General features: G+C 48.0%; 5 protein-coding genes across 8 annotated transcripts; 3 read left to right on the forward strand and 2 right to left on the reverse strand.

The window, feature by feature from the left end:
• The first annotated feature begins 233 nt into the window (after positions 1-233).
• Positions 234-12,489, forward strand: POGLUT1 (protein O-glucosyltransferase 1). Of its 2 annotated transcripts, none has more exons than XM_065741867.1 (11): positions 234-352; positions 735-825; positions 2,641-2,784; positions 3,233-3,368; positions 4,821-4,942; positions 6,463-6,522; positions 7,567-7,666; positions 8,417-8,475; positions 10,916-11,083; positions 11,590-11,646; positions 12,288-12,489. In XM_065741867.1, exons 1-11 carry the CDS (start codon positions 268-270, stop codon positions 12,442-12,444), a joined length of 1,179 nt encoding a protein of 392 aa, XP_065597939.1. In that variant the 5' UTR covers positions 234-267; the 3' UTR covers positions 12,445-12,489. The 2 variants fall into 2 exon arrangements, with proteins under 2 accessions (XP_065597939.1, XP_065597940.1); XM_065741868.1 differs by lacking the exon at positions 12,288-12,489 and adding an exon at positions 12,052-12,180.
• Positions 12,490-14,385: 1,896 nt separating this feature from the next.
• Positions 14,386-18,790, forward strand: TIMMDC1 (translocase of inner mitochondrial membrane domain containing 1). The gene is made up of 7 exons (XM_065741869.1): positions 14,386-14,514; positions 14,623-14,788; positions 15,036-15,124; positions 16,487-16,554; positions 17,670-17,748; positions 18,219-18,329; positions 18,623-18,790. The coding sequence occupies exons 1-7, from the start codon at positions 14,420-14,422 to the stop codon at positions 18,711-18,713; spliced, it is 699 nt and encodes a 232-aa protein (XP_065597941.1). The 5' UTR covers positions 14,386-14,419; the 3' UTR covers positions 18,714-18,790.
• Positions 18,791-22,539: 3,749 nt separating this feature from the next.
• On the reverse strand, positions 22,540-42,116 carry CD80 (CD80 molecule). The gene is made up of 6 exons (XM_065741926.1): positions 41,770-42,116; positions 32,547-32,894; positions 31,306-31,587; positions 28,490-28,615; positions 25,531-25,654; positions 22,540-23,255 (listed from the first exon to the last, which is right to left on the reverse strand). The coding sequence occupies exons 1-5, from the start codon at positions 41,858-41,860 to the stop codon at positions 25,548-25,550; spliced, it is 954 nt and encodes a 317-aa protein (XP_065597998.1). The 5' UTR covers positions 41,861-42,116; the 3' UTR covers positions 22,540-23,255; positions 25,531-25,547.
• Positions 42,117-55,053: 12,937 nt separating this feature from the next.
• Positions 55,054-65,109, forward strand: ADPRH (ADP-ribosylarginine hydrolase). 3 transcript variants are annotated; one of them, XM_065741921.1, is made up of 4 exons: positions 55,054-55,198; positions 56,484-56,830; positions 63,011-63,371; positions 64,169-65,109. In XM_065741921.1, the coding sequence occupies exons 1-4, from the start codon at positions 55,143-55,145 to the stop codon at positions 64,560-64,562; spliced, it is 1,158 nt and encodes a 385-aa protein (XP_065597993.1). In that variant the 5' UTR covers positions 55,054-55,142; the 3' UTR covers positions 64,563-65,109. The 3 variants fall into 3 exon arrangements, with proteins under 3 accessions (XP_065597993.1, XP_065597994.1, XP_065597995.1); XM_065741922.1 differs by having other exon boundaries at positions 55,054-55,165; XM_065741923.1 differs by lacking the exon at positions 56,484-56,830.
• Positions 65,110-67,768: 2,659 nt separating this feature from the next.
• IGSF3 (immunoglobulin superfamily member 3) lies at positions 67,769-118,628 on the reverse strand. The gene is made up of 10 exons (XM_065743259.1): positions 118,494-118,628; positions 117,744-118,176; positions 93,272-93,682; positions 91,594-91,983; positions 89,525-89,926; positions 86,602-87,006; positions 74,157-74,567; positions 72,066-72,473; positions 69,095-69,529; positions 67,769-68,836 (listed from the first exon to the last, which is right to left on the reverse strand). Exons 1-10 carry the CDS (start codon positions 118,626-118,628, stop codon positions 68,586-68,588), a joined length of 3,681 nt encoding a protein of 1,226 aa, XP_065599331.1. The 3' UTR covers positions 67,769-68,585.
• Positions 118,629-141,373: the final 22,745 nt, after the last annotated feature.

Below are 141,373 nucleotides of genomic sequence, written 5' to 3' on the forward strand. Positions count from 1 at the left end.
GCCGTCCAGTCCAACAATGACCAGGGACACCTGATCTCCGTCAGGAGATCAGAGCAGTCAGGCTTTTTTCCACTCTCTACCTTGAGAAGCAGCAGGACGGCGTCTGCTTACACCCAGCCCCGAGAGGCGAGGCGGCGGGAACTACATCTCCCATCAAGCCGCGGCGCGGCACGGCGCCCTCAGCTCCCGCGGCCATGTTTGCGGGGCCGCCGCCATCTTTGCCTCCCGACTCACCGCCCCCCGGCGGCGGGGCGCGCGGGCGGCGGCATGGGGCAGGCGGTGCTGGCGCTGTGGGTGCTGGCGGCCGCCGCCGCCGTGTGTGCTCCGGGAGCGGCGGCGGGCGGGCCGGCAGGTGAGCGGGGAAAACGGGTTGCCGTCTGCGCGTGCCCAGCTCAGCGAGAGACACTGCGGGAAGCGCCATGCGCCCTGAGGGCGGGGAAGGGGCCGCTGCTCCCTGCTTGATTTTTATAGGGCGCAGCTGGCGGGCGTGCTAAAGGAAGCACTGTCACCGCTCGGCACGCTGTGTCGGTGGAGCAGGCTGAAGGGTCAGGATTCCCGTCTGCAGGTGCACGGACCCTGTCAGGCACTGGTTCAGCTGCGTGGGCTGAAGTGTGCCCCGGGACGCACACTTGTCCGGGGCAGCAGTTGAAGCACAAGTGCTGTTCAGCTTCTGCTGGTTACTCTGGTTGTTTAATGAATTAATTCCTTTGACTTTTCCTTTCTGTGTGTTGTAGATGCCAAATGGAAAGCAATAACTGATCACATTAACAGAGCTCTAGAGGTCTATAAGCCATGCGTAAAGGAGAATTGCAGCTGCCATCAAAGGTAGGAGATTGGTTTCCTTTTTACTGGGCAGGACTGTGGCCTTATTGCAGCACTGACGGATAGGAGTTAGCTGTAGAATATTCAGACCCTAAAACAGAACATCTGCAGCCATCACAGGTCACAGAGCTTGCAAGAAGGAATTTATTAATGGCATCATGTGAAACAGATTGCCTTCCACAGTTCTGATACTAGTTGCATCCACCTGTAGATTGACCACCGTCCTTGTCCTCTATGACTGAACCACATAAACTGAGTCAGCGTCTCACACACGATCACACAATAATCCCATACGCAGCTAGTGATATTTCTGTGTTACGAATCCACTTCTCCATTCTCTTTCTGTACAGTGTTTGTTGACGACAAGTTTTTCTGATGGACTTTTAAAATTGGAGGGAATAAGTACATGCGAAATATTTTAAAGTAGATTAAGAAGGATCATTCCAGAACACGTATTCATTTGACATGATGCTGTGCAGTACTTGCTAGGGAACGCTTGTATTCTACAGTGACAGGCATTACTAAAGAATCTGGAAAGATACTACAGTACCTACACTGTATGACACTAAGAAACTCAGTTCATTTTGGCAGCTGATCTGGAGATATGCAAATGTGGAGCAGAACAGTGAAAGCTAATCCTTTTCCTTAGATAACTGATTCTACTTGTGTCAGATTTTCTGTTTGGGTGGCCATGTTCTAGAAGTCTAGCTTGTTAGTGACAATAGAATGGTAGCGAACAACAATGTGGATGTGCTATAAAACTCTTCCACTTTCTTCCTGTTCTCCAGTTTGTTGTATTTGCATCCCTGCTTATATACTTTGTCAGCCTTTATGTAATGTAACAGTTCTTTATGTAGTTTACATTTTTCTGTCTCACACAGAGTAACAGAGTCGTTGAGGTAGGAGGGGACCTTTTGAGATCAGGAAGTCCAACCTCCCTGTTTAAGCAGGGCCATCTAGAGCAAACAGACAACACAAGCCTCTCTGCACAGCTTTTGCTGGTGTTTGATCACTCTTAACATTTGTTTCAACCCCTTCAGATGGATCTGTGCAGTGTTGTATTGAACCAAGCCATTGATGCAGTGTCTACTAAAAAGTAGAGGGGAACATTCCTTGGCTGTTACAGTCTGAGAGCAATTGTTAACTGCTCCAAGCAGTTGGATCTAGGGGCCTTCAGACTGTATTTATATAAACTGCATTCTCTGTCCATATTTTGACACGTGGGTTAGGTTTATGTTTTCATAGTGCATTCTTGGAGCTCACATGCAGATATCACAGAATATGCTCTACATAGGCTTGTCCTCCTGGACTAGCTTTCACTGTATGCAGCATTACCTGGTAATCCTTGTGACTAGACTGTTACTTTCTTTTTTTTTAATGTTAAAATAGCATGACATTCAGTGAGGAATTTCATCTTGGTGTGGCCCATCTCTGTTGGAAATCCAGAACACAAGTTACAGAACTCCAAATTTTAAGAGATCTAAAAGCCTTTATCCATAATCTGCCAGGGTGTATAAGGCCTGTTTGTTTTTCAGAAGAATGACTACAGTGAACCAGGCTGATTTATCTTGAGAGTCTGGTGCTGGGGTTTCTGTTCAGGCAAACAGTGCATAGATCATCACAGAACAAAGCTGGGATCTTGGAGTCTCAGAGTAGTGGCTGTTTCAAGTGACTTAAGTTGAATCCTCTGTTACGCCACATGTAGCAGAGCTGGAAGCCACATAAAGCGTGTTGTAGCTAGAAACCTCTCCTATATGCTGCAGTAGTTTAATGTGCAGCATCCCCCCTGTGTACGTAATGATGACTGTTTTGTTTCAGTGTCTGGAAGCAGGACCTGGCTCCTTTTCGAGGTGGCATTTCTAAGGAGACAATAGCAGATGTGGTGAGCCGGAAGCTCGGGACACATTACCAAATCATTAACAACAAGTTGTACCGTGAACATGATTGCATGTTCCCTGCAAGGTAAGAGCCACACAGAAGATCCTGTCTCCATACCTGGGACTTGGGAATACTTCCAGCTCTTCCAGCCCTGCCAATGCGGGAGGTCACTGAGCACAACAGTATGCCATTTCAAGGCCCGGATTCCTTATCAGGACAGGAGCCTAGAAAATTATACATGAGGATTAAATGTAGGCAAGGAGTAAGCGTCACTGTTGCACTTCTGTATAAAAGGGTTAGTTGACTGTGGGATCCCAGAGAAAGGTGCACATCAAGTCAGGTTTAATGAGATGTGTTGATTCACTGGTGTCTGTACTGCACTAGGGCTTATAGGCTGCTATAGGCAGTTGCAGCCTGCACTGTGGTATGGCTCAGACGCTCTTCTGCTCCTGTGCATAGAGAGATCTGCAAGACACTCTAGGATTCTTCCTTCTCCTTATGGCTCTTTGTGAGATGTGTCATTTCTCCACAGATGCAGTGGAGTTGAGCATTTCATTCATGGGATCATCAACCGCCTCCCTGACATGGAAATGGTGATTAACGTGAGAGACTACCCCCAGGTCCCCAAGTGGATGAAACCCATTATCCCAGTCTTCTCCTTCAGTAAGGTGTGCACACCTTTACAAGCTGAGCATTTCTGAAACATGCGTGTCCTTCTTTCTTTTGGTAACATATTTTTGAGGATGGTTCCCCACAGATTTCCTACATGTCAGAATTGTTCTTTTTTGCTCTTTGTGCTTCTAGTTTTCTAGCAGACAGACTTGCAGATTTATTTAATAGAACAGCTTTTCCCCTCATTAGCTCCTCTTCCAGGTCAAAAAAAGTACCTCTACCACAGTGGAATGATGCACAGCTGGATGGGATATGTGCCAGCATCTCTGTGATTTGCTACAATGCCATACAATTGTAGCCATAGCTTGTCAGCATTGTTAAGGATTTTTCATCAGCAGCCAGCTCACTCAATTTGAATATTTCAGTGCTCTTTTTAGTACCACAGATAAGTTTTTTTTTTTTTCCTGAATTAACGCTGTCTCCTGTGAACAGTTTTCCTGTGGATTCCTCCTTCCATTTCCAGACATGCACACACACACAGACATTTGCTTTATGGTTCCCTGTTCTTATACTGGAAAGCCCTCCTGTACATTTTCTTGCTTTTCCATTGTTAAATCTGATTGTAGGATAGTGTGTCATCATTGCTAACAAAATATCCTTATACCTCTAGCTTCAAGAAATCTTGCTGTGCTTTAGTGTATGCCCAGTGTGCCCAAATTCTACAGTCCAGATAATGATGCTGTACTTGGCTGAAACCCAGCAGACCATAAGATGCAAAAAGAAGCAATAAATCATTTGTTCTTGCTTCCTCAGGCCTTGTTCTGTTCCTGCTAAATTACCCTAAACCCAGGTCTTCAGTTTACACAGTCTGATCTCTGATATGATCCACAGCTTTCACCTAAGCCCCAGGCATCCTAAAACTCTCTCTAGAAGTTCAGTGCAGCATTGCAAGCACCAACACTCAAGAACTTGGTTTGTTGTGTCCAGTTCTGAGCATTTTCAAGAGGAAGACGTCAGCGGTCCCTCTGGGCACTTTCTCTAGTGACCTCACATCACCGGGGAGATAATACCTTTTAGGTTATGATCAGTAGAACTTACCTGTAGCCATGCATAGGCAGAAGACTTCAGAAAGATGAACAGAGCTCAGGTCTTATGTTATTTACTAATTGGCTATATTGTGGATCCTTACTGTTCTCTAACGTGAAAGTTCCATGTTGGCATGCAGAAAAACATAACCTTTTCAAAGGAATTTTGTTGGAGACAGTCTTCGGCTTGTCCAGTGGCCCACTCAGAGCAAGTACTCATGTTGAAATACAGTGGCTATTTTCTGTTGAGCTGTGTTCATATGAACCCTAGCTATGCTATGGTGACCATGAAGTTCTCATAGGTGCTTATAGAACACGAAAAGCATACAGAATTCCCAGAAGGGACATTATTACTGGTGTGCTCAGTCAATAAAGTGAAGTAAATATTATTCTTACTCTTACCTTGCCTTTCTTTTTCTTCAGACAGCTGAATACAATGATATAATGTATCCTGCCTGGACATTCTGGGAAGGAGGACCAGCTGTTTGGCCAATTTACCCAACTGGCTTAGGGCGCTGGGACCTCATGAGAGAGGACCTCAGAAGGTACGTTTTGGAAATGAGTGTACTGGGGAGAGGCTTAATGGAAAACAAAAAACACAGTAAAAGCCACGTGGCTCTGAGCAGGATTAGGGCTACACCGATGTCTAGAACCAAAGGTGTGTTGGCTCATGATCTGGCCCACTGCTTGTCGTGAACTGGATGCATACAGCCTAACTGCTGTATAAGAATTCTCCACGGAAACCCTGGATGAAATTACTAGAAGTTAATTATAACTTCTGTTTCCAGCACTTTCTCTTCATGCTATCGAGGCCTGTTTGCTATCATTTCCAGTGGATCAAAGTTTGTCAAAGCAGGAGTTACCTTGCCTGCAGAAATCTTACCTGACACATGGAAATTTTATTTTTTTCCACCTACTGTTTTTTGTTTGTTTTTTTTACTGCAGGGATGATCTAGATTGTATAAACTCCTGGGAGGGTAAAGTCTTCTTTAGGTCTGCTTTCACGTAGCTTTATGCAGTAGAGAAACCTGGAATCATTCCCAAAAAACAAGAGTAACTATTTGGACAAGAGTAAGACAGTAGGACAGAAGATATTTCTGACTGGGAGTCTTTTTTTTCTGGCAAGATCTTTGACTATTAGCAGAATAAGGGGCTACTTCCTCTGGAGGGTGACAAATGAAGTATGTAACAGTGGATGAGCATAGAAACATAACTAGAAAAAAAAACACAACTTAATGTCAGTCAGTTAGCATGGGAATGTGAGGCTGAATGTTTCCCTCCTCAAAATCTGAAAATTTTGAGAGGAAGGGACTAGTCATAGCTGAAGCCTAATACAATTTCATACAATCCAATGAAGTATTTACTTACTCTTGCTTTCTCAGTGAACCCCACTAACGTCACTGGATTGCAAGCAGATACAAAGCTTGACTCGTACAGGTCACAGCAGGGATCAAGATGCCTACCTGTCAACCTGGGTGCTACAAAAGCATTCATTAAAGGGCTCCCTAGAGAGAGGGGAGCTATCACATTGGCAAAAACAAAGCATGTGAACAGTTATGTCAGAGAACACACTATTTCCCAAAATGAGTTTCATTTTAAATGTCTAAGCCCCTGTGTTTTAAATCCAAAATATTAGCCTTTTCCTTTTTTAATGGAAAATGACAACAGCCAGAAAATATTCATTTTGCATTGTCTGTAGTCAATGAAATACAGAAAAATAAAGCAAGAATATAAAAAGCAGATTAAATTTTTAAGATAATTTTAATATCCTTAAAAGCATAGGTTTGATAAGAGTGTTTGTGTGCAATTTATTTTTTTCACTGGGAAGTGCTCTGACAGGTAGCCTATCTTGTGTCATCTTGACCACCATATTCACTGGAAAACGTTTCATTGGACCTGGCAGAGGTATTTCTGCTGTAATGAAAGAAGTGATTTCTTCTGAAGAAAGAAGAGTTTTTCTTCTTCCTGAAGAATAATAAAATAAGATCATGCTGTGAAATCTGATGAGAGCACTGTTTTGTGGATTTACCAAATCATTTATTGCCATGTATAAACATTATTTCAGATCTGCAGAAAAATGGCCATGGATGAAAAAAATCTCTAAAGGATATTTCCGAGGATCTAGGTGAGCTTATCATGCCTCCAGCGTGGTCGCATCAACAGCCTCACTGGGCAACTTGTTCCACTGTCTCACCATACACACAGTAAAGAATTTCTTCCAAGTATCTAGTCTAAAACCACCCTTTTCCAGTTTAAAACCATTTCCCCTTGTCCTGTTGCTACCTGCCCTTATAAAAAGTCCTTCGCCAGCTCTCAAGTTGTCATGGCTTTGCTGCTTTCTTAACGAGCAAAAAGAGGAAAAAGATAATAGTTGCAGCTATTTATATAAATGTATATAACAAGTGATGCATAAGCAATTGCTCGTCACCCACCAGCCGATGCCTAGCTAGGCCCCAGCAAGTGAAAGAGAGCAAGGTGAACTCCCACCTCCAAAAGTCTCCTTCTGCATGATGTCACATGGTGTGGAAAGTTTTGGCCAGTTTAGGTCAGCTGTCCTTGTTCTGTCATCCCAGCTCCCTGTCTATCTCGCCTTTCCCCAGCCCTTTGTGAGAAACCAGAATGGCCATGGCTGCATGTAACACTGCTTAGCAATGACTATAAACATCAGTGTGTTATCAGCATTATTTTTCTCCTAGAACTAAAACATGCATCGTACTGGACACTCTGAACAATTCCATCCCAACTGAAACGAAGATGTTTTGACCTTGTTTATCAGCAAGGTTTTAAACCAGTACAAGAGGGAGCAGGGTTGAACATATTCAGCTTCTCCTAGCTCTCTGATTTCAAAGGTAGTTAAAGTATTTGGCAGTCAACAGTATAAAGCCCAAAAGAAACAACATCTCTACAGATTTGTCCTGAGAACTGCTTAAATAATACTACTAAATATTAACTGTTTATCATAATTGGAAAAAAAATATAGGCCTCAGATCATCTTTTCTCTTACTAATAGACCCTTGGACAGATGTGTACTGTATGGTTGGCACTTAATGATGCTTTCTGGGGACATACCAAGGTCAACCTGCAAAAGAGGCTGGGTCTCAAGTCCTGCAGCTAGGTAGCTGTGTTGGGTGAGATGTTTTGGCAATAACTGGTGGCATTTCACGTGCAGAACAAGCTCTGAAAGAGATCCCCTCATTCTGCTGTCCCGAGAAAACCCAGAACTTGTTGATGCAGAGTACACCAAAAACCAGGCTTGGAAATCTGAGAAGGTGCGTGGGTATTGTCTGTCTTCTGTGGGTGAGGACCAAAAAGGGTAGGCAAAAATGGCATTGATGATTGAGATGCATCTTGCTGGGGGATTTCTGAATGATCCTCTAGCAGGGGGGAAGCTTGTAACTCTGCTGATAGCTACAGCTCTCTAGTGGATGAAAGGAAGAAGTCTCTAGATCCCACCAGGCCAACCATTCCCCCCCTTCTGGGCTTTCTGTGCAGGAAAGTTAGCACAGATAAGAAAATGACTCCATGCCAATCCTCTCATCTTCCATCTCTGAAAAATTAGCCAACTTCTCCTCCAAGCTGCCTGCATATTGCTGTCAGTCTTACTGTCATCTCCATCTCTTTGTCTTGCTGCTGATAACATTCTGATAACTGTTGCTGGTAACTTTTTAGTTCCATACTTCATGTACGGTCCAGCTCTCTTCAGACTGCCTTGGCTAATCCAGTTACACTTGGCTTCACATAGCCTATTGTCGCAAGCTGTTTTCCACTCTGTAGCTGCCAACTAAACATTTATCATCTAACATGCTCATGTTGGCATTTGTTTATAGGCAATTTACTGTATTTTTTTTCCTCATTTAAAAAGGTCTCAGTTCTTTGTAATGCTTCCAGAAGCCCCACAGGGAAAGTTTGCTCAGAAGTGGGGATGGAGGGTTTTGTGACTTCAGCTTTATTTATAACTGAGAAGGAAAATGAACTTGAAATTGCCATTAAAAGCTTACAGATTTTACATTCTCTTTAAGGACACCTTGGGGAAGCCTCCTGCAAAGGAAATTCCACTGGTTGATCACTGCAAATACAAGTAAGAGTTTTGAAGAGTAAAGCTGTTCAATGGCTATGGGTTATTTGTTTCCTCATTTGGATGGTGTATCATCTCTTTATTTTAAGTCCTAATTCCAGCAGCCAACCCCATGCAGGTAAGGAAGCTTGTGAACAGACATTTAACAGCTGAAAACTAGGGAGCATAGCACGGCCTTTGTCAGTGTCAGCTCTCCTGTCACAGCAGGAGAAATAAAGTGGTTTTTGGAAAGATCTTAGACTGTTAATAAGCACATAGAAATAAATGCATTTTCTAACTATGTTTTGGGGAGTGTTTTTTCTAGTGAGGGAGGGGCATAGGTTCATAAGGTTGGAAAGGACCTACAAGATCATTTAGTCCAACCATCCTCCTATCACTATCCCTACCCAACTACTAAATGGGGGCATGGGGGTATTATTTTTAGGGCTTTTTTTTTGTCAGAAGGGTTTACTGTATGCTTTATATTTCTTTACCAGCCTGTACATTTCATTATTTTGCAGTTGCCTTACAGTAACAGCATTACTATCTTCAAAGACAAGGAACTAAGGAATTTGTCTTTATATCTTTGAATGCATATCAGGGCAAACGTTGCCATTGAACGTATGCAGTAAAAGGGAGAACCTGAAATGTGATTGAGCAGATATAGCATTGATTCAGACTTCTTATGTTGTCTGGGAGAAAATTCATTGTAAATCAAAACCATATTAAGTTTTAACTACTTTAGAGAGGGGGTTTTTGGTGCAGTATTTACATGGCTTGCTGTGTAAAGATACAGACTAAGTTTGCATGAACTCATATGCCTGATGTTTTGATGTCTGTTCTGGTTTAAAAAAAAAGATTTAGTTGCAGCTCCACCAGTTAAAATCTGCTCTCTTAAGAACTAATTCATTTGGCTGAATGTGTGTTTTTGTGCAAATGTGACTGACCTGCCTCACTTGATATTTCACTAAACTGTTGCCCAGATTTCTCCTTTCTGTTACACATAGGCTTCCTCAAGCTCCAATGCCTTTTAAGTCCTTCATTCAGTATGGGCTACAACACTCTCTCAGTCTTATGAATATTCCATATGGGAATAATCCTCAATAGGGAATAATCCTCAATATTCCATATGGGAATAATCCTCAATAGGGAATAATCCTCAATATTCCATATGGGAATAATCCTCAATAGTCATTGTCAGCAACAGCTGACACTAGTAGGTGAACTTGCACCTATGTGGAAGGAAGCAGGTGAGATATAGAGCAGTCCTCAGTGAGTTAGCTGAGCTTGCTGTGATGGAAAGTACAGCATTAACAGCAGGGTGGCACAATCCTAGGCTGCAGCAAACGCAAACAAGCCCAAACACAACAGCTCCGTAGAAGCAGAAACAAAGGAGAGAAAAACCACTTACCTTTGGAAGACCCCCAGCAGGCAAGACTCCCCACCAAAGCATCCTTACCTCCACTGCCAACCTTTAAATGATGTCTGGGAAGGGATGGGTCCTCGCTCCTCCCCTTCCAGTCACTCAGGTACACTGCATGCACCTGAGCTCCCATGGGTTAGCCCTGCCTTTGCACCAGGTGCTCTATCACTGCTTCAAGCCATAACTTAGCATTTCTACTACAGTCACAGATGGTGGGAGCTATGGCTGAAACTGGATGGAGTTATTTTCTTACCTCTGGAACACTGTTCTTATAGGTTCATAGGTTCATAAGGTTGGAAAGGACCTACAAGATCATCTAGTCCAACCATCCTCCTATCACTATCCCTACCCAACTACTAAATCAAATCCCTTAGCACCTCATCTAAACGCTTCTTGAACAGTTGTTCAGTTCCTAGTAAAGTATGTTCCTCTCCCTACCTTGAGCTCCTAGATAATACGAAGAATGCACATTAATTTTAGGTTTACTTCTTTTCACTTATTGCTGAACCAAGTTTAGATATATCCCCATCTCACCCAAAACAGCTACATTAAAGGAAAAACTCGTTTCCCCAGCCCAAAGTGTTTGACTTCAAAGATCAGTTCCATGTACGGAGGGGTATTACCCACGTGGAAAACAGCTTCCCATATAGTTGGAGAAATGCGGGTCTGATAAAGCAAGGAAGCAAGCAAACAAACATGCCTCTGAGGTGCATTTTACTAAGAACTCACTCCCAGTCAAGCCCGTTTTACTAACTTGGCAGAAAATATTGAAAACAAGATGGTTGATTCTTTGTTATCTGCAAAGTCCATCTGTTTTGCTCTAGTCTGTTTAACCTCCTAGGGTTGCTTTCCCAACTTAATGTGAAACAATTAGCTTCAGATTAAAGCAGGATCTCAGAAGACTGAAAAAAAAAAAGGCTGACTAGGTATGGAAAAGCAGAACAGTGAACAGATAGACTCAAGTTCATTATCAGTACTCAGATTCTTTGGATATTTCCTCATGAAATGCCAGTTGTAACCTTTTTCCTTCTCCCTTCAAAGGTATCTGTTTAATTTCCGGGGAGTGGCTGCCAGTTTCCGGTTGAAACACCTCTTTCTGTGTGGTTCACTTGTCTTTCATGTTGGAGAAGAGTGGTTGGAGTTCTTCTATCAGCAGCTGAAGCCCTGGGTCCACTACATCCCAGTCAAATCAGACCTCTCTGATGTCAGGTGTGTGACCCTAGCTATGTTCAGTGGGATGCTGCATGGCGCAAGGAAACACTGCTCTGTTTGGGAAGGTGGCTTACACTAAGAAGAGCCTCTGCTCCAGTGCATCAGACAAAGGCTCTTGGAGGTCACATTCTTTTTTCTTTATTATCATTTCCAGCGAGCAGTTTGCTGTTATTTCTTAAAGAATGTGCTTTCACTGGGGTATATAGATCTCTCACCCTCACTGAAATCAGCAGCAATTAGGTACTTAAATATCTTTTGCAAGTGAGCACAGAAACACAGATAAGAGGAATATATTACTGGGCTGAAGACGTGTTAGCTCCTGAGTTTCAGCATGCTGTCCAGGACTGATGAGAACAAATATGAATGGCAGGATTCCTCTGTGCTCTGAAATCCTTGCTCAGTTCTAAATCTTCAGTCTCATCCTGCAGTATTTTAGCTGAATTGTAGTTCTCCACTGAGAACTACTGCTGTTGTTTCACAGCGTTTTTTTGTCTGCATTTTAGGGAGCTGTTGCAGTTTGCAAAGGAAAATGACAACATAGCACAAGAAATTGCAGAAAGGTAAGTTGTGTGTTCTTTGTCTGTCAGATGCCCTTCTTCCAAAACATTTTCTTACACAGCTTTTGGAGGGGTTACCTATCAAAGCCAGCTTACTATTAGTAGAGTGAAGCATATTTTCCTTCTGCAATAACAGCAGGAGTTTCAGAGACCTCATAACAAGCAGGGGGACCTGGAGATTATGTGTTTAGGTCTTTGGTTCAGATGTGACCTGTGTCAGGAACCCCACTGAAAGCTATCAGATGTGAGAAGCTTTCGTCTCAGTACGAAGCGAGTTGGCCCCTGGGAGCTGCGTCTGCATTAAAACCATTCTGTACCCAGGCTGGCAGTGGCTGCCTTCTGAAGCAGCATGTAGCACTGTTGCTCAGGCTGCATCTGATATGTATAATCTGATATTTGATATCCCAGATAACAAATACCATCTTGAGGATAACAAAAGCACTGCAAGTGTCAGAGCTGTAAGAGTGAATGCAGATTGTGAAATGGAAATAGACGGTACGGAGCAATGCATGTTGTTTCTCATTTGAAAAAAACAAACCAACCAACCAAAAAACAGAAGAGTGAAAGCTGATATGCATATAAAACAAAAGCAAAGACTTGTAGGAACTGGAAATGGGTTCTGACTGTGCCTTGTGTGTCTCTAGGGGACGCCAATTCATCACTGAACATTTGCAGATGGAGGACGTCTCTTGCTACTGGGAGCATCTGTTGTCAGAATATTCCCAAACCTTGACTTACAAAGTGAAAAGGAGGAAGAACTACAGTGAGATCACTTCTGAACGGTTGAAAACGGAACTGTAGACACCTCTGCTTTTCTTTTCAGCTCAAACCGATCCCTGTGGAAATCTGAAGCTCGGTGTATCTTCTTGTTCTCTCAGATTTATTATTCTTTACACTAGAACTGCAGAGAATGCCAACAGGGTAACTTGGAAATTATTGCCATGCAGCGGGACCTGGTTCTGCTGTTGCCACAAGAACATTAAGTTGAAGGTCGGAGTATGACCACACTCATGGCAAGGTATGGTTTGCTACGCTCAGCTGGGAGATAAATATCCACTTTTGGCAGTGGTCAGCGTTCTCTCATCTGTGTGATACCACTTGGGATATTAGGTATTCTCTGACAGAGCAGGTACTGGGATTTGGGGTAACCTTTTTAGACAGCTTAGAGCTTGGGTTTGTGGTGTTTAGGTCAGGTTTTTAAGGAGGTCGATGGCCAGACTTTGATGCGCCATTCAAAGGACAAATTAACCTTGCGGATGTAAACTGCCTACCTCACAAGTTTGATGATAGTGCTTGGCCTGAGTAGCAGACAGTCAAGCAGCTGAGATAAAGACTGCCTCCACTGTGGAGTGGTGAGCTAGGTCTATGCACGGCCATGCAAAACTGAGGCTGTTGTGAAGGTCTCAGTGGTCTGCAGGCCAGACCATCCTAGGACCCTTAAGAACCTAGGGAAAGTATACATAGAGTTAGATTGAGCTGTTCTTTTCTTCCTAGATGTTCACGGATTCTCTGCTCTGGTCCCCTTCTGTAGTCTTTCTAGGGCTTCTTATTTTTAGGCTGGTGACACAGTTCAGAATTCTCTTTTCGTTCACCTGGCTATTAACCTCACATTAAAACAGGTTTTTGAGTGGCACAGAGCTAGGCTGTGCTGCTTCCTAACCTGTCAGGTCCCCTGCAGCTGTGAGCCACTTGCTTTGGGATCACTGCTCCTTCTGTGCTGCAGATTGTCTGTACGAGCAGGGCCAGAGCAGCTGCTGCCCGAGACACAGCCTTTGGGTGTGAGCAGCCGTGTGTCAGCAGAGCACAGGTCTTGGCTCTCCCTGCATGTGGGTGCCTAACCCTGCTGGAGTGCAGCACTGTGGGATTCCAGCGTGGCTCCTGCATGTCCGCTGAGCTCCCTTGCTTACCAAGTGTCCTCACATGCATCTTAGGGAACAGTGCATTAATGGGAGGGAACGAAAACAACGGCTTGTAGTTTTTTCTGTAGTCATTTTGGATCAGGGAAAGAAAACGTCAAGAAGCTCTGAGTGCACGCACAGCACATATGCACTGAGACCTCAGCAGCACTGCCCATTCCAGGAGCAGGGAACAAACAGTCCGCACAAATGGTGAAGCTGCTGGAGCCACCGTGGGCACAGGAAACAAATTAGGGTGTTAAAATAGTTCAGTTTCAGGGGAAAAGGGTTGTGTACGAGTGGAAAGGGTTTTCTGGTTTTGTATTTTTAGCCAATGAAGCTCAGCAAGCTGAGAAACGGAAACAACTCTGTGCAGTATTTTTAAACTATTTTTAACGACGTGCTTTTGGATTAAAACAAACAAAAACAAAGTGTTGCTGGGTGCATTATTTCTCAGAACTGTAAGAAAAGCTCTGGATAGTCCCCAGCTGCTTCAGTGAGAAGGGGAAGTGCGCCTTTCTGGGTTTTCTTCCTCTCTGATATATTTTTAGGGCGTCTAAATGGGATCTGTGAAATATGCCCCTCCAAGCTGCCACCACGCTCCCAGCCGTGAGCAGGGCTGCCCCGCACCAGCTCAGCCTGCCAGGGCCTATCCAACCCGGCCTTGAGCTCCTCGGAGGACGGGGGCGGCCACAGACGCCGCTCTTTCTCCGTGTGTGCCAACTCGTGAACACAAGGGGCCCTTCCCCTCTCTCCGCGCACAGACGAGCTCGGCCACCGCGCGCTGCGCTCCGAGCGGCGGTCCCGGCGGGCACGCCGAGCCCCGGCACTGCCGCTCCGGGGCGCTGGGGGCGCTGCTCATTGCCGCCGCCGGGAGGGCCATGGCGGAGGGGCTGGGAGGCGGGTACGGCTTCGGCCGCCCCGCGCCGCCGCCGCAGACGGGCTGGGAGCGGCTCAGCGAGCTCTGGAGGCGCGAGTGAGGGCCGGGGCTGAGGGCGGTCCGGGTGGGGGGCGCGGCGCTGCCGGCCCGCGGAGCCCGGGAGCCGAGGCCCGGGCCGCGCTGAGCCACGGCGTTTCCTTGCAGCGAGCTGCAGCAGTACCCGGAGGAGACGGTGAACATCATCAAGTCGGCGTTCACCGGCGGCCTGGTGGGCTGGCTGTACGGCGGCCTGCCCGCATTCCGCCAGGCGCGGACGGCATTCATCGAGGGCAGCCAGGGAGAGCTGTTCCAGAACCGCGCCGATGCGGTGGTACGGGGCCGCGGGCGGAGCGGGGCTGCGAGCGTCCCCGGGCCTCTCGGTGCCCGGTGGGGGTGGTCCCGGTTGGGTCGCCTCACCAAGGCAGAGCTGCCAAACGGAGTTAATTCTTGGGGTGCCAGCGTGGGCTCCTTTGCCCTTACGGGGTGTCGTTCCCAGCGCCTCGAGCGGTGTCGGTGCCGCGGTGCTGAAGGGGAACGGGTCTCAGCTCTGTAACCTTTGTGTGTCCTCCCGCCCCCAGCAATCCGCGCACCGCGCTGGTCTCAGGAGCTTCATCCGCTACGGCTGGCGCTGGAGCTGGAGGGTGGCCACCTTCGTGACCCTGTTCAAGTAAGTGCCCTTCGTGGCAGCACTGAGTTGTGCTTGCACTCGGGCAGCCAGGAGCTGGCAGTGCACACGGGTTGCTGGTGGTTGCCTGGGGTTCAGAAAGCCTACGGGCTGTCTGACCGATAAGGTGGCAGCGTGAAGAGGATCTCACCTTCTTAAATTAGATCAGCATTAAACCTCCTCACGAGCTGATGTGAAAGTGAAAACCGGAAAAGCTCCACTCATGACACCTGATCCATCCTGTTACGGGCCTAAATTGTATACTTTCCATTGCTTATCAGCTTCTGCTCTCTTAATCTCATTTTCATGCATAGTGCATTTTTCTCATTGGGAGTGTTACAGTGCATTGGCTGTTCTGCAACAGCTTTCTGTCCCGCATTAATTTTTTTGTTACATATTATCACTCCCAGTTTGTGTACATTGCCATTACTCACAATTCTCTCTCCTCGTCTTTTGCGGCAACATCTTCTCTTGAGTTTAATTAGCATGCTGTTTGCTTTCTCTTTCAGAGCTTTTCATGCTTTGCCTTTTTCAGGACTAGTCATGCAACCTCGTTGCCATCCACCAGATGTCTCCCATGCAAGCAAATGCATCATCCTTTTTCATTGCCCCTTTGTGAAAAGCCTTGAATGGGGCACTTGCTGCTCAGTGTGGAATCATAAGATGTCCCATGCTGTCAGGGCACCACAAGGATCATGGAGGCCAACTCTGGGCTCCGCATGTGACCACCCCAAATCCAAACCCAACATCTGGGAGCGGTGTCCAAGCACTCCCTGAACTCTGGCACATGGCACCATGCTCACTGCCCCGGGCAGCCTGCTCCATGCCCACCGCCCTAAAATCTAAGTTGAAGGCTTTGTCTTGTAGTTGCATACATGTCAGGTTTTCTGGTTTAAAAACAGGTTGTTAGTTTTATATTTTGCAATGTTTGGCATTACATCGATAGAGAGATGGAGGAGGTGGTGCTCCTAGGCCAGCAGGGGGACCTCCTGCTTTAGGAGCAGGTGGCCCTGGTGACATACTGAGTATGATTCAGCTCCAGTGGTAGCTGTACGACTGACAAGGCCATTGCATTGCTCGGTCTCTTTTATTCTTGAAAGTGTGATGGTCTTAAAATTAAGTCTCTGATTTACAAAGAGGGAAAAAGACTGTCCAGAAGTACTGCCTGACCTCTGGCTGTCCAGCTGCAGAAAGTTGCAGAAATAAAGCACTTGTGGTTGGCATGTGAGTGCTCTGACCAGGCTGGTAGCAGGGCACAGAGGCACCCTGCAGGTGCGCGTAATGAAATCCTGCTCCTTTTCAAGCAGTGTCTTGCTACTTGTCTTTTTCATGTGTAACTGTTGTCTTTGTGCCTCGCCCTTGCAGTGGGGTGAGCACCGGACTGTCTGTGTACCGCGATAAAACCACCATCAGTAATTTTGCTTCAGCAGGAGGTAAGACTGGGTACTTTGTGTACATTTTAAGTTGTCAGTGTGCTTTTCCATTATAAGCAGAGGTCATACATAGAGCATCATAAACAGGAATCCATATCTTTTGAATATGAGCACGTCCATAGCGTCATTGTGCTCAGATTTTGTTGCCTGTTAATACTGGCTGCCTTTGGAACTTTGTTCCGTTGCATAGTTGATGTCAGCCTTTATTTGTAGCACATAATCAATGCATTATCTGAAGCCAATGGGGAATTTTGTGGTTATTAGTCTGTTCTCAAAATACTTGTTGGAGTTTTTGCATGAAAATTGCTTGTGTGGGATAAATGCAATGCTCAGTGCATGACCAGCCCTCATATCCACCTCTTCAGCAGGAGAACATGTCTTTATTTCTGCTCACAACAACAGTTCAATGTACTGTTTATAAACTACAGTTTTTGTGCCAAGTTTTGCATGTCCACTTTTGGCAATGGAGCTCCTGGTAAATATGGACATTTGGTTTTAGAGGCTTTGTTGCCCTTACAGCTGGGTACGTGCTTTACTGTTCCTCTCTGCCTTACATGGCAACAGCTATAATTAGCTGCTGTTGAATAGAAGGGAAAAAAAAAGAGGGGGAGAACGGGTGACAGAGCCCTGGAGCAGGCTGCCCAGAGACACTGTGGAGTCTCTGGAGAGACTGTCTGGACACTTTCCTGTGTGACCTGGTGCAGGGTACTACTTTAGCAGGGGGTTGGACTGGATGATCTCCACAGGTCCCTTCCAGCCCCTGCAGTTCTATGATCATGCTCCAGTCTGGAGAGAACTCGCTTTCATAGTTACTTCTGCATTTTAGCATTTCTTGGGGAGTCATTCTCAAAAAGAACACAGCTTTGTGCTGTGTTTTAGTGCAGAGAGCATGTGGACAAAAGCAGGGGAAAGTATTGCCACAGCAAGGGTCCTCCCTCAGGCCACCGTGGCTGAATGGTGGGACTGCTGCTGCTGGCCACAGCACTTGGTTTCTGCTCTGTTAAAAACAAATGTCAGCTGACAGAGGGAAGAAATGTGGCAGAGCAGCTCCCTCAGCAGGCCCACGATGGCTGGCGAGGGGCTGATTGTGGTTTCATCCGGTTTGTGTTTTTCAGCCTTCACTGGAGCTCTCTTCAGAATGCACTTGGGCCTGCCTGGGCTGGCAGGAGGCTTCCTGTTTGGAGCAGCCTTTGGGTAAGTAGTGGCTGGTGGCTGCAGGAGACTGAGTCACAGTTACTCTTTGATGGTCTGTGTTCGGTGGTGGCCCCCCACACCAAGCCCTGAATCACAGATGGGGCTGTGGATGTTTTCCTTTCTCTCTTGCCCTGAGGGATTTTCTTTATTTTTCTTGGGACCTCGTGATGATAATTATTCTTTCAGGCCTTTTAACTTTTTTCTTTTTTCTTTTCTTTATGTGTGCCTTCTAATGAATGACTTCCAGATAACATTGTCAAGGGGCTACAGTGAGTCACAGCTGAGAGCAGGCTGCGTTTGGTGACTGACATTAGCACAGGAGTACCTTCTGTCTGTGGTGTCGTTTGAGTACTGGGCAGTGTTGTGCTCCAGTGATCTGGTGGCTGGCCTCCACGTGTTCCTTTCACTGCTGCCAGTAAGTTTTTACTACTGAGTGTGCTCTGGGTGACTTGTGACTTCTCTTCTTTTAGGATCCCTGCAGGGGGCCTCTTAATGACTGTGCAGAAACTTGCTGGTGAGACCTTGCAGGAGAAGAGAAGTCGTGAGCGCAGGGAGCAGTACGAACAGAAGTTAGCAGAGTGGTAAGAGACTGTGCTGCCTGTTCAGATCTTTGGCTAGAAGTGTGTCCAGGTCTGTGCGGCTCAAACTCTTACAGAAACAATGCCACAGCACGTTCGTAGTGTGTTTCATGTATCAATTACAAACTGCTGATACAATCTGACGATAGAGGGCTGTGAGGCTGGCTGCATGGCATACTAAAACTCACAAGGAGTGCCTGTTCCGGAAGAAACTTTTAAGAGTTAGAATTCTGCAGCCATGCCTTTATAAGAAATATGCTGACATAGTTTCTTTGCACTCTCTTTTCCCTCTTTAGGCAGTCCAGGCTTAGTGTGACTGAAGACTTGGGTGAAATGGAAAGCAGTGCCCGGGGACAATCACAGACAGAAAATAGCAGGAGAATCTAAGAGCTGTTTCTTCCTCAAATCTCTGTCAAGCAGCTACGATGTATTTTGATTCTACTTATAAAAATCTTCATCCAAAAGGATAATGGCAGTCTTCTGTGAATGCAGTTGTATCCTTTGCACTTCTGAAAAAGCAGTTTGCTGAAAATGTTTTATGAAAATGTATTATGTGGATGCATATCACTGCTCGAGGGCATGGAAGGGCTGAAGCTGTTCCAGTTCAGAAGGTGGACGGGTAGGACCTCCAGGCTAGCAAGTGTCGTCTAGCTTTGGCTGAGGATGAGGGCAGCCCAAGATCCCTAGAACCCAATTGCTGCTGAAAATGTCCAAGCCATTGGTGACGTAGAAATACCAAAAGTGGAGGAGCCTGCTAATGCTAAAGGTACTCTGATTCTGACAGTTCATTTTGTTCTGGTGAAAGCTGCCCTTCTGACAGCACCCAAAGCCCCTGCTGTCAAAACACAATATAGGCAGCACTAGTGCAAGTGTTCCTCCTCTTGCCACCCTTCTCTCACACCTTGACTTTGCCTGGCTGGGGCCAGTTTGGTTTTGCTGATGGTGGATTATTTGTGCTTTTTTTGCAGAAAAACACATTTGTCTCTTATAGTGCTTAGGGTATTTCACAGTCAGTTTTGGGGAAGGGTGGAGGAGATGGGAGTGCCATGGAAATACCCTGACAAAGACATGGTTTGGGTTCCTCAGTAGAAGTGTGGCTGAGGGGTCCACGGAAAGGTTGACTTTTTCTGATGGTAATGGTGGAAGCAATGGCTCAGAGGACACACTTAACAGCAATAAAAAATACTCTAACTTCACATGAAATTTGGAAATTAGGGGATTACCTCAGGGGGAAGTGCAGTTCATGACACTCAATAAAGCCATCTGACAGTGCTGATTGTGTCCGTAGTCTCTATATGCTTAACTAGTATGGTGCTTGCACTGGAGAAGCATACTTGAGTAGTGTCCCACGAGAAGAGTTCAATCCAAGATCCCCTTGAGAAGCAGCAAAGCCTGGTGGCAGTGTCAGACTTCTCCCAGACAGCAACAGGAACCTCTGTGTATTATTTTGTGCCAGAGGTCAACCGTTAAGTTGTAGCTGCTACCTACGAGAAGGGCTGGGGATCATTTAATGATGGCCTGTAGCTAAGGGCAGGTGGTGGCCTGTTGGCATTTCTCTCAGAGCAGGTCAGACTTCTGGTCCCTTTCCCTTACTGTGGGTTTTGTCTTATTAAAAAGAATTGCATCCGGGCATGGGGGTTAAGGTCTCCTTCCCGTAGGAAAAGAGCAGGCAGTCTATTCTGCGTGAGTGCTTTCCTCTGCTATGGCTAATTAGTGTTGAATGAAATACGAGCAGCTCATCGCACAGAGCACATTCCACCCACCCAAAGGAAATTTTTGGCCCAGCTTGCTTCCAAGAAGGTACTGTGTTTTATAACTTCTGAAACAAACGTTTTACTTTTCAGACACCTCAGTGTAGTTCATCTGTCCTTGGAAGGAACACCTGTTTTTCAGGGTTTTCATCACCCAGCTTTGATTTCCCCCTATATGAAGTGAAGAGCTATGGGTAGGTCGCTCCCCCTTCCATCTTTAAACTCAGTGTACATTGGTGGTGTTGGAGTGATTATCCTCTGCCCCTTCAAAAGACAGAAGGCCTTACCACATCACAGTTTTGCCATCACAGCTATACAGGAATGTTTTATTTATTTTGTGTGTGTGACACTTAGCTGTGTCATTGCTCAGCTCTTATCTCTGCCTCTTTCAGTGGGTACCTGAGATAATGTCAAAAGAATACTAATCTTTGTGACCACTGATGCAGGGACATTGCTCCTTGGGAGAGTAGGCAGAGCTAAGATACAGCAGGTCTGCATTCTTTTTCTTCTCCATGTAAGGAAGGAAGGAGTGCTCGATGCCCTTATGTGGCACCTTAGCAAGGGGAAGCACGGACTTCCATCTACATTCAACTCCAGATTAGCAACCATCTTTTTCACCGTGTTTCCTGCTGAAGGCAGTTCCTCATTCCTGTACTTCCCAGCACGTACAAGACACGTTTTATTTCAGAGTAAACTAAACAGAGTGTACAATTTAACTTTTAATATAATTAAAGGAGAAACCCCAGTACACGTTATATACAAAACACCCGCAATAAACAGCAGCTCACCTGGTAGAAAGACCCAGATATTAAGCTGAAAAGGTCTCATGGAAACCATTTGTGTGCAATTCACCGAATACAGCATAAAGCAATAGGGAACATGATTCATTATAGAAGTGCTTGAGGAAGAAAATAAACCAAACAACCTGCCTATTGAATGTTAAAACAAACTGATGCTAGGTGTATTTGTCAGCAGAGGGTTTGGTTTCCTTCTCAAGGAGTTACTTAAAGTGTTGTGGGAGTCTGGCGTGACACAGAAAGGTTTGGCACTGTGCAGAAGACAAACCCTTCTGCAGAGCGCTGTGCAATCAGTCGTTGGTTGGGAGCATAAGTAGAGCACGGGGTATTTGGAGGGAAGCCTCAGTTCAGTTCCAGCTGCCAGAGCTGCAATGTGGTTGGCAAGGAAACATCGAAAATGGTCAAAGTGGAGAAGGAGGTGTTCAGCCTGCAAGAAGCTTGTAGTTCTGGAATGAGCTCTTGTAGACTGAAGGAAAAGGAAACATGAAATCTACGAGACCGCATTTCACTGGCAGCCATTCCTGTGACAAGGTCAGGTTGCCTTTTAGTAGCACTGCTTCCTATGCCACCTCTGTTGCACTTGCAACTAGCATGCACCTGTGCAAATAACTGGCTCCTTGTCACCCGCTGTGGGCTTTGTGGCAAGCTTGTCTCCTTTCCTCTGTTTTTGACTCCTCAGTAGGAACATTCTGAAGTACCCCACTTTGTCTCATAAAAGGGAATGTAGTAAAAATGCTGATGGGGCAGCAGGATTCTGCAGGAGTAGAAAGAGAGCACTATCTTATTTTTCACTAGTGACTTGCCCTAATCTCTCATTGCTCAATGTTCTGTAAACTGCTTTTAGCGCTCCTGTTCCCTCCAGCATTTTCTCTCCCAATAGGTACTTACTAGAAAAACGTGAAATGAACATTTCTGTGTTGTGTCCTAGCAAGATAAACAGCTCAAGCAACAAAATATCCCACAAAGATGGTGGCATGATGCTTTCAGACTCTGGCCTACCCTGCTGTGTATGTGGATGAAGAAATAAGGTAACGGGCTCAGCTGGTGGTTCTGTGGACAGAACAAAAGGGAAAAACAAAACAAGCCCATTATATTTAGGACAGGGTTAAGTCAGCATGTGTAATTGCTTAGGAAGCTTGGTGGGGCTTGGGATTTTTTCCACTCTTTTCCCCTCAGAACGAGAAACTGTGTTGTCCTACACAGTAGGCAAGAATATCACCTGGGTCAGATGAGTCCTATCCGGTGTTAGCATCCTGGCTGAGAAGAGTGAATGCTGACAGAAGGCAGCAGCATTCAAAGCAAAGTGAATCCCTGTGTCACCATGAGAGACTCCCCCCAAAAACGGAGAACTTACTCTAACAAGTATTCCTAGGTGAATGTACAAACAAAAGCAGATTTGGGAAGCGAGGCCCTGACTTCAATTTCATTGCTGTTGGTACACATAATTTAACCACTCATTGTTACAGGCATTTAAAAGGGGCTGTATGACAAGTGTGAGTAGAAAGGAGTGCATATGAAGCTTGTGTGCGTGCATATGCATGCATACCATATGCTCACGTGTATCACCACTATCAGTGGAGTGTTCCTTGTGTGGTACGCCCCTATATCTGGAGCAGTGCGATGGAGGAGCTGTGTCACTGGGTTAGTGAGGCCTTCCTTTCAAGAGAGAAAGGTTACGAGAACTTCTCCCACTGCTGTACGTAAGCAGCATTAGCTGTTGGGTATGCCGTCAGTACGTATCATTCCCTACAAAGTCTCAGTGAAAACAAGCAGGAGGTGTGCATTATTTCCACCTTGAGGTGCTTTCTCCTGAAGAGTGTGCATTACCACCTCGTTAGGGGAGAAGAGAGATCACATCACCTGTCTGTAACCATCAAGTCTAAGTCCAAACTTGGCCCACACTGAACAGCACTAGCAGATACTGGTGCGAGTCTGAGCATAAAAGAAGTTCTGGCTGCTCCCAGTTACACCATGGAGGCACGGCCTGGCATGACATTGTGTGCTGGGGTCCAGGGCCAGCTGTGCGATGCTAGAGGGGTGGGTGGATGTGGGCTACCTGCCAGGGCTCTGCAGGGCCCCCATTTCCATAGAGGCAGCAGCTGATTATCCTGAGTTCTCGAGCTGGCATGCCGGGGGAGCACAACGCTGAAGACCTTCTAACCTGTTGCAGGAACACAGAGGTTCTTCCCGTAGCTCCTGTGCCATAGGTGGGTATTTGTATTCATTCACACAAGATTACGTTGTCAGTCTTCTTGAGAAGGTTTTTTTTTTTACTGCTCAGTCCGAAGTCATCCCCTTTCAGAGAGCCTAAGGGTCAACACAGTAAGCATTGCTGTAGAGAACGGTGGGGACTGCAGCGCAGAACACACAGGACAAGAAACCTGAGGGAGACAGAAAAAGAGATCTTACTGATTTTTTCCCCCTCCTCCTTTATTCTGAATCTAAATCAGAATGTGGCAGATCTGAGACAAACGTGGATAGTCTGCTACAGTCCACAAGAGGGCTCCTGTTACGGTAAAAATGGCAGTACAGAAGCAGCTCAAGGCCAGCGCTGCAGCAAGCTGCTGGCTCCGCACCTGCTTGGTGTGAAAACCTTCGGACCATACACAGGTGCCATCCCCCTGTGAAGAGAGGATGACTAATGAATTTACAGCCTTATTTAAGCAGCAAAAGGACGTGGTTCAGCGTGTCATAAAGTTACAAGATTACACAGGCTACCACTAAACAAGTAGTACATTGTCCTAACATACAGCTTCCAGCCCTATCCATAAAAAAGCAGCTGTTCCAGGCACTGGAGTTGGAAAATACCAGCTGCTTACCAAACAACAACAACAAATGCTTGGAAAACGTTAATAAAAAAGAGGAATGTGGCAGAATGGATTTATCCAGTAGGTGAACTCCCATCAGCGAATGGTACTCACAAAAGCCCCCAGAATTCATGCTAACCAAGGTTTTAGTATCTGTTCCAGATAGGGCCTTCCCCAGAGGAAAATATGAGTGGGTGGTCAAGTTTGGAAATGAGAAAAGTGGCTTGAATTATAGTTTCCCCTTCTTTCCACCTCAAAAATTCTAAGCCTTCAGATTACTGCAACACAGCTTGAAAAATTTCATGACTTTTGGGACTATCTAGCTGTTATTCTGTGCTATCACATGCTGGCAGTTCAGCACATCCTGGTGAGACCAGGAAAACACAGACACCTGGATAACGAGACAAGAAGTAACTGTTAGCTGTTTAACTTTCCTTAAGTTTCCTGACTTAGCAAACATCTTTGGAGGACACAGCTCTGAACGTTTTAGCTTGAAAGCTAAAATGTATATGATGCTTTGAAGTCATAAACCCTTGGCAAGTCAGACTCTTCTCTGGCCGTTCCTGTACCACCCTTCACAACACCTCACATCAAGAGTAACTCCTTTTAAAAGGCAAGTGTTTCCTGTGCAGGACTTAGAGAAGATGTTTTTCCTTCTCTTAATTCGTCCAGGTGCTGAAGGGAATGCAGACAGCTCAGAAGCAGGCTGGTATTAGTAATTTTGCTGGGAAAGCCAGAGTTGTTACCGTTTTGTTCCCTTCTCCCTCACCACTATTAGGGCAATCCTTCACTTATCTGATTGCTGATGCTCCCATGTTTATCCATTAGATGAGGCATGTGGCTTGCAGGCCATCAGTCAGAAGTAGCCTCTAGGGGATGAGGCCACATGTGAGACTAGCAGGTGGATGAGCTCTTGCAAATGAGTCCAGTAAGAAAGAAATTAAAAGAGTGCCCAGTCCTTAGCTGGAAGGCCTGTAAAACACAGGGCTCTCCCAGTGTCAAGGGATGTCACTGCAAATCCCAGTAGATGGATGACCTTACTGCAACCCACCCTTCAGATACTAGCCTGTGTCTTTATTCAGTTTCAGAGGAGACACTAACAGACAAATCTGTCAGATGTTCATTTCCTTTCTTCTCACTCAATTCACTCACACCTATACCCTAGAAATGACTTAAGTACAGAAGTAAATGCCATAAAAACTTGCGTACCATCCATGCGGAGTCCATTCAAGAGAGAAAAGGCCACAGAAGCCTGGGAAATTAGATCCTCTAACATTTTTCACTGGATTAATTTCTAGAAACGTGAAATAATCTTAAAAAAGCAATGCCTCACAAGCAATACAAGTCTCATCTCATACCAGGGAAATATCACAGGGCTGAGTTGGTGTAACGCTATAACATGATGGAAAGCATAGCAGTGATAGCAGAATAGCAAGGTCCTAGGCTACAGCAAGTGAGGCTATGCGTAGTGCAGTAGCCGTAGACACATAAACAGAGAAATAGGCTCTGGTTACCCTTGGAAGGCCACAGGTAGTTAGGGATCTCCAGCAAGATACACTCACCTCCCCTGCAAACTCTTAAATGAGGTCTGGGAAGGGGTGAATCCTGGCTCCACCCCTTCTAGTCACTCAGGTGCACTGCTTGCAGCTGAGCTCCCCAGGGTAGGCCCTGCCTTCAAACTGTTTCAAACTGTGACTCGGCATTTCCACTACAGTTGGCTACTGCTCCTCCACTAAGGGAGGGTGCGTGCTCCTGTTAAAAGCCATACATGGTTTTACAAGCTAGCATTGCACTAGAATCTGAGCCAGAGAGCCTATTGCGTCAAGATAGAAGCAGTGAAATAAAGTACCTGCAGAAGTGGTCTGGTCATAGAGATGACATTTCACATGTCACTTTAGAGCTCTTGGGTGGGTTCATAATTTCTTTCACATCTTCGTCTGCTGACTCTTGATTCTTAGAACAGCGGGAACAGGCTGAAAGACAAGATCCTGCATTAGTGCTTGGAGCTCCAGAATATCTGAAAGTGCTTGTTCTAAATGTCTTCTTCAACAAAGTAAAGCATAACTGAGAGCGGGAAGAGTAGAAAGAAGAAATTCTCAGACAGTAAAGAAAAAATCTTTTAGATCTAGTTCTATTTTTCCTTGGCGGGACTCATCCCTGCAGCATATCTGAACATGACTAGTCCGTAGCCATAGTCTGACCTGATAGAATGGTCTGTCTTTCATACATGTTATCTGTATAATCACACATGGATAAAACTGTACTCATTAGCAGGGAGTTAAAACTCCAGCCTGACACAAAGACAAGCTACCAACCACATGCTAAGATAAGGTCAGCTGGGAAATAAGGATAAAAGTTACATGTCACTAATTGCAGCTAAGTGAGAGAACAGTGGCATTAGCAGAAGGACCCAACAAACCAACCCTGTGAGGTCTTTGAGAAATGTTTGCATCTCAGCATCTAAGACTGGCTTTTGTTTTTATGATTCAAGCTGGATCCCTGTCCTACTACAGTAAATTGTAATTGCACAGACTTTAAGACACTGTTATTGGTTAAATTAATTGGAAAGATGAAAAAAAATGTAGAGAGCTTTCATTCTTAAATTACTACAAAGATGAGCTGGATAGGCTGTAAGCTCCTCAAATCAGGGGGTGTGAACCTCAACAGAGCACCTACATGTTTTGATCACCACAACAATCACACATCTGAGAACTCTTATTTCCGTTTTGCTCTATCTATTCCCTCCCACACTTCAGCTTCTTGAAGCATGGGTTTTCGAGCTCTGAAGTGACTGAGCTTCAAGGCAGCTCTTGGTCCAGCTTTCTCTATGTCAGAGCAACAGAAATACTCTCAGACATATTCTGAGCTCCTCCAGTATCTCTTGACTGGTGATCTGTAGCTATGCCAGCAGGAAGCACATGAAAGATAGACATTTCCTTTCACTGACAGGTGGGAACGCACAGCAGCACCAAAGCGTACAAACTGGGAAGCTGGCTTGAAATGCCAGCTTTGGTTCCTTACAGCTTACACTCAGTCTGCAAAGTGACTATACCAAGCAACACCACCCGACTCAGCAGATTCACTCCATGTGCACATTAGGACTAAATTAGGACTGATGGGACTAAAAGGGAAATTCCACTTCACTCAGCTAAGACCATTGCTAGTACAGGTGATCCCATTCCACACTGGTATGCTTCTTTACATCCTAAAAGCCATCCAAAAAACTCCAGAATCTTATTCCTGTAACGCTAGGGAACCTTTCAATTTCCAAACCTGTATTTATTTAGAGCCAGATCTTTGAATTTCACTTGTTATTTTCACATAAGAAGCTCATTACCCACACAGCTAACAGCACAGGCTGCTTGGTCATAACTTGGTCACAAGATTCACGTTTTCAAATAAGTTACTGCTCTCCCAGTGACACAGCTCTGGGGCACAACAGGTAAGAGCCAGAACTAGTGTCATAGAGGGATGTGAGTGGAAAATGAGGAGGTGCAAAGGTGTTGCTAAGAGAGAGTCTCTGCCTTCCCCAGGTGCTTCCTTTCGTGGTGATAAAGCACCAAAGGTGATCAGCCTAGCCTGGTGTAATAGTCACAGTTTTCTTTTGAAAGACTGTGGTTGGTTAGGAAGGGAAAGCAAACAAACAAACACAGTAACACTGCCTCCATACTCTGACTTGCAAGTGACCTTGCTCAGAATTGAAACAGATTTAACAGGAGATATGAGCATGATGAACTCACAAGTGTTCTTTAATGAGCCAAGTCCTTGCTGCCTAAGGAATGAACATGTTTCCAGTGTGACCATGATGAGTTCAGACTGGTGGCTTTTGGTTTAAGCGTGCTGAACACAGTTTGCCTTCAGCCTTCACTTCTCCAGTGACCTGACAGACCTTGACTGGGTGATACTTACATCATGTTGCAAGGCCTGCTGTCTTTCTGTAAGGCTCCTTTTCAAAGTTACCAACAGGGTGCAGAGAGAACATATATCACTGTTGACTTTCAATACTGGCTGGATGCCTACCAGCCTTCGTAAATCCATTATATTTAGCTGCCTGCATCTTCAGGGGCTTTCTGGTTGGCCAGCTTAGACATGACTAGGATCAGCAGCTATCTGATAAGATCTAGTGAGTTGCCACCTATCCCTGAGGTGCCTAAAGGTCCTCTTTGCAATCACAAAACTTGTGGACAAGTTACTGAAGACTTCATAGTGTGAGACAGGGTACCTCACCTCTGCTCTTTAGGGACCAAGAAAGAGGACAAATCCATGAATCCTGACTGAGGTTTTTCTAAAAGTGAGATGTTGCAGTGCTCAAGTCTTTACAGTGGCACTATACATTCTTGCAATTTTGTCTTTGTGACTTTTCTGAGAGATTGTCCAAGTAGGGTGTATAGATAGATCTTATTTTGGAACTGTTAGTACTCAGCTGCACTGATGAAGCTCACAAAGATTCTCGACATCTTCAAACATCTTAATGCATAAAAAATGGACCTTTCAACTTTTCTGAATGCAACTCTATATATCTCTATTCTTTGGAAATATTCTGGCCTTCTGTCAAAACTCCCAAGGCAATTGGAGTCTCAGCCTGGAACCCTAGTGCAGTGTGCACACAAAACACAGGAATGTCCTGAGCCACACTTAGATTTTGCAACAGTAGATGCAGCATGAAAAACAACAACAACAAAGAAACCAGCAAAAAAAAAGAAAATGAGAAAAAGACACAAGTACCTAGTGTGTCAGTATAGTTTCTATAAACATGTATTTTACATAGTTAATCCACTTAGCAGTAAGGAAAAAGGAGCAATACTTACCATGCCTTGGGAGGTATTTTGCTGCAAGAATGATAGCCAAAAGGAAGGTGATAATGATGATACTTGAAGCAGTAATGACGTTATAAGATGGAAGTGCAGTAGAGATGATGCAGTCATTCGCTTTTGCTGAGGCAGAAAAAATAAAGCATAAGCGTAGGGCCCAACAGCATTTTGTCATTAAGTAAGAGCAGGAAACGTGGTTCAGGCCAAATTCTAACTGGGGTACTCAGTCTGAAAATACACCTATTCAGTAAGCAAACAGACAACACCAGCACCTAAACTATAGAAGCCCTTCATTTTTCCTACATTTACCATATACTGTTTATCATGTCCACAGACTCCACAGTTCTGGATCTGTGTCCATAACAGGACCAACACAGGATTATAAATACTTCTTAAAGCAACTGGTTAGGCTTGGTGGAAAAGGCTGAGCTCTTATCCAGAAAGTTTCCTTTGTCAAACATATACCACAGTTTTCTTACAACTTTCACCAGATTTATGCTTATTTTTTTCCTCTCTGGATTCACAGGCAATGGAAAACGAGATGTCTTTTCATTCTTTTTGGTCAGCACTAGAACAGGTTTCCCAGAGAGGTAGTAGAGTCACCTGGATGTGTTCAAGAACTATTTAGATGTTCTACTAAAGGATGTGGTTCAGTGAGGAAATATTAGTAATAGGTTGATGGCTGAACTGGATGACCTGAAACCTTGACAATTTCATGATTCCATGTATTTAATAAACTTCAGAGACAGTTCAGTGTCAGTGGGTCTGTACCTTTGGCTTTAAACCACTGGAAGCAACTATTCTGATGTTTCAAAATTAGAGTAGATAACAGGCCTTTTTATATACAGTACAGGACAACCCTACTTCAACAGGAAGGACACAGTGGATACCTGTTCTTAAGTCTTCAGATTGTCATCATCTATATTTAGCACAATTATGCATCATCCAACTTCTAAAACTCTACCCTTACATGCTGTACAATCTGGCCCCATTTGTCCCCCCACTGCAGGGTTTGCCTCCTATGCTTACCAGAAGCTGCGTTCTGTCCAGAACTACACATGCATGAAAGACTTGTTTTGAGGACTATTTTCATTGTGCCAAAGTAGGAGTGGTTGCACTTTTTAAAAGTCTAAAGGCAAGGGCTTTGTGACTGTGTTCTCTTCACTGACTGCACCCTTCACTGAGTGTGTGACAGCGTATTACTATTATTACTTTTTTTGTCACTCTCCTTTTCTCTGTAGTATGATATTCATAACCTTCTCCTATGATGATCTCTAGGGAGATACACACTACATCCAGCAATAACCAATATTAATGAAGCCCTGGTTTCTGGCATTTGTCCTGAAGCTGACTGGCACCTCTCCTCATGAGCCCCTTTGATTTTAGAAAGGCTGATGAATAAGGTATAATTCCATGGAGAAAAACAAAACAAAAAACAAACAAAAAACACCACAACAGCATTTCTCTAGCTTCCCTTGAAGATGTCTGCATCTCTACAACAAAAACTTCAGACATATTTTAAAATACTTTTTCACTTGGCAATAACAAAGCCAAAAGGATTTTTTTTTATAAAATTGCTGCAAATCCCTTTCTGCTGCAAAACACGTAGACTGCAGAGCGCTGCCTTGCCTCATGCTGTTTCCACTTGCCCTTCAAGCTTTTCAAGGCACAGACTTCTCTATTACATTATGGCTTTTAAGCCAAGCACAGTGATAGAATTCTATCTGTTTGAGTTAACTTTATGTTAAAGATGTGTATGAAAGCGGTATTTTGTCTAGACCCCCAGCTGACTGTTTCTGTCACTGAAGCAGGAACAAACATGCTGAAATTACAGATTTCCTCATTTCACAAGCCTTTGAGATACAAGCATTTCTCAAGTCCATCCATTCGAAATACCAGGTCTGTTTCAGACTACTGGCAACAAGAGTTTGCTGGTACAGAGGGGCACTGAGTGGTGGCAGCCTCAGCCTGTGATAGCCACTGGGGCTGACACCACCCAACCACAGCAGGATCCAGCCACCCTGTGGGCCCAGCTGTGGCTCACAATAGAGCAGCGGGAAGCCTGAGCTCTCTGCTCATCAGTCAGTCAGTGTTGCAACTCTCCTCTCCCACCCCTGCTTTCTTAGAGCCATTGAACTACCTTGGCGTGCTGCTCACAGGATCATTGGGTCATCCTTGCACAAGCACACACAGAGGTCTACCAGCCTCTCAAAGAAAGATCTCAGCAGGTTCAACAAAGTACTTCTGTAATACAAACTTCAATGGCTGCTCCAAAAATAGTACCTCCTATGTTATGATGTTTGCCCACAACATCACAGCAGTAGAGGCTGAACCTTCCCACCAATATACTGTTACGTGTTGTTGCCATGCAACATGTGGCAGCAGAGGGGCACTGCTACAATAGCATCTGACGTGGAGATGCATTTGAAGCAAAGGTGTGTCACAGAATTCCTCCATGTGGAAAGAGTCACACCCATTGACATTATTGATGCTTGCTGAACAATTTTGGAGACCAAACTTGATATGAACACAGAGAAGCAGTGAGTGGTGCATTTCAGAAATTATTCTGATCACAGCAGCTGTGAAACAGGGTTACCTCCACTAGTGCAGACTTGTGATGAGCATGACATACAGGCTCTTGTTCATCACTGTCAAGAACGCACAGCTAACAGTGGCGACTACACTCAAAAGTAGTGTTCTATAGCTAAAACTTTGCTCTGCCAATTAGTGGTATTGTGCTCTTTGTTCTAGTTTCCACAGAAATAAATAGGTGGTATTATTTTTGGAGCAACCTACATAGTATGAAAACCTACCTAGAAGCAAACTGGTGGACATGACAAAGTCATCATATTCAACGAAGCAAGTGAAGTTGATATCTTTGGTCACGTTGAGCCACAGTGTACCAGTGACGTTGTATGGGCTGAGGCTGGACTCCGACTCCCAGGTGGTATTCAACACCACAGACACATTGTTCAGGACTCCATAGATTCTGGGCTTGGGGAAACCTCCATGAGAAGAACACCTTACCACCATTTCTGTTGATTCACATGAACTAGCAGTTATTTTTCTTTCTATGTTCGGCTCACTGAAGTCAGCTGAAGAGAGAAGGATTTAGAAACTATTTAGAAACCCGTGGTCAATGAGAAGAGTCTCCTACAAGACATTCTTCTACTATCATAATCTGGCCTTTCTTATGTCTTAGCTCTGGCAGCTTTTTCTGTAGACTATAATCAATCATCTATAGCCTATTACAGATAAAAGAGAAAGGGGGTTTCTGGAAGGCAAGAAATTGGAGTATTTATGGTGAGGAAAAGAGATTTGTTGTTGCACGTTTGTCACGTGGTTAACTTCTCAGCCGTCAGTCACAATCCCCTCCATGGGGAGAGAAGGTTCTGGCAATTCAGTTCCCTATTTTCTTCTTGGCACCCAAAAAGACCACTGAATTTGACTTCTTACACAAATATCCATCATTCATTCACACAGGTCAGCAAGCAGTGATCAGATCACAGGAGCCTGGAATTATTTTTTCACTGAGGAATTTCAATAAAGGGGTGGGGGCGGGAAATGCTCCTTTACCAACTTGCTCAGAGAATCTCTCTGCTGCTAAAGGTATTCAAATGTATATATAAATACATAAGTATGTTAGCAGCATCTCTGCTTTTGGTTGAAACCAACCACCACATAAAGCAGTGCAAATGGAAAATCATGTCAATGGAACTTTTTGTAGCCTCCAAGAAAAGATTCAGATTCATTCTGAGCAACTTGGATGAGGAACTTGAGTGGTTTCTTTGAGGTAAAAAGGCTCAAATCTCCACCTAAGCTCAGCCTTGGGTTGTGGAGCTGCTGCACAGTCCATGTGCAGGTCAGCCCCCAGGAACTACTGCTGTGGCACAGAGGAGCCTTACGGGGGGGCTTAATACACATTCTTGCTCTTTCTCTCAGACATTCTCCTGGAAGCCTATCTGCTACATTATGCTGAAAACATCAAGAAGTGTCCCTTCTCCCTAGCAGTTGACACTAGAAAGCCTCCCATGTGGGGAGGCAACGCACCTACCAGTAACAAAGAGGGTCACAGGCTCTCCGCACAGAAGGTGGGATCCAGGTTTGTCCGGTGAAGACTGGAGGCTCTGAACAATACATTGGTAAGGGCCTCTGTCCAGGATTTCCACACCATAGATCCACAGGGTGAGGTTCTTCAGGTCCAGCTTTGTCCGGTTGACATAGCGTGAGTGTTCATGGATCTTTTCCCCCCCTGAGTAGGCCAGCACCACATCTGTGACGTTCACCTGCCAGTACACCCTGTAGTTTTGCAGGCTCTCAGAGTTGGGAATTTTGTAACAACAAGGCAGGCCAACCTTTTCCCCTACTTTGCTTTTGGCCACTTTCTTCTCCTGTGCGCAGCCTGTTGAGGGGCAAACAAAAGGCAGTGAGACAGTGGTACAGCCTTAAGCCAAGGCCTGTTGCACAGAGCTCACCTATTTCAGCCCACTCTGCACCCATTAATGTACCTCAGCCTTCCATCTGCTGAGTAGTTTACTTCTTCAGCTCTGTGCTGAGGGGAGGACTGCCTTAGCAATGATTTTTTATGTGATGCTCCAATCCTTCTTAGGACTTAGGGCACATAATTACTTCAGTGTGTGTTACTGAAGGCAAAGGCAGGAGACTTGCCTGGACAGAACTTGTGGTAGTACCTTGAAAACCACACCCCAAAGTAAAAAACTGCCACAATAGCCATGGGAAGGGATAAAGACAGACATGGCCCATATGCTGCTTCCTCTGCTCAGTGTTTAGCAAGTCTGTGTCCTAGCCCTTGTGTTCCCTGCTTCCACACTGGGCCACAGTAGATAACATGCAAACAATCACAGACACCCCCAAACTGCCCACACCTGTGTCAGTGTGGTATCTCAGCACACAGGCACGTGCCCAGGACAACAACCTGGGACCCTTGCAAGAGGGAAGTTACAACAACTTTGGCCATCTTAGCAGTAATCCTCCATTTTGCATTATTGCTTTCCCTCTTTCCTTCCTCTTTTCAGTGGGTGAGTGCTCACCAGTACCAGGACCAGAAGTACAAGGTAGTGGCCCAGTCAGGAGCTTCTGTCATAGCTAGAAGAGCAACATAGAACAGATGTGCAGTCCTGTGCTGCAGCAAGTCCAGAGCAGATGTGTCTGCTTCTGCCTGGGTCTACGCAGCCTCTGGGATGATACTCATCCTCTTCACACCCTTATCCAGAAGACTGGATTGTTTTGTGACTGGGTTGTTTTGTGTTTGCTCTGCTTTCCTTGGCCTCATGCTGTCATCACTTACATCCAGGAATCAGAAATGACTCCCAGACCCCACAGTCAGTAGCAACATGGCACACCAACCTGAGCCTAGTGGAGCTCAGGATGTACTTTGAAAGCTTCCAGGTGCTGGATGGAAACAGGCAGCACTCAAGCACATCCTAATTCTGTATAGCATAACACTATAACATGATGGAAAGCACTGCAATAATAGCAGGGTGGCAAAGTCCTAGGCTACTGCAAATGAGGATGTGCTTAGTGCAGCAGCCATGGACACATAAAGCAAATGAAGAAAACCTGCTTACCCTTAGAAAGCCTCAGATAGGCAAAGATCTCCAGATGAGATAACCTCACCTCCACTGCCAACCTTTAAATGAGGTCTGGGAAGGGGTGGATCCTAGATCCACCCCGTTTGGTCACTCAGGTACACAGCATGCACCTGAGCTCCCCTAGGTTAGCCCTGCCTTCCCACCAGGTGCTTCAGGCCATGACTCAGCACTTCCACTATAGGTAGCACTGAGGGTTGCATGCTGATGTTTAGCAGTCCCAAGACCAGAACCTGAAATGAGCTTTCACCCTGTTCTGTCTGCATGCTTTACAACAGACCTGTAGGAAATGAAATGGTTTGTTGTAATACCCGTTACAAAAATTTGAACATGGAGCTAAATAAACAAATTCTCACTGAGCTGCTTTCCCCCTCCCCATTCAGCCACCTCATTGATCTTCCAAAGGGAAAGGTCTGACAGACGCAGACACAATTTTCCCCTCTACCTGTACTTCCTCTTATGATGAGTGCAGACCAGAGCCACCGGGCAGGGGCAGATCAGGAACCCACTCATCCCACTGACCTGTTTCAGCCCACTGATCCGCGTCAGCTCACTGGCCTGTGTCGGCCCGCACAGCCCACTGACCTGTAGCAGCCAGGCACCAGCAGAAAATGGTAGAAAAAGCCATTCTTGCTCAGGCCAAGGCCCGACACACCGAGCTAATCTTTAGCAGTCATAAACTGACAGACTTCTTTACATCAGTGGCTTAGTCACTACTGATGTAGTGACCAATCCCTGTCCCTCTGGGAACGCACACATATCTTTGGCTCCTGTAGCAACCCATGGCAGTGAGGTCACGGTTTGATTCCATACTATGTGAAAAAGCACTTCTTTCCATTTGCCTTCCAAGTGACCCACTCTGGGCTGTGATTCTTGAAATTCCTCCCACTGTGTATCTGCATGCATTGTGTGTGGGTCTGCTTGTGTTTTTCCTCAACAACACCTTTGCTTTTTGACACGGTTCAGCTGTTGTGCTGGCAAGTTCTCCAAGAGCAGACAGTGAAACTTTGGGATTGTGGATCCTGAACATGACAATGCAGTTGAGTATGTATTTATTTTCTATTTCCTTTTGCAGCAGCAGGGGAAGAGTAGGCGTACAGAAAATGTCAGTGTGACGGCACATCATGGGTTGCATGAGGTTCTCCGTGCCTTGCCCCTAAGAGACTCCTTTTGCCACCAAAAGGAGAACAAAAACCTCCACGGCTGTACATATACAAGAGCTGGAAACTCCTGCTGATGTCACATCTACCCTTACAAGGCACTGCAGCCTTGAAACTGCAACCTGAGTGCCGAGAGCCTGAAGGAATCAAAGTCCATCAAGAGTCATTCAGCCCCACAAAAGTCCCCCTTCACTTTAAAGGTGAACTACAAAGCAAAAATGAAAACTCAGTTCTGTCCCATTTCTGTGCTGTACGCTCACTGTAGCCAGGCTATGGGGGAGGCATCCACCATGGAAATTATTTTTAATGACTTTTCTAGAAAAAGAAATAAGCCAGCCTCCTGCCCTTGGTGAAGCCCAGCCGTTCCCTCACTGTGTATTTATGTTGCTCCTCACTGTCAGCCTGACCCTTACTCCTCAGGCAGAGAAGCATGCTCCATTCAAAATGCTGCTGAGCTGCATTAGATCCCCAAAAGCAGGTCTAATTGGAACAGAAAGGTGAGCTTAGAGGAAAAGCATTGTTTTTGTGAGAGTCGGAAAGCAAGAAGGCCGTTGGGTCTTCATTTTTCGTCTTTCACAAAATCTTCAACAAACCCACATAGAGGGAAAGACCCTGCCTGGTGGCTCCGGAGACCTTTTTCCCTCTGGAGGCAGCACATAAGGCAGCACATCTGCACACCTCTTCAGCTGGCACTTCTGCAAAAAGCTCTCAGGCAAACTGTCAGGCATTTATATTAGCTTGAACATTAAGAAATTTCAAAAGACTGAATCTTTAAAGGGCTAAACTCTCCCTGTTCATCTTTACCCCAGCTAGTTTTACTGGTGAGGGCTTTCAGAGATTTTCATGGCAGACGTCCTTTGCAACACTTGACTACTGAAAGAAATACCTGAAGCTAAACCAGTGAGCATACTGAAAAGAGCCCGTCAGATGCTCAGATAACTTCTATGTGGAGACACTGGGATGAAGTCACTGCCTTGCTGTGTGTTTCACTACAGAGACCCCACAAAATGAGAAATACCGCACAGCCTGCAGCATAATCTTCAGTCATGACTTGCTGCTTCTGTCCAGCCCTCTGCCACTCTGCACTGTTCCAGCAAAGCAAAGCAGCTGCCGTCTGAGTTTGGTTAGCTTCTGTCACAGTGACCTCCTGGCAGGTCATGTTCAGTTACTCATCCCAGATGTGGTGGGAGAGCAGAGAGCTCCTTTGAGTTCTGAAGAAAACCTGCCTCCCACTTCATTTGGCTGCAGCTCCATTCAGTCTCATTTCCTCCTACATGCTCATGCTTGTCAGTGTGCCACATCAATGAGGATAGGATTATTCCTAGTTTACAGTGATGTCATGGCAGGCCCCAGACGGGAAGAGGGTTGGAAGAGGTTTTCTAAACGTTCAGCTCTTCTTGCTTCTGCGGTGTAACAGCAGCGTGAGCTGTGCTCCCCACCTCTGTGTGCCTCCATCTCCACAGCCACACTCCTAACAGAGCTGTAACTGCCCTTAGAGAAAAAATCCAATGGTTCAGGCTGTGAAAACCAGAGACCTTCCTGAATCTACTGGCATTTCACGCCCTCCTTCCGTGCCGTGAAAGCAGCTGGAATGGCACAGGAGGTCACACTGAAACTGAGTCTCTGCTCTGACAAAAACCCGGCTTTAACGTGAAAGAAACTCTGCTGATCACAAAAACTTCCATGATCTGTGATTAGCAACTAAGAAGAAGAAGGGGAGTCTAAAATGCTTTGGTGAAGGGGCTCAGAGCAGCACCAGGGCTGCAACAGCCAGCCGGTCCTCCCTTTGCTCCTGCCCTCCCCAGCCCTGCCTGGGAACTTCTTGAGATAAAAATCTGCCATTCTCTGAGTCACGCTGGCCCTGTGCTGGGACAAGCCCACCGCCTGGGTATGTCCAGTCTGCTTTGCTTATAAAATGAGTAAGACTGCAACTCCTGTCATTGCAAGTTAGTTGGCAAATGTCTAACCTTGGCACTAGATGGGCCGTCTCTGAGTGAGGGGCTGGAGATAGGATACCAAAGAAAGTACTTGGGAGATGATGGCATTGACCAAATAGTTTCTTAATATTTCCCCCTTTGCTGCAGAGTCCCTCTATGTGGGTGAGCTATAGGAAGGAAGGGGTGGAGGGCATGCTCACGCGTTGCTGCACGCTGGGGATAGAAGGACATTTCTGACTTGGGGAAGGAACAGAGGGAAGTCTGTCTGAGCCTTCCCCTTCTCCATTCCCAGCACCGGGAGTGGGTGACCCAGCCAGAGGAAAAGGCAGGGGAAACACTGAATCTAAATGCCTGCAGAGGATTTGCATATTTTAGTTCCTTTTGAGATGAAATTCCTGCAACTGGCTGAAAGCTCTTACCATTCCCAAGTTCGAGCAGAAACTGGATGTGGCAGTTGTGTAAGACAAGCCTTTGGGGGGGGATTTGTAGCACACAAAGACAAAAATAAACTTGTTAATTTTCTTCCCTGGAGACCGTGTCCCTCATTGACTATATCACTTTGTATTTCTCTGTATTTATCCCCCAGCTGGAGACATCTTCAGATGATTCTATGGACTCTTCCCATGCCCTGCACTGTAAATACTGCTATTTTCACAGCAAAGCTTTGGAAGTCAAGGTCCCCCCACTGCTGAAGGCCCTGGTCCCTTCAGTGCTTGCTAAACCTCACACGCTCCCCACGTAGCCAGCTCCTCTTGAGACTAACAGGAATTGAAAGCGCCCAGCAACCAGGAAAAGCAAGCAGCATGCCTTTCACGTAAGCCTGCTCAGAATTTGAAATAAAACTTTTTTCTCTTTTTTTTTCCTCCTGAAATACTTGTCTACAGCACCATTTACCTGTGCAGGTGTGCCCTGTCTGTTGGGCACATACAGCTACATGGCAGGGTCCCTGCTGTAGAGAGAGCAGCAGTGTGCAGGTGCCCCTTATAACATATGGTAGCATCTGGGGCTTGCCAAGGCATGGGCACCTTTAGTGCACAGCTTAGCTGGAGGTGCCACCATTACCGAGCACTCAGCACTTTTATTTTCAGCCAGGCAATCCCTCAGGACTAATGATGTTTTAAAAGCATAACAGTGAAAAAGCAGAAGCAAAGCTCGTGGCATTTCCGTGTTGGGAAAGATTTACATACTCTCAGACAACCTACTGAGACTCCTGAGAACGGTGCCCCTCCAAGGGGACAGAATGGCTGCAATCAAAGTTCATGTCCACAAAAAGAAGACCGACTTCTTTTCACCAAGCAAACACACTTCAGTGAGTCTAAGGCATTTGCCTTGCCACATCAGCACGAAGAAAAACATATTTAAGGCATACAGGTAAGGAACACCTTAGAAAGGAAGGAGGGGTTCCCCAGGTGTGGGAGTTCTCCTCCAGCCTGGCCTCCAGCTGCAATTGGATGACAAACTTGGCTCAGTGTCACAGCCTTCTCACATAGAAAAAGGAGACCTGGCTCCCCCTTCTCTTCCAACCCCATGTGCTTGCTCTGCTTTCTCTTCAGGGCTCCCTAGAGGCTTGGTCAGTGTCCCTCACTGGCACAAAACAAGGAAAAGAAAAAGAGACTTTCTGGCAGGCTTGTAGCTGGATGAACCCATGGTCAGAGAAGGGCCAGAGCCAGCATGAATGAGGGGACAGGAGCAGGATTTGTGTCAGGTCACCTACACCATCCGACCACGCTTCAGCTCAGGCTTGAGGCAGCCGTGAGCTGGAGTGGTGTGAGGGCATGCAGGGTGGCCTCGGGGTGTAAAAATTTCAGCCCCAAACTTTGCATGTTTAAATTCTCCAGACAGGCTTTACAGCAGGTTTCGCTCTGGATAGACAGACACAGTTCTGCTGCTTTTGCTTTTCAAAGATATTTCTGCATATCTGGAATCGGAGTAGACATAAACTCATCCAGAAAAAGAAAGACAAAAAAAAGGCCAAAGACAGCAAGAGCAATAAGACAGAGACTCCACTTACATCCACTGGTGGAGTGAGCAAATCTCATACACAAAGAAAAAATTCTTCCATGGCTGCCATATAATTTGCCTTCAGAATAGCCCATGCTGGAGCTGGCACTACAATTAGGCACAAAGCACCTGGTGCTCATTACCAGCCCACCAATATTCAGGAGAGGCCATGAAACAGGTAATCTTCCTTACCCTCTGTACTCCTCTCTGAAACCCAGGTCCTCTCTGAGCTCCTTACTGGTGGTAAGATGTGAGGGGAATTTCCAGAGTTACTTGTGAGCAAACATTCCTTTGCCATGCTGAGGAAAGTGAATATTCCCCCCTCCCTTCCCCAGCTCTACGATAATTCTGAAAAGCTGTAGGGATTTCCCTCAAAACTTCCCAAAAAATTTCATAACTGGGAAGAACCAAAACCTGGACAGTCTCTGGTAGTTGAAAAGATCCCAAGAAAGCTGAAAAGGAATACTCTGTGGACCAGATCACGGGTGGTTGGTCCCCGCCATCAGTGCTGCTGCCATCGTGGTAGGGACTGGCCATTTTGGACCACTTTGAGTGATGTTTTCCCAGTATAACAACCACACACTGAGATGGAGGACATAACCATCCCTCAAGCAGTAGGTAGGTGTGAAGGTGCAATGGAAGCAGAAAAATAAGCCCATGGGGATACCAGCAATAGACCATAAATAAATAACTTTGCGCTATAATCAAGGCTGTAATTGAGGCTGTTCTGCTGCTTTTCCACTGCCCTGAGACAGCAGGGCATTCGTGCACATCAGCATCTCCAGCAGCAGATGACATTTCAGGAGCAGCTCTAAATTACAGTGATATTTCAGCACGTCACCTCAGGTGAAGCTCAGAGCAGGAAAATTCAATTTATTTATAGACAGGTAGGTAGGTATATGTATTTACTTAGGTAGCTTGGGCATGCATAGTTTCCATGCAATACAGTCTTCAAATCACCATTTTTAATTATTCTCTCCACTAATGCCCTCTACTGCTACAAATGTCACAATCTATCCTGATATTCCCTATATTACTGTTTTACTTACAGTATACAGAGGGTACCTGCACTCATCCTAGCACACTCTTTGTCCTTCAGAGCGCAAAGGTATGGAAGCACCAGGACACCTGGTCTAAGCCCAAGGATGACAGATGTACCCACAGGTGCTGGGTGCCCATGATATAGGAGATCAACAGTCTCAGGTGGGGTTGGTTCTGAAGTCATGGCAGGGTCATGGCAGCTCCTAGGGCTGTAGTGCTCTGCCACAAGAAGATCAGAAGCCAGTCTTTGTGTCTCTGTGGGAGGCCTAGGGAAGGCATCACCTGCAAGTCCTAGTAAAGCTCGCATGTGATACCTTACCATGGAGTTTTAAGGATCACCAGTGAAGGAATACCCCTTTGGGGGAAGAAATGTGGCAGGGTTCATATGTGTGCATACAGAGGGAGAAAGAAAGCATGTGGGCTGTGCTGTCCTTGTCAGCCTGCCTGAGGCACCAGGGCTTCCACAAACTCACTGTGGGACAACGCTTCCAGAACAGCTTTTTGTACCCTGACAAATCAAACCCTGCAATTCTGCAATCAATCAGGTTTAGAAAAGTAACTCAGCAACAGGACAACCAAAATCAATGCCTTGTGTCTCCCAGCCTGCTCCCCAAGCCTCACAGCTGATGGATTGTTTGCTGATTGCAGCATGGGCAAAATATGCCCATGTCTGATGCGCAATTTGCAAGCACAGAGGCCAGGGAAGGAGCGCGGGGAAGATGTGAGAACGAAGAGCTCACAGGGGGGGTCCTGAGGCTGCTTTTTCATCATCCAGCCCTGCAATTTCATCCCTGCTGAATTCTCTGAGTTTTGCTTTAACATTCTGAGACTGAAAGTCAAAATGAAACCCAGCGGAGAGTATCAAATATCTCGCAGTTCCACAACACCACCATGAAAAGCTTCCTTATTTTGCAGCACTTGATTTTTAAACAAAGCCCTAGTTCGGCCCCGGTTTGCTTCAGAGTTTTGTTATCTGCAATGAAACTCCAGGACTGCTGGCAAGCCCAGCCTGTGAGCACAAATCCCAGCTCTGGAGTGAGCATTGTGTGCTTACAAGGTTAGCATTTCACACATCTCACAAGAATCAACTCAAGCCCCTTGAGGTCTGAGTGATCTGCGGGCTTTGGCAAGTGTTGTGGCCCATACTGGGGTCAGCCATCACTGTCCTCTGACACAGAGCTGCCCAAGGGACCCCTTGTTGCCCTGTCTCCCCACCACAAACTCACTTTCAGCAATCCAAAAATCTCCAGAACCTGCTGCACTGCAGGAGCCCAGGAGGCAGCAGCTTGTTTGTCCCCTCAGACCCAGCACAGTTTCTTCCCCACCAGGCAGGATTCTGCCATAAACACCCTTCATCATCCCACTCCGACAGCACCATCCCAGCAGCCATGAGCTCCTGTGTCAGCCAGGGAGTGGCTGTAAGAATGCCTCAGCCATCTCAGCCATGACAGAGGAACTTGAGGAGCCCGAGCTGGCCCCAGCCAAGCCACCCTCATGGGGGAACACCACGATGCAGATGCTTTGCTTACCCAAAGTAATGCAGTGGAACACAACGAGTCCAAGCCCAAGCCACCTCTTCAGGGGCCAGCTGGCTGGCACTGGCAGGCACCCCATCTTCATGCAGTGCTGGGCTGGCAGCCGGAGCACCCGCAACCTCCTGTCACCTGCTTCCTCTTCAAGAACACACTGGCACAGGCCTCACTGAGTCTGTTTCACTCTCCGTCCCCTTGATCTTCAACCAAGCAAGCAATGCCACCACCTGTGTGGTGGGAAGGAGGCAGGGGCTCAGCACTTGGCCACAGGTCACCGCTGAACAATCCTGGCTTCCTCTGCTGGGCTGTGGGACGCTCGCTCCTCTACAGGCGCTGGGAGAAGGCTGGGCAGAGCGTGGGTGCCGGTGCTGATAAGCTGACTCACGCCCACCCGCAACTTCCTTCTGGGGCATGCACAAGGGCGGGCGCCCGCAGACATGGCCCCAAAGGGCTGCCCGGGGAGTGGGAGCCACCCAACCCCAAAACAGAGGGGCCAGAGCGTGTAGGTCTTGGGAGCGAAGGAAGGGCTCCTGCGGGTGCTGGGTGTAGCGGTGAGGCGGCATGAGGTTAGGCTGGAGATAGACATCTTACGCCACACAGGGAATAATCCTATAAAAATTGAAACTGGAATAAATAAGAATAACAAATGATTTGGAGTTGAGCTGGGTATAATCAGGTAAGGAGTCATCGAGCTTGCTTTCACTGAGAGCGTTATAGGAAAGCACCTCTGTTGCACGGCTGAGTGCCAGCAGGGAGCAGACGCAAGGCCGCAGCCTTGGCACTCTCCTGCTCACTTCATGCCCGCTGCAGGCTGACACATGGCTCCAGCTCCTCACCTGCAGCAATGGGCGTGGGGCAATGCCTGTGCTCCCCTTTGTGCCCATGGCAGGGAGGCCAGCACTGTGCTGTCCACATGGCTTCACAGTGCAGGGTCATCCCAAGCAGAGCAGAGCGGTCAGACAGCTCCTGGCAGCGCTGCTTCCCTCAGATGCACTGCACATTTTTGTTAAAGTTTTCCTCCTCCTGCCCAAATTATCTGTAGGGGGTGGGGGGGGGTGCAGAGGTGATTCGATGGCTATAATGAAGTTCTTGATGTATGTCATGGCTCAACTCCAGTTTCTGAACACTCCTAATCATAAAACCAAATCGCTTAGTAAATAAAAGGCCAGGTGAGTAGCTGTATGCTGAGTGATGCAGTACAGATGTGGCACACACTCCTATGGCAAAAAAAAATGAACTCAGATACAGTATAAGGGGTTATGTTTAGTGGCAGTAATTGTAGCAAAAAGGGTTACTCAGATGGAAACTTGAATTTCTTCAGGGAAAAAAAAGCAAATGCAAAATGAGATGAGAATCAGTTATTTAAATTAAGATTTCTGGCTTGCTAATTCCAATGACTTTGATTTAAAGCAAATGCATCCTTTTTATCAGAAATGATTCGCCATGGTGTTGCTCCAGATTTTCTCCATTACAGCTGCCTTGAATTGGGTGGATTAGGTGGAAGGATGTAGCAGTGAGTTGTATCATACATGAATCAGGGCTCTATTTTGATATAACTAAGCAAGTGTCCCATCTACAGAGAAATACAAGAGCAAGAACAGGTTACACCTTTTTTTTTGCAGAGAAATAAATATTCTATATGAAAGAGCATGCTGGTGAGTCAGAGTGGATCTCTGAGGCTATCCACTGCTGGTTACTTGTGTTTTGTGATCTGGGCTCCTAATTCAATCCTGTACATTTGTGCTCCACCCACACATCAGCACAATTTGAAAATGAAGATGACACCAGGACCATACAGATACTTACAGACAAGTGTTTTCACGATACTCAAGGAACAAAAAACAAACAACCATGAACATGCCATGTGCATATGCTGCTTCTTTAGTGACAACCCTAGCTCCCTTCCCCACATCTCCCATGCAGGGGGTTTTAGGCAAATAGAGACCAAACCTCTATCCTGCTTCATTTTACAGTTACTGGCAAGCCTGTTAGAGCTATGCAGTTTACCATCTCATTTTCAGTTTAAATTTAGGCTTTCAAAAAAAAATCATCATTATTATTATAATTATTGCTATTAGTATATCACAGCTAACTTGTTACATCCACATCTGCATTTCTCGCTCAAGGTTTAACCCTGTTCTTAGGCATGCAGGGAAAGCAGTGGAGCTCCCCAGCCCTGAGAAGCCCTGCTCCTGGCCTCCCTGCCTTTGTGTTGGCTTCCCATCACCACTCCTTGTCCGCAGAGTAACCCAGAGCAGCTCATTGCCTCATTATGGCTCTCCAGATTTGGTACAGAGAGTTGAACTCATGAATGTCATTCTCGGCCAGAGCTCCTTCTCTTAAGTACCATGGCTACCGGTATCTTGTAGTACATACAAAGAGCTCCCCGATTGCAAGAAGATTACAGTAACAGAAAGAGCACAGCAGTCAAGTGCTTTGTTCTGCTTTGATCAGAGGCAGAAGTCATAATCTGCCCATCACTTAAAGCTTCCCTGAGCACACGTCCTTGATTCTTGGAAACCAGCTCTTCAAGGGAAGAAGTATTATGAGTCCTTAGTCAGGAGTGCTAACGAAGTTGAAGGACTTGCATTGAAGTCCCTGCTCAAAAGAGGCTCCTTGATAAGAGCATGATAGCGGGTACTATAAACTTGATAATTCACAGGGAAATCCCCATAGGAATAAGCTTCCGTATGTACTTTAATAAGCCTTCAGCATTTTAACTATATGTGCTCTGGGATCAATTTTGTCCAGGTGGAAGAAGCATTGTAGCTTGAAGAGGGAAGCTCCTGTTTAATAAGAAAGGAGCTTAAAATTCTGCTAAAAATAATTACTATGGAAAAGAGGAAGATGTGTGAGAGCATCACATGTACCACGTTTTTCCTTTGCTTTCACACAAACAGGGAAAAAAAAAAGCAGAAAAGGCAAGTGAAATTTTGCAGTGTATGTGCTATGTAGAGGAAATTAATTTTGCTCATCAGCACTTGTGGTAGAAAGCCTCGGCAGCAGAAAGCTGCCCAGATGCATCACAGCTAGATTTCTCCTGCTGACCCACTGCCGTCACCCGCTTTTCCCAATGGGTAGAGCCACTGCTGCATGAATGTGCCCACAGCATGACCAAACTTTCGGTATTTTCAACACGTAGTAAAAACATTCAAGCCACCACCCACTCCTACTTCTGGATCGCTCACTGCAGAAATATGTTAGAAAGCCCAGAAGTGAGTAAATACTGGAAAACAACACACAGCACCCACTCTCCAATGGGAATTCATAACAACGTGCCCTCTTACAGCACTGGGATCTGTTTGGTTGGTGTTAATGCCAGCAGACATCCCCACCTGTATTCATCCAAATTAAAGGCACATCTGTGTGCTTTTCATACAGACATGTCCATGCTGAATGGAAAGGGAAGTATATCTCCAAAATATTATTGTGCAAGTGACCTCAAAACATCTTCTTCCGAGAAATAACTCCCTTTGCAAAGCAGATTAACGTTTTCAGGAAGGTTTCCCCCTTCCCTCCCCCAGTATTTGATGGCTCCAATATTTGCATATAGAAGAAGAGGTATATGGAGTGATGAACCAAATTCAGCTGGTAACATTTCTCTGTTCATTAGTGGAAGTAAATGACACCTCTTTATCCCACAAAGGAAAGGCAGGAGGTAGCCTTATTAAAGAAGTCCAAATGGCTCCAGAAATTAAGCTGTTCAGATAAATGTAGGCTGTCTCCTACACAATGGCAATAACAAAAGAAAACACTTTGTGAGGAAAGAGGAAAATCCAGCAGTTTCAGGTTACAGAAAATCACTTTCGTCTTACAAAGGAAAATAAAAGTAACAAAAACCCTACACACAGCTCAAGAGATTTCTTGTTCTGTTCTTCCCCCTAGCCGTCCCCAACCTTCAGACTACAAAGCTGGCAAGAGTTGAAAAAGTTAGATGCTTCAACTCAGCAAAGATTAGAGCCTAAGTAAGGTCTTGTTTACAGAAAATACAGTTGTATTTAAATTTAAATCAGAATATTATGACTCAGAAACAGGGAAATTAATGAAAATTAGGCAAATGCAAAATGCTACCCCACCATTCAGCAAAGTGTAACTTGAGTGTAAATGGGTGGATATATGATGCTTACTACTCAGAAAGCCCCAGGGCTTCTTGCCAAAAACAAAGGTGTTTTAATAAATCTGGGATTAACCTCCTTCAGTTACCCTTGCAGCAAACTCAGTCTCTGCGATCTCCTGTTATGATGCTCCACTATCCATGCAGTCACTGCACGAGAGAGCCCAGTATACACACTCATGCAAGACAATAGGTCTCAGCCCCACAGAATGCAATCTAACACCTACAGCGACCCTCACCACCCACTGTCTAGCTCCTGCCAGCTCCTCCCTTGTAAAGATATCAGTCTCCTGCGGTTTCCATGCTAGTGCACAAAGGCAGAGCAGCAAACACTCTGGTTCTCCACCGAGAAGGTTGCACTGCCTGCAGTGGCTGTGCCAGCACTCCCTGCCAGCAGCCGCTGCCCCGGCAGCAGCAGGCTGTGAGAATGACACGAGCTGCCTTTTTGTTTAATGTTTACAGGCACGAAGTAGGGACCTGCCCTACCTCAGGGGGCTGCTGAAGCCCTGCATTCCCTGCTATGGGCAAAAGCCATGCCAGAGTGCAGCTGAGGACAGACAGGTCCCTGTAGATCCTGTCTAATCAGGCATTCTGCTATTTGGCACAAGCGACTGTGTCATGGGGAAGGTCATTTTCCATCTGGTTCTTATCCCAGCAGGACACTAATGCTACCTGGGGAACTGAGACAGTCCTTACACTCACTCAGCAAAGAATTGTAAGGCTCTGAATCAGCCAGGACTGAGGACTTCATTTTGCAGAGTTCCACAGAAGTTCAAGCTGTCCTAATCATAAAACCACAGTGACAACAAGAAACTAGAACAGTGCAAACATAAGCAAGTTAGTCTTTAAGCACATGTGCCATCATGGTGATGCTCAAGTATGAAAATGCACGTGTAAAATGAATGAATTAAGGTACAAGACAGCATGTTTGAGAAGCGGCTCTTGGGGTCTGCCTTCCATCCGAGATCTGCTTCATTTTTGTCCTGACAACTTGGGGAATTGCTTGAGATTACTGAGGGCTGACAGCCTGCAAGTGGGTTTTGTTCTTCAGAATCTTGCTTTGATTTTAGTAATCCACAGTTAATTCACATTGTGTTTGGTTTCTATACTGCAGGCTTGCCAAAATCCTGAGGATTACTTCCATGTGGTCAATCAGAGAGGGGAACGAACTTCTTTCTGGTTTGAACTCCGGCACATTCACCCTTCAGTACTCCCTTTGCATGACTTACTAACACAGGGAAGAATGAAATAAACTAGACTTATTTTTCTTCGCCATCTTTGTGAAATGCATCAACTTACTGGAATATCAGATGAGCCCTAGAACCAGCATTGACAGCAGGATTTGGTGACTTGAGGCTAGAGACAAAGGATGGCTCACAGCTGGCAAAAGCAGGGCATTAAATCAGCTCTAACTGCCCTGTACTACAGTGCAAATACTGTTCTGACACGGATTTGTATATATCATGCAACACTGACTTCAATGGGAGTCAGGCCCAGAGAGCAGAATTGTGTGTGCTCCATAGAGGGATTAGTACTAAAAGTCTCCAAAACGTCCATCTGCAGCAAGGTCATGCTGGCCTCCTGCAGAATGGCCACTAGTCACGTTAGAGTAGTTTTCTTGCCAAATACAGCATTTTTGGCAGATTTATTTGATTGGAGGCAGCTATGTATCTATCCTTACTGATGCACCCACAAACATAGCGTAGGGCAAATAACCCAAAAGAAGAGTATTCACAGAAAATAATGAGGTGGATGGTATATTTTGCTTGGCTTACCTGGACGGTAAACAGAGAACTGGTAAATAAAGGCTTACCTTTTGCAGATAGTCAAGGCTCACCAATAACTCCACAGAGAAGGAATCTCCAACAAGAGATCCTTCCTCAGTGGTGGTCAGCCCTTAAACAGGGCCTGGGAGAAGTAGCATCAGACTCCACCCTTCCGGTCACACAGGTGCATTGCCTTCGCCTGTGCTCCTGCAGCTGACTCAGTGCTCACCTCAGGTGATCAATCAGTGGTTCAGGCCGTGATTCAACAGTTCCCATACACATAGATTGTGCTAATGTGCACACAAATCAGACATCAACATGGAAAGCGCAAACTCGAGGTTTTCAGGAAGCAAAGTTCAAAAGGACTCAATTCCAGAAACCTGCCAGGTTGACATTTGAAGGTGGGAGGGGGAGTTCAGGAGAAAACAAGTGAATCCAAAAGCCCCCACAACCTAAAACAAGAACCAAACCTGAAAACATGTGAACCTCAAACCTAAACGTGGTGTCCACTTTGGTTTGTTTCTTTTCCCTTCAAACCTAAAAAAGAGCAATTTTCTGTAAGTGCAAGCAACGAGACTTCCCCCTTTTACGGCTCCTCCACCAATATATCTTGTCTTCTATGTATGATACTGAGAGAGAGCTGAGGCTGAGGGGAGAACTGAGACCATGAAAATCCATGAGAGGAGAGAAGGCAATCTCATGGCACAGATGCTCGACCCATTCAGTAGGCACACTAATGGAGCTAGCTGGGAAGATCTCATCTCTGGTTGCACCATGGTTTAGTTTCCTCATTTTATGATCAATTACAGATCCCGTTCCCTTGCAATTTACAAATGGCAGGGAGAAGCTGGGAGCAAGTCATCCTTCAGCTGGTCTCTGCATGCACTAGCTGTGGCCTTTTGCTGCCAGCTTTCGTGCTATTGCCCTTATTCCAGCCCTTTGTGCCACCAGTTCTCCTTGTGCTGCAGCCTGAATGATCTTTGCAGTGATCAGCCCTACAGATCAGCACAAATCTGATTAAAGCCTGTTTTCCTTCTGGGTAAACAAGATCAACTCTCTGAGGAGCCTCATTAATAACCTCTTTCCACCCTGAGACACAGCCTCCTGACATCTTTTCCTTAGGTAAAGACAATGCTCATATTAACCCTCTGTATCTCCAGCTTAGTGGGTTTGCCTCTAGCTCTGTAAGGACTGCTTTTCTGAAGTCCTCTATCTACATAGTCAACAACTACTGCTAGAATAGCCTCACACTTGCTGTGGTAAACTCATTTTGCACTTCATCTCATTTTCCATTTACTCAGGTCAGGCTAGTTGGCTGTTTGGAGGTCCCAGCTCACATACTTCCCCAGTCTTGGTTGGTTAATGATAGGAATGACCTTTGCTATGCTCCTCCCAGTATTAGAAATTCTTACTACAGGACTAAGTATGTTTTCACATGCCAGCTCCTGAAGTCAGGGGTTATGTTGCCCCTCCTTTCTCCCTGCCATCACCTACACATACAACCACTCTCTTTCAAGCTGGTGTGCTATCATCTCTTTTGTTGGCTGCCTCCTGGCTAAGGCACCTACGGGTTCCTCATACCAGCCTCATTTATGGCTGAATGCATTTGTGTCAGCCCAAGAGCAGCCTCAAAGGTTTCGCTACTGCAGCCAAGATAACTTAAGGCATGCATGGCTAGGTAACATCAAAGCAGCTGGCATGTCAAGGATATTCGGTGGAAAAACTGAGAAGGCTCTGGAGACTGAGGATGGGATAAGCAACATTTCATTTCCAGCACACGGGCCCCAGTGCAGACAGATGACTGAACAGTGTACAAAAAGATCTCACACTCCTCTGTCTCTCACAGCCCCCCAGCTCCTCCAGCACCGTGGCTGCTTTGACAGAGCAGAGACAGTGTGTTTCCTACATTCAGCAAACGCCTGCTCTGACACAAAGCCTGATCCCTGAGCTCATGCTCTTGTCACATCCATGTCAAATGAGCTGTTGGCTGCTCTCACTGCTGAGGCCTTCAGTTGGCTTATGAGGAAAGGGACTTCCGTACAGAATATTTTCTTCTTTCCGTTCCGTGCTGAAGTAATTGTTCAGCAGAGCTACTGTAGTTTTGATGTATGAACCCCAGGAATACTGGGCCTACAAAAGGAGCACCATCCTTATTCCCACACCTACATGTATTAGTTGGAGTCGCAGTATTCTTCACTTCCAACTGACTTCTGACAATGTTTGGTCTGACATGCATCATCAATCAAATGTTTGTTTTTCTCCCCAAGCCAGATCCTCTTGCATTACCTTGCAGCTTTGCACACCCATCTACTTGGCATATTAGTGACAGGTCATCTCCTTCGTGATCCCACATTATCTCAGTTTTAACTTAGCAGCTTCCTCTGCCTAGTGATTGCTGTCAGGAGCTCACCCACCCTTTCTGCCAGACTGGGACCATGGTGGGGACAGCACAGCCATACTTTTGTGGCTTCCTCCAAAGGCTGTGTTCTCCTGTGAGTGCAGGTGCATGCACAAGGTGGGCATGAAGCCAAAGAATGAAGGCCAGCAGTCAGCACTGTCAGAGAGCTTACATCACCTCCCTGCTCTATCCAGCAGAAATTCTTCATGCACCAAGGTGGCATCACCACTGAATTGCATCACACAAAGTGCGTAAGTACAGAAAGGAAGCGGATATTTTTAAGTCTTGTCACACCAATGGGTAAAACAGAGCATTCAGTGGTCTTGTTCACATGTTCCTCTTATGTCACACATCAGCACTTCCCAATTCTCTGAAATCTAATTCATGAAGAATCAAATGCAGAAGTAAACTTTAAAATGTTGTGCTTTGTTGGCCATTTTACTATGCATTTTCCCATTAATTCTATGTACCTTGGTTCCTCTGGTATATGGTTAAAATAGGAGTAATTCCCAGGAACAGCAGTGTTTTGGAGGGAACTGGTGAAGAAACAGCCAGAAGAAAAAGACAAAAGAGGCTCAGGTCACAACTCGGCATAAGAGAAATCCCTGTGGTGGAAAACAACCATCCAATCAAAGCCACCACAGGGCTTTTCCTAACCTATTATATCCAGGATTTTTCTTAGTCTCTGTTTAAGTCATTAAAGCTGAGGAAAGTCATCCTTTAGAGCAGAGCAGGACAACCTCTCCCCCCGCTCAGTAGCAGTGCTGGGCCTTGTGCACACCAGGGTACGGTTGGCCCTCTGGGCTGCCAAGGCATGCTGCTGACTCAGATACAACTTGCTGTCAGCCAGAACCCCAGATCCCTCTGCAGGGCTGCTCTGCAACCCCTCATCACCTGGTCTGTACCAGCTCCATGTGGCTGGTGATTGCCCAGCCCTCTAGTTTGTCATCATCTCTCTGTAAGGCCTCTCTACCCTGGAGGGTATTAATGATTCCTCCCATTTTAGTGCAGGCGGGTGACCCTCACCTAGAACCTTTGAATTAACCAGTCAGTGACTGGGAGTTGAGTTGGTCATAAGGCAGGCTGATGCTTGCAGGCATGACACCTCTCCAAGTGTGCTATCTGGCCACCACAGAAAGGACACAGATACAGCTGCCAGCAGACTGGAAAGAAAGCAGACTGCAAATGCTGTCACACTGCAGGTAGGGAGCACAGTGCCAGCACTGGCACACAACTGAAAATGAAAATGTCACTTTATTTACATCAGGGAGCAACAAGCCTGCCAGCTAGTTGCTCCTCATATCCACTGCCTGAGCCAAAACCCGCATCCACAGCAGCTGACCACAATTGCTTCACTGACTTCTCCAGGCAGGACATACAGTCTGCTGGGGTGGTATCTGTCCCCATACACTTCAATTTACCAGTATGTCACCTACAAACTAGTGGAGGGGTAGTAAAAATGAATTTGCAGTTTCTTTTGCCAGATGTGGATGTGGCTGAGGTGACTGCTGCCCTCAGCTAATACAGAGAACATTACTGATTGTCCCAGGTGGGCACTGCAACACCTTACTCTGGTGAAGCCACTGAACTTCTTCCTGCTTATCTTCTACTCTGCAGAATTATGGTTGCTTGAAATAGACTTCTTTGTTTCATTATTATTTTAATTTCCTAAAAGCATGTTAAGGAGAGATTTTTGAAGCATGTTGAGGGGAATGGCGGGTGCCACAATGCAGAGATCACACTAGTCACTCGGTTCCCTTTTTGCCCTGGCCAAATGCTCATTTAGACAGTTTGTAGTAGTATATTGGAAAGAAGGACCTTGGAAAGAAGGAGACAGATACTTCTGGTTTGGCCTCCTGAGTAAGAGGCTGAAACCAAGGCTGGAGGCTGAAACCAAGGCTGAAACCTGAAACTAAGTTGATCATCCTTTGCTTTCCAGCTCAACCTACTGTAAGGAACCTGCTTCTAGCAGGAGAGTTGGACTTGATGATCTCCAGATGTCCCTTTCAAACTCTCTGATTTTATGATCCAAAGACACAACCTCTGCTGGTGTCTTCAAAAGCTGCTTCAGCCCAGTCCTTCAGAATCTTTCTTGCCACTTTACAAAAATGCCCATGCGTGCTCCCACTTCTGTGCAAAAGCACCTTTGTGCTGGCTTCCCCTCACACAAAGGCTGTTTGAAATTGAGGCACTCACCTTCCCTCTTAGCCATGCTCCCTCGAAAACAGCACAGAGGGAGGTGAGAGCCACTCACTGGCGTGAACACAGGCAGCAGCAAGCAAGGGTCATTGCCCCACCAGATGGAGAAATCAAGGCAGGAAGTGCATTGCCACGTCTTGGGTGAAGGAAGTTCAGGGTCAGAAACACCCGCTGACACTATCTGCCCAGTGAGCACACAGTGCACTTGGGGTGATTCACCGCTGCCTCGTCATTGATCCTGGTGGCTGCAGCAAGCTCTCCTGCTCCCCAGCAGTCCTCATGTGTAACCACCAGCTGCTGTTTTGACTGTCAGTCAATGTTTTTTACAATATGTTGTTATTTAATGGTCAGTGACAAAGACGCACACCTGGGGTCTGTGAATTAGGGTAAGCCCAGGAGTATTCCCCACTTAGGAAAACCACAGAGAAAAAAGGGCTGTTAGAAGAACGACGGACTGTTGCAGATTGGCCCCACTTCAAAACAAACATGTATGAGAGCCCAGAAGACACCTTGGACAGTTACCTATGCATTCTAAGGGGGAAAGAAAAGATCCTGAAAATTCCAGCAAATTGGAGCTGCCACCGTGTGCTTTTAATTTGCACCTTCTTCCAGCTCTTGGCCTGAAGGTCTTGTGCAGAAATGTCCCACAGGGCCTCAACTGGCATGCAGCCTGCAGCCTGCCCCTCATAGCCCTTGGCACTGGGCTCTAGATGAACCCTGGGTTCATCTGGAAAGGCACATCTTTTCTTAGTCAGAGAGAATTACCCTTTTTTCTTCCAGATGAACATGAAGGAAAATTCTGAGTCTAAACGAGTATTAACCACAGTGTCCAACACGTGGCACGGTGAACTGCTCCAAGGTGGTACTTTCCAGAAGGCATATCCTGGCCATTGGTTCACCACAGCCTAAATTTTTATTTAAAAACAAAAACAAAACAAAAATACCCAGCAACAGCAGCATAAAAAAAGAACAACAAAACACAAAAAACCCAACAACCCAATAAAATGCAGTATGGTGACTCTTAATTCCTTGCACAGCTCCAAACCAGATGGTTGGCCTTGCTAAATGGGTGCACTGGTGCCCATTTCCCCATACTGTTGGGTGAATTAGGGCAATGCTGCCCCATGCTGTCCCAGAGCTGTGTGTGCCTGATGGAAAGCTCTCCTCATGGTTTCTCATGGGACCTCTCTGGGATCAGTGCAAACATTCAAGCTTTGAATTGCTTGCACTGATTTTTCAGTGAATTGCTCCTCTCCCCACCCCATGCTCTCAGGCTCCTGATGATGTCTCTGGTTGGCGGCTGCTTGGCAAGTAGTCCTCACTGTGTTTTGGTGACTATCTCAAACGTCCTTAACTCTAAGGCATGTTTTGGTTTCAGTTTTTAGGAGGCTGAAGGAAATGAGGTACCAGGAAACAGTGGCAAAATCCAAATATTTTGACGTTACAGGCGTTCTGTGCTAATGCAGAGGAGTTCTCCCATTTCCCTGTCCTCTCAGGGAGCCTTGTAGCTTTCTTCTCCTCTGCTGTAACTGCTGCAGCAAAAGCCCTTCCTCACAGAGAGCCAGTCAAAAGCAGGAGGAGTTAGGCCTCATAGGCCCAAACCTTAGGAGACAAACCTCTGCTTTGAAGTGTCACAGCAACACAAATTCTGAGCTGCTCTGTACACAACAGGCTGAAGCAGATAAGGTCAGCAGGCACTGCTGGCTCTGCTGAGGCACTGGAAACTCCTTTTCCCACTTCCTTTTCTGCTACTATTTTCTGTACCAGAGGCGTCTAGATTTCCATGTTTGCAGTGGGATGCAGAAGAACAGCAGAGGTCTGAATGGACACCAAGTACAAAGCGGCTGAGGTTGCCAGACTGGATGCTCAGCATAGCTCAGCACTCTCAGCCACCTGAAATCCCCCAGGTTCAGCTCCAGCCAGCGCTTTTACTTGCCCCTAAATTCCCCAGGGACTCTGCTCTCACCCAACACTGCACTCTTAATTGCACTGAAATCCCCCAAGGCTGCAGCTCAAAAACTACCAATGCTTTCTCTCATAGGTATTGGGGATTTTTTTTTTCCACAAGAGCTGGTGCCTCCTTGCATGAATCAAGGCTCTGAAGTTGCGGTATGCAGCACATGCGTGGAATCAACTGCTGGTGAGAAGGTTCAGGCTCTGCACGTGGTGGCCTAAGCCGTGCTCATTCCCACTTCATGCTCCTGCTTCTCGATTCTTTTCCTTTCTTGCACTTTCAGTAGTGTGTGCACGTTTGGCCACATAGCTGGCACCAGCACAAAAAAATGAAGTGTACAACTTGCAGTAGGCAGTGGTATCATCAAATGCTTCCAGTTGCAAGGCAGCAGGACCGCTGCCACAAACCAAGACGAGGGATGAGCCCAGAGGACACCTGACTCAGCGAGGGGCCATGCTGCCTGCTGCAGCCTCAGGCAGGTGCTGCAGGCTCACAGGGCTCAAAGGTCCAAGTGTGCTCGCAGCCAGGAAGAGGCTGTGGGTTGGGATAAAAGGGGCGTGCACCACTTCGGTAGCCCTAGGTGTGAAGTGTGGTGGGGTCAGCGAGGGCCATTGCTCCCCTCGGCTGCCACCTTGCTGCTGGGGCAGCCTCTGCCTTCCTCCCTGCTCTGAGGTGATGGCCACTGTGATTTCTCCCGCACAAGGCAGCTGTGGGTTCGCGGCCCTACCGCATCTCCTACGGCTGGGAGCATTAACACCGTGCCGACAGCACAGACCTCCCGCCCTCCTCCCCCTTTTTGGGCTGGGCTGTCGCAGCACAGTGACGCACGAACTCGCTGCCGCCGCCGCCGCCGCTTCCCTCCTCGAGGCCTTGTCATCCGCTGGCAGACCTGCAGCGGCCTGAAGAAGGGGCCGGTGATATCAGCCAGAGGCCTGCCAGATGGTTGGGCGAGGCCGTGCAAGGTACCAGCATCCCGTGGTCGCCATCCTGGCCTTGTAAGTAGCAGTGATGGGCAGCAGCAAAGCCGGTCGGCAGGAAGCAGCCGGCTCTTCCCCGTCAAGTCACACGCGTAACTTCACAGTGGCAATTAATAATTCAGATGTTTGCTGCTCCTGTGGTTTTTCTTTCTGAATTTTTCCTGAGTCACGTGGCAAAGGGAGGCTAATGGGCGCTTTAGCTGTATTGAGGACATCAGTAAAAAGCAGCAGGCATAAAGTGTTTTGGCTGGAGGGGAAATGTTTACAATACTCATTCAGGTGCCTGACTGGCAGTATCAACACACTTTTCATAGCCAGCCTCTGGGTACGGGCCAAGTGTTGGTCAGAGCCACTCTCTTTCCATTTTACCAGGCCCTGCCCCATGTCACTGGAGGGCAGACAGACTCACTCTGCATGCATAAATGTGGGGCTCATTCTCAAGTTATCCTCACAGAATGAAAGTCACTGGGAGCCTGTCCTGATCTCCTGCGAACTACCTTTGGCAAAAAGGTTGAAAGGAGTGCATTTATTATTTGCATGCTCGTAGAATCATAGAATGCCTTTGGTTGGAGGGGACATTAAAACCCACCCAGCCCCAATCCCTGCCATGGGCAGGGCTGTCCCCCACTAGCTCAGGCTGCCCATGGCCCCATCCAACCCGGCCTTGAATACCTCCAGGGATGGGACATTCACAGCTCCTCTGGGCAGCTGTGCCAGGGCCTCTGAGTAAAGAATTTCTTCCTAACATCTAACCTAAATCTTTCTTTTAGTTTAAAGGCAGTTCTCCTTGTCCTGTCACTATCATACCATGTAAAAAGTCTGTCTCCTTCCTGCTTTTTAGTTCCTTTCAAGTACTGGAAGGCTGCAATAAAGTCTCTGTGGAGCCTTTTCTCCATGCTAAACGAGCCCAGCTCCCCCAGCCTTTCTTCATAGGAGAGGTGCTCAAGCCCTCTGAGCATCCTTGTTGCTTCCTCTGGACCCACTCCAACAGATTCACGTAATTCCTGTACTGGGAGCTCCCGGTGTGGACTCAGTACTCCAGATGGGGCACTGCAAGGGCCGAGCAGAGCAGGAAAACCCCCTCCCTGCTGGCCCCACATGGACTTGCCAACAAATGCCTGCAAATGCACGTGCCTGCCAAAATTCACAGTGAAGGGTGTGCTTTGTAGGCATATACTCCCTTAGGTGCTGGGTCAGGTGTCCAGGCAGCTGAATGTTAGCTGTTCAGTAATTGTACTAAATTTAGAAAGGGTTTTTTTTTAATATCTTCCTTTCTTTTTTTTTGTTTTCCTTTTCTTTATAGTGCCTTCTACTCTGAAGCAGTCCTGGGGCAAAAACTGTGTCCTAAGGCAATGGAAAACTATGTGGCGTCAATGGTGCTGAGCGCACTTGGGGACACTCTGGGCTATTATAATGCGAAATGGGAGTTCCTGAACAGTGGCCCAGCCATCCACAGTGAGCTGGCAGCCATGGGAGGTCTTGGCAACTTCAGCATCAAAGGCTGGAGAGTCAGTGACGACACAGTGATGCACCTGGCCACGGCTGAAGCCTTGGTAGCTGCTGGGAAGAATCCAGATTTAACGCATCTCTATTCCCTGATTGCAAAGAACTACAAGGAATGCATGAATGACATGGACGGCAGAGCTCCAGGTTACCTCTGCACTGTGTTACCTTGGCAGGACTGCCCTCTGCTCCCTCTCTCCTGGTGGCTAACATCTCTCATTTTCCTGCAGCTTGGAGCCAAGGCTTCTCACCTTAAGGCTCTGCTTTTGCCCATTGATTGTATTGGTTGTTTTTCACGCACACTCAAAAGTTTTCTACACTCAGTACCACATTCAAGATGAATTGAGGGAATAGAAAAAGGCAGGCTAAACTAGTTTAGGCTTCTCAGAACTACATGAGAAAAGATAACATTTTGCCCACGTTTACAAGACGTTCTTACAAGTATTTTAGACCCGGTCTTGAGCTCTGGGGAGGAATGCTGGGTTGTACATTGGAAATGTATGTTTTTCTACATTCTTGAAGGAAAAGCACAATTTCAGCCATGGAGAAAGAGCCATCTTAAGGCGACACATGTAAACAGAGAATGAATATAGAATTTCTGGTAACAAATGCTATAAATTGCACATAAAATATATTTAAAAGCACAGAAATCCTTGCTTGGATTAAGCCTAAAGTCCACTTTTGGCTAGCTTCACATGTCCACTTTCTACAGCTGGACAGTCAGGTCACAATTACCCTTTCTGAGTCCTGTAGCTCCAGGTTCTCTTTCTGTGCCTAAATACAATGTTCAAAGTTTGACCCACAAGCAGCAGGGATGTGCAGGGTGCGGCAGCGTGGGGAAGGATAAGTTGACAGGCTGCAGTGGCCAAGCTGAATGCAGTGTGTTCCTGTCATTCCTGGCTCACCCTGGCCTGCTGACCAATCCTTCCTTGTGGCCCTGTCTTTTTCGGTGCAGATGGCCCAGCCTAATCTGGATGCTTGAATTGAAAACAAGCAATCGAGACTGAGTTAGTTTTGGCTACTTCAGGCAGCACAACCCATCTAGGAAATGCTCAAATGCTTCAGTGTAATTCAGAATTTATTCAGTGAAAAGAAATAGGTTGCAGAAGTGCCTATTTGAAAAGGCCAAAATGTATCATGAATGTTCTGGCTTGACATTAAGGATGTTTTCCTGGGAAAATACCTTGCATTATTCTTCTAGGGTCACTGAGCATAATGTGACAGAGCTGTGCATTTCCATGGTAAGCCAGATAAGAAATTTAAGCACGAATTTACTCCGCATACCTTTCCACGGCCACCCCCCAACCCTCCCGTAAAGGATGCAAATGCCAGCATTCTGTAAGATGGATAATCTCTGTTGTCAGAGTAGCTTAACAAATAAAATATTTAAGAGGGGGTAATGATGCTTGCCAGGATAGCAGCCATCAGCAGGTTAAAATTTCAACAGAATCACTGCTGTTTTGGCAAAGGAACATCTTGTAGGTCCCCTAGCTGGTGGGGTCTGCCAAGATGGAGCAACCGCAGCTGGCAGCGAGACAACTGGAAGCTACTTCTGCCTCTGCTGCCTCTGCTTGGTGACTAGAATCTGAGCTGAAAAGAAGAAGAGTCTAAAACTGAAATGTTAGTAGTTAATAGCTAAGGTTGATAGAAGTCCTTAGGTGGGTAACTGCACTACAGCACGCTCACGACCTGATATGGAAATGAATTTCAAAATAAATTATCTGTGTTGACTAATTGGAGTGACAAGGAAAGGCCAGGTTAGCTGGCTAAACAAAGATGTGCAACTTAGTGGGAACTGTGTTTATAGACGCTGACATAAAAAATTTGGGAGTGGAAGGAAACGAATGTGGAAAAAATTGAGGTCTATTGAAAATGCTCTTGCAACAGCATTCAGGAGTGCTCCTGCTGCAACTGCAGGGAAGGAGTTGGGCAGGTCTTGGCCTCTGAAAGCTGAAATCTAACACCAACCTGTTAATGCTCACTAACATACTACTAAAGGGAATGCCTCGTTTTTATCCTGAAAAGCTGCCTGCAGGCCAAGGTCTCCATGATGGAACAGTAAGTCCTAATGATAGAACTTGCCTGTCTGTCAGTAACTTCTTATGGCAGTTCAGAATAAATTATAACTGAGAGCATAACCTGAGATGATGCTCTTCTGGACCAATACTCACTGGGGAATTGCAGCTTTTAAGGTTGAAAATGGAAACTTGCTGCTGCAATTTTCACCCAATAGAGAGGAGATTCCCCCAGAATGGTGTGGGAAAGTCACATTGCTCACCTACACAAGGGAATCCAGATCTGAAAACCAAAACCTACGATAATAAAGGGATTCCCACAGCTTTATTAGTCATCAGTCACAGCAGAGTCCCTCAAACAACCAGAACATTGGGTCTGGGAGACAAAGGTCATCTATCTCTAGTGTGGACATTATCTCTACTGTCTTAATTCAATGGCAAGTTAATCTCTACATCCTTTATGGCTTTTTGTGATGTGCCACAGCCCCAATCATATATATATTTTTTTCATGATATAATTACACGGCCTGCATAGCTCTCCAGTAAACTTTCTGCTTCAGAGCTGTTGCCTTTCATTCTGCCTCTAAGTCCTCTACCTATGTCTACGTGGTTGTTTTAAACCACCTTTGTTCTATGTACTAACAAATCCTTAACAACTGTTGCTCTCTGTGCTCATGTAAGAGTCTAAATAGATGGAGAAAGCCTGTGCCAGAAATACCATCTAGTTGTACATGGAAACATTCTCAGTCCAGCTTTCTTCACACACTGCTTTTTGCTTGCATTTCTTCTTTCCTTGGAACAGCCCCCTCCTTGGGTCACTTTTTGGTTCTCATTGTTAGTGAAAGGAATTCCTAACCAGAATTTGGTAGGTTTCCAAAGTTTCTAGTTTCAGAGACACCTCCAGCAGTTCCTCCAAAATCTGGTTTTTAAAAGGCCCAAGTGCATGATTTCAGCTTAGTTTCCCATCATCAGTTTTCCAATGTCCTAACATTTTAACTGTTTAAAAGCACAATACTTCATAGTGCTTCCTAAATCTCAGGAGCCCTAGCTGTTGTATACTGCTTTGTTCTACATGTTTCTTTTCATTTGCAGGCTATTAGCAGTAATGTCCTAAAGTAATATGTAGGTTGTGCAAGCAGATGTCTGTCTGTTATTGCAAAACAACTGGTCTTTAGAGCCAGAGCCTTGTCATCTTCCTCATTTTCCTTTCATTGCAGCCAATGAAGGAACAATCTCACTTCTTCTCAAGCACCGATCTGTTGCCTGCTCTCAGCCTGCCCAAACATGTCCGACAAAATGTTTCCCTTGCAGTTCCAACACAATTCTGTGATTCTTTGATTGCAGAGTGTGTTTTCCTTTTGTTGGGCAGATTTTGATTTTAAGCTGCCCTGGTTCCTTTGCCCTCTCTCCCTGCCAAGAGGTCTCTCTACCCAAGCGCACACAGGATGATTGGCACAGCTTTTTAAAAGCACATGGTTTTGTCTGGTAGGATCTTCTGGGGCCATAGGTGTATAAACTCAGTATAGTTAGATTTGAAAAATGCTTCAATTTTTAGTTAATCGAAACGAAGTTGGGAATTATACTGCTATCACTCTCAGCAATTTTGATGCATAGCAGCCAGCACTGAACTAATCCATTTCATAGAAAGCATATTTAGAGGCTTGAACGCATGCCTACTTCGAGACATCACAGGAGCAACCTTGGTGACTGTTCAGGAAGATCAGTCCTGCCAGAGCCCAGTCATTATCAAACACCATGCCCACTGCTTCCTGCTGGTTAAGAAGTGTGGCCCAGTGGTTTTCATTCTGTAAATCACCTGCAAGAAGAGTCACAGAGTCACAGAATGGTTTGGGTTGGAAGAGACCTTAAAGTTCATGCCTCTCCAACCCTCTGCCATGGGCAGGGTTATCATCCATTGGATCAGGTGCCCAGGGCCCCATCCAACCCATCCTTGAAGGATACATCAAGAACACCTGGGCAGAGCCTGGGCTTGGGTGGCCTAGCAAAAGCAGCAGCGCTCATCTACTGGGCAGAGTGTGTTGCATGCACCATGCAGGCCGGTGTGCAGTCACGCACTGGCTGAGGCTGGTGAAATTGCAGCACCAGTTTGTGCCTGGGTCACGCTGTGGGGAATTCATGACAATGAAAGTAACCTGACAGCGTAGGCTGTGCTGATCAGCAACCTGTTTTTTTTCTTATGCATAGGCTGTTCCCATTCTCAAAGTTAATTTCAGCTGACAGACTGGCTGGGTGAACAGTTTGAAAGCAGCAGGGTGGAGCTGCATTTTCAGTTTGAGACAACCATTCAGAGCAAACGAGCACAGAGAGCTGCATCCCACACTGATCTAATACACCTATAATGTAGCAACTCTGTCGGAAAAGAAGGATGCTACACTCAGATCAGGGCTGTAAAATAATCCATGTGACCTTATTCCCGACAGCAGCCAGCCATTATTGCTAGCACATGGCTGGTAGGCATTCCTAAAACTGTGCCTGGATTTGGACGTATTTTGGTTACAAGGGAGCTGTAAAAAAGACTTCCATATAAGCTTATGTGTGCAAGCAAAGAAGCAAACAGTTCTGCAGAGTATGTAGTGCAGTATCTTGCTGTGATTAGTGAGGCCCCAGGCCACGGAGGACAAACTGCACCAGAGACAGCAGAATTGCCTCGGCAACGTGGAGTTTCTTGAGCAAGCTTCTTCCTTGGTACTCTCTCCCACTTAGCTTGGCTTTCTGAGTTAGCACCAGGAACAAAATGGTGGGAGAACCCCCACCTTCCAAATCCAGCTTTGCTGTTGTGTCTAACATACTACAAGAGTTAAATGAAGCTACTTGAAATCTGCCCTTGACTTTCTTCTCTGCTGGAGGAGAAGTATTTCAGAATCATCCAGAGAGAAAACTAGGTTAAAAAAAGGCAAAGCAACAGAGAATCAAAAATAATGTGATGTTTGAAACCCATTTGCCCTTCTTGGGACATGAGCTGAATGCTTAGCACTCCCAACTTGTTTCATGGCCAAAGCCAAGGAAAGTGGCTGAAATTTGGATGTGTTTGCACGGGTGGCTTTACATATATATGTGTCAGGCTAACTAGCGCTACCAAAGCTGCAGCATGGGAAGGAGTTATTGCGAATAGCAGAAGTAGGAAAGGGATGTGGGGGTCAGAGAGGAGTCGGTGTGTGACTTCCCACCTGAGGGGAGGCAAAGCTGGGCTGGGGTTGGGCCAGGGCGTCTGCCTGGAGCAGGAGAGAGCTGAGGAGCAGGGACGAAGGCTTGAATAGCCTGGAAAATGGAGAGTCACCACTTCTGTAACTTAAAAATCAGAAGGGAATTCAAGAAAACTGTTAACTGGCAGCTGGGCCTTGATGATCTCCAGAGGTCTCTTCCAACCCCTACGATTCTGTGAAATACTTTGCATAACAAAACTGTGGCTCTGGATGTTAGAGAAGTCTGAAGGCATGCGGAGACTCAAGCAGTTCAGGGCGGTATGGTACATGTGGCCCTTTGCATCTGAGCTCTGACCCACGCAGACTCCTCTGCCTGCTGGGCAGTGCAGCTGGGGAAGCGCTGCACTCGCTGCATCTTTCGCAGCCTCCCCACAGTTAGCTGCCAGTGGCTCTGCTGAGAGAGCAGACTTTGGGTCTGACGTTGATCATCAGCTGATTTAGGAGAAATATGGCAGAGCCAGATACGCACAATCTCGTTGCGACGAGGCAAGTACTAAATTTATCTCCTTCTGACAAAACAAAACGGCGGTGAGGGAGCTCTGCGTTTGTTGCAGAGAATGTCTCCTAGCGGTGAGGCGGTGGGAAGGATTCCTGGGGAGCCTGGTGGCTCTCCACCATTAGCGGGTCCTGTGGAAGAGTTGAACATCTTGGAAAAAGGAGAGGTACTCATTCTTACAGTGGGTTGGGATTGCTGTGATCTGATGGTCCTCCAAATCTCCTTTCAGTTTACGCCTGTCTAGATGTCTAGATCCACGTGTGCCTAAGATACCTCGCACATACAGTGTGTGTGCTTTATAGGTGCTATCAAGAAACATTAAATGCAAATATGAACAGTATCAGTTACACACATAAATCAGCAGGGGATAGTTTCCCCTGAAACTATTATTTTCACAGACCAGAACGATTGACTCTCCCTGGGAATGAATTCCCAGGGTGCGTTGGAAATTTCAGGCAGCTGTTTCCTCAGGGAAGCTCGAATCCATTACACCAATAGTCCCTGGGAGACCCCCCCTGCACGCAGCACCGGGAACACCGTCCTCCAGCATGAAGGGACACGTTACCAGCAGCAGCTCTTTCTCCTTGCCTAGGTGAAACGTGTATGGACAACGCGCTGAAGCTGGACCCGGGGAGACCAGAGACCTGGAAGGCCCCCTTCAGCCCCAGGGGAGGTGGCTGCGGGGCCGCCATGCGCTCCATGTGCATCGGGCTGCGTTTCCACCGCGCTGCCGAGCTGGACACGCTGGTGAAAGTCAGCATTGAGAGCGGCCGGATGACCCACCACCACCCCACCGGCTACCTGGGCTCTCTGGCCTCTGCGCTCTTCACGGCGCTTGCGGTGAATGGCGTGCCGCCCCTGGGCTGGGGGAAGCGGCTGCTGGAGGTGCTGCCGAGCGCCAAGGCCTACGTGCACAGCGCTGGCTCCTTTGTGGAGGAGAACATGAAGCACTGGTGAGCTGTGGGCGAGTGCCTAAGCTTGAGGAGTCACGTTATGGTGGACTCTTAGAGCAGCACATACCTGCCGTGAGATCCAGTGGGCTTAGAGTGTCTCAAGGGAGAAATACATGCAACTACAAATGGCAGGTTTAGGGTCACACAGTGTTTTTTGGAGCTGGTATGAGGCAGCCAGGCTTTTCATCTCAGCTGTGAGCTGTTGAAAGATGAGAAGTAGGGCTGGGGCAAGGCATGGGGCTGAGCTCAGTCTGAAAGTGGTAACCAAATGGGGACGTGCACCCAGCGTGGCTCTGCACAGAGGGACTCTGACTCTTACGGGTGACTCAGCTCTCAGTCTGAGCCTTTGAATCCTTTGAGGTGACAGCGCAGGTGCTGGGCTGCCTTCTCCCATGTGGCAGGAGAGAGGGGAAATCTCAGTGCCTCTTACTGTAAATCCTGTCCCTTCCAACAATAGGGGATGCCTGTCACGATGCTGAGCTGCCGCTTCGGGCTCTGTTAGTGGCATGTTTTCAGGCAGCCAGGCTGGACTAATAGCCAGGCTGGACTAATAGGCAGGACTCCTATTACCCTAGGTTCAGGTTGGAAATTAGGAAACGTTTCTTCACAGAAGGAGCGATGAGGCAGTGGCACAGGCTGCCCAGGGAGGTGGTGGAGTCACCATCCCTGGAGGTGTTGAAGAACCGTGTGGATGAGGCACTGAGGGACATGGCTAGTGGGCACAGTAGGGAAGGGCTGGTGGTTGAACTGGGTGATCTTAGTGGTCTTTTCCAACGGTAATGATTCTGTGATTCTAGGTCTTACTTTGAAGAGCAATGGAAAGCATACCTGAAAGAGAGAGGCATCTTGGACGGCGTCTCACCACCCACCTTCCCCTCCAAGTATGGCGTTGAAGAGAGGGACTCTTTTTACACCTCTCTCAGCTACAGTGGCTGGGGCGGCAGCAGTGGGCACGATGCCCCCATGATTGCCTACGATGCGCTGCTGGGTGCGGGGGACTCCTGGACGGAGCTGGCTCACCGTGCTTTCTTCCATGAGGGAGACAGTGACTCCACTGCTGCCATCGCAGCTTGCTGGTGGGGAGCCATGCACGGCTTCCGCAGCATCGCCACCTCCCTCTACGCTGACCTGGAGTACAGGGAGCGTCTGGAGCAGGTGGCCAAGGAGCTGTACCACATTTCCCAGGCTTAATGTACTCGAGGGTAGGCCAGGGAGAGGCCTGCGTTTTCAGTCAGTGTGTTTGCTTCAGCAGGAAGGACATTTGCGGGCTCGGTGGTGCTTTGATGGAAGCATGCAGCAGCGTACCCAACCTGCAAGCAGCTGAGCTGAGACTTCCCTCCTCCTCTGCACAGTGGCTGAGACTCAGGTGGAGGAGAAGCACCCACTGTAGCACTGCCAGCAACGCTCCAGGAGCAGCGGGACAGGCAGCAAAACCCACACAAGCTGCCCCAAAACAGGATCCTGCCACCCTAAGCATGCCAGAGGGGGTCAGGGATTCTCATGCCTGACTACCGTGCTGGCAGAGATGCCTTGCAGTAAATCAGCAGTGGCTAATACAAGCTCAATTCTTGTACTGTACTGTCAATGAAAACTGTCACCAGCTCTAAAAGCTCTCCTCCTCTGTGCAGCAATTACAGCAGATATAGCCCTAGACAGCCTGCTAGGGGAGGGAGTAAACAGCCAGTTGCCTCAGGAACAAGAAAGCTTTCTTCTGTGATTACTATAGCAGATTGCATTCTTTTGTATTTTTTTGTTCCGTACGACAGTAGAAACAAAAAACGTGGCTGCTGCATCTCAAGCATTGTGCAGCTTCATGGCACTTTTGCTCTATGTGTCGGAACGTTATCACACTCCATGCTTCAGTTAACAAGGGATGTAAGCCCCTACTGACCACACCTGTATGGAAGATAAGGGTGGGTGTACAGAGATCATCAGGAGGTTGCACTTTACATCACCTTCAGTAGCTTCTATTCAGTACTCAATCACGCTTGTCTGCTTACAGCAATGAATATTTGTGTTAGTGGTTATCTCATTACCATTTACTGTGGATTACTCTATTAAAAATGTTTCTTCAAATCCAGACTGTTACACAGCAAAATAGTTATTATTTCAAGAGCAATTTCAAAAACAGCATGTCCCATTCAATACATCGCCCTGGAATGCCTCTGTTAAATGTTATTTTCCATCATGGGATGAACGAAGGGATGGGAAGGGGGACTATGCTGGGAGAGCCAGAGGGGGCACGGTGCCCACAGGCTCCACCTGGATGAGTGGAGGACTGCTGGGGAGGAAGGAGCTGGCACTCTGGGGAACAGGGTTGGAGGGACAGACTGCCAAGAGGGGGTGCTGGCTCTGGAATTCAGCACCTATTATGCAGAGACTGTGCATAAAAGCGCAATGAAAACCCAGATCAGACAAACACCAACAGCAGTATGAATCACAATTTCAACACGGTTTACTACAGTTCTCAGGTGTGTTGTATAAAACATGTTTTAGTGCAACATAGTACAAAGTTTGTTTTGTTCTTTAAAAAAAAAAATCCCAAACATTTTTCCAACATCATGCATGGATAGGCTATCTCTCTTTCATCTCGGGTTCATAACAGAAAGTTACAGCGGAGAGAGTGGTCTGAAAAGCTTCACGGTGAAACTCGTTAGAGTTTGCCTTATAAAAACAGAGACATTTGAGACTGGGCAACGCACTGCCAGAACAATGAAGAAACATCACTGGCAAGGTACCTTCTGGGACCACCGCAGACATCGCTTCCTGGCAAAGCCTGGGCTCTGTGCAAGAACTGCTGGGCTGGGGAGGGACCAGTTTTAGCCATGGGAAAGCCCTCCACCAGGGCCCTGGTCCAGGCAGTGCTGCTGGGACAGCAGGCTGGGAGGAGCTTGGTTCAGATGCAGCACATGCTCTCCGTGGAAGAAGAGCTCCTGCTGACTTTCTCCTTTAAAGCTGAAATGAATTGCAGTTCCTGCCCTGAAGCAGTATGTACAAGAGATACTACATTTATGAAACAGTACGCACTGGCTGCAGCTGCTGTTGTTCATGTCATGGTTCTTCAGTTCCATTCACTTTTCATCCCACTCCTCTCTTTGCAGACTTCTTATTCAGAAAGGGAAGACAAGTGCGTGGGTACGTGTATATATATATATATATATATATGGGTATATGTATATATATATATATATATATATACACACGCACATTTATATATAGGACTGTGATATTACGCATATTTATGCATATGGGGCTAGTAAGCAATTATGTCTCAAGGAGAGAGACTTTGCAGAGGGATGAGTGAAATTTGGGCTTCTCAGCAGAAGAACCAAATGCCATTCTGGTGGAGGAGTAGAGGTGGCTGACATCAAAGGTCTGGTGGGCTCTCCCATTGCTGGAATGGGATCGTCCACATACACATGGGAAGACACAAGTTCCTCTTCTATCTCGTCTTCTAGAGAATGTGCTGTGCAGATCTCCCACCCGAAGCTTCACCACCTCCAAAGTATCAAGGCATCAGAGATAAACCCATGAGTGCTACAGAGCATCTGCCGAGGTTCCCTTCTCTTCTCACAGAACTGTCCAACCCTCCTGAAGAGGATGGCAGTTGTAGGCATGGCACCTCTTCCAGACAAGGCAGGGGGTCTTGTGGCTGCACCCATCTGCCCCAGTTGGCTTCAGCTATGCTGCAAAAAAGAAATGGCTGGATTTGCCAGGAAGACATCAAGGAAGACAACAAAAGGCCATTTTTGGCAAACATTTTCTTCCGCCAGACAAAATGCTTAGGGGTGTATCGGGGAGGAGGCGGTTTCCTCCACAGGACACAGCAGGGGTACTCAGCACTACGGGGTACTTGAGCGTAGGTGCCCCATGTGGAGGGAGCCCTGGTTTGCTTTGTGAGAGCCATATCTTTCACAGAAAGAACAGCATTTCCTGTCAGAGCGGTTGTGCACAACAAAAGCAGATGACTTTGCCAGGAGAGAGGGCTCATGGTGAAACGGTTTCTCCTCCTAAAGCCCTGGAGATGGAATATGCAGACACACATATGGGAGATTTCTCTCAACCCTGAGGGATGTGGGAGCCCCCAGGGTGTAGATGTGCTGCAGGTTCCTTATCCAGTCCAAGCTTGCACTCGGAAATAGTGCAAGGTGCTGGAAACCCTGGTGAGATGAGCTAGCTGCATGTCCTTGATGTGTGGCTGCAACTGGGCTCCTTGACTGCGCTGCCCAGGGACTGGGAATCCAACCTCTAGTGCTTTCTCTTTCCTCCTTTCTTTAGTCATTACTTTGGTCAAGTTGAAGCCTTCAGAGACTGGATCCAGCCACCCATATCCAGGCAAGTGGGGCGCAGAGAGGGGCTGCCTTGTCAGAGGTGGCAGTGTGGAGACACGGAGCCTATCTCTGGTATGCTGGACTGTAAGAGGACCCTCCTGACAACCAACTAAGTCAGAGCTTTCAGGTATCTTCCTTCCATCCCTTCATTCAGTTCCTGGAGAAAAATGAAATTGCTTTTGTCCTGATTGCGAGTGCACTGAGCATTCAGGTTCTCCAAGACCAGGAAATGCTCTCAAAAAGTGAACTGCCTCCTCCAGAGAGAACAGTAATGTGGAGGCACGAAGATGCTGAGGCTACGGCCAGTTTTGAGATGGACTTCCCAATACTCCAACTTCCCCATAAGGATGTGGTCCTGGCTTTGTCTGCTGTTGAAGAGGGAGTAGCTGGCTCAGCACACCTTGGGAAAATACCTTCTTCACCATGGCACGGAGTATCAGGAAGAAAAACAAAGTAGACTGTTTTGGTAAACAGACATACGTATCTCCGAAGACATTCTCCCAGGACCAAAAGTGCCCTGGGAACTCCTTGCTCTGCAGAGAGAGGGGGAAGCCTACAGTTCTTTGGGAGACTGAACAGAAACGACGACAAAAAAGTAACGTCCCAAAGGACAACAACTGATGGGATCAAAAATTAACAAGAGGAATATCTGCTATGTACAGCAAATGCACAGACCTTCGTCTTGGTGGCTGGGTGCTGGAAGAAGCCTTGGACCTTCCCATCCACACCGGCTGTGCGCTCCATGGAGCTCAGCCGCCACATCGGAGCACAGACGCTGAAACTACTGAGACAGGAACAACAAGAACCATTCTGTTCCTCAGGGCTCCTGGCGTGCCTCTGTTTCTCTCTCTCTCTGCATGTCCCCTTGGGAGTCTCTGCCCCTTTAGTCTATGGTTCCTGGGTGGATGCTGAGCACCGGTGGCTCTAGGCAAGTGGGTGAGTAGTTGAGGTGTGGCTCTTTGATCCACAGCAGGGGAACCCCGTTCTTGCCCTCTGAATTCTTGCTGGAGTTCCGGCTCTTGAACCGCACCAGGAGGATGGTGATGATCAAGATGCCAAAGATTGGGAAGGGGTAGAAGAAGACGAAGTAGAAGAGGGCGTCATTGGAGCAGATCACGGACTGCAGGGTGGAACCTGAAAAGATGAAGGACATCACATTTTTACACCTTCGTTGCAACACAAGGGCCTACAAACTTTCAGAAACATAAAACCCAACACTGTATCAACTCGGGAGATTGTGCTATGAGAAAAACATCCACACTGGAAAACGGAGCAGCAGAAACAATGCATTACAGGCCGTGTTTCAGGTTTATCTCCTGCTGAGAGTTTCCTGAGCGCTACAGAACTCCCTAGAGAACGTGTGGGATGCTCAGAGACGTGGGCTCTTCTCACCTGTATCCTGCACGTGAACAGCAACTGTGCCTGACTCCTCCTCAGCCAGCCGGTACCACGCTCCATTGGGGTCTGCCAGCCACTCCTCCACACGGCACGAGTAGTTGCCCGTGTCAGCACCGCTGGCCTGCAGCACCGTCAGGCGGAAGAGCACTGACGAGAGCCGCTGGAAGCACAGGCGGTCCTGCCAGCGACCCGTCCCAGGGCTAAAGATGGCATCAAGGCCCACGCTCAGCACCACCTCCCTCTCCTCGTCTTCCTCCTTCTCTTCCTCCTCGGCTTGGCTGCCCGCCTCTTTGGCTCGCAGGTTGTACCACATCACTGCGAAGTGAGACTCGGGGCTGGAGCGGGACAGGATGCTGCAGTCCAGCTGGAAGGACTCCTTCTCCTGCACCGTGAGGTTGGCAGTGGCCGTGTCCACCTGCAAGGTGGGCTCTGAGATCATGAAAGAGGAGAGGTGAGTGCGGAGCAAAATGCTGCCTCCAAAGCAAACCTTTCCCGACGCAAACACATCGTCACAGTCAGAATCACAGAATCATTCAGGTCGGAAAAGACCACTAAGTTCACCCAGCCAAACCACCAGCTCATTCCTACCACACCCACTACCCATGTCCCTCAGCGCCATATTTACCCTTCTCTTGAAAACCTCCAGTCGCAGCACTGGGTGCAGCTCAAGCAAAACCCAAAGGCTTGACACAAGCTGCAAAGTCCCACAAGTGTCTGTGCAGCCAACCCCACAGAATCAGCGCCCTCACCTCGCTGTGCTCTGCCTGGCCCAGAGCCGAACTGGAGCTGGCTGACTGACGGCCCTGTATTGCTGCAGCTCACCCAGATGGACTAAAGGATGTGCTGGGAGGTACCAGCATCCACCGAGGAGTGATCACTACTGCTCAGCTGACAGAGAAAATCACATCACTGCATTCTTATCGTGCCCAAAACTGCTCAAAGGAGTTGAAAATCAGTATGCCTAATATATGTGGGGAAGGACAGATTTTTTTTTCCAGTGAGTTGGGAAGTTAATTAGTTAACAGGCTTGCCACAGAGATGACTGCACAACAGAAACAGCAAGGGCGCTTCCTAATGTTTCTCTGCTATTTTCTTGCTTCAAGGCTAAAGAGATGTTTTTAGCTAACTGAGATACAGTGGCCAGAACGTAAGATGAGTTGATAAGGCTGACTTCAGGAGCAATTAACATCTGATTTAGTCATCCTGCCAGGGAATGCATACACTGGGGATCACAATCAGCCCAGATCTAAGCTTTCATTTAAAGATTAAAAAGCCCTTTCTAATGCACGAGTTCAGCACGAAGGGCAAGGCAGCAGCTCGCTGAGGAGAGGCCCCCTTTCTCCTCCTGCAAGCCCTTCCTCTTGCAGGTGGTTGGGTGTCCCTGTGGGAGGGGCACCAGATCCTGCTGTGTGCCCCAGACCTTACCACGGGCTGTGGATGCCCTCCCCAAGCAGAAGGATAATGGGCTTTGCACTATGGCACCCGTCCTAAACGTTTTCCCTGTGGAAAATTTTTGTTAAGGCCAGAGCTGTTAGGGCTGTAGGCAACACGAGTGTTTTCAGCTCCCATCTACCTTAGGATATTCCTACAGGAGCGAGGTAAGTCTTGAGATTTCAGAGACTTCTTAGGTAAGAAGGAGGAAGGGAAGGAAATGGCCTGTCAAAACAAACACAGCCTCCCCCATCTCAGCAAAATAAAGAGAAAGAGGACTGCACTCTGAAGATGCTGAGAGGCTTTTTTTTTTCTCTTTGCTCACAACTATGGTACTGGAAAATGAGTATGGAGATCCCCACTAATGAGACGTGAGTCACAAGCTATCTATTTTTAAATTCAGTCATTTTTTAGGTACTGCCTGCCATGAAAGAAAAACAAACAACAACAGAACACTTTATACATAACTATCTATCTTGAATCAGCGCATCCCCAACTCATTCTCTTCTTCCCACTCTACATCTTTCCACAGTTCAGAAAGAGCCTAAAGGATTTCCCCTCATATTCAGTCCCTCATCCATCAAGTCTGGCAATGTTCAGTCCGAATGAGGAGCTGCACTCACACTGTGCAGGCACACAAGGTACAGGGACTGCCCGGGGGCTCCGGGGACCTCTGCTGAAGCCATCTCACACAGGGAAGCTTTGAGAGTAAGGACTTTGAGAACAAAAGCTGGACTGTCCCCTGCGACAACTCCTATTCTGCAGCATAACTCTTCTCTGCAATGAATTATAGCTAAAACCTTCCCAGAACTGCACCATTTTGCCAGCTCCGATGCAGAGCTACACGGCTGACACCTTGCTGAAACGTGCAGGCATAAAGCACCAGATGATACTTTGCAGGGAGCGGGGTATGTAGCAGGGCCCACCTGAACCACTACCATGGCTGACAGAGGCCACCAAGTATCCACTCTTCCATACTGGCTGGCTCTTCCCAGCAAGCTCCTGCCCCATGGAGAAGCCCAAACTCTGGTCCCAACCCACAAAGCCTCACAGTCACATGACCTACATGTGTTGGAACAGGGAGTAGCTAAACTGCCTGCACATTAGGGAATGCCTTGACTCCACAGCTGCCTGCTTCCTAAGCAAAGATCCCATCCCTTGGTCACGTGTCTAGGAAGCACAGAGTGCTTCTGCTGTCTCACCTTCAAACATGAATAAAGTCTCAAGTTTTATCAGTTATTCTACTGAATCTGACAAATGTGCTGTTAAAAATAGATATATATATTACAGGTACAGTGGTGACAAAATCCCAGATCTATCTAAGCTATATCTGCAGAGCTCGATGCATGCTCCTTTCAGAAAAGTAAGGGGGCAATGAAGACAGCAAGGAAAGGGTTATCATGACCCACAGCACAGTGGTCCTCCCCTCTGCTCTGCTCAGACCCACCACCAGTGACACACAGATGGCGCCCTGTCGCACTGGTTCAAGAGGCCAGATTGCTGCTCAAAGCCAGTGGCACAAGCCCCTCCTCACCTGGCTGCTTCACAATGAGGGTGGTGAGTCCAGAGAGGTCCTCTGCCCGCTTATACCAGCGGTCGCTGGGGTCAAGCAGCCACTCCTCCACACGGCAGTCATAGGACCCGCTATCCCGCACAGTGGCGTTCTGGATGGAGAGGATGTAGAGGCCTGGTGTCGGGCTCTCCAGGCGGAGGCGGCCCCGCAGGTTTCCCAGTGTTGCCAGGTCCCCGTAGCGCAGTGTGCTCTGACGGCTCAGCCAGGCCACGGCCTCCTTCTCCGTGCGGCCTGGACGCCACACGTACCATTCCACCTGGAGCTGTGAGGAGGGGCTGGTCCGGCTGCTGACCTGGCACTCCAAGGTCACCCACTGGTTCTCTAGCACTGTGATGTTCCTGTGGGTTTGGTTCACGTGCAGGCGGTTGTCTGCAGGGAAAGACAGGAAAACCAAGAATCATGAAGGTTATGATCAACCAGTCCAGCTGTCAGCTCATCACCACCACACCCACCAACCGTGGCCCTCAAATGCAAGGTGACCAAAGGCTGCAAGGGTCCTTTGTCTCCCCACATGACCCTCTCTCACAATCCTGTGGTATCATGAAGGAAAAGAGGAAGAAGAGGGGAAAAAAGTAAGAGAGAAGGAAAAGCAAATGGGACTGGCATTTTTCAGGGCCTTCTGATCATTTGGCATGGAAAAGTGGGAAACCCCACATCTCCTACTAGGACCTGAGGGGTCCTGAGTGCATGAAACCTCGTGAAGGGAGGTCACACCACAATTTTTTTTCACATTTTCCTGTTGTGGAAGGCACAAGCCTGGTCACACCCCAACCAGTAAGCTCTCCTGCTGTGGGAAAAGGGAAAAAAAAGCAGAGGAGGGACAGCTGGTTACAGGGAAACACCACTGCAAAACGAGAAGTGGCATAAGGGCAAAGTCACAAAGTGTTTCACTGCATTGGGAATGCCCCTGGTTTTTGCTCCATAACTTCATTGATACAGCAGGAGTGACTGCAATCAGCTCTTTTATGCGAAATGACGTGTGGTACACTCCTAATTCCTTCAAGACCTCAATGAAGGGGCACGGCTTGGACTTCCCTGGTACAGCTGCTGCAGTAAGCAATGGGCACTGCACAGTGAGAGGTGGGTGATGTAGAGGAGGGGGCAGACCACAGCTTCCCCCTCCCTGGCTGCCCCACAGTCATCTCAGGAACCCACAGATGAAAACAAGCAGCTGGGAGCAGCAAAGAACAATATGCCCTGCACTACCAGGAGAACCAACACTTTGGGCACTGGCTGTGGACCATACCCAATACCCTTCCTGCACCCTTTCAGACAGAGCCTACACTGAGCTAGCCAAATCCAGACAAAATTCACTTAGCGTCTTACTCTGGTCCTGCTATCCAGCTGTGCCCTGCCTGCCTGAAGGATTTTATTCTTCAGAAATAGGCATCTGGTGCAAGCAGGAGCATGGCAGGCTTCTTTGTGAAGTACTGATGCTCTGCCTCAGCACGCATGGGGTACAGACTGCTCTCAGAGATAGCCCTTGCGCCTCTGCCTCCCCTCTTTGCATGAAATCAGTGCTCTGTCCCCAGCTTATGCTGGCCTGTCTTTATCAGGGATGTCCTCTATCACAGAAACCACCACCAGAGCAGATTTCTCCCCTCCTGGCAGCCAGCTCCCCCACCTCATTAAGCTCATTATTCACATCTCATACATACAGTGCAGAGGGAAAAGAGATAAGACTCTCCATGCCTGCCAAGATACAGCCTGTGTGCAGCAAAACATGACAACGCTTTCCTAGGCAGCACACAGCAGTTCTCTCTCATTAGGTCGCTAGCTGACACTCTTGCTACACGATGCTCTTGAGGATAAGGAAACAAGGTTGGTTACAGCAGCTCTTCCAATAGAGGGGGGCTGACATCCTTCACGTGGAATGCACACCAACCCAACCTACTGCTGGGAGAACGTCCCTTTGTGCAGGGATACACAGGGATGAGGATGCAAAGAGTGGGTGACAAAGCTGAGAGGCAATAAAAACGGGGGATCCCCATTGCTTGGCATGAGATGTGCTCAAATGACCAGAAAGGACTCCAACAGCATGGTGTGCAGTACCTGGCTGCTTGACGGTGACCTCGGTCCGTCCTGACACCTCCTCTGCCAGCTTGTACCAGGCGTGGTTGGGGCTGAGCAGCCACTCCTCCACGTGGCAGTAGTAGCTGCCACTGTCACGGACCTCAGCCCGCTGGACTGTCAGACTGAAGAGCCCTCCCAGCGCTGAGCGCTCGAACTGCAGTCGGCCCCGCAGCCCCTCCTCCTCAGCGTAGGTGCCGTACTCGAAGGCTGAGCTGTGGGTGGTCTTCAGGATGAGCTTGCCATCAGCATCAGAGGGCTTGTGCACGTACCACAGCACGGCGAAGTGCGAGTCGGGGCTGGTCTGCGATTTCACTGAGCAGTTGAGTGGGATGGGGCGGTTCTCCACCAGCGTGATGCTCCGCTTCGACTTGCTCACCTGCAGTTTGGTCACTGCCAGGGAGAGATAGAGGAGGGTGAGAAGAGGTGGGGCACGAACATGGAAGAGAAACTAACCTGCATGGCGAGGATCCCAGAGTTCTCCCCTAGCTGCTCATGTGGCCACTTTTGCCTGGGTCCCACTTAAACTGGACTTTCAGAACAAAAGCTTTTAGATGTTCTCTCCCCAAAGCCCTTATTTTTTTTTTGTTTTACTTTCCTTCTACTACTGCATCAGCCCACGAGGTCCTTCAGCAAGAGACCTGCTTTTTTCATAGCTTCTAAAACCCTCCATTTTTACTCCCTATAATGGTTTGCAATAGCTGGGATTCAAAAGACTCATACCACTGTCCTGTTCCAGACAGCCCATCCTGAGCTCTCCCAGCTCCACCACCACCTTGCATGGGTGCACCCCTCAGACAGGGGGCTGCTGAGTGAAGAGCCTCCATGCATAGTTTGCAGATCTCTTAATGAAACCAAATGGGCACCAGGGGCACGGCAGAAGCGCAGCACTACAGGCACAGAAGACTGAAATATGCCAGGGGAGCTGTGCAGATCCGTGCCCTGGAAACCTGGCCCACGCATCCTGTGTTTGTGAGGAAGCCACGCTGCCTCTTCTCTCACTTTGAGCTCTGCCTTCCTTCCAGCTTCCCCTGGACCCCAGGGTCTCAGATGCCTGCTGGCATCAGCAATGAGTGACGGAGTCAAGGGAGACAGAGGGTACATACAAACAACATCAAACAGATGGGAAAAACTCCTGCTACAGTGACACTTTCAGCTGCAATACAGTATCAGAGATAGGGATCCTGGTACCTCCTTCCCCTGGAGCTCACCTTGCCCACGGCATTCATCAGAATGCTAATAAAGCCTGGATGGCTGTGTTACAGGCATGGCACGCAGACAGCACAGAGAGAAGGGGGGAAAGGAGCTCCTTGTTCTTCCTTTCTGAAGACTTCAACTTAATGGAGATTTAGCATCACACTGCTGTATTTCTGTGGCACTCCCTCCCCCAGACACACACCATCCATCCTCCCTCTTTGTTTCAGCCCAGGACGGCAGCCTCAGCCGCCCGCCCATCCCACCTTCTGGGCTCACTGCTGGTTAAGGAAGGTTATTTCAGGCATTAATCAATCTTCGAGTCCCCGAGAGAGGAGCGGGGAAGGTGATGCTTGGCAGCTTCCTTTCTCCCCCAGCCCCCTTTCCAAACAGTTTATTTTTAATTGGTGCTGGATTATTTTCTGCAACCGTTACTAAGGAAACCTCTGTTACTATAGCAACTGTGTATGTTAAGTCAGTAGCCCTATATCTATTAAAATGCAGCATATACACATGCTGTGTGCGGTGGGGTTGCTCAGCACCAAGGCACCTTGGGAACTGGTGCTACCCCAGGGTCCACGCCTGCAGTGATGGGATGATGACTTCTGCAGTGCTCCCACGGGGACAGAAAACCCCACGGGGAGCCACAGCTGTGCTATCCCAGTAGTTAAGACTGCTACAATGCTACAATGCAAAACAGATCTCTTCATGCCCTGTGCGACTTGCCAGGTCATGTTTAAGTTACCGTATGACACGGAAACTGCTGTAGATGCTGAGTGGGACTGAATGAAGACTGATACTCCAGGCACCCAGCCAGCCAAACCTTGCCCTCTGACACTGGGAAATTCCCTTTCCTGGCCTGGGGATGTGCCTGGGCAGAGGGCCAGGAAGGGGCTCAGCCTCTACCCGCTGAGCTGATGCAGGCTGCCCTAGAGCGCAGCACCCAGTGAGGCTGTGGGTACCCACTCTCAGGAGGCGGTCAAGGCCAGGCTGGATGGGGCTTCGAGCAATCTGGTCTAGAGGGAGGTATCCCTTCCTATAGCAGGAAGATTGGAACTAGATGACCTCTAAGGTCCCTTCCAACCCAAACCACTCAGTGATTCTACGCCCAGAGCACCCAGGTGGTGGGTGCAGCTGTATCAGCTGGCAGGGTTACGGGTGGCTGCTGCTGTGCTGTCAGGAGGTTGATGTTCTCTTAACAGCTTCCCAAACATCTGCTTGGGGAGGGAAACAGGTGCACATTTCTAGGTGAAACTACTCTGCATATCATCGACAAGCCATAATCCTGTTACCACAACATCCCCAGGCTCCCTAGAGGGTGCCAGTAAAGAGGATATCATACCCTGACAAGCTGTAATTGGCCCTGCATATGCTGTTGAGGCTCTCAATTTACACTGGCAACAAGTCACGGTTACAACCCTCATAATTTTCATAAACCAGCCACACAACCTGAGCGACTTCTTCAGTGGTGCTGCAGTCCTCAAGCCAGCACCAAGACTGCAGATGTCAGCTCTCCAATGGCACAGAAAAATGCTATCCTGCACCAGTGTAGGCATCCCATCACGTCTGCTGGGGGACAGCGGGAGGCTAAATGGGTGATGACTGGTGCTGGAGCCTGGCCAGGACATTGGGATGCTACATCCCTGCTCGGGTGGCAAGGCTGGCAAAGACACTAGATGTCTGTATGCTCCCTAGACACCTCTCCTCACATAGCATCCTCCAGCATTACAGGCCCTTTGCATTAATTCTCAGGCTGAGGATCAGGCCCTGGGAACAGGCTCCCCAGGGTCATGGTCCCATGCTACCAGACTTCAAGGAGCATTTAGACATCACTCTCATCACATAAGGCTTGAATTCTGAGTGTTCCAGCACTAAGACAGGAGTTAGATGATCCTTGCAGGTCCCTTCCAACTCGAGATATTCAGTGATTCTATGAGGTCCTGGAAGCTTGCACCTGTGGGCTGGGGTCCAGGCCTAGCCCACCTGACAGCCACAGCAGGTGTCAGTGTGGCTGGGTACTCTACAATCCAATACATATTGTGTGGGTTTTCTGAACACAAGGAAGGCAGTCTCCTCAGGCCAAGCATTTGGCAAGCACAGTTATGCAGATAATCAGGGGAAGGGAAACCAGTCACCAGAGAAGGAAGGCATGATGCTCAGGTCCATTGCTGCTCCTCACAGTGTTTAAGGCGCTTGGTTTTCTTGCCTCTATTTCCTAATCATTAGGCAGAGGTTACAACACTTACCTTCATTACAGAACTTCGTGATCTGTAACTAAAAATGCTCTGATGCAAAGATGCTCTGTCTCAGACTCTTCACATCACCTTCCCTTGTAAAGCTCAAGAAAATGCAACAACGCAACAGCAGCCCTCTACTAAGAGTTTACCTACTAAGTGGGGACCACTGCCACCAACTTATGGGAATGACAGTATTTAACTGTAGCTGAAGGTGCCCTCCCCCATCACAGAAAATACTATACAAAACCCAACATGTCCCCTGTTGCAAAGACGAAGGGGGTTGCCAGCTGGGGGGCAACTGAGCTCTGCATGCCCTTGGCAGTGGTCATCAGGTAGAAAGGGTGGGCCCCCAGGGAGCCTGTTGTGGGCACAGGGAGGCGGCAAGGGCTGCTGTGTCCCACTTTTGGAGACCGTGAACCCCTGGGGAGCACTCTCTAGAAGATGTGCTCTTCTGGAGAGAACTGGTGAAGTACTGCACAGTTTTCCTGGGGACTGCCCTACTTCTAAAAGCCTCCGCTGGGATCTCACTGCTTGGAGGTGAGGGCTATAGGGAGGGAAGAAATGGGGACAAGCCAGCCTGAGCTCATACAGCATTTGACACCAGGGATGGTGTCTAACAGGTCAGCCAGGAGAGACCTATTTCCAGAAGTCCTAAGATGATTTTCATGCACAGGACCTGAAGGACACCAGCCACATTTTGGCACAGCTGACAATGGCCGTACACCCAGAATTGCCTAGTCATTTCCCCGAGAGCACCCTGTGCCCTAAATCCTACTTGCCTGGCTCCAAGAGACCTGTACACAGATCACTACTTTGCCACAGGCAGAGACATGCTTTACCAACTTGGCACCTCTGCCACCTCTTCTATAAAACTCGGATGAAGAGCTTCCTTCACCTACTCGTGTGTCGCAAGGGCACACACAATGATGATGTGGGGAACAGTGGTGATGGGAGCAAGCAGGCACACGTCAGCACACTGACTGCGTGAGAAGGGATGGGTGCCTTGTACTCACCAGGCTAGTGGAAAGCAAGTGAACACACAAAGGAGATGTAGGAGCTGCAAGAAGTGGCCCTTTCACAGAAGAGTGGGGCCAGAGGAAAGGTGTTCACAGAAAGGAGAAAGAGGAATGGGTCCTATGAGGAGCTTGCACAACAGGCTTAAGCGTCACACAGAAATCACCACAAAGACAAAGACTTCCAGTGCCAGTGCAGCCTCCCCTGAGGGGCCAGGAACATGGCAGCACAGCTCCCGACTGCTGTTATTCTCTTTTAATAGAACACAATCCCTACTGAAACTGGATTAGCGAGTTTGCAAATTGCATTAGCCAACATGGGCCTCTGCTGGTGCAACAGGAGTAGGAGAAGGGGAAATAGCATTAGACTTTGCCTGCCATTATTACTGCCGTTATTAACTTGTCACTTTACTGTAGTGTTCCTATAACAATGAATTATTGCCTGCAAACAGGCTGACATGATTGAATTATTGTGAGAGCAGCTCCACAGAAAGGAGAGGAAACGTTAACCCTTTCTGGAGGAGCTGCTGCCCCTTCTGAGGTGGGCCAGACCTTGGTGAAGTGTGTGCATTAGTGACCTAGAAAGTCTCTTTAAAACCTAAGAGCTGCATGTCTGTAGGCACAGCTGGAGAACGCTGTGTGTCTTGCTGCAGGGATGGAGGAAGCTGGGAAGCCAGTGTCTCTGGGGTCCAGGACCTGCAGCTAGGCCTTGCCACCAGCCTGGGGCAGGCCCCACAGCCTCCCTGAGAAACCACATGTCCCTGCAGAACAGCAAAGACTCGGGGACAATTTACCTTTAAAAGCAAACACAGATATAACCCAAATCAAAATGCCCCACAGGTCTAAATTTAGAAACCTTCCTGTCAAACCCTGAAATAAATGTGTAAGTTGTGCAGGAGAGGGGGGGCGGGGAGGGAATAAACGGCTCCCAGCATGAGTTGTGCCTGCTGTCAGAGAACAACGTAAGGCTCACTGATCACTTGTAAATTGAAGTATGGAGATAGGATCACCAGAAGATAAATTCAGTACCAAGCTACAGCCGCCAAGGATAAAGAAAGGAAAAAAAAAAAAACAAAAAAACACACAGATATTGAATCAGTCCTTCGTTAGAGAGATTTCAAACAAAAGAGTGCTACGTCAATTAGGAAAAAAAAAAAGGAATTAAACAGAGCCAAAGAGCAAGTTACAACACATAAAGCAGCACCACATGCAGACTCACATGTCATTCTAGAGACTGGCCATTAATGGCCACAATTCCTCACCAAGGGTCAGAAAGACACCTGAAAAGTTTGAGGTGCATCCTAGCATAGAGCTGCTCCCCCTAACTGTGACTGCAATTTGTCTTCTTCCTGCTCACTGTTTGACTTGTGCTGCTTCAGAGGCTCCCACTGAACAGCTGGCTGCTACATACAGTGAGATGAAATGTTAAGAGTGACATGAAATGCCATTTTCTTGCCATCCAGAGAGAAAGCTCCCCAGACAGACCTCACAAAGGATCGTGAGGCTTTCTGTACTACCTGCACCAGTTCCGCTTGCCCCAGCTGTCAGTGCACAGATAAAGTCCCTTGGGAAAGGCACAACCGAATCCACACAAGAGCTCACTCACTGCACTCACTGTTAATTATTACTTTTCACCAGGTTAATTTTCTGCAGCGGGATCAATGCTGGCATAAGGAATGGGACAGGACCACGCAGCCAGCTGTAAGAAGCAGGGCTGAGGATCATTCCCCTCTATGTAATCAAGTGCTAGATCAGCTCCACTTGCCTTGTGAAACCTAAACTCGTGATTCATGAGTTCATGATACTGCTGCCTCCATAAACTAATTGATGAATCCATCTACTGTGTGGTAGAACAACTGAAAGAAATGAGCCATCTGACATTTCTCAACACGCTGTCATCTTAAACTTCTTAAGGACAGGGGAAGTATTACAGCAGGATAGACTACAGATCCATCATTCTCTGGACTCCACGCTTCCCTATTACACAGGACAGGAAAAACTGTAGAAATTTTCTTTGACAGCATTCCAAATTCTTATTTAAGCAAGTACCATGGCCCTGGGAGACAACTGTTATGTATCTGTGTTAAGATAAAGGACTCTAAGCTATACATTTGGCATGTCCATAGTCTCCCATTTTGATGCAATTAAGCAGACTGCAGGTTCAATGAACCTATCATTTAAGTCTTCGACCATTGTCAGGACAGGCAGGAAACCAAAACTAATCAGTCCCGTAAGAACCAAAGTTCTGGAAAAACACTGCTATAGAAATAGCCCTTATATGTTCTGCTGACATAGGGCCATTAGCTTCACAGACAAAATTGTTGCTGGAAGAAATGGCTAGCTTTGTTTTACTGAAGTTGCTTCCTTCACATGGGCATTGCTCCAGCACCTGTCTATGCAGGTGACTGTTGTGCTGAAGGGCAAAGCCACCAGGAAGCATCAGCTGCAGGAGAAGACACCCCAGCCCATCAGTCAAACCAACACTCACAGAGGCCAAGAGCAATGGATTTACAGTAACTGGGACTGGACTACTAATCTCAGTGGAGCCCAGCAGAAGGCCTTCGGCTCCATGGACTGGGGAAAGGAGAAGAGAGAAGCCAGTGTTCTCTGCCCAAAGGGCTGGCAGTCCCATGACCAAAACTTCCCAGCAGTGTAACCATCATGCTAACAACAACAGTTCACAGGCAAACCTGCAGAGAAGCCAAGTACATTACCACGCCAGCAACGAGAAACTAAACATAAGGGCAGGTGAAACCCAGCTCTGAGCCCACAAGGCCAGTGTCAGCACCTGTGCCGTGGGACCAGGAACATGGCAGCATATCCAGCATGAGCTCCTTCCCTGCTGCTCACAAGTGGGCGCAAGAGGACACGGCAGCCTTTTTGTGGAAGCTTTTTTGTGTCCATGGGTAAAGCTCCACCTCAAATCTGGTTTTACGAAGCAATGTCCTGGAGACATTTAACATGAGGCTGGATGGGGTTTTGAGCACCTGACCTATCTGTTCATTGCAGCAGTTCTGTTAGATGACCTTTAAAGGTCCTTTCCAATTCAAACAATTCTGTGATATCAAGAGGGTACGCTACGCACTGCAACAACAGCGAGAAGATGGGGTCCTCACACCTATGTGACAATGCAATACAGAGAGGAGATGAGGGTGCTGGGAGCAGGTGTGGAGAAAAAACATGTCAGGGTTCCAGTCTGAGATAAATAACTGTGCTGAAGAGCCAGCAGTAAATCCAGCTGCCCCAAGACACCCAACCCAGGGCGAACGTGCAGAGATAGGAGGCTGCCATAAGTATGAGCCTGAGGGAAAAGAGGTGAAAGAAGCAAACCCATCTGTGCCAACTTGAGGAGAAAAAGGGCTCCAGCTGGGCTGTTAATGCAGGTCTGTGCAAAGGCATAGCTCTGAATCACACACCACTGAGCCCCCTCCTCCTGCTTGCTCAGCATGCTGGGAGCTGGCAGGGAGGAGTAGCAGAGCTGAGGCAGGACAGCAGGTCTTACCTATGGGCAGCAAGGAGGAAGGAGTGAAGCTCTAAGCATGTCAGGGACAGGAGGCTGCTCTGCACCACAGTCACGGCTGCTAACGAGCAGCCTCCTGTCCCTGCTGAGTGCCTCTTGAACTCCTCCATCACTCAAGGAAGAGCACAGTTATTTGCCAGATGGAGCAGAAGGCTTGAAAGCAGGGAAGCAGTGCTATTCTACAGAGCAAAACCACTCTCGAGATCAAGCAAGCAGCAAACTTGAGATAAGTTTCCAGACTCCACTTGTACAGGGAAGTTTCCACCTCATTAATTTTTGTTCTTTAACTTTATTGTTAGATTCTGCCAGCAGCCAAAAGCATTGGGTTTTAAAGCATGCATCTTGTGGTCCACACTCATATGAGCCTCCTCTGAAGAATCTGGGAGAGGACAGTACACCACTGGTCATCCACACAGAAAAGACCTCTTCCACATCCAAACACAGGAGGACTCCTTGCACACAGAGATTATTAAGAACTCAGAAGAAACGTAATATTACTTGACATTCATTTGTTAGAGAAAGTCTCACAGACCTCTGCAAATGTCTTGGCAACTGCTGAAAAATCAGTTCTCTCCCAGCATGCCATAGGGCAGCTTATTTTTCCAGTTCTTCTTGTCCTCCTGGTGTCCCCAGTCTGCATGGTCACGACCACCACCTGCACGGCTGCTGACCATGTCTTCAGAGGGAAGGATGAGTGAGATGCTGAGCCGCCCCCCTCTTCAACTGCCAGGAACAGCCTGGACCACAAAGTAAGGGTCCTTTCCTCTCTCCTCAGGTTTCTCCAGCCACCCAAACTCAGCCAGGCTGCTGCCAGTGATAACCTGCAAAGCAACAGTTTTGCACGCCTCCAAGCACAGGACTGCTGGGGCAGCAAAGCCCCATCTCATCCTGATCCCAAAGAAAGTAAAGGCACATCTGTCCCCAACACTCCAAAGCCACCTGAGAAGCCTTCTTTCTCCCCCTCCATGTTGAGTTTCAACCAGACTGCTTCTCATAAACCAAACTTTATGGAGCAGCCTCTGGTGAGACCCTGGAAACTAATTAACACTCTAATGTTGTCCTGATGGCTCCCAGGTCAATCAATCTGTCATAGCTGCTTGCAAAAAAGCACCAAGGAGCCCAGTACCTCAGCGTCTACTCAGTTCTCATCTCCCTTCACTTCTCCCCATCCCTCCTCCCACGTTCATTACTTTCAAAAAAACCAGTAGCAAGAGGACAGATTTATAGAGGTGATTGCAGCTTCTGCCTGTGTGCCAGCCTCAGGATTAGTCACAAAAGGGCCAGTGGCTGGATGACGCCAGGAGGGAGGAACAGAAGGGCAGAAGATGGGAAAAAGACATCAACTTGTGGGCACACGGTGGCCATGCATTTACCAGAGGCTGACTGTCCGCACGCAGCTCACAGTGCAGGGCCAAGAAGGGCTGTGCTGAGCTAACCATGGGGAAGGGGACAGCAACCCCTGCAGTGATGCCAGCCCACACCACTAGAGCCTGCTTCCGCAAAGGAGCCACGATCAGACCCCTAGAGCTCTCTCAAATCACTCCACACTCGCTGCAGGGGAAAGGTAAGTAAGGAAACGCATGCAAGGACAATAGCAATTTAATACACCAGCAGAAATTTACTTGAGCCTTCTTGCCAAAAGAGTCATATCTAGACGCCCTTGCCTGCTCAGATCACAGCACAGCCCCCATCACCTACTTTGCTGCCAGGACTGTCTGCTGCCCTTGTCTGGGTCCCACAGACTGCACAGATGCACGCTGCTTGCAAGCAGCCTGCCCAGTCTCTGCTGCTTCACTTCTGTAAACTTGGCAGGGAGGACCAAGAACCTCAAAGGTGCTGTGAACTAAGCAAGCCTGCCAATCCTCAGGTCTTCCCTGTTCCCCATACACCTGCATCCCACTTGGGGTCCATAAGGCATCAGAGGGCACGTGCTCTCCCCCCCGGCAATGTGGGAGGAGCTGATAAATGCACTTGCATCTGGATTCAAAAGGAACCACTTGCACCTCATCTTCCTCTAATATCATGGTGTCACGGTGTGCTCCCATGCCCGGCCCCTCCAAGGACAGGGAATCCTCAGAGGAAGCCCCAGCATCAGGGGCTAAAAGCCTCAGGGTCTGCAGAGCAGAAAAATGGAAGCACTCCAGAAGGATGCAGGTTGGAAGAGATTTTCATCCCTACACTTGGGGCTTGCTCTGAGCTCAGCCCACGCTCCTCTGCGTGATCCCCTGCCAACTTTGGCTTTGGGGAAGCAGTTGGCATGAACTGAGCCAACTTACATTGTTCCTCTCCCTTTGCTGCAATGTGAGCTCACCAAGAAAGAAACAACAGGCAGCTCACAAGCTGGAAGGAGAGCACTGCCTTGGGAGGCCATGAAACAGCCACAAGCAATCTAGCTGGTCCCCACTCTGGTCCAAAACCTTTCCCAGATCCCCAGAAGCAGCCCATAGAAGTTACAACCCCGCACTCACCCTACAGCAGCACAACTTGCTCTCCCATCAAAAGCACAAAGGAACTGCCTGGGGCAGCATGCCCCTTAGCCTGACACCGTGGAAGTGAGCCATAAAAGGGAGAAATACTGAAGCTTCAGGTACTACTGTCGCTGCTGGTGGGCATCCATGCACCACCAAGGGATGAACAACATGCCCTCACGATGCCTTGTTTTTCTACAAGCTCTGACACATACAGATCACAACCTCTACAGGGCTCTTCCTGTGGAGGTAACAGCTTCATGCCTCAAGGACTGAGAATACCACATTCTAAGGTCAACTCCAGCTCCAGATGTCACACAGGAAACTTCTGCCATTCCACCTGAAGACCTTCAGTTCAGAGCTGGGCTCCTGTTGTTACTACCTGCCTTACTCCCTTCCTTCTTCTGAGTTACACTTTTTATTTCTTCCAGGGAAGAAGAAAGTACTCATGTTTTTTAAGCTGCATTTCCTCTTTTGTTACCCACTGCCCACCTGATACAGCAGCAGGTGAAATTATGTTGCAGCCAGATTAACACACGCCAATTCAGAGCTGGAGCTGCCACTCCTGCAGATTACAAACACTTCCCACCGCAAGACTGCCGAGAAGAAATGGCCGAAGTGTTCAAACAGCAAACCAGCACACTAAGAGAAGCTCCAGCACCTAATCCCTTGAGGATGTGGGACTTCACAAAGCAGAGAGGTTAATGAAGCAATCAGGCAGCCACTGTTTTACCTTTCTCACCTTAACACGATTCAAAGGCAGGCATATATTGATTGCCACTTCTGCACCTGGAACCTGTCAAACAGAAAGGTCACCCTGACAAACAGGGAGCAGAGGTTTTAAGGGAAAACCAGAGTCCCAATATTAACTTGCAGTCTAGAAAGACATGCTAGCTCAATTTGCCGAAAGACCTCCAGAGATGCTTTCTTCTTTGCATATCCCCTAATGGATCTGCAGTGGAGATAGCTCACCTCAAACTCACCGGTATATGGGTCGAGGCAGGGGCTTGGGGCTGGTGGCAAAGGAAAGGAGACACTAGAGCAAAAGTTATGTCAGATTAAGGGGATTTCTAGGGGCACACACTTGGACTGTAGCAGCACTGTACGATACTCAGCTCTGTTCAGGATCCCAAACAAACTCTTCTGAAGAAGAGAGAGGGAGAGGTAAGAACCACGGAGATCTAGGTCGCTTGTTCTGTTAAGGCATCACTTGATGGTTACTACACCAGTAAAGAGAAACTGGCTGCCAGAGCACAGTTTAAATGCCCTCTTGACCACAATGAGCTGTAACACAGAGACTCTCTTCCTTGCTGTCTCACACAGGCAGGCACAGAGACATGCCATGAAGAAACATATTACTCCAGGGACCACCTCCAGTCACTGCTGTTTCATAGGGAAATAAGCTAAAATGATGAACATCAGAAATGTGACCTTGAGAGCAGCGAAACGCCTCACAAGGCAGGATAATCAAGACAAATAGAGAATATTAACCTGGAGATGAGTGCAAGGGAGGAGGGAGGGAGGAAGAAAGAAGGTAAAGAGCTCATGAGGGAGCTTGCAGCATCTCCTGACTTTTGCAAAGACGTGCTGAGGGTTGGGGAAGGTGGAAGAGTCCAAAAAAAAAGCCACTGAGGGAAGAAAAACAACCCCCAAGCCGGAAGGCAACCCTAGGGAGGCATTTCTTTGCACAGGAACACGAAGGGAAGGGCTGACACTGTTACAAAGACCTAATCCAATAGTCTCAAAGGTGCAAAAAGCCTCACTTCAAACAGCAACTCCAGCCTTAGGCCAGGACAGCAGTAAATCATTCAGCTCAGCACAGTCCCACAGTTAGCCTGACCTCATGCCTTGGCAACCCATCCAAATCTTTCCCAAGGGTGTGTGACATCAGTCGCAGCCACAAGAGGGGTCCATACTCTGGACAGACCTCCTCAGCACTGGCATGTACCCATCCCACAATGCATCCCGCAGCTGCTGTGTATTCTCAGCACTTACCTGGCCGCAGGACCCTGATCTCCAGCAGGTTGGAGGTCCTGTCTGCCAGCCGCGTCCAGCTGCTGTTGTAGTTCTTTCTCCAGAGCTCGGCCACGCACTGGTACTTGCCGGCCTCCGTGTCGCTTGCCCGGCTGATGCTCAGCCGCACATTGTTGCTAGACTCAGCCTTCTCGATGGCAGTACGGGTCCGGAAGCCCAGGTACCTGTCACCCCATTGGACCCCACCATCACGTGTGAAGGTGACCAGGTCATGAAACTCACTGCTCCCTGCCGGCTGGAAGCGCCACGTCACTGACACCGGCACCCAGGATGGGTAATGTGGTTTGATGATGCACTGGAGGTCAAAGGACTCGTTGTAGGTTACCCCAGGGGTACGGGAAATAGCTGTGACAGCAAAGCCAGCCTCTGCAAAAAGAGAGAGAAGAGGGCCTTGAAGTGCAAGGCTTGATACTGCATAAAGATCAAGCGTGAGCACTTACAGATGTTGTGATTCACAGCCATCTCTCACCAACAGACCCTCCCCGTTGTTCCCTACTCCAGGTCCACAGCTGGTCGCTGCAGGTGAGGGAAAGTGAGAAGAAACAGCTTTTCTTCACATTTTGGAGAAGTTATAACCTGGCAGAGGTTATGGAGTCCCAGGATGGCAGAAATTTGAATGAGAGAGAAGCTGGTTACTTCTTCCCATAGCACATTTTCCATTCTCTTCCAGATCACAGATTTATAGTTCCATGATTCATATAGTTATCCTCACACATGAACAACTCCACAAGCCAGACAACGCATTTCTACCTGTCTACTCCCAGTACTTTGTTGGTCAGGGAGAGTTTCAAACCAGCAGCCTATTAATAATTTGAAAATAACGAAGTTCACATATTCCAAGTTGGCTGGCTTATATTTTGGGTCAGGGAATTTCCATTGCTCATTTGTTCGAAGCTGGAGAGAGAAAATACCTTCTGTTCTGATACTTCAAAGCAGCCTGCAGATATAGAAGGGACCTTGTTCCCTGCCATCAGCTTCCCCCAGAAGTGTTCACTTCCTGGAGGGCTCCACTGAGTGTCCAGGCAGGCTTGCTATTCCCTCCCCACTTCCCTTTGTTTGCCCTCTCCTTCCCACCAGCTGGGGACTGAAATCCCTTGCTAGGCACTTGAATGCCTCTTAAGTCCAAGGATATGTGGTCTCACCTGAAAGCACATCTCTTCTGGCTGCTGCTTCAGAACCACAGAGTATATGGATTTATGGATTTGAACATCATCTGTGCTGGTTCACCTACAGAGTTTTTTAACCCAGCAGACTGAAAAGCGATTAGATCTCAACTCAAAATACGACTGTCAATAAACTTACTGCATTTTTTTACTAGCATTTTTGGTAGCTTCTTTCTTAGCACCTTCCATTTGAGTTTCTGAAGACACTGAAAAAGCATCAATCTGAACAAAAAATATCAGATTTGGCAGTAGTAAAACAGTAATTGGTATTTTCATTGCTAAATCCTACTGAGCTAATTCAGCTTTGTTAGCTATAGAATGAAGACCTAGGAACATCTCAGAACTGGGTGGGATGTACTCAACCATCAGAAATTTCTCTGGGACAAGGGATGGAGGTAGAGGGACAACTTCCTTCCAATCCCATCTTTTGGAACTGCTGGGCAATTACCTGCATCTTCAATTTTAGCACGACTAAAAGTGGTACGTTTTAAAATCTCAATTTCATCTACTCATTGCTTCACACCCATACACCTTCACAAGTTGCAGCATAAAGAGAATGGCCAACACACAGACGGACGGACAGCAGGCCAGATGCTGCTGACGCCAAGACAAAGATACTGATGAAGCCAGTTGAGAATCTGCCTTGAGTTCTTTACAAAGTAATATCCCTAACTGCTTTGGGATGCTTTACAACAATGCTTTCTAACTGTAGACAGAACAGCCTCTGAAAGAAGGTCAAAAGCAAAGGGGGGAGAAAGGAGAAAAAAAAGTAAGATTTCAATCAGAGTATGACAGGACTTTAAAGTCTGGTCTCTCACATATCGTGCCAAAACTTAAAGATTAATACTGCAGAGAATAAAAAAAATTAAAAATTATATCTTGACTTTTCAATAGCACACATCGATTGTTTATAGCTCTGGCATCCTGTAAATCAGCGACCTTGCAGGAACAGTCATCAGTTCTTCAGTCTCCAGCAGAACTCCTTGGGAACTGATCCAGGACTTGATATAGCAAGGTCTGAGTGGGACCCACATAATACAATCTATGCAAAATCACTAACGTCCTACCTACCCCTCCCTTACATTGATGTTGTTTGTGTTCAAAATAGGAGCTCTTTGGCAGAGCAGAGTAACAGACTCAACAACCATGGCTTCTAATCTGCTTGGCCTCAAGGAACGGTGCAGTCCTGGGCCAGCTGCTCAGGGCCTCCCAGCAGAGGCAATGAGGACCGGTCCCAGTATGTGGCTCCTGCAGGCTTCTGATGCTGTTGGAGATGCTCTTGATTTCTGGTGGATGTGCCAACAGACACCTGGTGTTCCCTTCTCCTGGTGTGGGGAGCTGAGCTAAGGTTCGCCCAGTGCTCGCAAATTGGTTTTGCCACCCATGGGTCACAGATGGAGCACCACCTCCTCACTTCCCACAGCCCAGCTCCAAGGCTGGTGGGATGTGGTGCCCCTTTTCATCATGCATCAGGGCACAGCCCGTCTGTTTCCCTGGAAGGACAACAGCCACTTTGCTTTCCTCAGCCACCCCGTTTTGCCCCTACCACAGCCACCGCTCATATTTTGCCTTCAAACACCACAGGACACGCAGAGGTTTAGCACCAACCTATCCAGGAGCTGCAGATGAGCAGCCAGCGCCTCCATTTTCACTGGCAATGGGGGTGGCCCAGGCTCCTGGGGGGGGCACAGCCCCGCCACCTCCACACCTCGAGTACTCACCAAGAGCAGTGATGGTCACTGGGGTGCCAGCGTGCCGCTCCCCAGCTATCTGCCACTCCCCATCCAGCGTCCGCATCCATTCGGCCACCCGGCACTCATAGTGGCCCTCGTCCGCCCTGACGCTGTTGAAGATCTCCAGGGTGAAGGAGCCAGGCCGGACCTGCTCCATCTGGATGCCGCCGTAGCTACTGCGCTCGGCATATAACGGGCCCGGCTGCAGGGTGCCATCTCGATCCAGGCGCACAATTTCACTCCTCCGGTTCTGCTTGTCCACCAGCTGCCAGGCGATGGAGAGGCGGCTTTGGGGCCCCACACTGGAGCGCACGTTGCAGCCAAAGCGCAGGCTTTCCCCCTCCAAGACATTGCTGGCGTTGTTGATAATCTCCAAGGAGATGCTGGTCTCTAAGGAGAAAAACGCATACACAGAGGAGATGATACACACTTGTCACTTTTCAGTCTGCAAGAAGGACACTGCCGGCCAGGGAGGTGTTCTACCAGGGGCAGGAAACTGCCCACACATTTGGGTCCAGGCACGTCTTAAGCTCTAGCGTGACCACATCCAAAAACAGCCTGTGGGCAGCGAGCTGCTCCTGGTGACTTGCGCACTCAAAGCAGGTGTCGGACAAAGCTGGGGAAAATCTCTGCCTATGGCTCAGGAGACATTGCCACGTTTTCTGGTCGCAGGTCCAGGCTGGGGTCTCAGCAAAGCTTGAGGGAATTTGTGCTGCTACAACATGCAGGGCATGCAACCGGCTCTGCAAAAAAAAAAAAGCTTCCAGCTCCCTGGGCTTCTCAGTTGGTGTCATTCTGATCAGCATCTTGCCATGTCCATTCCTGCAACACCTTTTGGGAGAAGCTGTCGCCAGCTCACACGGCTAGCAATGCTAGAGGTAGCTATCAATGCTTAGCCACATAAAAAACACTGGTATCTTGAGCTTCCCAGAGATGTGAGGCTTTATGGCTAGTTTTTCAGAGATACTGAGTGCTGGTTATTCCTGCTGTCTTCCATTGGAGTTATGGACACTTAGCACCCTTGAAAAATCACCACATTTGTTTCCAGAGCTGGTGTTTTAAGAAATCTCAGCAATTATACGTGCCTGAAAGGTGGCTTTGCCTGTAAATAATGTATATTAGACACCTGAGCAGTGTGAGATTTCTAACTAGAGTAATTTTCAGTGCCAAACGAACGAGACCAAATATTGGTAAGAGAGAAAATAAGGAGAATTTATTTTTGAGAAATGAGGAGGAAAAAAGCTAGAGGAAAGGGCTGCACCTCCCTGTAAGCCTAAGTGACAAGAGACAAACGCCGCAGTACATCTTCCCTCTGGCTCCTTCAGTCTGTTTGGTCAACCTGCTGGCCAGGGTAACTGGGGCAACACTTGCCTGGTTTGCCATATCAAGGCTACCTGAGTTGGAGAGGCCAAAGCAGGTTGATCTTACTCTGCTATGTACCTTATCTATCACCTCTGCCTGATAAAGACAAAAGGCACACAGGTGAGCTTCTGCCAGAGTTGTTTTTATCAAGGTTGGCAGACACACAGAGATCACAACAGGGCTCCATGCTGAAGAGCAAAGTAGGGCTTGAGGAAGAGGTGAATCCTGGTTTCTCCCATTACAGGGCAAAGTCCCAGTTCAACAGCCAAACAACAGCAATTGTTGGGAAGCTCAGCAGCAATATGGATAAAGCAGGAACCAGCCCACTGTTACACCTGCTGAATGCTTCAGAGCAGCCAGCTCCCTGCTGGGCAATGTGAGGGGAGAGGGGCAACGAGCAAGTCGCATGCACTTTCAGCTCAGGGTCAAAACTGACAGGTTGGGGTGATTACAGAGGTGGGGAGCACATTTCCTCACCTATGAATCTGAGCAGCACATATCCTCCTTGCATTACCATCCTCTTCCCCAGAAAAAAACCTTGCCAATTGTCTCCACAGCATGCAAACTCTTACACTCCCTCTTCCCTCACTAAAGTCTTGTTACAGTTGGACACACTATGGCTTCACCAGCTGGCTGCCCAGCAGAGCAGGGCCCTTGGCAGCATCCTGGGGGAGAGTGGGGAAGTCCCTACTTACTGAGTGGCAGGACGGTGATGGGGATGTTCTTTGGCCGTTTGCTCTCCTTGTCAATGAAGTCCCCTGTTACAGTCTTCTCCCGCTCAGTCACCCGGCAGTTGTACTTGCCACTGTCCTCAAGGCGAAGGCGGTAGATCTTCAGTACAAAAACATTGTCACTTTCTTTGGCTACCTTGAGCTGGCCCAGAGCCTCACGCTGGGCAAACTCGTTGTTGAGCACCGGCACAGCATTGGGCCCCAGACTGGCAATGAGGGAGCTGTTGAAGGCCCAGGAGATGGAAAAGTAGCGGTCAGGGATGTTCTGTGCCTCCAGGATGCAACGAAACTCCACCGGCTCGCCCACAATGTACATCCGCTTTTCTGTCTCCAGCCTGACGCTGAACTCCTTATCTGGGGAGAGACAGAGCAGCTCACGTCAGCTTTGCAAAACCAACCTGGGGAACCAGAACAACTCAGGTTACGTGGCTACAACTTAACTGCATCCCTACATGGTCACCAGCCCTTGGACACATGCACCCACAAGATGGAAGGCCAAGTGGCTTCCTTCAGCTGTGAGAGGGAACTTGCTGCTCAGCAGGCAAAAGCTGCAAGACCTTCCCAGTCAAAGTGCCTTTTTCTCAGTCTTTCCTCCTGGGAGCAGCTGTGCTGTTAGGCTGGGATCCAGTGGCATTGAGGGAAGTGCTCCAGAGCCTGATTCTACCTGTACCCTGCTCACCAGCTCAGCTGGGCCAAAATGCAGGGCCTTTGGGGGATATCAGAGAGGAAAAACAGCACATCCAAGTTTTTACATCCTCAGCAGGAACCTGTGCTGCTGGCTGTGGAAAGATTTTGACTTGCAAACGGACCTCAGGGAATACAGAAACATTTTATTTTCTGCTCTGTCACTTCTGTCTCCTCACTTCCCAAAATTCTCACTGCCTGTGCTAGCACCGAGAGCCCAAGGTATATGCTTCAGCTCCCCTTCCAATCCAGGTCGCTGGCTGTATTAGTCAATAGGGTCTGCTATCAAGTCTCGTTACTGTCTCAGTGTTCCCTGGTTGCCATTTGCTGGCAACCTCCCTGCCCTTCACCTTGTCAGCTCCTCTAAAGCAAGGCCATGTGGCAAAGGAGGGAGCCTTGGCTGAGGCAGCCACAAGCACCTCCAAGGGCCACACTGAGGACCTGCTAGGATGGCTCAGCATCCAGAGGTCCCTCTCCTCACCTGAAAAGATGGCTTTGTGTTGCCCTGCACCAGGAGTGGAAGGAAAAAAGGGGAGTCTGTGGTAGAAGAAACCACTGATCCAGGTCCCAGTGGTGCTGAAAGAAGTGGGCCTACCCTGGTCCTGCTTGAGTTACCAGCAGTGAGGGACCTCAGCAACATCTCCAGGAGCAGCTGTCATCCCAAGTAGCCTCTAGACTCAACTCAAGAGACCACAAATCCCACCATACACTCGACAGAGAACCACAGTTTGAGGCAGTGAAGTCCCACACCATGCACGGGTTAGCAGAGCTTGCTCCACTTCCGCTATTAAGTGTGATGCAGACCAAGGGGACCTCAGCAGCTGGCCCTGCATACTCCCTTTGTTTTGCCAGTAACAGAAAGCTGAAAGGGAACCTAACAACACACAGGGCTGTTTTCAACCTCCTCTGCTCTCTCCCACCACCCAGCCAAGCAAGAAAAGAGGGAGAAGACACTGACCGGTGGCTTGCACGTTGACGATGGTGCCCTGAGAACGCTTGCGGGTCATGGCATACCAAGACTCGTCTGGGTCCTGGATCCACTCAGCTGCTTCACAGTAAAACTCGCCTTGGTCTGAGGGGTGGAGGTTGTAGATTGTGAGCTTCGAAGTGGTCTCCCCCACCTTGTCCAAACGCACGTCCCCTGTGGCGTGCCGCTGGGCGTAGGTGCCCCCGGCCCGCAGGACGAAGTCGCGGCTGAGGGAGATGATCTCCACAGGTGCCTCGCCACCCCGCTGCCGGTACCAAGCGATGGAGACGTGGCTGTGCTGGGCAGTGCTCTTGGACACCTCACACTTCAGCTCCAGGGAGTCACGCTCCACTCTATGCAACGTCTGTGGGACCGCGGTCACTCGTAGCGAGTCGGGGATCACTGCAGCGAAGGAGCAGAGCGTTAGGGTTAGTGATGCTGAAATGCAGACACAGGGAAAGGACCACAACCTGGATGCATTAAAGGAGAAACTTCTTTTTATGGCTGTAATTAATCATGAGCAAAGCCCATCCTTCCCAACCCCCTCCTGCAGTCATCTTTCAGCCACTCCAATGCCCCCATTGGCTCTTCTCCCTGCAGTCACCGTTTGGCCAAACTAAACACATTTAGCTCCTTTAATCTTCCCTCATAAAGAAGTCAGGAGATGCAATTCCCCTCTCCTTTGTTTATATCCTTTCACATCTTAATGACTCCCTGAGGCCAAGCAAAAGGGTATCTGCACATGGAGGGAACCGAATCCTGAATTCAGAGGAAACTGGCTCCAGTGAGGGCAGCAAGCCAATTGCTGGGACAAACACAGCAAAGCACAGACTAACAAAACCACGGCCAGGCTTCACTTTGATTAACAGGAGAAAAAGGAGAAAATGCCAGGAGCCCAGCCTGAGAGGAGACTGGGCACACAGGGAACAACTGCTGCCATGAAATCAATGGGTCACACGACCTCCAGGAGTGCTTAAAGGGATGTGGTATGGGTAGTATGGGAACTCCGTTGCAGTTTCAGGGGTGGGCACATCAGTACAAGCTGAGGCTGGGAGGCATCTCATCCCAGCTGTGCCATCTCACTGTGTCTGCACATCTGCTTTCTGGATGTGGGTACTGATGTCTGGAGAGAAGAAGACACACTACCAGCAGACAGGCTTTCTTAGAAGGAAGCATTTCCAATCCTCACTGTCTCAAGAAACACCACACAGAAGGAGCAATGCAAGCTTGCTTTCCTCTCAGGTCTGCAGACAAGGCAGCACCAGTGAACCCATCAATGCCCACGGTTCCACCACGCACCAGGGGAATATCATTAACACATCTCAGCTCAGTTTCATTGACAACGCTGGAAGGTTTGACAAAACTGGTTACATTGCCAAAAGCTGCATCTGCTTCATTCAGGCACTGCTACAGAAAGCAATCAGTTGCCATGAAGACAACCACTGGCGTTATTTATGACAGCAAAATCAACGAGAGGGAAGAAAAAAGCCACAAGATGGAGTAAACAGGAGGGAAATCTTTACTTGTCCAGCCCAGCACATTTGCTTCGACCAAGTGTGTATTTCCTAAGGAATTTACTGCCCCAGCAGTGCAGGGCTGGCAGCTGGCAGCCAAACCATCTCACTGTGCCTGCACGGAAAACTTCTATTTCTCATTTCAAGCCTTTCTGAATAATTTCCAGAGCAGTGCAGCTCCTTTCTCTTTGCCCTCCAGCTATAGACTCTTATAACTTTTCTTAGATTGTTTAAATAAATTAAATCTGATCAGCATCATCTCTCTGGAGTTACCTTCCCACTGAGCTGCTTAATAGGCAGAGCTCCCTGCTACACCTGTCTCCCTACAATGATGGGTGAAAGGAGTGCCTTGCCCATCCTCCTTCCCTTGATTTGACAGCCCTGCAACTGCCAACGAGAGGAATCCTCTTCCCCAAGCACAGCCCATGGTAGTGCCTGCCCAGAGCTCCCATGGTGGGAAGGGAAAAGCAGAGGACCACAGCCATATTTTGCTTGCCATCCCACTCCCCAAGCTGTTTACAGGCTGACACAGGCACCATTGTGCCAGCTGGATTCCGTACTTCCAGGTCATAACTTGATGGGAGAACACCGTAACTATTGCAAAATGCATTCATGGAGAAAAACCCAGTGCATGGCTCCATCTTTCTGCTCCCCTCTCTCCTGCCCCATGCTTCCCCCCAGCACACAGCCTGGCCCTTAGCCCACCCCTCACTGCTATCGTGAGTCAGCTGAGCAAGAAATACAGCAGCTTCTATTAGCTCTGAGCCACCAGTTGCTGCAGAGGGGGTGTTCACAGCCCCCGAGTTTGAAGAGCTGCTGAAATACCAGATGTTAATATTGCCACTAGAGGGTGTCAGGGACCCAGCCAGGGACAGAGCCAGTGTCCTGCTGCCAGGAGGGAAGAGAAGGAAGGAGCCCAGCGGTGCCCCCCACTCCCTCTTCCCAGGGATGCCCATGAGCATCTCACTGCTCCATGCACAAGCTGCAGACAATTCCAACTCAAGCACATCCACATCAATAAGGCACAAGTGAGGAGCACTCATGAACTATGCAAAAGTATTGGCAGACTGGGAACAAGGGTGTCTGCTTTAAGATAAAGAACTAGCTTACAGTCTCAGGAGCACAGACTGGGGTTCCCTGGTCTGGACTCCCGACACACCTCAAGCTGTCCAACACACTGTCCTCCAAGCCCCCAGACCAGCCTTATTTCCTGATCTCTACCGCAAGAGGAGAAAGAAAATCCAGGTGTCTCCCCTTTCCCCAGGTTGGCTTTCATTTGTTCTTGGTTATCCAAACCTCAGTCACCCACCAGGAACTTGCTGGAAAGCTGTTCTGTGCCAGCTACAAATCCAAGAGCTACCAACCTCTCATGTGGTCCCAGGCAAGGCAGTGAACCTGGCTGGGATGCCATTTTCTTGTTCAGTGATGCACAAGGAGCAATAGGCTGGGAGCCAGAGGCTCAGGCTAGTAACAATCACTCATTCCCATGGCAGCCCTACACTGCAGGGTCCTCAGAAGTAAAGCAACTTAGAAAGGGCAGCCAGCACAGCAGGGCCATCTTGAAGGCTAAGCAAAGCCCCACCAGCCTCTTCTTCCCCTGGCTTTCACTCTTGCTTTTACCCTCCAATTCACATCAGAGAAACTGCATGGTGCTACTTTTGTGTCCCCAACTGCCCAGTTCCAACCTTCTGGATAGAGTTAAGCTTGCCAAGTGTCAACTATGAACTATTTAGGAAGAACAAATACGTGCATGCCCTACTCCTAGGGAGCTGCTTTTGGCTGAGAAATACTGCTCTGGATTTTAACGGGAATTAGTGCAAGAGTTATGTGTCCATCTGCCCTGTAACATCTTGCTGCCCCATAGGGATCCAAGCTCAGTGCCACAACCCCCTTCCCCATCCCTCCGGTTGTGTTTGCAAGACAAGCTGCTCAAGACAAAGCACGGTGTCAGCACTACTGGTTTAGGGCTGTTCAGCCCTGAGAAGAGAAGGCTCTGGGGAGACCTGAGAGCAGCCTTTCACTACCTAAAGGGTGCAGTAAGAAGGGGACAGACTCTTTAGCACGGTCTGTGGCGACAGGACAACGGGAAACGGTTTCTAACTGAAATGAGGGAGATTTAGACTGGATATAAGAAAGACATTTTTCACAATAAGGGTGGTGAGACACAGGAACAGGCTACCCAGAGAGGTGGTGGATGCCTGAGAGACACCCAAGGTCAGGCTGGACTGGGCTCTGAGCACCTGATGGAGCTGTAGGTGGCCCTGTTCACCGCAGGGGAGTTGGACTGGATGGCCTTTAAGGGTCCCTTCCACCTCAAATGACTGTGTGATTCCATGGTAACGCTTTTCAGAAAAGACAGGGGCCCACCACCCAAGCTGCCCTGAGGCACCTGAAGGTGCCCTGGTTTCCATTCCTTATGGGAACCGAATATGTGCGCATGTGTGCGGCAGCAGGAATAGGTGGCGATAAGGCTGAACAGATATCTAGATTAGTGGTGTAATCCTCTCCAGCCCTCATTCCTGGCAATTAGTTGCACATGCTGCCAATCAATACCTGCTGCAGCACACCAGGCACCTACTACATGGAATGCCTTCAGAGGAGGAAAATATGCTGCAATATGCTGCAAAAGCAATGAGGACCCCAAACGTCACCTCTGCAGGTGGACAAAACCAAGCAGATTGCACCACTGGTAATACCTTCCACTCACCTTACTCTCAAATCCCACCTAGAAACCCCTGGCACCTTCAGCAGAGAGCAGAGGGAGCATGAGAAACGGTCTCATGCAAAACCCGTCCTTTTCCTCACCTAGTAGCACGTAGTGATGGGTTCCTGGTGCCATGAGGAAAATCCACAAGGGTCAACAGCCTGCCCGGGGTGGAGATTACTTTTCTACAGCAAAGCCTAACTTGTAGTGTCTTGTCTGAGAAGCAGGGATTCGTTAAAGCAGCTTGGAAAAAAAAAAAAAGGCAGCTGGAAAAATACTGATTTTTAGGAACCTTTTTAAAAGAAGTCATGTAACTTCTTAAAATTAGTTGGTGAATTCTACTCAAGATCCTGACAGGGCAGGCACAGCAAAGTTTGTGCTGTGGTATAAAGAAAAGTGATCAGAACACATTAATAAATCCTAGTGTGAGCATTTAAGACTTGCTTTGAATGAGCAGTCCAACTGCAGTCACTTCTAGTTGCTCCACAACCAAGAAATCCACGGTGAAATGCAGCTGCCTGCAATTACACCACTGTGGCATTTGGTAAGGAAATCAGGAAAGAAACAAACCACCACAGCTCCCTAAAAGGGTAGCTTGCTACCAAACCGCCTGCAAGCAGAGGCGAATGGGGAACTGAAGAGTTAAACAAGTGAGATGGCATGGCAGTTGTTTCACTATTGTTACAATAGTAGCCTTGTTTGTACATTAATGACTGGCTGGAGTGATTACAGTGACAGAAATGTGTTTCTCAAAGCAACCAGACAAGTTCAGACAGACAGCGGGAAAGGGCACAGAAGACAAGAAAAGTAGAAGAAAGGGGAGAAAAGAATCAGATGGGGGACATGAACTGTGAATGAGATCAGCTTTCTGACTCAGGGCCTGAACTTCTCCCTTGGTGCTGTGGGGCCTATTAGTCACACCCGCCCTGCCCCATGCTACCCATCACTCATGCTCCTCCCAGTCCTGCTGCAGGATGTGCCTCCTTGCTGCAGCCATGCTCTGCCAGTAGCACGTTCCCTGCCAGCACACCCTATATGCCACACATCCTAAGAAAGCATTCACCTGCAGCACCCAGTGCCCCGAATGAATTGGCAGGGACTGGTGCTGTTTCCTTCCACTGCTTCTGATGCAGGGGTGGGTGCCCCTTTTTGCCATGCCCTGCAGCCCCTCTGGTCTCATCCAAAGTAGGAAGGGGCAGGCACCTTCCAACCAGCCACTTTGCCTCTCCCCACACACCCAGGCCCAAAGAACCCTGAGAAGCATCTGGTTATTAGGACAGCTAATTGAGGTGGAGAAGATCAAGCAACTTCATTAAAAGAAAACAACGGAGAAGTCAGAAAGGAGCAGTGTGTGGAAGGGGGAGGTGGCACCCAGCAGGGAAACTCATAATTTCTACGTTAAGCAAAAATGAGCTGGAGCAATGTTGGAGTCAACCTTGAGGACAGGGATGCTCAGGACACAGAAGTTTCCAAAGAGCCCCAGGCATGTGGCAGAGACAGAGATCACACGCTCTGCCCAGCTGCAACTGAAAGGGAAACCTCCAACTCCTCAAACATGCACACTTTTTTTGCAGTCTTGCTCCACAGCTGTGGCTGTGCCCCTAGCCCCCTGCAAGACCTAGTGCTGCAGGAGTCGAGGCAGTGACCTCCTGCAGCGAGACAAAGTGACTCAGCTCCCAAATCCTTCTTCCAGAGCTCACCTTACTGAGGGTTTACTGCTCCCTCTGATCCTGAGCCCAGCAGCCAGCTTAATGCAAGCCTAAGCCACTGCAAATACAAGGGCAGAGCACACACCTCTTTCACACAGGGTTAAGCTGATGTGTTTTACTTAACAGCACTTGAGAGCTAGGAGCAGAAATGGGGAAACCCACTGTGTAGAAACCCATGCCTGCCCATCAGAGGCTCAGCAGGCACATGTCAGAGGTGTAACTCTGGTGGGCAACCAGCACACGCCTCCAAAATGCTGTCCCTGGATCTCCTGCCCTGATTGTCCATTCCCTCCAAAGCTCTCCTTCCCACTGATCACACAAGAATAGAGCACTTCAGTCCCCATGAGCAAAGCACCAAAGGAAGGACAGAATTAGGTTTTAATTTACATTACAGCCCTAATTTCTATTCAGCCCTTGTCTACGTCTTAAGTTCCCAAGGGAAGATATAATAAGACTGCTGTCTTTCTGCCTCACAGAGAGGGAAAGAGAGACCAGAATCACATCATCTTCATGTTTGTTTCTAAGCAGATTGTTGACAGACACGGGGTAGCAGATAATGCCCCATTCCTGGAGATACCCAAGGTCAGGCTGCACAGAGCTCAGAGCACCTGATGAATCTGTACGCGTCCCAGTTCACTGCAGGGGAGTTGGGCTAGATAGCCTTTAAGGGTCCCTTCCAACTCAAAAGATTCTGTAAGCAGAACACAGAAAGCTTTGAAATCAAAGAACAAAAAGATCCCATAAAAACTAAAATTGGAAATTCTTTCTCTAACAGTCCCATTCAAAGCATGGAAACATAACACATAAATACACATCTTCACCAGACAGTAAGCTGTCTACCAAGCCACAAAGTCAGCATGAGTTGGAAGTATTTCTGGGAGGTAGAATGAAGGACATTGGCCCTTCTGGACATTTCCAAGCCACCTTCTTCCAACAAGGTCTTGGCAGCCTGGAGCTGTTATTCTGAAGCTAGCACCCCCGTGATGAATGAAAGGCATAGACCGTCTCTTGCAGGATGGAGGCCAAGTTCTCCAACCATGAGCAACACCTGCTCTCTTCCTGCACTGAAGACAGCAGAAAGCAAAATCAAAACAAGCAAAGTAAATTCAGCCAAATAGCTGACAGACTTCTGCAATCACAGAAAGGTTGCACAGATTAATCCAGCCCAGCACTGCAAATCCATTTTCCCAGCGACTTTCTTTCTACTGTACTTTTACCATCTTGCCTCTTAGGCAGGCAGCAACAGCCACCTCTTCTCTTTAAGCTCTTCATGCTCCACGTTTCTTCTAGCTCGGGTGGCAGTGATTTAGGACACGGGGGATAAGAACAGGAAGAGAGGAGCCAAAGCGTTGAGCTTAGTAGTGCTCTGGAGACTCTGTTAACAGCTGTTCTCCTGCTCCAGCATAGTAATCAACCACTCCACAAAAGCTACACTGGCACACACACACTTTCTGTATGTGTTTCCATTGAGCATCTTTACACTTAAATCTTTTAATAAATGTATTTACTTTCTTTAATAAATGTATTTACTTTCATAACCATTTGGTTTAGGCATCTCAAAACACCCAGCACCCCTCCCTTCTCTCAGACTCCAGATGAACTCTCTGGTTGTCACCCCAACAGATGGCCACCACCAAGTTCCTCTCCCTGCAGAGCACTGCCTACAGGATTTGAGCAGCACCCCTCAAAACCTACAGAGGGGACACCTCTTTCCCTACCAACTGTGCTATGTTTGAAGGAGGTGATGAAGGAGACAGGGCTTCTCAAGGCAGTGGGAAAGTTGCAAACGAGGAGCATTTGATGAAAATGATGTTGTCTCTCCGCTACAAAGTTCCGCACTGCTCCAGTAAGGCATGCAAAGAAATGCTTTTGCTCACTGCCTCTAGGACAGCAGCTCCTATGCCAGGTAGGCAGGCAGAAATGATTCACCCAGTAGTACCTGCTGCACAAATGACATATTCTAACTATTTTTATGGCTTATCAGTAACACATCTCTCAAAGATCAAAGGTCCTGAATTCTGCCCTGAGTGAATTCTGCCTCCCAACTTGAGGCAAAGGCTAGTAGGTCTGAGTCTTGCAATATACTTGTAGGTCTTACAGAGGTCAGGGCTGCAGGTTTTCCAGGCTATCCCACACAGTCTGTAGTGCTGAACAAGGAGGCACTTTTAAATTTTAAATATTCAGGAAATAAATTGTCCATTAAAGTAAAGATGTTTTTGGTGCTGCTATCATTAATCCAAAGGAGCACACCGTATCAAAGTAGTGCATTAAAGCAGACAAACAACAGCAACAACAAAAAGCAAAGAAAATAAGTCAAGAATAAACTAGTAAATAGGAAGTTTCTACGATGTCTCCAGTGCAGGATCAATATCACCGACTCCTGCAGAATCCAGGATTTTATTTATAGTACTTCCAGCCTTCTACTGGTGAAACCTCTGAGCAAAAGCCAAGCACAGCTGACACGCTGCTGTCCCCACGTCTCCAGACAGCTTGTTTTTACCCGTCAGTGCCTGTTTTGCTACTGCATCAGAGTGAGAAAGGCGCTGAAAGCTGTCAGCCTCCCAGCTGCCATTCACCAGCCTATAGGTAAATGGCAAAATGACCAGCACAAAGCTTTCCGCTTACTTTGCTGCTCGAGTGCATGCCCTCGGTGGAGACAGGCTGAGAAACCAGCACAGATGCTCTGCTGGCTGCTGTGTGCTCAGGGGCAGGGAAAGGCACAGCACAATTCAAACACCCAGTGTTTCCCATCCAGAAATGCCAACAGCTCTGCCTGCTCCTCACCTGAAGCTCAGCTTGCACAGTGGCTGTTTGCCCTCTCCAGCACCAACCAAGATAACAGCTTGTCTCACAAGCACCTTATGAAGTCTGAAAGCTCAGGAGTCCTCATGCAGATGAGCTATGGTTTGCAAATAAAGAACTTATTGAGAGAGCCTGATATGTGATCTTACATAACCCGTGTCCTGGGGAGACAACTTATCTTAACTACCTGATCCAAATGTGGCTGTTTTTTTTTCTGGGGGGGGCTCCCCCACTTAAGCAAGGAGAACTGGAAATGAATACAGACTGATTTAGAGAATTATGAACAATTTGCTGACGTGAGTGATCACCCCATATATGAAAGTACAGGACACCAATGTCAAATGGTCAGAGCAGATTACCTGACTCATGGCAGGTGCATGCACCCACATGATAGATTTTCTCCACACAGTGGGAGATACCCAACACACAGAACTATTTCTCAGGAAAAGAGTGCAGTGTTTGTTCAAACCTCAAACACCAAAGAAGTAACCCAGAAGACAATCGCGGGAATATCCCAATAAAGGAAAAGCAATGATTGCACTTTATTAGATACCCAGGAATTCAACTGTGAAGCAAAAACCACAGGAAATCAAACTTTACTAGTCCCTCTGATCACATTTTTCCCTCTTTTTTTTTTTTTTCATAAAAGAACTCTTACCAAAACTCAACCCTGGTATCAGCACCATCGGGGACCCATTTATCCACTCAAACAAAATAAAACCACCAAAGGTAGATTCAGGAGCACCGTTTGCAGCACAGCTACGACATGTCCTCTCACCTTGCCTATCGAAGTCTTGTTCCCTGAAACCTAGACTTATAAAGTGGGACAGTTCTAAAGGCTATTGCATTTCAAATCATACCTAAGTACCTGTAAACATTACCTTCAGAAAGGAAGAAGCAAAGAGCTTTTGGCTGTTCCTTTTTTCTGCTACATTAAAATGACAAGCAAGATTTATTTTCCTTAATTATTCTGTATATTTTCCAAAACCCTTGCTAGAACACATTAGGTATTCAGGTCTCCTGTGCCTGGCAGACTTGAGGGTGACTGAAGAGCTCATGGCAGCACAGAAGGAAGAGAGGGGAAATCAATGAGGGAAGGGAGATTCTGTCAGACTCTGACAGCTCTTAAGTCTTTGTTTATTTCTATTAACAAAACACCTGGGAGAAAACTTCTTTGAGGAAGATGTCATGTCTGTAGACCATTTGTTAAGATGGGGAAAATGGCTCACAGCTGAGTTTCCAGTGTTCCACCAGGCCGCTGCTTCCAGATGTCATCACTCTACAGTGAAATGAATTACACAGCATTGCTGCACGTTACTTCCCCTAAAATAAACAGGCAGGGAAGTGATCAAAAAAGGCAAAAACACCCCTAGTTTAATGTTCATTCTTCTAACCATCACTGAGAAGAAAAAAACTACATAAAAGAGACAGAAAGCCGTTTTCTCTTAAAATTCACTGCAAGTTTATTTGACTACTCGATCATCCCCAGACATCCTGGATCTATTAACGACTGTTTTATGCCAGAAAAATCCATGTGAAGTGATTTCAGTTAAACTAATGCAGCCTCTTACACTTGCATGTTAAAACGGTTTTACTGCATACTTCAATCCACACAGTTTACTTCAATAATCGAATGATGTCCACATGGAGGAGGGGATCTAAAAGAAACTGAAGAGGATATACAGGTCAAATCCAAAGCAAACTACCTCGTATGGGGTGAGAAAAAGGCCAACTTCCATGTTGCCAACTCCAATCCAACCTCCAAGAGCGACCCAAAACAGCATGAAAAGAATCTGAAGATAAAGGATTTAAGAGGCTGACAATCATAGAATCAAAGAACAGTTTGACTCAGAAGGGACCTCAAAGCCCACAAAGTCCCAACCTCCCACAATGGGCAGGGCTGCCCCCCACCAGCTCAGGCTGCCCAGAGCCCATCCAACCCAGCTTTGAATGCCTTCAGGAATGGGGCAAATAATTGCAAGGTTTGGGCTTGCTTTGTTTTCAGAAAGCCCCCAATACCTGTCACTTATTAAAGGTGATTATGGAGCTCCTCTGCTGACATGCTCAACAGCACACACCTGCACAAACCTCTCATTTCCCTTTTAAGTGTTTCTTGCCTTCCTGTCTTCCTCTTTTATTTATTTATTTATTGCCTCTTTGCAGGTTCCTCATTTACCTTCATACTCAACCATTTAATTTTTAATAAAAGGCTTCAATGTCTATCCCCTTTCTCTTCAAAGGCCCAGTTTTATTCTTCTGCCTCTTCTCAGTCCCCCCCAGCCTAATTGTTATTGTAATTTTCACCTTCAGTAGTTTCATTTGCTTTTTTCTCCATTCTAATCTCTCTGTTTCTGTTTTCCCCTTCTTTACTAAGTCCCTTTCATCCCTCATCTCCCTCTCGCCCCCAGCCAAGCATCCAAACACACAAGGAGCAAGCATAACCAAGCACAGATATGAAAGGGATCATCAAATGCTTGCCCCTACTTATTCAAATATTTGACTTGTAATGATTAAGTTCAAGAAGATCATAAATATTTTTTTATATACCTGTGCACGTCATTAATAAATCCCAGTTTCTGCCTCAATGGCAGGCAGGACTGCAGTTGCTGAGCTGTTTCCTATGCATTACAGGAGATTTGCTCCAAGGTAAAAGAGAGGGATGCCCAAGCTGGGAGCTTGAATTATAAGCAAGGAGATTTCATTCCCCACTGCTGCTTGATTGAAATTCAATGCCTCCTTCTCACCTGCTGCTTTGTGGTGCTAACCTCTCCCCGATGGCCCACAGTTCCCCTCCATGCAAGGCAGAGCAGCTGTGCTCTCACCCAACCTGGGGACCCTCACCACCGAGCTGCAGATGCACATAGGAGGCAGCTCAGCATAGCCTTTTTCAGGGTACATCCTTGCTCTGAGAGCAAAGGCTTCACTCCTTGCCAACCAAGGTGCTCAAAGCTGGCTGAAAAAGGAAACTGACAATGAAGCACTTTTTTTTTTTTTTGACAACCTCCCTGTTTCTGTAAGGGAAGCAGGGAAACCTCTCCATCCCCAGGCATACAGGACAGGCTCCTGCCAGGAGATGCAGCTCCTGTCCTCCTTCTGCAGGGGAGTGCATGCTGCTGTTTAGCATCCCACAGGAAAAGCAGGTCCCGCCAGCACAGCGAGCCCCACAGCAGCAGGCTGCAAGCACTGCACGGGACAAGTTCTGGAAAGCACCCCAAAGCCCCTAATCCTGCTCCCAGTGCTCCCCAGGTGCTTTCCCACAGGGCAGAGCCGCTTGCTGGGACCTCAGAACGGTCTCCTGCCAGGAGGAAATAAATAAATGAAATAAAACACACCCGCGTGCGGGCTCATGCAATTTTAATCAAACTAATGCCTGCAAAAAGGGGGATGGAGGGGCGGGGGCAGGGAGGGATTACGGTGTCACTTGTTCAAAGCTCTCCTGTTTATTCCACATCTGCGATCCCTCCTGAGCTCCCACCGGCAGCAAGGAGCACGAGACGCACAAAGCGAACACGCTGTGCACACCGAGCTGTCTCTTTGTTTTAGTCACTGTCTGCCACTAATGTCAGCCAGAGAGCACTCCTGGGAGTGATGCTTCGCTGCAGCTAATGACACACCAACAGAAGCACGCGGAGAGGGGAATGAGGAAGGCAGGAAACTCAGCACCCCAAAGGGCACATTAAGGAGCAGCAACAAGGAGCATGGAGCTTAGACCTGCTTCCATGGGGTTGGGAGGAGGGGTGCCAGGAGCGTACCCTACACCCTACAGGCTAGGGGACGTGAAGCATCTACAGCAATAAGAAGGGGAAGGCAGCAAAGCAACAACGCTGATGCTCACCTGTCCTACGGGGCCCATGAGGAACCATTTGGCGAAGCTGGCCCCAGCTCAGTGCACCAGCCCCCTCTGATGCTCAAGAGCTGACAACTTGGCACAGCCAGCAGGAGCAGGACCCTGCAGGGCTCAGGCCTGGGCCTCAGGCACTGGCCATCATTCCTCGATGGGGATTAAAGCCAGGGAGATGGGAATTTCAAACACGCAATGGGCAAAGCTCTGTGCATTCCCCACAGAGGCAAATAATCAGGTGCCAAGAAGATTAACCCAAAGAAAACACTGGCAAAATCTGCTGAAGAAGCTGCTGCTGCTCCTCCCAGAGGAGCACCAACCTGACAAGCAGGGACGAGGGCAGCGCTCACGTGAGCAGCAGTGACTATTGCCAAACACAGACTCCTGATTTTACACAGCTACACAAGCGGCATGAACAATTTTGTTGGCCCAACAGTGCAACAGGACCTCACTGAGAGCAAATTGAGAGGCTGCCCCGACTTGCAGGCAGGCACAGACAGTGCACATGCTGGGATGCACATTTTAGAAAGAGACTCTCTTTGCGAGCTGCCAGCGGGCTGGTGACTGGGAGACACATTTATACGCTGCCTCTTTGATGGCCACATGTGTCACAACAGGCTTCAAGTGACATGTCGCCAATGCCAGTGCTGCTGTTGCAGAGTACGGCTGCCTGCAGCAATATCACCTTGGGCTGTGATGCTGTCATGTCTCGTAAGCCTAACCAGGTTAGGTTCTTGGTAGCACAGAAGGGGGCTGTCCCACTACTCCAGGCACACATCCCAACAGCAGTCCTGCATCCTGCCTGTCACTAGAAGGACCAGCATTTCTGTCCCAATGATGTTACCCAGCAGATGATGAGGGATGGGATGGACCCAGGCTCCGGTCATGCAGGGCCCCACAGATGTGAGTCCAAGCCACGAAACTGCTACCTATCCCACCACACCAATAGCCGCCCGATTCTTCCTCTCCCCTTCTCTCCATTGACATCAGACCTTTGGCAGGAGCCTCTTGAAGCTGATGAGATCTGACAAGTCCAAAGTCTCTGAGGATAGGCAGGCAGCAGACACTGCTCCGGCCGCAGACATAAGGGAGTGGAAATGATCTGAGAGCAAAGAGTGCCAGCATCTCATTTCCTACCGCTCACCAGCCAGTTACTCATAAAGTCACTTCAAAAGGATCTCCTCAAAGCATACAATGCTGCCTCCTACTTCCCAGTCGCAAAGGGAGAGGAAGAAAGGGTGGGAGGCAGCGCAGCAGTGATTACTGCATCCCAATGGCCCTGGCTGAAGGCAGCACTGAAACCCCACTCTCTTGGAATACCAGGCTCAGAAGCCTGAAATAGTACCCAGGATACTGAGGAAGGACCCCGGAAAGGATGGCAAAGAGCCCCTGTGAGGCCCACAGCAGGAGAACAGCTGGCAGTGGTGGTGCCCTGTTTCCAGTGGGCCTCCTCCCACTGCAGGAGAGAGTGAGCACGTTCCTGCTACCCCACCTAGCCACAGTCCCTAGGTCGTCCATCCCTACACACAGCCCTCCGTGCTCTAGCACCTCCTGGATGCCACTCTCATACACATCCCGCTATTCTTAACCACCTGCATAAGATCTTCCCACCTGCTACTTCCACACTCCCTCCTCCTCCTCTTGCCTTCCCATCCCTCTTTCTCCCTGCCTTTCACTAGATTCCAACTCCCAGCACAGCACTCTGATGATCACCAGCTTCCCCATCCCAGCATGGACAGAAGTTCCTCCATTCACCTGACCAAGAACTCTGTCTTGGCTCACTGTGCATCACAGGAAGAGGAGGCAGAAGCCCTTCATACACAAGGACACTGGTCCCACAGGGCCACTTGTGCCAGTGCCACATCCTCTGGATGCATTCACATACTTGTGTGCCAAATAAGGCTTTCTGGATGACTGGCAACTTCAGCTCCTCTCCAGCTTTTTCCCTGCGTCCAAGCACAGAACTGCCAGGCGGGTCATCCCAGCACACAGCCATCACCTGCTGTTTTGCAGAGAGGTTTACAAGTAGACAGGTGGCATCTGTACACCAAAGGGAGCTTAGAGGTGACAATGCACTGCCAGAGGGCCACTGGTCATCTGAGGTACGCTGACATACTGGATAACAAGGCTCCAGTGCCTCATGTTAACCCTCTAATTTAACAACAGCCTCACATGAAACCTCTTAATGAAACCTCTAAAGCATGGTTACCTGCTGCTTTGGGACATGCTTTCGGTTTCCACCCCACAGTGCAAAGCAGCAGGTGGACTTTGCACCTTCTCACCCTCAGCAAGAAGAAACATGGTATTACAAGTTACAATCACAACACCCATTTTGTAAAGGATGGTTCCATAAACACTATGCTTTGAAGGAGAGGCTGGGAAATCTGAACAAGGACTGAGAAGGTCTGACGTCCCCAGGGCAGTCATCCCTAAAGCACCACCTCTTTGCAGAGCCCTGCAAAGCAGTGCGAATAAAGCCCGACAAGGTGCGATGTGCTGAAGAGTCAGGGAGCCAGAGTGCGAACATTGAAATGCTGCCATCCCATCAGGGATGGAGATGCTGGTCGTGGTGCTCTTCCCATCTGAAGGCAGCACAGAAATCCAGAACTGGGGGAAGGCATTAGCGTAACCACACTGTGGGGTCAGCTAGCAGGCTCAGGGGCCGGGTGGGATGGGGGAGGTAACAGCCCTTCCCCAAGGGACAAAGCAGCACTCTCAGGGTTCTTGTTGCTCTGCTCCCCACTACATCCACTTGCAAACAGCTGTCTGGAAGCATTGCCAATCAGCGCTGCCTGGAATAACATTACATTTCCCCCCATCTCTGATGTGCTATCTTCTTTCTTCCCCACCTCCAGCTGCTGCTTTCCTTCCACCGCCCCCAGGCTGGAAAGCAGTAATGCATTCCTTCATTTTATCCAGGATCTACTTTTCTAATAACGTAAACAATTTACTTGTAACCCATGCAAAAGAAAAAAAAATTAAATACAGTTAAACCCACTTAAAATAAATACTTGCTGAAGGAATATCAGCTGGAGACTGCTCTCTGACTTATAATAATCCCACTGCGCCCAGGGAAATCCTCTTAAACCTATATCAGATAAAGATTGTAAAACTGTTATAGGGCTAAACTGACAGGGCAGCTACACAGTCAAGATGGAAAAATGTCTCTCCCACCAGCTTTCTATGCCCCAACTCAGCTTCAGTCCTCTTCCCAGGACATCAGGAGAAGTCATCCTGCATTGGGTCTGCACCACAGGGCAGTTGGCAGTGAGGAAACTGCCAGAGTTTGGGGCAGAGCTGCACGCTGCTCAGCAGCAGGCAATGCCCTTCCCCTCCGGTGCATGGGGGCTTTGTCATTCACCACCAGCCCTGATTTCCCTACAACACCCAAGGAAAGCATTGGCATCCTGGGAAGATCATGGAGCAGATCTTTCTGGAAGAGATGTTAATGCATGTGAGAGATGTGACACTGAGATGTGACACTGAGGGTGATCTGACACAGCTTTACCATGGGCAGATCACACCTGACCAATGTGTTGGCCTTCCTGGATGGAGTGATGTTATGGGCAGACAAAGGAAGGGCAACTGATGTCATCTCCTTGGACTTGTGCAATGCGTTTAACACAGTCCAGCACCACATCCTTATCTCTAAATTGGAGAGATAAGGATTTGAAGGGTGGACTGTTTAGTGGGTAAAGAGTTCATCTGATGGTCATAGCCAAAGGGTTCTGGTCAATGGCAGGAGGGTTGGACACAGATGATCGTTAAGGTCCTTACCAACCCAAGTCTTTCTATGATCAGCTGCAGGAGCAGCTGCCCTCACCTCTCTGGGCAGCAGATTGACAGGAATGCAGAGCAATCCAACCAAGTCTGGCACCAGAGAACTGAGCAATTCTCAAGGGAAAATGAAGACAAAAGGAGAAGGGAAAAGGAGCAAGCAGATGAAGATGTCCCCAGAGAAGGAGCAAAAAAATTGGGCAGCGTAGAGTGCAAAATTTTGCCGTTATCAGAAAAAGGGCCAGCTCCACTGTGGGATTTCTCGGCGTCGCAGCTGGCTGAAGCTTCAGGGACTGTCCTCTGCTTTCAGAGTTCACCGAGCAATTGCTAAGAGCAGGGACGGCTGCCATATGCTGCCAGCTGCACTCCACATTAGTGCTGAGAGGCTGTCAGGAGGTGGGGGAGCAGAGCACTCTGGACCCCATCAGTATGGCAGAGCTGCCAGAGATGCCAGTGGGGTAAGTCAGCAGGCACGGTGCAGACCCTAGGGCAGAGCTACCAGGCTGCCTGCTACCTGTCACACGCAGGGATGCACGACAAAGAGACTGTGCCCCACGGCCACCATCATCCAGGCAGCCAGTACAGCTATGGAAGGAAAGGTGAGAGCCTCTGCAGCCTCCTTCATTTGAGGAAAAGAGGCTGGGACAGGCCAGATGGCCAGGCTAAAGATTTTTCAATCTCACCTTAAAAACCTTTGCATCCTTTACCTCTTATTTACAATGAACATCCAGACATGATGGCAATCTACGTAAGCAGCCTATAACCTCCCATTGCTCTTCTCAAAGCAACAGACTGAAAGGCATCCTATTTATAAATAGGACATTTAGGACTACCAAAATATCTCATTTTACAGGGAACTGGCAAAGCACACAGGGGAAAAACTGGCAGGACAAGCAATACGGGCACACAGGCTGTTGAGCATGGTGCTAGCAGCAGAGGATGGCAAGCCTTGCATGGGCACCCAGATGAGCTCCCCATTCCCATTGGGTGACACTGAGCAGAGCTAAGTGTGCCCCAAACCACCGTGAGATCAGGCTGGAGGTTGCAGCCCTGAGCCTCCTAGAACCAGGCTGCTGTAAGCTCTTCTTTCCAAGACTGTTTCAGCTGGCCAGTTCCACTTTACTATTCAAGTTCAACACTGCACAGAAACCTACCCAAGCCAATTGCTGCAATTCTTCACTGGCTGAAGGCACATTTGCATTTCAGCTGCTGTACTTCCCTTTATGACAGGTAAAAGACATCATAAGTCTAGGAAGGAGAGAGTGCAATTTGAAGGCCTAAAGGCTACAGCCAAGAGCAGAGCGCTGTGCAATCACCTGAGTCTGTATTCATTTCCATTTTTAGAAATGCATTTTAAAATACATTTTTTTTTCCTACAGTGCCTATGCACAAGCATACAGACACACAGAAAAAAGGACATGCACTCCCACCATGAACCTGTTCCACATGTCAGCTCAATTTTAAGAAGTACCCCTTCCTGAAAAGGGTCAGCGTAGGCAAAACATATGGAATGCAGTGATGTGACCCCAATGTGTATCATGTCAGGTTTCCCAGGAAGGGTTGGTGGGTGGGTAACAACAAAGGATTTGTTCCATGATTGAAAGGCCAAAGGTGCCATGCAACCAGGCTGCTTGTGGCCACAAGGAACAGGGCAGGATGATGAGGAAGGGCAAAAAATGCCACAACACTAAGAAGGGAGACAGTAGACACAATGGGTTATCAATTTGTTCAGGTATGGTCTAGCTAAAATTTGTTCTATTCTGCCAGCACATACAGAAGCATAGAGATACGTAATACGATAAAAAAAAAAATCGGGAAAGCAATTCCAATGTGAAAGGAGCCTGCACAACGCAACAAAACAGGAGTAATTGGAAGCATTTAGCAGGAAAAAATAGCAACAGAGGATGAGATAAAGATGCACACAATAATGAGTGAACCTTCTCCACCAATGCGAGGACTCTTGGAGAGATTTCTGTTACAAGCTTTCAGTTACAACCTGAATGGGACCCACAAAAAGGTATTGTAAAAAGCACATGGAAGAACTAGCCCATGCAATTCATTGCCAGATTGTCTACAGCTAAAGCCAAGATTAAAAATAAAAAAAAGAGAGGGAGGGAGGGAGACTGGCTGTGTGAGTGGGTCTTAGTGCCTTCCTCTCGCAGCAGGGTCACAGCTGGCAGGGCCCGCTGCCCCAGCCCGGCAGCTCCTGCTATCTGCACTGCTTCCCCAGGGCAAAGCCAGTGCAGAACTGGAGCAGCACTACTTCCAGGATGCGGGGCTGGAAACGAATCCTGTTCAGGATCATTACCAGGCAGAGCAGAAATATAAGCCTTTGTTCCTAACTCCCCTTATCTGAGGAGCTCAAAGCACTTTACAATTATTTAGCTTAGACTTTGTGAAAGGCTTGTACGCTATTATCCCTAATTTCACCAGCTGGAAAGCAGGGAGGGAGATGGGGAGAGACAGCAAGCTGGCAGCATGGTGCAGGGGAGGACTCAATGCCCAGAGCCTCCCAGCCCCACATTGCTCCAGAAATTGGGTGCTGTGCTCCGCTGCTGCCATTGCCCAGGCTGTGTCCATAGGAAAGGCTGGAGGTAAATGTGTTTACCTATTCCCGTCCCTCCCTTGTTATCAAACACTCCCTCTCCATACACAGGAATAGAAAGAAAAAGCAGCAGTGTAGCTCAAATGTTTTTTCTTTTTTCTTTTTTTTTTTTTTTTCCCTTCTTCCATGTGAAGAAGGACAGTAAGAACAAAATACCCTGTGTCTGGCTGCAGAGGACCACCTAGGAGAAGGTATTTGATTTTTTTTTAATTTTATTTTTTATGCCAGCTAAAGGGGAATTTGAAAGCGAAGGACATTTTACTCCTCTGGGGAACTAATTAGTGCAACAAGCACAGCCCGAACAAGTAAAGAAGAATATAACTCACAGAGCAGGAATTTCAACAATAACCAACCCTAGAACTTACGTTAGTTAATTGACTGCTTGGCCAAACAAAACATACTCATGCTTCACAGAGGTAGCAAAGCCACTGCAATGGCCTCAGACTTCCCAGTCTCTCTAAGATTAGAATCTCCAGATTTCACTTTCATACATGAAGTGGAGCAACAGAGATAAACTCCTGCAAACTCCCAAAAGAAATGAGAAACATGAAATACAAGAAATAGGCCAGAAAAAAAAAAAAAGAGTTCAGAAGTAGGTCCTTTTTTCTCGGAAATCACCCATGTTATGACATTTTTTAGAAATGACATTCCCATTTTACACCTTTCCTTAAACACCCTTCCATACCACCTGGTGCCTAATACTGCTTTCTACTGCCCCACTGCCAAGTGATGTATTACAGCATAACACAGGGTGGAAGGGACCTCCTGCCCAAGCAGCATCAGCTATAAGTTCAGACCCAGATTCTCACTTGATCCTTGTTAGGTGCTGAAAACTCCTAGAGAAGTGGAGGTGTGTTACATTTCAGAGCAGTCTGAATATCTTGCTGCGGATTTCTGTCTCGTGACTCATTCTTCCACCATGCACAGCTGCTAGGGGTCTGGTCTCTGTCTCCCCCAGGACATAACCTGCTGGCATATGTGACACTTCCCCCCTGTCCCTCAGGGGGAGAAATAAGAAAAGGCAGCACAGAAGGAAGCACCTACCCAAACCAGTAGAACCCTGTCTGCGCGATTGCTGTCTTTTCCTTTGACACCTCCCTCAGGGAAGCCACCTTCAGCTCACTTAACAGCTGGAATCACCCACAGCCACTGAGGTGACCCCAGGCCCCCAGGGCAGCTGTTGCTCTCCCCAGCACAGTGAAACTGGGCGAAGGCATTCTCCCTCTGCTCTGCGCACAGACAGATCACGTATGGCACTTGACAAAGAGGAGAAGCTGCTGGCAACAAGCAGCAGCAGCTGTTACAGGCAATAAAAGTTCACTTCATTCTTTTTGCCCATTACGTCCCCTTCAGCTCTCCACAGACAAGTTCTTGAGATTTTTGGTTGCCAGTTTAACCAGAGAACAACCCTCTTTTCTCAAAAGCCTGAGATGCACTTAGCTCCTTCCCTTCCAATGCTGAGTGTTTGGCCTGTATAAATCTTTACCTCCAGCTTCTGATACTGAATGCCAGAACAAGAGGCAGCAGGTCCAAACTTGGACACAGGAGGTGCCAACTGTTTATCAGAAAGCAGTACACTGTGCAGGTGACAGAGCTCTGGCACAAGTTGCCTACGTAGATTGTGGATGAGGGAGCCACTGAGCTTATGTTAATCCTCTCTGCCCTCCTCTCATCCAACCTTGGGAGGACAGGAAGGCCAGTGACCATCCCTGCAGGCACCAGCCCGCTCCTGCCTGCTGCTGAAGCCAAGTGCTGTTTGGCTTCCAAGTCTGCACCAACCACTCCTCCTCACTCCACAATACCTTGGAGGTTGCTATGCAATCTCCCTGTCCTGAATCCTTTCATATTTTTTTTGCTTTAACTTGATGCTGCTTCCCCAAAAATACAGAGTTCAAGAGCTGCCACCTCCTCAAGAGCTTTGAAAGGCTTTCTCCCCGCTCTGTTGCTACCTGTTAAAGGAAAACCTCAAAGCTTGATTTCTTCCCTCAAATCAGTTACTTTCTGAAGAAGAGCTCAATGTTTTTTGGAGCACTGATGAATAAAAAACCACTGAGATAAAAGTCTGAATCATCTGAAGAGGTTAGACCTGGGCCTCTTGGCTGTTATCTAAGTAAGCGTACAAGCACACAAACAACCCACTGCAGATACAGAGCGGAGTAGAAACTTGCAGTGACTCACGCACTCTGAAGTAACCACCGTGTGCTCACTTCCACCCCTCAGCAACACACAAGTTTATTTACCCATCAACATAAGACGAGAAGCATGGGCCATAATCTCAGACTGCGCGGTACTCCTGCTGCTTCACCCAAATTACTGCACAGAAACACCTAATCAGCCACTATGGAAATAACCTGACACTAAATGCAAAAGTAAGGCTCTCTTCAGTCAGCCTAGAGAAAGATACCTTAACCTAAACGAAGATGGGTTGCTCTCCAGGTTTGTCCCTCTGTCCTCTGACTGGAGATACTGCCTCAGCAGCTAGCTTAGGCAACAGGCATGACATTAGATGAGACAACACTTCCGTAGAAAAAACCTTCCCCACCCCCACAACAAGCTTCAGCAACTTCATACTGGCCTTGGGGAACTGAACTCTATCAGCTCCACTCAGAAGGCAAACAATGGCACTGCAGACTTTGTATGTGGGCTTAATCCTTTCTCATAAATCAATCACAAGGCCACAGCTCCACAACATCCTGCAGAATTGCACCTGTGTTTTTTTGTTGTTGTTGTTTGTTTGTTTTGTTTTTTGCTGCCTCGCTCAGCACCTGCAATTCATCTAAGATGTGTTAGGTGGAAGAATACAGGACGTCTCACAGCCTGAGCATAACCTTTTCTTCCCAATGATGCTGTCCAGGAGGAGAAGAGAGGTAACAGATGAAGAGAGAGACTTGTTTTTGAAGCAATTAAAGTGAGGACTCATGAAAAACATTGAACTTCGGTATACATTCCCCTATAGCAGAAGGTCCTTGAACCACATTACTGGCCTCATTCCTACCTTAGGTGAGATCAGTGCTCGTGACACATGCCTAAATTCAGATCAGTGGAGATTACAGTCCCTAAAAGTGCCTAGGAAGAACTGTTTACTCCAGGCTATCATGGAATCAGCAACGCTGGAAAAGGCCACTAAGATCCTCTAGTCCAGTCATCAAACCATCACCACCGTGGCCACTATATCATGTCCCTCAGTGCCACAACTACTCTCTTCTGATGTCACATCAGAAGAGCAGTACTAGATTCTAGCCAAGATCCCTAGCGAATAAAGGAACCTCATGATCAAACATCAAAAATGGGAAAGGGACAACCAGCCACCCATAAGGTGCACTGGGGTGTATTTTGAAGCCCAACTAGCTACCAGCTTTTTTTTTTTTTTAGTAATCACAGAAGTCCTTGATGCTGCTCAGACAATAAGAGCAAAGACACATCCCAGCCACTGCTGCAAACCAAGATGAGCTAGTGCTAAGAACAGCCCATGTGTGAGCCTGTACTGCTGTCTCATCCAGCCCCAGCAAGCACCCCATCACAGGGCTGTATGCCTGGGTGAAAAGAGGGAAGACTCTTCCCTCAAGCCATGGGGCAAAGCAACTCAAAGACCCCAGAGCAGTGAGCCTAAAACTATCCACACATAAACAGAGAGATGCTAACAAACCTGTCTCCCTCCAGTCTTTTCTGCTGCCAAAAAAGAGCCATTCAGTCTAATGAGTCAATTAAAAATTCATAACTGGATGAAAGAAAAAAGTTTGGTTCTGTTTCTGAGAAAATGAGAATGATAACTCTCATACGTAGCACTCGCGTAGCTCTTCTTGACTAGGGTCTGTAGCAATGAAGCCAGCTTGAAAACTCACCACCTGTAACAGCTGACCCTTGCGTGCAGGCCCTCACACACAGATTCACTGCCAGAACACAGGGCTTTGGAGGCACTTCACAATGGCTCCCAGCATTGCTTTCAGGCATGCTGCACCAGCAAATAAACTGTTTCTTTTTAAGTGACAGGGTGGCACTCACAGTCCTGGAGCACAGTGCAGACACAGCTGTACCTATAGTTGAGCTAAGCTGCAAAAGGTGCCAGTGGGAGAAGGGCTGTGGGAAGCAGCACAGGCTGGAGGTGTTCCTATTACCCTTCTCTCTGTGAGGGCTTGTCCTTCACAACGCATCATGGGAGAGCACAAAAGAACTCAGTTTCTGCCAGAGTTTCATTAAATCCTAGCAAACACCTGCATAGCTATACACTCAAAATGCAGGTGACCTGAAATTACTTCTGAAGTGGATTTTTGGAGATGAATTAAGCTAAAGCAAATTAGGGCCACACACTCTGAGTGTTAGCATCCACGAAGGGGCATAATGCGATTTAACTAATCCACTAGAAGTTACTTTAGATCAATTTCCTTGACTATCCCTGACACACGTAAGCCCTGAAGCTGATGCCCTCAAAGCTCAATCCCTGGATGCCTTCAGTGCCGAGACTCAAGTTGCACATGCTCTGTACCAGTAGCAAGGGTGGGACAGAGCACAAGTATCCCATCCAGAAAGCCAAGGGCTGCCCACCAAGGAAGCTGCTGAGCAACGAGTAAAACTCAGAAGGCGCCAGTTCCTGAGCCCCAAGGACACAAAGACAGCATGAGACACACTGGCTATACCTACCCACATCCTTTCAGCACTGTACTCCACATCCTTGGCTAATACCAGTCCTCTCCTTTCTTCTGTGCTCTCCTCTGCTGCTCAGATGCTGACTTCTTGTGATGAAGCTTCCTGGGAGATTAACCCAGTACAAACCTCATGGACACTACCCCACTCTGTTCCCAGGCACTTTTTGTTTCACTCCCCCAGGTGCTGTGCTGTGCCAGCCCTCATTCAGATTTGTTTGACTGAGGAGCCACAGATCTACATATCTGAAGCAAGTCACCTAATTAACGGAGTATTGAGGTGTAGACCTCCCCGCTCAAGAAGCCACTCACTGACAGTACATGGGAAGGCAGCCACCAAAATAACTATCTGAACTGCAGCCCTTGGGGCTTCTTTATATTGAGACAGTGAGTGGGAGAGTGGTTTTGCTACGGGCACAATAAAGATTAAAGGAGAACAGGGTGAACACTAAGTGGAAGGGCCATGCAAACTTAGTGGGCTTACAGTTGTATAGTTTCTTCTGCTTCTCCACCCTGCTGCCTCCCTATCATCAGTACCCTGTGGGTCCAAGTCCCATCCCCTTTCCAGAGAAGACACCATCAGGCAGTGCTCAGAGCCTAAGAACTCCTTCTATCCTAGGTGCTAGGATGTGAAACAGTAGCTGTTGGGCTATGGGACACAGACTACGTATCACAGACCTGGAGATGAGCACATCTTCCCATGTGCAATGGGAAGCCCGCCTGCATCTGTACAGGCTTGAGACCTACACGTGCCCTTGTGCCACTGTGTACAGAACAGCACGTACTCCCTGGTAGCTTTACCATCACCTTGATGCTACCAGTAGAAAAGATCAGCCAGCCCCCCCAGAGCAAGCTGTCCTTCGGGACCCACCTGTCAGGTTCGTCTTGGCACTGTAGCTCCCAAAGTACCTCTCATCAGTGTTGGGCGTGTGGCACTCGTATTCCCCGGCGTCCCGGTCCTGCAGCTCCGTGATGTGCAGCAGCACCGCGTCCCCCTGCACCCGCTCCACGTAGATCTCCTGGGCACGCACCCGTTGGGTGTAGATGGCGTAGGGGAAAGAGGGGTCGGCGGTGCTGACGATCTGCACCTCCCTCTCAGGGGCTGAGGGCAGGTAGATGGACCACTGGAAGGTCTGCTCCGCTGGGCCCTGGTAGCCGCTCACTTTGCACCACAGCGTCACATGTGAGCCCTCCGTGCGGTAGAGAGGCCCCTCCTGCACTGCCACGTGCCGTTGAGCAAAGGCCATGCCTGTGGGAAGAGAGCAGAACAGCATTACTTCCCGGCAGGCTGCCTGCGTGTCTCCCTCCAAACACATCACAGCCACAGCTGGTGGAAGCCCCACCTGCAGCCTTCCACACCACACACAGGGCCACTGTGTGGCTGGTGAGGCACTCTCTTGGCACCAGTGAGGTGACACTGGCTAATTGGTGGGACAGAGCAGAGATGTGCATAAAGGAGAAGCTCTCCTCCTCAGCTCACAGGAGAAGCACAGCAAGAAGATGGCAGCTCCATCACACGCCTGTAGCATGAGGCTTTGTGGGGGGGCTCTGCTCTGATCAAGGCTGCACACTTTCAGCACTGCTCTGTCCCCTCCACCACACAGCCATCGTTTTGTTTCACCATGCTCCCACCCTCCTTGGGTTTCAGGTTGTAAGCCTCCTCCTCCCTCAGGAAGCCTCCAGCTGGTACAAAATCCCACTGTTTTTTGCTCAAATCCAGCACGCCTTCCTTCTCCAGCCTCTCAGTCACACACATGAAGGCGTACCAGGATACCACATTCCTAGCACTGCCTTTCCAAGCCTATTCAAAAGGAGCGTATCTGGTACGTAACAAAAACAAAGTTAATGGAGGGAGTGGGCACATTACACTCTAAGGCTCACCGCCCCTGGCTGTTGGAAATCGAGACCCGGTATTGCACGCTGTATACATGCAAAGTCATACAGCTCCCAACAAAGACAGGGCAGCAATTTGCTGTATTTTTACACAGATTATGGATGGCTGGCCCTTGGGCTCATGGCACATTACCAGCACAGCCCTCCAGGGGCCAGATAAATTACAGCAATCTATCTTGTTTGTTGCTGCATCAAAGGCTAGAGGTCTGGAGACCACGGTGGGTGTTCATTGGTTATTGAGTTACCAGCAGTATGTGTGCATGGTGAGGCCAATCACCCTGGCTTCTCTGACTGCTTGCTTTCCATCATAAAACAGCAATAAGCCGATTTAAGCAAGTCCTGCATAATCACGTTTGCAAATTTCATCCTCCCCACGTTTGTGTGCACACATGGTGATATTTTTGTTTTCCTTCTAATTTTTGACAACAACATTCAAGACCAGAGAAGAACTTCATCCTTCAAAAGCTTGTAACTTGCAAGCAAAGGCATCCAAGGATTACTGGCTCCATCTCACCCTCTGGCCATCAGTGTCCAGACAAAGTTTTTCTTGACTGACACCCTGGATGGGAGCCAGGAGTAATGGTTCTTACCAGCTTAAAGCAAATGGTGAAAAATGGGTTCAGCATGTCCATCAGGCCATGCAGCTGAACAGATGGAGTGCAATTCAAACTATTAACTTGGGCTCAGCTAACTGCTGCTCCAAATTACGTTTCTTTTTACTCTTTATGAAATAATGTGATTTTGAGAGATGGATGGGGAAATCTAGCACATTTGAACAGTGAGAGGAATTGCAGAGGCAAGTGGACTCTTCCCTTTGCTCTCCATCCAGTCTTTTCATTCCAAGGACAGATGCCTCCAGAGACAACAGACATCTACAAAGCAGTCAGCCTCTTCTCTCTCCTTACAAAGACCAACAGACAAAGCAAACACTACTGCCTTTCAAGTGAAGAACTGTTTTTAAAACAGGAAGGGCAAGATCTTTATTGCATACAAAGGTAGCTTGGAATACACATTTGGTAGGCACATCTTAGCCTTACTGCAGCATTCAGACACCCTGCTTGCAAGAACAATTAAAATTGCACCACCATGCAAATATGCAGCAGCAGAAATTAACAGTTGCAAAACAAACAATCATTTGGTTATTTCTTAGTTTCTAAGTAGATGACTGTTGTACAGTTGTTTTTTCTCTAGGAATGCTTTAAGGAGTTCTCCAGCCAACCCATTGGAAAACAATGCTCTATCAGGGACTGACCCTTCCTAAGCTCACAGGCAGAACAACCACCCCAGGGATACACAGTGTGGATCTCCATGACCCCTCGTGTGCAGATAGGATCCCATCAGCTGCACACCCAGCACTAAGGTGAGCCTCCTCCTTCCCTTGCCAGAGGCTTTTGGGAACTGTCAGAAAACAGTTCTCAAATGAATAATGTAACTGACAAAGGGAAGAAGAAAAACAATCAGCTTGAGACAGGCATCCAACACTAGAAGAGCTCTCCCCAAATGGTTAACTTCTTGTGTGGTGAAGTATGCTTGGCAGTTTTCAAGCTCTGGGAATTGCTGTATTCAGGCACACACAGTATCAAATTGCATTTCTTAGTGAGCAAGCGTTTTGATTAGTGAAAATAATATGCCAAAGATCCCATTTTAAACTCTTATCTTGTCCTCTTGAAGTGAGAGAAGAGCTCACTGAAAGAAGAGTTCTGCGCTCCACACCTCTCCTTGGAAGCCTAGGAGACGATTAAGGTTGGCATTTGGCTGGTACTTCAGTGGCACAGCTGGCTTTTAATTGCAAATCCAATATAATTTACTGACAATGCAAGGGCTGACACAGAGGAGGTAGAAAGCCAAGAGCAACTTTAAAATTAATAAGAAGTGATATGTTCATGCATCTGCTTCCCCACCCCTCCCCCCCCCCCCCAAAAAAAAAAAAAAAAAAAGCCCCGCAAATATTGCATGCTCTAGAGGAAGCACTCCCTGATCCTTATCCCTTCCAGATAAGGGCTGATGTCAGGGGCCTTTTGAGCTAAGAGCAAGCAAAACAACAGCTGGGCAGCCCCTCACACTTCTGCTGGTGTTCCTCTCTCCCAGGCCCCACTTTGGGGGAAGGTGCATGGGGAGAGGAGGTCTCATATGACATGACGATAAGGCTCTGGGTCACATTGCAAGGGGATGGGCAGATGCTAACTACCAGCACCTCTCATGAGCTCAGCAGGGTCCACAGGCTGCGGTTTCATGCTGAGCAGCTTGGAAAGGCAAGCAAAGAGGGGATAGCTTCAGCAACACAGTAGGGTAGAAATGCAACTCCTGAGCCACCCAACTGTTCGCAAGCCGACTCACAGCCAGAGATTTCAGTGCCTCTCTGTTCAATCAGCAGGCCAGAAAGGAGTGTTGAGTATCCCTGTCAGCTAGACACTTCACCCAGAATAGCTGTAATTCAGTCTTTTCAGAGCCAACACCCTCCCAGTAATGTCAACTGGCTACAAGCAGAGCTAACCTTTCCACGGGGAGACATGCAGAGCTCAGGTGCTCAGGCACAATTGGTCCCATCATATGCATGATCTGAAACACTTCGATGATGGCACCTTTCAGAAGGGGCCAAACACTTATTGTTTGGGAAGGAGGTGGACCTCCAGTTTCGTTTTAGATGAACAGGCACGCAAACCTGCATCTGAGAACACTAACACAGGGCTTATCACAAGGCACTAACTGCTATGACGTAAAGACAACTATGCAAACACTCTAACACAGCATCAAAACACCAATAACAATTAGGGAAGAATCACAGATTCACAAAGGTTGGAAGACCACTAAGGTCATCTAGTCAATCCAGCACCACCACGCCCACTAAGCCATATCCCTTAGTGCCAAATCTGCAATGAATAATTAGAAGCTTCTTGCAAAACACTCCTCGCGTCACTTGAAAGCGTGGATCATGCCTGCACTGCACCTGAAGGCCCCATAGCAAGCTGCATCAAGGTATCTTAGAAAACAACAGTCATTGCCAGCATAACATTAATTGAAAAGAGAAACTTATTAGTATTATCCTGGGCCTGTAGGCACTAGAGAGCAATTTAAAAAATCTTCATATTTTCCATATCGTCCAGAAATGTAAGGCGGACAGCTCTGAACACCAAATGGATTACACAGCTTGAGGGGCTTTTTCTACTCCTGCAGCTTTACAGCAGTACTCCATCTCTTGGAGGCTCTAAACCAGTATTTGTCAATAACTGAACTACATGCTAATAAGCCTAAATTCTCCTTAAAAAATTACTTTGTGCTGTTGACTACAGTTAGCAGACAGTAAACATTTCCAAACAGATCCCTCTTTGTCCTCTCATTGTTGCCTACACAAATACATGGAGCACATTTGTAGCTTCTTTTGTTGTTCCTATTGTTTGTTCAATTTATGGGTTTTACAGAAAAAGTTTGAGAAGAGATAACAAGGACAATAAATGGTAGAGAACAGTCTTTAGCAGGCAGGCAAGGTCTGGAAAAATGATTGTCAGATAATAAATGATCTGATAGAGGTCTGTTCAATTGCACATACCATGGAGAGGATGGTCAAGAAGTAACCATTTACCAGCTCTTCCTGTTCAAAAATCAAGGACTGTCAACCAAGATCGATCAGGTCCCATTTCACAACAAAGGAGGCAATTCTTGCAATTGCACACAGCTGAACTAGGGATCTCCTTGGATCTCCAAGGAACACTGTGAATATGGAAAAGTTACACAGGTTCATACTGGGATGGGAATTATCTTGAAGAGGACTACTAGGTAGGTCAGATCCTACCTAGGTAGGTAGGTACAGATCCCATCAGGTTTGGGAAGTTCCCAAGATGAGCTAAGACTCCATATTAGAGCTGTCCTCGTGCCCCTTTATCACCCATGTAATTGCAGGCCATACCCTTCAGCCATACAGCCACATCTGACCTGCAGGCTGAGCTACAACAGGAGATAAAAAAAAAAAAAGGGCACCATTTCAGCTTTTTCTCTATCAGCATATCCACCTTAGTTCCAAACATGGCAAACAGAACTGGCTGTCCCCAGACATACTCCATACTAAAGCAGGAAGCATCACCTGTGTGCAGAGCATGGAAGGGGAGCACACATAAACCTTGTTTGGGTATGACAAGGGAACATCTACACGAGACCACAGGAGCAGGCAGGACTTTTCCAGTAAAGAAGACAATTCTTACCCATGTGCTAAAGAGCAGTTAATGCTAAAAACAACTACTTCCTAGCTCTAGTGAGGCTCCAGGCATGCAGCATCCACAAGCAGGTGCCAAGCACACCATGGTGCTAAATTCTACTGTAATCCCCATGGGTGATCCCACTACAACAGCCAACACCAAAACAGGGCCAGTCTTCTAGAGAAGCACACCTGCTATTCTGTGAAGTCTCCTGTTAATGTGCACAAATAAAAATTAGGTTTGAGCTTAATTTTTGCATTAATGAGTCACAGCAGGGAGAATCTCTGTATGCTGCAACCTGCTGCCAGATGGAAAGAACAATGCTATCAGAAGAAAACATGCAGCAAATCCCTCTGTTTTCTCCCCACCAGCATACCATTATTAGCCCAATTCTGAGAAAATACAGTATTTTGGTTGATGTATTTCTTATTGTGCCAGGACAGTTCACTGTACCAACAGACTGGATGGAGCCACCTACAGCACAACCCTCTTGTCCCTACCCTCTACCCTCTTGTTTTTGATGTTTAAATCATGGTACCAAGGGGGCCTGATCCCATCTCCTCTTTCTCGTCTCTTGCCACCATCCCATCACTCGGGCTGTCCCTCCTGAACCGACCCCAGGAGCTAATCATTCCTCGCTCAAATTCCTCCCACTGCTGAGCCAACTAAGGATGGCTAAGTGGAGAGGTCAGCCAGGAACAATTTATACAATAATTGGTATGGAAATATCACGATCAGTAGGGAAATATCAAAGCGCAGGGAAACGAGACAGGAGCAGCCAACGAACCCCTTTGTTCTTCCAACACAACTGCTTTCACTCATCTCTGCTTGCTGCTCCCTTTCACATTCACTCATTTCCACAGCAGATGTTTACTGTCTTTAAAGAAAAATGTTTTCAATAAATATGAAAGAGGTGACATTTCTTTTAATCACCACAGATTGTTCTGGCCTGTGACTAGCTTTCCAAGTTCTGACTGCAAAAGAGGTCTTGTACCTCTGTTATAATTATGCAGCCAGTCAAACATCCAAGCCCCTCACCAAGATCAGAGCCATTTTTCATCCTTTGGTTCCTCTCAGATCTGGTCCTTATACTGACAGACAACTCCCTTCCTTTCCACAGTACAGAATTGGTATTCTGCAGCTGCACAGTGTTAAATGTAATCTGCCCTTGGGATTTTTTAAGCAAACCTCATATTATATGACTGTCACACTCCTCTAACTGCTCCTTCTCTGTGCCTACTACAATTAGAGATGTTAAGATGCATCAGCTTTAAACGCTGTCTTGAATGGCATATTCTTGAGCCACATATCATCTCTATTGCTACAACTTTTAAATTCCTATAAATGCAGGAAGGAAGAAGGAAGTCATTCACAGTCTTGGACGTGAAGAAGATAAAAAGCAACAGACTTTGATGTGAACAAGAGAGATTCAGGTTGGACACCAGGGCTAGGAATATTTCTGACTTCCCAGCAGCCAGGAAAGCGCGGCATCAGAGATTCCTTTTTGAGATTACGAAGTCTCTCACTTTAGCTTCTTCTAAGAGGCATTAAACTTCTTTGGGAATACCTCAGGTAGAGATCAGCCTGCCCTGGGGGATGTACAAGACAAGAACTCCCACTCTTACAGTTCTGACATTCTTGATCAGCCCATCAGAAAATATATCAAAACTTACTTGACTGCACTAATTCTGAAACTGTTCTTTAATCTAGTATAGCTTCCATTGAGAAGTCAAGGAACCAAGTATACTGAAGCCAGACAACCACACGTGGTCAGAGAAAAGGGTGATACTCCATTTCAGCAAAAAAGAAAGCATGGCAAGGCATCCTCTCTGCACATAGATCCCCGAGCTCAATGGGCCCATGGTGCTCAGCCTCCTAACTTTTCACGGGCTTTGAGGAAGTTGGTGAATCAAGCTGTACCAGATATAATAGGTGGACAACATTACATAATGAGGTATGGAGGGGAAGACTGAGCTGACTGTCTTATTGGTAAGGAATCATAATAATAAACTGCTGGTGTCTCAAGTTTCTCTGTGCAACATACCCACTGCTTATTTCAGTTTAACTGTCTTCCTGCAAACTCGCTGAGAAGATTTCCTTGTGTTCCCTAAAGAACAAATGAGTTTTGACAAATCCCAGAAGATAGCTGAGCATTCAAAGCAGCACTACAGGCACATTTTGCGGGATGGGTTCTACAGTTAAGCGCTGGACCTACTTAATCAAGCTTTTCTCTTCCTCCAAGGTCACAACAGGACTTCCCCAGCTCCTGGATCAGCACGTTCCATCGTTACCCTTATCATGATGGGAAAAATACACAAGCTCTCTAGCAGGTTATATTTATATTAAGAATACACAGGCAGGAAGTGTTGATTTGCCCACGCATTACTTAAGACACAAGGAGCTGTGCAAGTTCTATCCTTAGGAGCGTTCTTTCATCCAGCACACTGAATACATGCCCTGGTGGCTTTTACTGCTACTACTTGCTCAAGGTGTGGGTAAGCACTACTGTACTGACACAGAAGCATTTGCAGAGGCCTGGCCAGAATAGCCACGGTATTGCCTACTTTCATATTTTGCAAAGAAAGGCAGCTGCAGTTTTCATTACTGTCTTCCCAGCCTGAGCTTTGAAGCCATAACCACAGGTACTCAGTGTAAGATTAAGAGTAGACCCACACACACAAAAAAAAGAGAAGTCTCCCAAGATTGATAGGTGCATTTTTTCTACTGTTCTTTCAGGCTCTTAAAACATGTGTAAAGGCACACCATTTATTCCAGTGCCTCTTGTAGTGCTCCCAGACCTCTAATAGATTCAGTATTGTCGTGTCAGTACCAAAGCCGCACAGTATCAACACATAGCTCAGGCTGCTGAACTCTTAGATGGTCTGTGCTCCCAACCTATCCGGAGGGGGGCAAAAAATGAAATTGTTAGAGCAACAAAGCTAGCAACAAAGCTAGGCAGGAAATTTCTGACATAGTTCATTATGCCCTGCAGCCTCTGAATTTCTTTTTATTATCCTTCTTTAGTCTTCAAGTCCTGCATGTTCAACAGCCAGGGTCAGTTCTGGGATTGCCAAAAACTACTCCCTGCGCCATCACTCACTCTCAGAAATAAGAAACTTCATTTAGTTTCACAGTCAATAACGTTTTAGTGTCACTTCTTTTTGCATTTCCCTGCATGTTCTGCAATCCTTCCCAATATTAAACAACAGAATGCATTTATTATTGCTGTAATTCACTTCATAACATCCCATGTGCTTTCAGTATTCTCCTAGGAGAGAGAACAGTCGAGTCCCAAGACTCACCTTCACAATATCCTTGCCAGAAGGAAATGCTATTTACTATCTAGCCTTTCTTTAAAGGAATCCCCTCTCTTTCATGAGGAAGACTTCCAAAATGCTTCTGATCCACGAAGAGCTTGGTTCCTTATCTTTTTTTGAACTTCCTTTTTCCCCCCCAAAGGAAAACTTCTTGCTCTCTTCATTTGAAGCAAGCATGTGTTCCACTCCCACAAATCCTCCCTTTACCTTCAAAGAGAAACTCCATTGTTTTGGTCCCTCTTTCCACGCTCAGGGAATTTGCTTATTTGGCTCTTATCCTCTCCTATTTCTGACCCTAGGCTTTCACTAATTTTGCTAAGGATGACGTTTAGGAGTTCAGTACTCTAGGACCTTTGCTTGCATGTCTTTCCTGGGACAGGGCAGGAGCATCTCCTTTTCACACTGTGAACCAGTACCTTCAGCTGTCCATCCTCAAATCATTTGCTTTCTAAGAGAGACTTAACAATAATCTCTCAGATGCAAAAACTTGGAAGCCCTGATGACAAGTTCCACCAGTGCACACCCCTTCATCTGTCCCACAGTCCCCAAAAGCACACTGCTCATCCAGCACTTTGGCTGCATCCTTTGGCATGGGCTCTGTGTTCGGTCCCCCCTCCCATTTTAGCACATAGCTCTATAGAAGTAGCACAGCAAGAAGTTACGAAGTGTGATATCTAGAAACAAAAGCAGCCAAGAGCAATCTCTCCCGTTCCTCTCGGTGTTCAGAAGAAACATTTGTGCCCCTCAGCCACAGCCATTAGCATGAGAGAACATCCAATTTGCAAGGCAATGCTGACACCTTCGTACCTCTCCTTCAGCAGAAACAGCTTTCAGGTAAGCAGTAAATTAAGTTATCCCCAAAGTCAAGTGTACTGCCTAAAAGCATTCAATTCTTTAAACAGATTTTCCCATCCCACCATAAAGGATCACAAGAATGCAAAATGTGGCTCACAACAGCAGACAGTTCCCATTTTTTCCCCTAAATTCTCCTGGGTTCCTCTTTGTGCTCTATTTGTCAGCAGGGTGCTAGGATGCTGCCTCTTGAAATTTCTGTGATTTGGTTAGAGACTCTCCCTGAAAGACAGATACAGATCAGGGGAGATTCTTCAGCTACTCGCTGCCTCCTACTGCTAATTAAGATGTCAGAACTCTTCAGTTCCTTACACTGTAATTTGTTTGACATGCTACAGAGACTTCCAGCACTTGTCACCAAATTACCAAGGTTCCCATTGCAAAAGGGAGGACAGGTGCTTTCTGTTATTTAGGAATTAAAAACAAAAAAACAAAAAAAACAAACAAAGGGGATGCAGAAGTCTTTACATTACTATTGCTTTCAATCTGAGAGAAAGGCACACCCCTTCCCCCTACACTCATTCATAACATGATGCTATCATCAAGGAATAGGAAGGAGAATCAGATGCAATTCCCCTCACCGGGGAGGAACCACTTCAGGGGTCACGACACACTGGGGCCACACAACTGGAAAGCAGCTTTGCAGAAAAGGCCCTGGGGGACTTGCAGATACCAAGCTGAATGTGACTCAGCAGCATGCCCTTGTTGCAAAGGTATCCCAGTATTCTGGGCTGCATTAGACAGCAGGTGGAGGGAGGTAGTACCTCCCCTCTGATCAGCACTGGTGAGGCCCTGTCTTCAGGGCTGGATCTATTTCTGAGTCCCACACTACACAAAGACATAATGGAGAGCATCCAGAGAAGGCTCACAAAGATCACAAAGGGTCTGCAGCACCTCTCCTACAAAGGAGGCTGAGGGTGGCTCAGCCTGGAGAAGAGGTGACTCAAGAGAGATCTTACCAATGTCTATAAATACCTAGAGGGAGGGTGCAAAGAGGACAAAGCCAGGCTCATTTCATTGGTACCAGTATCCAGAAAAGAAACACTGGGCTCAAATCAGAGCACAGGAGGTTCACTGAACATCAGGAAACACTTCTGTGCTGTGCAACTGATGGAACACAAGCCCAGAGTAGTTGCAGGGTCTCCTCCTTGGGGATCCTCCAGGGCTGCCAGGACACAGTGCCGCTCAGCCTGTTCTGGGTATCCCCCTGCTGGAGCAGGAGTTGGACCAGATGGACACAGAGGTCCATTTCAGTCTCAGCTACCCTGTGATGGACACTCAGATGGGATTGCATTCACCGGTGGTTGCATTTCATCAGCAGCTGCAGATCCTCAGCAGCCCTGCCATGGAAAGCACCTTCAGGCAGGCTAGGAGGCTGGGGCAGGCTGTGTCAGCAGCCCACGTAGGGCCTGTGGCACGGCACCAGTTGAAGCAGCACTGGAGCTGCTTGCTGCAGGCAACTCCCAGGCACACTGGAAAAGATAAAAGGGCTCTGAGCCACCGCTTTCAGCAAACAGCACTAAGAGCAAGGGACTTAATGAAGCCTAGCTTTCTCAGCCAACAGGAGGTAGGCTGTCTCCAAGACTAACGATGCAACAGGAAGCTTCAGTTGAGGCTTTTGCTGCACTGGCACAGTAATATGGAGGCACAGCTAGAGCCTGTGAAGAAAAGGATCTCCTTCAGTCCCACCATCCCCTTGCACTCATCTACCTCCTCTTCACAAAACCTGTAGGGACTCGTTTATTTCCAAGCTCCCTACCTCTGTCATATTTGCCTGAAATTGGCCAAAGGGCTCCCAGGTTACCCAGTAAAAGGAGGCAGCATGATCAGATAAGCCGTGATTCTCTGAGAAACCACCCTGAGGAAACCAAACTGGGAATCACACAGCAGGGAGAGCCAAGGCTTTGGAACTGCTAAAGGCAAGGCAGAATGAGAAAAAGGGCTTTGAAAGACAAGCATCCTCCAATTGGCAGGGCAAAGGGGGAGGAACTAATTTAAGAGTTCACAAGAATGAGCAAGAAGTACAGAGAGGTGAACAAATTTCAGAGGCAGAAACAGATAGGAAATGCTGCAGTACGAGTAGAAAGACAGATGGGAACATGCACGTACATAAGTGCTAGAGACAGAGGTCAAGATTCTGCCTCAAAGGGAAGTGTGAACTTGTAAAGCCAGCAGAGGCTGGTCCAACTTTATTAGTGGATAACATTACCCTGAGACAGAGACTCCAGGAAGAGGTGGGCAGGGTCACAGAGAAAGCCCCTCAAAGCCTAAAAAAAAGCCACAAAAACACAGTTCTGAAGCTGAGTAAAGAATACTCACAAGGATGTGAGAAAGGGTCTCCTGGAGACAGCAAATAAAACAGGACATGGAGAAAATTGCTCTGGAGAGAACAGATGTGGTTACTGTATGGGCTGTTGCTGAGCTAAGGAAGGTAGTGTTGGAGCATCACTGATATACAGCAGCACGGGCCATCAAGAAAAACCCCTTGCAGAGTAAATCATGGAGACTGAGTAAACTGGCAGAGGTCTGCGCTGGGAGGCAGAGCTCCAGACAGAGAACCCCATGGGGCCTGCAGAAACATAACAGCTGCTGAAGGAGGAGGGGATAAAGCAGCTTTGCACTGAGAGAGGCTCTGAGTAGTGAAGCAATGGCAGACACAGGAAAACGAACTGTGAGCCTTAAGGAAAACAAAAGGGTTAGAAAAATCTACATTTGTGAAAGGCATGGAGGAAGGGAGTGGATGATGAATAACAAGGTCGAGGCAGGCTCTGATCTGCACGCCAGTCCTCTTGGTACCAGTTGGTACTATTTCAGGAGCAAAGCTGAAGGTAGAAAAGGGGCTACCCGGAGCAAGCATTGTTAGCATCACCCAGGAAAACAGGAAAAGTAGAAGCATTTATGAAGAACACTGCAGAGGGCAGGAGCCAAGTGCTCTCTGTTATGCTGAGGTCAGTGTGCCCAGAAGACTTATGCCAGCACCATGTCACAGTGTGACAGCAGGAGCAGAGGCAGCAGATGGTGAGGACAGGAGAGAGGGTGGGAAGTGTTCTGGGGGTGGGAGCAGGTGCCACTGCCTCAGTGGTGCAAACAGCTAAGGGACACATACTGATGAAAGAAAAAATGCTTTTAGACCAGTGTGCAAAAATGATGGTGGTGATAGGCAAGGGGAAAGCAGAAAGACCCCCAAATGGTGGAGCAGTGTTGGCTGAAATCCATGAGCATAAGCCCAGCTGAGCACTGACAAGCCAGGTACCTGGCTGCTGCAGGCGGGAGCTGGGTGCAGGGAGGAAGGACCCCAAAATAATCAACAGCCTCTAGCACCACCCTAAGAGTTGGCATGGGAAATGAGATAAGAAAGGGGCATGCCCTCCATAACCACAGGCATCACGGGCTCTTGATGGATAGAGGGAGTCCAGAGAAAGCTGCAGGCTGGAGTTTTTCCAGAGCAACAACCACAGAATCACAGAATTGTAGGGGTTGGAAGGGACTTCGAGACGATTTAGTCCAACCCCCCTGCCAAAGAAGGTATCCCACAATCAGTTGCACAGATTGGTGTACAGATCTATCTTGAATATCTACATAGAAGAAGACTAGCTGTAACTTTAATAGAAAATGAGTGTTCTATTTCCCCAATCAATCTCATTTTGATAAGCTGAACAGCTTGTAAGAACAGACGTCATTCACCATTAAAACGGTCAAGTATTTTACAACATCCACTCAGCCACACTGCAGCTTGGGGGGCACAAGTTCAGAGGTCCTCCTGCCGCAGCACTTCTCAGCATCCACGTGCCATGAGAACAGCATGGCTGAGATACTCTCCAAACACAGTACCTGCCATTACAATGCGAACTGGCTTGCTCCTTCCTACAACTGCAGGCTTACCTGAAGGCCTGGAAGAAAGCACAGCCCCAACTTCTGGGCACGGAACTCACATCTCAGGGGGACTGAGCAGTGTGTGTCACTTTAAGCACAAAATCTTTTCCAATCAGCTGCAGTAAGGATGGCAAACAGACGAATCCTCCCTCTGCAGACACACAGCACTGATCGTCCTGCTGGCTTAGCTCCCTGACAAGCAGATGCACGCACAAGTTTTGATCTTCAGCTATGTATTTAGCAGAGTCTGGTGGCTTCTGATCAGGGAGTTAAGGAAAAGTTTACATAGCTACCAGGGAAAAAGGCTTTTCATTTATCTGATTTCAGTGTGCTCAAGTTATCAAGAGTCTAGTAGAATTAAATTAATGAGACTAAAACTCTTGTCTGAAGCAAGCCAGAACGGTTGGTTCCCCCTGCATGACCATAAATAGCTACACCCTGGAGATCCTACCCTGATTAGGGGCCTTAACAGCAACTGAGTGACACCAGCCAAACAGGCACAGGGACCAAAATGCTACACACCCAAGAGCAGTCAAGGACTGATGAAGCTAGTGGAGAGCAGTACAAAGCTGAGGAGAAGACAAAAAGGGAGAGGGTACCACAGAGACCTTGGAGATAGGGGCTGAGCTTATGGTGTTCGGGAGTTTTTGTTCACTAACTTTTATCATACCACTAAAATGCTCATTCCTTCTCACCTAGAGAAAGACCAGAAGCCACCAGAGCAGGCAGGAGGAAAGCTGGACACAGCCACGTGTTGAAACAAGGACAATGCTGTTTGTTATGCAGTGCTGCCAAGCACATCTGAGCATGACGGGGAGCATGGAAAACACAAGCAGGTCTGCATGCAGTTAGAAGAAAGAGCAGCTGTGCAAAGCCAAAACTGAATGCATGGTGATTTCCAGCCGCTCTATCTCTGCTGATCCACTCTGCAGGGGAAAGACCTGCTCTCATGCTCTCACCAGGTAAAGGAGTATAAACAGGACCCAAACAACCTCCAGCCACAAAGACAAGGCAGGGCTGACAGACTCCACGAGGAGAACCCTAGCACACTGGCACAATGGGTCATGCCTGAGCACAGGTCAACCACCAGCACCACCATGGAAGAGGGAGAAAGAACCAACACTGACAGCGACACAGGCATATAATATTTTTACCCAGATAAACCTCTTCCCCTAAGGTGGGTCGTTTTTAGAAGAAACATAAAAAGGAACTAATTACAAATCACCAAACCAATCGAAACTAAAGTCACAGTGCAAAGTTCTTCTCAGGTGAAGATTTTTCTTAAAATCCTGCCATGGAGACAATCGTGGTTCCAGGCACCAGCAGCACTTGTCCTAGGAGATTTACCCAATGTTTATTCAATGCACATTTCACTAAAACATGCATTATTACATCCAGCCAGGAGACCAAACAAACATCCATAATTTCATTTGACACCTCCTAGCTACGCTGCTCTGACAAAAGCAACCAGAGGCATCCAGTGCTCCTATGTGCCAAAGAGAAAAGAAATTTCAACTATCTCACTAAGCCTCTTCTACATAGCAAGAGAATCACAGGCTGAGCTAGCCAGAATCCATCAGTTGGTTAGTGCAGCACCAATAATACCTCCCTCCCGGCTGCGTACTAGGGAAACACACGTAGGTGTTCCTGCAGCCTTCTTATGCAGAAACCTCAGGAACTCTTCCTCCTCTTCCCTAAGGGAAATTCAAGACATTTGAGGTTTTACAGCTGCAACAAACAGTCTCCTCTTACAAGAGAAAACATTCAGGAACAAGATAACAAGAGACATGGTTACAGAAACAGGATGAAAACACTGAAAAAGCCTCTGGGGTCTAAGCACTGCCCTAATGACTGCCGACTGCTTCTCAGAAAATCAAAATTCAAGTACACAGCTCTCATCACTGCTCACAGATCAAATAGGAATGGCAAGATGCAAACACTGCTGCTTGCAAGAGGTAATCTAAGCCACCATTTGTGAGGAACCTGCTAGCAGTGCCACAGCCCCTGCAAACACAGAAATAAAAATCTGCAAATGCCCTTGATCTTGCATTCATTCCCCAGTAGATTACTGTGCTTAACCCAAACGTTCCTGCTCCTCAGTTTGTGGGAGTTGAGAGCACTGTCTTTATTACACTTAATATGGCACAGGAATATATCCGTAACAAAATTTGAATAGAGAATATATAAGAGGTTAAAAAAAATAGGTTAGAAGGGAAATAGTGCCAGCTATGCTCCTTTAAAACAGCTTTAAGAAAATTATTTCACTTAACTCACAGCCAAGACGTACAGCAATTGTATAAAGCCAACTCAAAATTAGCAAATACATTTTGCCTCTACACAAGAATGCAGATGCTAAATACATTATATAGACAGTGAAGTGTCATCAAAGCACAGAAAGTAAAAATAGCAAAGTTATCTGTAAGATGACTACTAAGCAAATGGATTTTCAAAAATGCGCTTTCAAATACAACACCCTTTTCTGGGAGCTGCAGACATCCTTTTAGCTTTGTTAATTTCTCAATTCTTTCTTTTGATAATTTGTTTTTGGCCTCAGACAGTTGAACATGCTATCATACTTTCCAAGAAGCCTCTCTGTACTCTAGCCATACCCAGCACACTCAGGCACATATCGAGAAATTGGTGCTCATCAGCACAGAGCATCTCTAACATGGCACTTCCAGCATTGCATACACACATTCCTTCTACACAAGACTATCCATTGGAAAACTGGTGTCTCCCAGCTTAACTTCTACAGCTCTTCCTCATCAACCATACAGATCTCACTGGCTTTTGTGGCTGTGGGTGGCTTCCAGGACTTACAATCTCTTCCCTTAGAGAAGTCTCGCTTCCAGCACTCCTAACGTCAACTGAGGAACAGCCTTAACTAAAGGACTCAAGAGCAGCAGAGCCAGGACTGCTCCTCCTGCATCTCCCAGGATACCTGCTGGTATGCTGAAGAGCAGAAGATAGCCCAGCTCAGCTCTCCTCCTCCAAGAGCCACGTGTCAAATCTTGGGCTGCCCTTGCTAGCGAGTAGATATCCAAGGCTCCAAGCCATTACATCCAGATCATTAGGATGCTTTTAGCAGTGTACTCCGGTGGGTCTGCTACAGCAGCCATTAGGTGCTGGATACACAGTAAATCTCCTCCTGCTCACCCCCTCTTCTCTACATCCTCCTCCAAAACAAGCCAGCAAAAAGATGAGGACAGCCTGGCATTTGAAACAGCCAGATTTCCATCCAGATGGGAGCAAGGAGAGCCTCCCCAGCTCCACCAGCTCAGGCTGGCCTCAGGTGGCACGGCCACACATCAACTTTGCCCAAGGGGAAATCAACCTCCCTCCCAACACCTCCTCTTTCAGGCAAGAAATCTGAGTAATTTCTTCAGTAAGTACTGTTCTTCCCACTGTGAGTACAGCAGCTCTCATAGTGGCAGCATGCAGTGGCTCAGCTCACCCAGGTCTGCCTTCCTTACAGAACAGAGAAGCAAGGGCTTGGTGACTTACAGTGTTTGACAGCTACATGATCTGGACTAGATTTAACTGCTGACTAGCTCGTGGCATGGGACTGATTAGACAGAGCAGCTCTCCATGCGCTGGTGACCCACAGATCAACCACGCATGGGTAAGGCATGCTGCAGAACTCAAAGCAAAAATTCATCTTCCTCTGCTCCCAACACCAATGGTGAATCAATCAGGGCATAATCTTTTCCATGCTACACTCCCAAGGTGCATAAGGAGAAGGTGGTCTGCTTGATTAATACCAGCAGGCAAACCCTTGCCCCCCCCCCTCCCCACACACACCTGAATTTGCACACTGCAGTCCCAATAGGAAGGAGGGTGACACCCTGCAGCAGGAGCTGCCAGGACACTATGCAGGCCAGGGGAAGCCAGCAGAAAGTCAGGTGGTAGCACAAAGCCAGTCAGTGCCTCGTGGTATCCATGCCCACCATCGCAAAGTACCTTAGCACCTAGCTGAGTGGCTCAGCAGCAACCTGACCCTTCTCTGCAGCAAGATTAGGCAGCAGAAGGCCAACTGGCAGGAGCCAAGGCAAAGCACACAGGGGAGATGGAGCAGCCAAGGAGCAAGGGCTCTGTAAGGAGGAGGGAGGGAGCAGCACGTGCTGAGCCGGAGAGATGAAGAGATAGGGAAAAAGGAGGCAGAGCACTCTGAAAGCTCACCGGAGATAAACGCATTCAGATAATTGCTTAGAAGGGAATAAATATTAGTAAGTACTGTAATTACCATGAACGCTTTACAAAGCCGTATGAAGAAACATGACTAGAAGAAGGGCTGGCACACATGCTTGTTGGGAGCTCCTATTTCAAGCTTGCAAGAAAGAACCGATGAAGCTTTGACACCTGGGCTGGTAATTTCAGGCTGGCAGCCAGCCACAGCCCGTCGGCTAGATCCAAGTACTGGTAACCAGAGTTAATAAGTGCCAGACTCCAGCAGCATGGCTTTCAGGAGTACAGAGCTCCTGGACTACTTCCGACAACAGCCTCCAGCCTTCTCCCTTGGCTCTCACCCCAGCCCGGCTCCACCTGCAGAGATGCAGAGAGACTTGGGCAGGTTCCTGATGACAAGGTGGAATGGAGGAGTAGTTGTCCAAGGAGTACACCTCAATTTACCCAAACAGTCAAGTCTTCATACCCATGACCTCTTGAGGGATCAAAGCCCTTCCTTCCTTATGAGGCAAACAGAAAAGTTTTTGTTTTACATAAACTCAGTGCCTCACCCTTTGGCCCCCATTGCTCTGAAGGCCTCAGAAAGCTCCCATTTAGCTCAGTAATCTGGCTCAGTGCTGAGTTCCCCTCACATTTACCTATGCAGAGTCCACAGAGCAACGTGTCTACCTCGCCCTGCTCCCAGCTGCCTCTAACAACCTTATCAGCCTCCATACAAAGGCCAAATGCCATAAAAGTGACAGTGTGCTGCAGGCAGGGACATCAGGGACACAGCTGGGGGTGAACCAATTGCCAAGGAAACAAACAAACAAAATGTCCAGAAAAACCAGACATACCTCCCATTTCCACTCTTCCCTTGTAATCACGATGGCTCCAGAAAGGCATTTATTTGCTGGAAAGCAAAGCAATCTGCATACGGTCCATTTTCAACTAGAAGTAAAACCAAACCACAAAATACACCACTTGGCGGCATCACAACAGCCATGCATCAAAACCACCTCCAGTCACAAGCTTCCTACAAGGGCCACAAGCACAAAACCCAAAAGGCCAAGCTGACCAAGCATTACAGTAGTGCTAGCACTGCTCACAGCTGCATCTCACTTCTCCCCTTACAGCTTTCTTCAGCCCATCTCTGCCCACTTCTGTGGCTTGCCTCTTCCTTCCCTCTGGGTCTTCAGGATATATGCCTGGGAAGACCAAGGAGGCACTGAGGACACAGTGACATCAAAAAGGAGCATCCATAGGAGCAGTGCTGCTTTTAAGCACTCGTGCAAGCAAGGCACAGAAATCCAGAGGGGCAAAGCTGTTCTCTTTTTGAGAAAACCTTCTCATCCTTTTACTGAGATGGTTTGGTTTTGCAATCGCATTCAGTTACTCTCATGTTACTGAAACACAACTTTAGCAGTGGCTAGAAAGGCAAGATTTTCTCTTGTCTCCTTGCCATTTCCTGCTTAGCTCTTTGCCATTGAGTGGTTTACTAACACACCTCTCTGGAACACACTCTCAGCACACCGATGGAGGAGGGCGAGCAACAGGTTCAAGCTGGTAATGACACACAGGCACACAGCCGCCCAGGAATCACAGCACACAGCTGCAGACTCTCTGCTTTGTGATTTGCTCAAAGCCCCATGTTATCTAGAGATGGAATCAGCTTGAGCCTCTGCAGAGCTGATAGGAAACAGATGCTGAATGTCACCAGACATTTAGCCAGAGAACTACTACTTAAGAGTATTCTATACAAAAAGAGATGGCAATATAAAAACGGTGTCGGAACAAATTTAGCAGGTTATCATTATAGGGATATTCAGTAACTCAAAAGCCAGAGGCAAGCCATAATACTGTAGTTATCCAGACACTGGCTGGAGGGCCTGAACGTCCTTGGTAAGAGCAGGCAAGTTGCACCGCGAGCTGAAGAGCCCTAGCAACAAGACCACCACCCGGTCTTACTTGAAAAGCCTTCCTCTTTCTTTCAGGCAGTTTTCCCACTGCAGAAAGTTTCTGGGCAGGGTCTGTGGATAGTTATTTGTCACAAAGTGAGGAGCATGCTTCCAGGCTACAGCACTCTCCAGTTCATCCAAGTTCAACCAGCCAAGTCACCTCTGGCTTCATACCAGCCTAAATAACCTTCAGGATAAGGGCCGGACCACGATTGATTTTGCTGGGGTACAAAAGAAGGCCAAGATGGGGGGAAGGAAGGAAGGAAACAACAAAACCACAAGAAAAAACACATACCTGTTCCTATAAATTCCTCAAGTCTCCCGACACTGAAGAACTCTCCTTCCCAAACTCCCCATGACCCTCTCCCCCTCAATGACTGCATGCCTTTTTATTCTGCCTTTCACTTTACTTAATGGGTCTGGTACAATCGTTCCAAGTATGTATTCGATTTACAATAAAAACTGCTTTAATAAAGAAATCTAACTTGACGGAAGGTCAACTAGAAGACAACAATTTGCTTTAAAACAAAACCTCCTGTGTAAATAAAACAGGATTTGCTGGAGCCTCAGGAGGTCATGTAGCCTGGCTAAGGCAAAAGGGATGGAGCCTCTTCACGAGGAGCCCCATCTGGGGATTGCAGGAATGACACAAGAGTGGAGCCTGCCAGCCCAGTACTGGTGGCTGAGATGGGCACACAGCCTCTACTAGGCACACAGCTTTGGCCAGACAGGGTTTGGAGGCTCTGGGTGCTGTGCAAAGGCAGCACAGACATCCCACCCTGAGTCCTGCAGTACCTAAGGGCAAGCGAACTTGACGCAAGGGCAGTAGAGGCTGCTTGCAAAGGGAAGCTCTGAGCAGAGCACTTCGAGCAGGCACAGATGGAGTGAGCATGATCTTGGCCACCAAAGCTAACAGTGCATCTGGGAGCAGATGAGGTGCCAGTGATGCTCCAGAGCTGCCAGCTTTGGTACGCACAAACAACCCCAAAGCTTGAGTGAGCAAATACCCACTCCGCTGCCTTCTCTGCAAGCGGTAGCACTGTGCTCCAGCAGCACTCTGCTGCTCCCCAGGCAGCACACTCCGGTAGCAGACAGCCCTTCAGCTCATCCCTTGTCTCTTCAGGAGTCACCCCTGCATCATTATTCCCTCCAACATGCCATTTACAAGTGATCTGCAGTTTCAAGACCTTCCGCAGGCTGTACTCCCCTCCAGGAATCACAAATAAATCACCAATTACTATGCATGAATAGAGAGAGGAAGAGGGTAATGAGTCTATGTACATATATACATATGCAATGTTTGAACACAAAGAGCCGTAAATTGCATTCACAGGTGGCATTCTGGATACTGCCGGAGCCTCACAGACAGAACTATTCATAAACCAGTCACCAACATGAATGGATTCAGCGTTCCCCAGAAGCCTATTGTGTTTCCTATATATTACACCATAAATATGAGTAGCATCAGACTTTACATCCCTGCAACAAAAAAAGAAGGTAAATCTTGCGACTACATGCAGGATTAGCGCTGGCTGGCACAAGTATTAATGGTCTCCTCGCTGCACGAGGGTTATTTACAGCACTTGCTCTACGTTCCCATTTTGTGCTCGCTGTGATGAAGTGCCACTTGTTTAGAGAACCCTGTAACAAACACAGCAGCCTGGGGGGGGGAGGAAGCACGGCAACCTACCCACACTACGCCCACGTGCCAGATGTGGGTTGCCAAGCCCCATGTTGGCAGCTACACGGGTCCCGTTAGCTCGTTAACGCTCGATGAATTCCATTAAACCGTCCGCTGACTCCTTCCATAACCGCTACTCCTCCCTCAGCGATTTTGATGAGTTTGCAAAAAGGGGGGGCAGAAAAATCGAGTTGTGCTTCTCGTACGCTCATCCCACGGTACTTTATCCACACAGCCTAGCAGTAACGTTACTTGATTGGAAAGCTGCAGCCCCTTTACATCCATCTGGAGCTCTATATTATGAAACAAGGCTTTTCCCTCTTCCCTAGCCAGATCCAGTTGTACACAGAGCACCCAAAGCAATGCGTGCAGCATGAGGCTCTGAGTAGCGCGGCCCCACTCTCGTTGAGGCTGTCAGCTCGGTGAATGAACACTGGCTGCCTATGGAAACCCAGGTGAAAGCGCCTAAATGCAACTCGACATGGCCACGGTGCCCCTCGCTCCCACCCTGAGGAAGCCTCAGGCCGAGCAATGCCCTCTGCTGCTACATCACAGCATCAGCTGGGTGCGCTGGGACACCGATCCGCTCGCTCCATATTAGGAGCGCTTAATCCAGGACGCTGTTATTGTTCTTCAGCCAGAGAGAGCTCTGGCGTGCTGAGGCAAGGCAGCAAGCATCTGCTGCCCATCTACACCCGTTCTCTGGGCTGGGTGGGCACCCGGATAAACTTAGCTATGGTGTCTGGGGGAGCTGCTGTTAGGGAAGTTTGAACCCTCTCCAAAACCATCTCAAAGAGCCTTTTCTCTTTCTCACTTTCCTGAGGAAAGGCAGCAGCACGAGAAACCACATGCAGGCGTGCACAAGCACAAATCACAGATGTGGAAACACGGCTGCAATTCAAGAGAAACCGTCGTTTTCAAATTGGAAGGGCAGGTACGTGACAGCTCCCCGGACAGGAGAGGTTGCCAACCCCGCTCCTGCTCCAGCAGCATCGATGCGAGCAGGAAATCCCCCCTCCCCCGACAAAAAGGCAAATCAGAACAGCTCCGAGGTGACTCCACGCACGCGGGCTGACCCAGCGCGAGGGTGCTTTCCGCAAACGTTCCCACTGACTCACGGGCACCGAGCCAGGCTGACAGCCTGCCTCAAGGAGAGGCATTCTGATCGCCTCCGCCGATCCCAAACCCGCAGGGAGGGACCTCCGACATCGGAACCGAAAGGGGCGCGCTGACACGCGGGTGCCATGCGACGGGACGAGGCACAAACGGCGGCGGGCCGGGGAGAGGGAACTGCCGGAGGAGTTCGCGGGGACAGCACAAAGCACTCCAGCCGCGTTCCGCCACGGCGCGGGCTGCCTTCCCTCCGCGATCACCCCGCTCTCCGCCAGAACGCGGCGGAGGGCCCTCGTCCACCCGCCCCTCCCGGAGCATCACTTCTCGAGCGCCCGCCCGCTCCCACGCGGGACCCCCATCCCGCGGCGGCGACGCCAGCGGCAGAGGCGCAGCCCCGGTTCGACCCGCAAGCACGCGGAGGAGCTCCCCTCCTCCCGCCGCTTTCAGAATCGCGGCACCCCGCGGGCCAGCTGCTCCCGGGGGTCCCGTCCCTCCCGCCGGTACTCACCAAGGAGGAGGAGGACGAGGAGGAGGAGAAGCAGCAGCGAGGCCAGCAGCGGCCGCGGGGTCCGCATGGCTGCGGGGCGCGAGGGCGGCCGCCCTTACCTCCCGCCGCGGGGCGCCGCGGGCCGCCGGCAGCCGGGGCGGGCGTCGCGCCGGGCCCGGCGGCACAAAGGGAAGGCGGCGGGGCCGGCACGGGGAGGCGCCAAGGCGGGCGGGGGCATCGCCCCCGCAGCGGGGCGGCCGCCGCGCCTCCCCTCCTTCCCTCCCTGCCCGCCGCCCCGCTCGGCTCTCGGGGAAAGGGGCAGGAGGAAAGCGAAAACCGCCCGGGTAGCTCGGGGTGGGAGAGAAGGTGGAACAACGGCCGGGAGCCCCCACGCCGAAAAGTTGAGGGAATCCGCGGAGAGCGAGAGCCTGACCGGCCCACCGCCCTCACCTGCCCGCCCGGCTCTGCCGCGGGTTGCCCGGCGCTTCCTCAGCGCCGCCGAACTCCGCCCCCGGCCCGCCCCGCCCCGCCTCGGCCCGCCCCGCCCGGGCTGCGGCGCGGGGTCCCGGCGGCCGGGCGGGGGGAGCCGAGGTTGGGAATGAGCGGCGGCGTAACGCGGGTCTCTTTGTGTTACGGGCAGAAAGCAGTCTTCGGGGGCTCGTCGGAAGCCGGCTGGCTGGGGAACGTCCTAAACCGCTCCCTTTGTTCTGATGCAAAACCGAGCCCGTCCCGCTTTCCCGGTGCCTGAGGCGTGCTGCCCAGTGCTACGCCTGGGCTGCGTTGGAAGCGCATCCAGGAAGCTCCGAGTACGGCTGTGCTGGGCGCTGGGTTTTGTGCTGTTTGTAAATGAAAGATGAACGAGAAAGCTCTTCTCAAGGGTGCAGATGTCCTGCAAACGCACCCCCTGGTTGCTCGTTGGCTCGTGAAAGTTAGAAGGGAGACGAGGAGAGGCAGAGAGAGGGGATCAAGGTGC

Source organism: Cyrtonyx montezumae, unplaced genomic scaffold (genome assembly GCF_038088225.1).
Source record: "Cyrtonyx montezumae isolate F1298 unplaced genomic scaffold, pur_monq_1.0 scaffold_3, whole genome shotgun sequence".
Classification (NCBI taxonomy): Eukaryota; Metazoa; Chordata; class Aves; order Galliformes; family Odontophoridae; genus Cyrtonyx; species Cyrtonyx montezumae.

What these genes read in the sequence shown, in the direction of transcription:
- POGLUT1 (XM_065741867.1), top strand. Translation starts at nt 268, where the DNA reads ATGGGGCAGGCGGTGCTGGCGCTGTGGGTGCTGGCGGCCGCCGCCGCC. An exon ending in GGATATTTCCGAGGATCTAG is followed by an intron (nt 6,523 to 7,566) that starts GTGAGCTTATCA and finishes TTTCACGTGCAG; the next exon opens with AACAAGCTCTGAAAGAGATC. An exon ending in GTTGATCACTGCAAATACAA is followed by an intron (nt 8,476 to 10,915) that starts GTAAGAGTTTTG and finishes CTCCCTTCAAAG; the next exon opens with GTATCTGTTTAATTTCCGGG.
- TIMMDC1 (XM_065741869.1), top strand. Translation starts at nt 14,420, where the DNA reads ATGGCGGAGGGGCTGGGAGGCGGGTACGGCTTCGGCCGCCCCGCGCCG. An exon ending in AGCGAGCTCTGGAGGCGCGA is followed by an intron (nt 14,515 to 14,622) that starts GTGAGGGCCGGG and finishes GTTTCCTTGCAG; the next exon opens with CGAGCTGCAGCAGTACCCGG. An exon ending in TAATTTTGCTTCAGCAGGAG is followed by an intron (nt 16,555 to 17,669) that starts GTAAGACTGGGT and finishes TGTGTTTTTCAG; the next exon opens with CCTTCACTGGAGCTCTCTTC.
- CD80 (XM_065741926.1), bottom strand. Translation starts at nt 41,860, where the DNA reads ATGAAGATGGGGTGCCTGCCAGTGCCAGCCAGCTGGCCCCTGAAGAGG. An exon ending in GTTCCACTGCATTACTTTGG is followed by an intron (nt 32,895 to 41,769) that starts GTAAGCAAAGCA and finishes GCCCCTCAACAG; the next exon opens with GCTGCGCACAGGAGAAGAAA. An exon ending in AAAATACCTCCCAAGGCATG is followed by an intron (nt 25,655 to 28,489) that starts GTAAGTATTGCT and finishes CTTGTCTTTCAG; the next exon opens with CCTGTTCCCGCTGTTCTAAG.
- ADPRH (XM_065741921.1), top strand. Translation starts at nt 55,143, where the DNA reads ATGGTTGGGCGAGGCCGTGCAAGGTACCAGCATCCCGTGGTCGCCATC. An exon ending in GTGGTCGCCATCCTGGCCTT is followed by an intron (nt 55,199 to 56,483) that starts GTAAGTAGCAGT and finishes TTTTCTTTATAG; the next exon opens with TGCCTTCTACTCTGAAGCAG. An exon ending in CATGGACGGCAGAGCTCCAG is followed by an intron (nt 56,831 to 63,010) that starts GTTACCTCTGCA and finishes CTCCTTGCCTAG; the next exon opens with GTGAAACGTGTATGGACAAC.
- IGSF3 (XM_065743259.1), bottom strand. Translation starts at nt 118,628, where the DNA reads ATGTGTGTGACTGAGAGGCTGGAGAAGGAAGGCGTGCTGGATTTGAGC. An exon ending in CATCACCGTCCTGCCACTCA is followed by an intron (nt 89,927 to 91,593) that starts GTAAGTAGGGAC and finishes TTTTCTCCTTAG; the next exon opens with AGACCAGCATCTCCTTGGAG. An exon ending in AGTGACCATCACTGCTCTTG is followed by an intron (nt 87,007 to 89,524) that starts GTGAGTACTCGA and finishes CTCTTTTTGCAG; the next exon opens with AGGCTGGCTTTGCTGTCACA.